Source organism: Castor canadensis, chromosome 17 (assembly GCF_047511655.1).
Source record: "Castor canadensis chromosome 17, mCasCan1.hap1v2, whole genome shotgun sequence".
In the NCBI taxonomy this organism is placed as follows: Eukaryota; Metazoa; Chordata; class Mammalia; order Rodentia; family Castoridae; genus Castor; species Castor canadensis.
This window is the reverse complement of record NC_133402.1, coordinates 46,655,588-46,798,405: the sequence shown is the minus strand read 5'-3', so window position 1 is coordinate 46,798,405 and position 142,818 is coordinate 46,655,588. Positions and strand designations below refer to the sequence as shown.

The following is a 142,818-nucleotide window of genomic DNA, read 5'->3' as shown; positions in this document are numbered from 1 at the left end:
CCTCGTCGGTTTTGAAGTACTACCTCAGACAGGGAAGTGAGGGATTTTTTTAGGTGGCTAATGGAGGTTTTTATTTTTTTTATATTTTTATCTATGGCTGTGCGCAGTGAAGACATCCCTTTATGTTGAGTAGCCAGGGAGGCTATGCCGGTCCCTGCCCCAGTCACCCCTAGGCTAAGTAGGGTAGCAATGGTTAGTGTAGAAATAGGCTCTCTCTTTTTTTTTTACCTGTTTTTATATTTTAGTATGAATATAGACTTTCCTCCGAATGATAGAGGATGCGGGGCAGCACAACCACTATAACACAGAATTCTTTAGAGCTGTTAAACACCTTAGTTGATAGGCATGGGGTGAGTCCGGACCGCGAGCATAGCCACCACCCATTGTCTTTTGGAATTACCCATTTAATAGCATTTTTCCAGGTAGAACTGGCGTTAATAACAGTACATAAGTCCCGTCTGTTTTTTGGCACTTTTTTTAAGCAGGTTTCTTGGCCGTTTACCTGCTGTATGGTCAGACCTCTCTTACGGTCTCCCCAGGAACATTGAGTAGGGTTTTTCTCAGATGAGGTATCGTGAGTGGTGTTTAGCCCTATTGCCTCATAGAATGGGGGCCTCACATCATAACATAACCAACAGGAGTTAGTCATGTTAGGGTTGGTGTGGTTTAACGTCAGGAAGGCAGCACCCACTAGCTCCCAGAGGGGGTCTTTAGATGCGGTCATGAGACTGGGCCTCACCAGGGGAGGGCTGGTTTCTGATGGTCTTGGAGTTGTAACATTAGCCCGAGCTATGGTTGAGGGAAGGTGGTGAGTTGTGGAAGGTTGGGGAGATGGCTTTACATTGGGCGGCCTAAGTACCTTATTGGGGCCTACTGTTGTGGACGGTGGCCCTATGGGCTCAATTTTTAATCTGACCACTATGGTCGAGCCAGCATGTCTACCATATTTATAAAATACAAGTCCCCATACCTTACCTTGTATCCACCCAGGGGTGTCCTTTTTGCCAGTTTTAGTGAAAGTGACCTTGATTCTATCTAGATCCGTGGGCTGGCATTTATGGGTGGGTATTGGAATTCTGTGTCCCCTTAATATCTCATTTACAAAGGCAAATTTGACTAGGCCTGATTTTGATATCCCCCATTTTTATTTACTATTATTGGATGTGACACATGCCCATGACCTACAGAAGGAGTATTGTATCCCCCCACATTTTTGGTTTTTTTTTGTGGCCGGGGCAGGCATAAAACCCATAACGTCGGGCTGACTCCGGGGCAGTAGACTTGTAGGCAGGATTGATGTCTCTGAAGCAGAACTGAAGCTCCGGCCACCAAGTTCCTATGGGGGCAGTGCGAGTAGTCTCGTTGAGGGTGGTATGAGTCTCCCCATCGGTGAGTATTCAGGTTTGCTTATAGGGCTGGTGAGGGTTGGTTTCTGCGAGGCTCCCGCTCTGGGCATTGAGCAAGATCAGAGCGATCAGCCACCCCATCCGTGGCTGCTCCTGAAGGCTCTGCATGTTTCCGGGGCCACAAAAGCTTTAGCTTTAATGGGTTGTCTGGGTGCCGCCGTACAGTCCACTCCTTGACCCCTTCTTGTTTTTGATGATTGGCTCGACGCACGTGGGAGTGGTGGATCCAAGGTCCGATGCCATCAACCTTGAGGGCGGTAGGGGTAGTAAACAGTATAACATAAGGTCCTTTTCATCTAGGCTCTAGGGTTTTGGACTGATGTCTTTTAACCCATACCATGTCACCCGGGACTATGCCATGTTTCGGAGCCGGGTCCCTCTTAACAGCGTGGTATGCTTGAATTAAGGGCCAAATCCGTTGTTGCACTTTAGCTAAAGCCTGCAACATGGTCAGGTAATTTGGGGCCAGATCACCTAGTTTTGGGCTTAAGGTCCTCTGAATGATGGGGGGTGGAGCCCCATACAGGATCTCAAAGGGAGTTAGCCCATGGACATAGGGGGAGTTCCGGACTCGGAAGATGGCCAAGGGAAGGAGCGTCACCCAATCACCGCCAGTCTCCAGGGCCAATTTGGCTAAAGTCTCCTTTAGTGTCCTATTTATCCTTTTTACTTGCCCTGAGCTCTGGGGGTTATATTTACAATGTAGCTTCCAATTGGCCCCCATAGTCTGGGCTAGTCCCTGCAGGACCTTACTAACAAAAGCCGGACCGTTATCTGACCCAATTGCCTCGGGCACCCCATATCTGGGTATGATTTTCTCTAGCAAAGTCTTTGCCACTACCTGACTCGTCTCTTTCTTTGTAGGAAAAGCCTCCACCCAGCCTGAAAAGGTATCTATGAATACCAGCAAATATTTGTACCCAAACTTTTCCGGTTTTACCTCAGTAAAATCCACTTCCCAACTTTTTTCCGGAGCCCTCCCCCGTTCCCGAGTACCTGTATGGTGCCCCTCCCTTTGTCCTGGTTTTATGATTGTGCAGCTGGCACAATCTTTTACAATTTGGCGGACTGCTATGGTCTGGTTCGGAAATCGGAGCTGCGCAGATGTCAACAAGTCTAGTAATTTTCTTCGCCCCAAATGGGTGGACTTATGTAAGTTAGCCAACAGGAATCGTCCGAGTTTTTCAGGCAGAATTAACTTGCCTTTCAAGTCGCTTTTTCATCCGTCTTCCCCTTCTCTAAAGGGGGAGTGGGCTCTCATCCAAGTGAAATCCTCTGTGGAGTATTCTGGTCGGGGGGGTAGCGGAGGGAGCTCTGGGACCGGCACGTCTATCGCCGCAACCGTGGAAGGTTGCCCTGTCTCCATGGGAGGACTCACCATTGCTACTCTCTTTGCTTTTTGATCTGTTCTGTTGTTACCGACAGCTTTCGGCGTCTTGGCAGACTGGTGGCCTGGGACATACATCACTGCCACTGCCTTCGGTTTTTTTTACTGCCATTAATAGACGCTGGACTTCGGCTAGGTTTTTTAGATGTTTTCCTTCTGTTGTGCGGAATCCTCTTTTGCGATAGATGGCCCCGTGGACATGGATGGTACCGAAAGCATAGCGGCTATCGGTGTAGATATTGACTCGCTTTTCTTTTGCCCTCTCCAGGGCCTCTGCCAAGGCAATTAATTCCGCTTTTTGGGCTGATGTTCCGGGTGGGAGGGCGCTGCTCCATACCGTATTTTTTTCTTGGTCGACTACAGCTGCCCCTGCCCTTCGGGCTCCATTTTGGAAAAAACTGCTTCCATCCGTGTACCAGTTTAATTTGCAGCCGGACAGGGGGGTATCCTTTAGGTCAGCCCGTACCTGTGTAACTTCGGAGAGGAATTCTTTGTAGTTATGGACAGGTGTCTGCAGTTCCGGGTTAGGCAACAAGGTGGCAGGGTTCAGGATTACGGGATCTGTGAATGTGATCCGAGGGGAATCCAACAAGAGCCCCTGGTAGTGGGTGAGCCTGGCATTCGTCATCCATTTCCCAGGGGGTTGTTTAAGGATTCCCTCCACCGGGTGAGGGGCCGTTACCCAGAGGGCCTGTCCAAAGGTTAGTTTATCGGCTTCTCTCACCAGCACGGCAATGGCCGCTATGATGCGGAGGCAGGGGGGCCATCCTGCCGCTACTGCGTCTAATTTCTTGGAAAAGTATGCCACTGGTCTCTTCCAGGGACCTAGCTGTTGGGTCAAGACTCCTTTGGCTACCCCCTTTTTCTCATCTACAAACAGAGTGAATGGTCTTGTAGGATCTGGCAAGGCTAAGGCAGGGGCCTGCAAAAGAGCGTCTTTTAGCTGATCAAAGGCCTGTTGTTCTCTCTCTCCCCAACTCCAATCTGGAGCTTCTTTGGTGGCCTCATATAGGGGTCTGGCTATTTCCGCAAATCCTGGAATCCAGAGTCTACAGAACCCCGCGGAGCCCAGGAATTCTCTCACCCCCCTAGTGGATGTTGGGGATGGGATAGCCAGAATAGTCTGTTTCATGGCATCAGTCAGCCACCTTGCCCCATCTGCAATCCGATAACCCAAATACGTCACTGACCTTTTACAGATGTGAGTTTTCTTGGCACTTGCCCGATACCCCAGCTCACCTAATTCCGTTAGCAGGTGTTCAGTAGCCTTGATGCACTCCTCTCGGGTTTCTGCCGCTAACAGTAAGTCATCAACATACTGTAATAGAGTGACTCGTGGGTGGCTCCGACGAAAAGGTTCCAGGTCCTGGCTCAGGGCCTCATTAAACAGGGTGGGAGAGTTTTTAAATCCTTGCGGCAGTCTGGTCCAAGTGAGCTGTCCGGATTGGCCCCCATCTTTTTGCCATTCGAAAGCAAATAGCGGCTGACTAATTTCTGACAATGGAATGCTGAAGAAAGCATCTTTCAAATCAAGGGTTGTATACCATACTTGCGAGGGGGGTAGGTGGCTGAGCAAGGTATAGGGATTTGGAACGGTGGGATGAATGTCCTCCGTCCGCTCGTTTACCTTTCGTAGGTCTTGCACAGGCCTATAGTCCCCGCTTCCCGGCTTTCGGACGGGGAGCAGAGGAGTATTCCAGGCAGACTGACAAGGTCGCAGTACTCCTTCCTTTATTAGCCTGTGGATATGAGGGGCTATGCCTCTTCGGGCCTCCTCAGGCATAGGATACTGTTTCACCCGAATGGGGAGAGCAGAAGCCTTCAATTGTATAACTACGGGCGGGAGGTGTTTGGCGAGGCCGGTTCCCGCAGTCTCCGCCCAGGCCGTGGGAAATCTTTTTACCCAATGAGTCATGTCCCCTCCTGGTTCCTGTTGACTCTCAAACAGACGATGCTCGTCAGCCAATGATAGGGACAAGACATGAATCGGGCTCCCTTCTCGATCAGTCACAATTATTCCATCTGGTTCAAAATGGATATGGGCCCCTATTTTGGTGAGTAGGTCCCGTCCGAGCAGGGGAGCGGGGCTCTCAGGGACGACCAAGAAGGAGTGTGTGACCTGGTGTTTTCCTAAGTTTACCTTTCTTTTGGTAGTCCATGTACATAACTGCGTACCGGTGGCCCCCTGAACAACACTTGTTCGTGCCTTGTTCAAAGGTCCATGTGCCTTGTTTAAAACCGAATATTGGGCGCCGGTATCCACCATGAACCCCATCGGCTTCCCCTCCACATGCATTGTTACCCAGGACTCGGGGAGGGGGTCTGAGCCCCGTCTCCTTTAGTCCTCTTTTCCGGCTAGTAGGACTCTGGCCTGCTCTACTGCTCGTTCCCTTTCCCTGTTTTCCCCCGGTCTCCTTCCAAACCCTCTTTTTCCCTTTAACTTAGGACATTTTCTCTTCCAATGCCCCGTTTTCTTACAGTAAAAACAGTGTTCCTTATCCGGGGTCCTGGCGTGGCCCCCTCCTCTGGGTTGGTCCCGGACACCCGCTAGGAAAATACGAGCCATTTCTCTCTGTTGCTTTCGGTTTTCCTTAGCCTGGAACTCCCGGTCCTCCTTTCTCAATTTCTCCTGGGCTTTTCTGTCTTCCTTTCTCTGTCTTTCCTCCCTTTCTTTTGGAGTTTCCCTAGCGGTAAAGACCTTTTCTGCTACCTGTAGCATTTTCCTTATAGTCATCTCCCCTAAGTTTTCCTGTTTATTGAGTTTTCTCCTAATGTCTGGGGCTGCCTGATTAATGAATGAGAGTACCACAGCAGACCGGTGGAGGTCCGCCTCAGGGTCAATCGGGGTGTACTGACGGTATGCCTCATAGAGGCGCTCTAAGAAACCGGCTGGGCTTTCGTTTTTCCCTTGAATGACTGCTTTTACTTTTGCAAAATTGGTGGGCCTTCTAGCGGCCGCTCGGAGACCGGCCATCAGAGTCTGGCGGTAGATCCGAAGACGCTCCCTACCTTCTGCGGTCCCGAAATCCCAATCAGGCCGGCGTAGGGGAAAAGCCTCGTCTATGGCCGGTTGGAGAGTTGTGGGTCTCCCATTATCCCCCAAGACATTCTTCCTCGCTTTGTTGAGGATGCGCTCTCGTTCCTCCGTCGTAAAAAGAGTATTGAGCAGCTGATGACAGTCATCCCAAGTGGGGCGGTGTGTATGCATGATGGACTCCAGGAGATCTATGAGACACTTGGGGTCTTCAGAAAAGGGCGGGTTCTGCGTCCTCCAGTTATATAGATCACTGGAGGAGAAGGGCCAGTACTGAAACTGTTGCCCTCCTCCCGGTCCCCCTTGGCCCACCATCCGGACTGGAAGTGTAGGGACAGTTTCCTCCCCCTGTGTTGATGAGGGGGGCCCGTCTTCCCCCTCCCTTTCCCGGATCCCTCGGGGGCGAAGTCTTCGACCCATTCCTCCTCCTGCTGCCAGTCCTGTTGAGGAGGATGAGGAAATTTCCTCCTCCGGGGCACTGGCTTGGCCAGGGGGAGTCACGTATGGAGGCGGCCGATCTTCCTCTGCCCCTGCGAGGGATGGGTAAAGGGGGGAACTCTCTGGTAAGACCGGAGATGGTGAAGGAGATGCCCTAATTTGAGGACCGGTCAAGGTGGGAAGAGGAAGTTTTTCCTCCTCCTTTATGACCAAGGCGGGCGTGACTGGGGTTTTAGCCCCGGGGGCTGAACTGGAGGGGTGGGTCAGAAAAACTGTTAACCAAGGGGGAGGGTTCCTCACCAGATCCTCCCAAACCAAAATGTAAGAAACTTGGTCTGGATGGCCTCGATTGTCTGGCTGAAAAATGACTGCTTTAACCTTAGTGATCAGGTCTAGGGAGAGGGAACCTTGAATGGGCCACCCGACTCCAAAGGTGGGCCACTCTGCAGAACAAAAGGTGTCGAACTTACCTTTCTTGATGACCAGACCCGCATTTAAGGCCCTTTCTTTAACTTCTGGAAAGTGAGAAAGGATCAGAGACTTTGGGGTTGTTTGTCCCTGTCCCATTGTGGAAGGAGACTCAAACACCAAGAGAGATAGAACAAAAAGGGTAAAGGCAACAATAATTCCACACACACACAACACTCTCCAGCACTCGCTCGGACTGGTCCTTCTCTCACACTGGTGCGCACCCCATTCAACCTCCTCACCGTCCAACTGGGATATCAGGCCGAAAGGCGTCCACTTGACGGGTGGTCGGTCGACTAGCTCAATTAGTTCTTCACCTGGCGCCAGGGTTCCTAAAATGCTCGAGCCCAAATGAGAGGAAAGCCTCTCCCAATAGGACCCTGTGGTCCTCCTTGCGAGATTCCCAGAATGAATCTCCCTGGGGATTGGCCGAATCCCCGCCGCGGCCCAAATGGAACACTCAAGTTCCTCCAAATGAGGGTCTGGGATCCCCTCCCAACGCCTAGGACTTGGGATCGCCCCTGCTTTCTCGCAGGCAGGTTCTGTCTCTCGAGAAAATGAAATCTCGGTGGGACCTCCAAATGTTAGGACCCGGAATCCTATTCCCCCGAGAGACAGAGAGCCAGGCGTGAATGCAATCAACAAAGCAGAGTTTATTGGACTGGCTAGCCAGGGTCGAGCTCCCACACGGACACGCAGGACCGGTTAGGAAAGCAAGACCCTGAGCCTCTTAGGGGGAAATCTTATATAGACTGCAGTGGCGTGCATATTTTTGTTATCAACATTAGACAAGCAGGCAGAGCACATCCTGCACGTACTTCACATCTTGCTCGTACCTCACATCTTGCTCGTATCTCACATCTTGCTCGTATCTCACATCTTGCATTCCTCACATTCTATATGCCCTAACTGAGCCCTGCCTCATTGCTTATCTTATCTACATGGGATGTTTGGTACTGGTTTCTCCAACAAGGGGGTTGGGGCCCGCTGAGACCTCATATTCCTTTCAATCTGAGGCTGTGCCTTATCCTGTGTGACTCCAACTTATAAGACAGTAGTCTGCACCATTCTGAGTGCACGTACCCAGAAAGAATGACTTTGCATCTTTTTTGTGCAAGTAGACAACACCCATCTGTTCAGCACAAACCATGAGGCACAGACTGACAAATAACTTATTTTGGTAAGTAGAAAGTTACCACTTGTAAATTTATCAAATTATATCAGAACTACGTGGCACATGGGTGTATTAAAACCATAGCAGAGAAACCAGGCCAGACCAAGGAATGACACAACCTGTCTGTGCCTTGAACAAACTCTGTGATTGACAGCTCTGTGCCTAGGCAGCTGATGACTGGGTTGGCCATCCCTTCTCTGACCACCTGCAGAGACTCTTTTGCTTCTGTATCCTCTCTGGTCTTTGCCTCCAGTATCACCCCTTTGAATCTTGCAACCATTTTTTTACCTTTTCTTAGCCATTCGATAGCCTATTCATCATTGTGTAAAGTGTAATGTGAGATCTGAGTGTTAGTAATATTAGTAAATAGATTGGAATAGAATAAAAGAACTTGTAGTTGCCAATGGTTATGATTACTAAGCAAAATCAAGATTATTTAGTGAATAGTGACAAAATTGACCTAGTTTGTGAGTTTGTTATTATGCAAAAGATTCTGACATTGTGAAAAAACACCAATATGTCCACCTACATTAATGGCATAGGTTGCTCACAACACATTGGGAAAGGTCATATAGCATCTACCGGTGACTCTTTGGGATACTTACTCCAAGACTGTAAGAAGTTGGGCTACTCTGAAGCCACTATGATGAAAGACCATGTAAGAGGAAAGAGAGAAGGAGAGGGAGATGGAGGAAAGAAGGAGATAGATAGATGTATTCCAGTCCAGGCTCTGGACATATGAGTGAAGAAGAATCCTCCGGGTGACCCCACCCCAGTCACTGTCTTTCAATAACTACACACAGACCAAGTCAAGACCCATTTAGCAGATCATGGTCAACCTACATTGTTATGCTTTAAACCTCTATTTAGGGTGGCTTGTTATATAGCAATAGCTAACCAGAACACATGTTATCAATTTATCTAATAGAAATTTACATTTATAGAAAAATCATAATATTATCCTGTAATCTGGGGCTCCCTTGTCCATGTTTCTGGCTTAAGACCTCCATATTTCAGGCAAAAATTTTCATGGTGCAGTGACTCTAGAGTAGATGTCGTTTCTGGAACAAAAACAAAAATTGTTCTCACCAGGGGTATTTGTTATTGCTATTTCTATTCTTAATGAAACTGAGGCAGGCTAGAATTAGGGAAAGTTAGGGACTCTTAGAAAATATATGACTTAATACTATACTTCAGATTGAATATTCCTCCCTTTCTTTGAGCCTTCTTTTCAATTGCAAATGTGTGTAGGTTATTCACACTCTAGCTCAAGAACAACTCAAACCACACTTACCTAGCCCAGGGATGACCCATGACCTTTCTTACTCATTGATTGTTGGTTGTAAATCACCAGGTTCTTTCCTTCTTATAGGTTAGCTTAAGTTTTAAAAGTACCTGGAAAAGAGAAAGACTCTTTCTCTGCTTCCAGGTTCCACATGGTCCTACCATGCCCCCTTTTGTAATTCTCCTCCCTAATTTGTAATAAACTCCATTTACATCCACGTGTCCTATCATGGATTCTTCCTCATGAGCCACAAAGAATTTGGAAATCTTCTGATCACAGACCGCACCATTGCCATTAACCAAACCATCCTAAATAAATTAGAGTATTCAAATTCCCTTTCACATCCTCCCCGCCCATGCCCATTTTCTTATTCTCTTGCTTTGTAAGGAATTAAAGAGTCTGAGGGGCTGAGAGAAACCTAGGGAGTAATAGGGCTGATCCACTTATTTTACAGATAGGGGAAACCAAGGCTAGAAACAGACCCCAGATTATACAGTTAAGTCAGCCAGATGGGACTAAAACCTAGAATGCAGGTCTCCAGGCAACAGGTCCATAAGCTTGTTACTCCTTTTATCACTTCCTCTCCCAAACTGAAAATGAACTGGGTTACTCTTCAGAACCAGAGAGAGGACCACCCTAAGGAAATGCAGGTCCTGAGGGCCAACATAACAGTCCGTATCAGATAGGAGGAAGCTGATGTCTCTCTCTTCCACCCACCACCACTCCAGGTCAAGTTAAGATCCCATTCAAGCTAATACATTTGTGCAAATCAGTATCAGAAACAAACAGAACAAAGCAAAACAAAGCCAAGTGAGCAGGGTTTTTTTTTCTTTCTTTCATTGAGATGAAGGACAGACCGCAGGAGGTCAAGAAGACACCTCTCCTCCCTAGGAAAAGCCTGTTTGCATCTGAACGGCATCTCCGCCCTCAGGCAATGCAAAAATAAGCTATAAAACCCACTCCCCACCGGTTTCCAGGTCCCCCTGCATTCCCCAATATGCATTCTTTCTCTTGTCTTTTCTCCAACTAAATTCTGTACAAATAAAATCTTTCCGACCTCTGCTGTTAGAGACTGTCTGTGCTTTCATTCTCAGAGCAGGCTCAAGAACCCCGAGCACCTGAAATTCCTGCGCGTGTCATCCGTGCATCTGAGAGTGATAAGTAATTGAGAGTGCTTTTCAATGCTGATTATATGAAGTGACAGAGAAAGACGTGGGAGTTGAAGCAGATCTGAAATTCTCCTTTCCCTTACATCTAATAAACATCTAAAAATTAAAGAAAATAGGCAAAAGTCTTCCAGAAGCTCTCAAATGAAGGAAGGGGCAAATGTCCCACTTTATGCTACTTTCCAAAGTGCTGTTAAAAGTTCACTAGAAGAGCTAGAGAATCCCTGACATCAGCTGGTTCCCGTAGAACTTGTTTGGATGGGACCAGGAGGGGCGGGAGACACAGATCGGAAGTTGAGTGGACAGATTCTGAAAAGCACTACTTAAATCCCCAGTTGTGAGGAAGCAGATCAGAGAAGGCAGGTTCTAAAATAAGAATCCTTCTCATCATTATATCAGGGATGAAAACTAACTCATAGCAAATGTGAAAAGGAAGCATGTGCACACTTTCTTTCCCCACCGATAACACCAATCCAGAGAATACACATATTCCACTATGAAATCATAACAATTTTATATGTTTTGTCTAAGTGAATATTCTGATGGAATCATCAGTTTCCATTTCCATCCTTTATCATTACAAAATTGCCCATAAACATCACTTTTAAGAATGATGTAGTATTTGTCAACTAAGCTATAATTTACTTATTTCCTTATTGCTGAATATTTTCCCCGGGTTTTCAAAAACATAGATAATACAACAAGAAACAACTTTGTGTCCTAACTATATTTTCAAGAGTTATACTTCTCACCAAGCCTTCCCTCAGACACACCAAAAATAATTGGGCAGATTTGGATGGAGAAAGAATACTCATGTCATTATGAAAGCAGGAGCAAATGAGCTGACGAAATGCAAACAGTGCCTTATATTCTATAATTTACAATATTTTATAATGTGTCATAACAATATTATATAGTGTAGTAGAAGACATGTGTGAAATTAATATATTAACAGGATATATTTACCCACAAACTTGGAAATTTTCAGGCTATTTGGGTTGTTTAATTGTTTTCCAGATGATCTATGAAGAATATTACTTGACAACCAAGAAAATCATCTTCATCTTAAAGAAAACATTTAGGAATAGTTGATTTATGGCTTAAGATGACAACAAAATTTATCAACCCTCTCCATCAAAAACTTGTTGAAGTGTGATGGTAAATTTTGAGAAGGTGGAAAGTGGATGGTATACCAGCTGTAAAATCTGAATTAAGGAGTCCAGTGCTCAGAGCACTTGTGAGACTGCAGGGAGGTAGAAGTTACTGACTAGGGCAGGGTGGAGGCCTCACACTGATCCCCCCAAAGTTGGCAAGTACAAAGATCAGGATAAGCATAAAGAAAGTGAAAGAAGGAAGGACTAAGCAACTACTGGAAGAACTGGCCTTCCCCACCCCTCCTTTCCCCAACCACAGGGGCAGGAAGTGGCAGCTTATACCCCAAAATAAAACTAGAAAAATCCTTTTTTCAAAAAGTAAATAAAAGTTGAGTAGAAGGGGCTAGGGCTGCCAATATGGAGTAACTGCCCGGAGTAGGGCTTTCCTCCTACTTGAGTTGGCGGGATAGTTCCCCATGCTCATAGCCCAAAGGGAAGCCTGTTCGTTCATGCCCCACCTCCACAAGCAGGGAGCTTATGTCTGCTCTCATTCAGAGAATTCCACCACCCCCAGTTAAGTCCCCACCTGCACAAATAGAAATGGTCCACCACAAATCACCATTCACTTAGCAGGATAAAAAAAAGGACCAGGATCGGTAAACAAATGAACCTGGAGGAGGCAGAAGTAAGAAAAGGAAAGAGAAATAATTAAAACCCTTAAACTCTGATCATCTTTATGGAAACCAAGATGATAGGGGCATAAAACAAAACCACTCTTCTACTAAAAGAGCAATTAGAAAGCAAGAGCTTGCTTCAAATCCCCTTTTAAATATATTTACTTTTAAATTAGTATTACAAATATTATGTATACTATTTAAAAACAAAATTCAAACACAGACTACATTTAAAAATCAAGAAGATTTTGCAGAATACAGAGGAAAATGATTTTAAAAAGTCGGCAATTGGAGGAAGATACATAAAAGGGTGAATTCAGGTAGGCCAACATTTATGTAACAGGAGTTTCACAAAAAGAGAACAATGAAAAAGAAAGGGAGAAATTACCAAATAAATAATCAAAAAAGGCAGGGACCATGGCTCAAGCTAATAAACTCAGCTACTCTGGAGGTGGAGATCAGGAGGATTGCAGTTTGAGGCTAACCCAGGCAAAAAGTTAGCAAGATGCTATCTCAACAAACAAGTCTGTGATGGTTCACACCTGTTTGTTATGCCAGCTATGTAGGAGCTGTGGGCAAGAAGACTGGGACCAAGGCCTGCCCCAGTTAAAAACTCAAGACCTTTTCCAAAGAAGGAGAAAAGAGGAAGGTGGAAGGAGACAGGAGAAGACAAAGGAAGAAGAGGAGGAGAGAATTATGTAGTATTTTTCAACTAAGCTATAATTTACTTATTTCCCTTACTGCTGGATATTTTCTGGAGGCAGAAGAGGAAGGGAAGAAGAGGAGGAGGAGGGGAAGAGATAATCAAAGAAAATCTCCCAGAGTTGAGGAAAGACAAAACCTTTAAAGTGAAAGTCCTCAAGTACCATCACAATGAACAAAGATCCACAGAAACTTCATGGGATTTCAGAGCACTGACGATAAAAGATCCTAAACCCTCTCAGAAACAAGGAACAGACCAGCCAAGGAGTGAAAGTCAGGTTGGCATCACTCTTCACTCAAGGCTCAAAAAAAATAGAGACCTTACCTTCAAAGGAAAAGAAAGAATGTGAATAAAACATGATAGTTTGCCAAACTAACCAAGCCAACGTGGAGGAGGAGGAGAAAAGGCTTTATCCAGACATGCAAGCACTCAGAGAATTGAGTTCCTTTCATTTCTTTCAGAAAATAGAATTACTTGATGATACACGATCCAAGAAATAGGAAGATATAAGAACTAAAAAATCAATTAAACCGATGCAATTAAAAGAAACTCCTGTACAGATGTGCAATCAGCCTAGGCACAAGTTAGTATATTCTTGAGCACTCAACAAATTATATAACTAAAGATCAGAAAGGCATTTATAATTTGAAGAAGGCATATTCTTCTATTATTGATCAATTAAACCTTCCAGAAAACAATAAACTATAAATGTATGTGCATGAGTGTGTGTGTGTGTGTGTGTGTGTGTGAGTGTACATAGAGAGGAGTACTCTGGCCCTGTTCAGATCTAATAGGCTATGAACCTGAACCTGAATTTCTGTCCACTGTGAGCACTGTCATTGAGATTGTGCAACCCAGGCAATCCTGGCTACAAAAATGGCTGGGCTTTACTTTCTGTTGTTGTTGAGTGGCTGAACAAGATTTCCACCTAAAACCTGAAGTTGTTAGGTGATGTAAACCTCACATTTGTCTAGCAGCATTGTAGTAACTTGCTCCTAATTCTACTTAGATTAACTTTGATATTCACATAGATGAAGGCCAAAGACCTAACACACTGAAGGCCAGTGATACACTCCAGGCTTCATGTTAGCCCTCGAAGAAACCTGTACTCATTTGGGCTGTAGCCTCCCACAGAGGGGTGAGCAGTCTCTGTTTTGCAAGCAAAGCAGAACATGTGTTGAAAGTCATGACCACAGCAAAAACTTCCACATCACACTAGAAATGCCCTCTAAACACAGGATATCACTCATCACAGGAACCCAGATGGGACCAAATTTCACTGCCTGGAGGGTTAAACATCTATACAAGTCTTAGCCAGGATATAAACATTTTATCCAAAATGCAGTTCTATGTGTGATAGGTTAAAATCAGAACAAAAACACAGACACAGAAACCTCAAACTTCACTTCTCCAACCAAAGTGAGATATGCCACAGTTAGGTCCTGTCACAAACGGCAATTCAGTTGATTTTCCTGGGGTCCTGGGGTCAAGTTTGGAAGATGAGGGGCTCTAACTAAGAGGTATCCATAGGTTGTTAGTTGTGTCGTGTGAGTGTGGGTTTTCGAGCTGCAGCAGAAGCAACACAAAGAATTGTTTACGCTTGCAGACTAGAAGTACTTCCCCTAACCTCCAGATGGTACCCTGGTGATTGAAGTGTCAGAGGCACAGGTGTAGACCTGGGCACTCTGCCTGTCTACCCATATCCAAAACTGAGGATTTGACCTTGCACCTGAGCCCACCACACTCCAAGGAAGGTATTAATCTCAAACATGTGGGTGAGGAAACCCAGATTAACTTCAGCAGCTGGGATTTATTGAAAGGCCAGGAGCATAGAATGGTGGCTTACAGAAGCTTAATAACTTCAAGGTCAAAAGTTCAAAACCAACTGGGCAAAGTGGCCCATGCCTGTAATCCTAGCTACTCAAGAGGTAGAGATCAGGAGGATCCCAGTTTGAGGCCAGCCCAGGCAATAAATTCATGAGCGCCCTCTCCTTCCCATCTCAACCAATGGCTGGCTGTAGTGGTGTGCACCTGTTATCCCCAGCTACAAACAGGAGGATCATGGTCCAGGTTGTTTCGGACATAAAGCAAGACTCAATCTCAAAAATAACCAGCCCAAAAAGGGCTAGCAGAATGGCTCAGTGGCAGACTCTGCCTAGTAAGCGTGAAGCTCTGAGTTCAATCCCAAAAAAGAAAAGAAAAGAAAAAAGGAGAAGAGAAGAGAAAAGAAAAGAAAAAAGTTCAAGGTCAAAAGTTAGTCAAGGGCAAAACTGGGGCTTGACACCAGACCTTGTTGAATTTCACACTCATGTTCTTTCCACTTACATCCAGTTGTCTCTCTACGGTAGAGTAACTTCAAGTGATTTGTTTGAACAATTGAATCCAATGGGTGGCTTTAATCCCAAGGCAAGAGCCATATTCCAGAATGTCATCCTTATGACATTCACTCCTTACCTAACCCATGTGTGTGAATGTAGGTGAGCTGGAAGGGGCTCTTCCCAGAGTTAGTACCACAGCCCAGGAGCCTCTTAGGCCATCAAGTGTGAGTCACAGATGGGGTAAATGTGACAGTCATCCCCAGAGACCAAGCCTAGAAACGCCTGTGTTTCAAAACAGAAGCCATGGCTTCCAAGAAAGATGATCTGTTCTCTTTACCTTAAGTTTCAAAATGACTACAAACCCTTCACCTGCCTCTTCAGAGCTAAGCATCAGAGGACACTGTCTGGAGACAGAGGGGGTTGAGGCATAGGCAATGACAGCTGTTCAGAACTTTTCTGGAAAGTCATGTGTGCATACAGAGAAGGGAGAAGTGGGGGCACCCATTAATGAGCTGCTTGGCAATTTCTCCTCCAGCCCATCTTTCTCAGTGACCTCCACATGGCCATCACTTACTCTGTCTGTAAGAATCAGGTCCATCTGCTAAAAACAGGGGAAAAAAAATAATGTTAAATAATAATAAACTAGTGCCCCCTCAAGCCATCGTGTGCACAGGAAACACTCTGAGGGTCTTGTTAAAATTCAGATTCTAACTCTAAAAGACTGGGACTGGCTCTGAGGTTCAGCATTTCTAACGAGCTCCCACGGGGTGCCCAGCTCCCACAGGGTGCCTATGTTATTGTCCTGCAAGCATAGTGAGTACCCTGGGAGGGCCTAAACAGGACACGTGTTTATCCCTCACTTAGGTACAAGAACCCCAGGGTCTGACCCTCCAGGCAACATATGGAGATCCATAGCAACATGAGTCAACTCTGACCTCTACACCCCCATCTTCACCATGTGACTTCCATCCTTAAGGTCACCTTGTGGTCCATGATGACTCCAGGAGATTCAGCCAGCTCACCTATGCTCAAAGCCAACAGAAAGAGGAAGTCATCACTGCACCGCAAAGCTCAGAAAGACTAAGAAATGTTGAGTTTTCTCTGGAAGCAATGTGTCCAGCTTGGAGAATGTTTCTTTTCCTAAAGAAGAATGGTCAGTTGGTGGGCAATGATGTGCCTGCCCCATTAGTCAACATACTCCTTTGTGTTCGTGTCACCTGCCAGAGGGAATGTAGATTTAGTAATGACTTTCCTCCACCAGTTGTTCTGAGAAGGAAGAAGCTGGACTCCACTACACATTGACTGGGTAACCTGTAGTCTGTAGTCTGGAGCCAGAGTGAGAGCAAATGAAAACATGCTGATAACAGAGTGAGAGGGAAGATGAACTCAGTAAAGTGCTTTGGCTTCTTGCAGTAGACATAGATAGGCCTTATGCCCTGCTTTGAAAACTGGCCTTGGTCTTGCATCCAAGATTCAGGACCTCTTGCATTCCAAAGGGTTGGCCTTTTCCTATGGATCTGAGAGCCTCTTTTGGTCCCTCTGGAACAGAAGTCCTTTCTGCAATGTTCTAGCTAGACTCTTCCCATTAGAGAATGGGTGCTGGCCATGCATAGTCCAGATGAAGCCTGCAGCTCCAATTTGGAACCATGCTCTGTCACCTGTCCTCATCCATCCTAGGGCCTCTTACTTCTCAGGTGCTAAAACTTGTCTGAATCACCAATTGGTCTGCTGCAAATTCCTTGATACTTTGGGTATTTTTCTTCTTTGTTGGGTCCCTTTTAGCTGAAACTGCCTGGCTTACAACCCCCACTTATAAATCTAAGGAAGATAGTTCTTTTGGGCAAGGGTAACCATTGATGGGATTAGGGGTGACATGCCATAAGATACTAGTGTCTTATGACATGGCCCAGTGCAAAGAGAGAAGTACAAACCAAGATGGTAGCATTAACTAACTGCTATGGATTAAGTGTGCCCCCCTAAATGTTCATGTCTTAAAGCTTGGTCTACAGTGTGGTGATGTGGTTGTTTATGGAAACTTTAATTACTTTATGTGGGAAGTAATTAGGTCATTAGGGGTGCTGCCTTCAGAAGGAAGATCTTCATGATCCCCAGTTAGTTCTTGTGAGAGAGTTTTTATAAAAAAGCAAACCCATCCTCTCCTGTCATGCCAGCTTCTTTTCTCTCCACGTGATCTCTCCCTCTGCTACTCCTCCCCTCCATAATGTCATCCAGCAGGAGGTCCTCAGCAGAGTACAGCCAATGTCAGCCCTCAGAATAATGATCTAAATAAATCTCTTATCTTTAAGGAGTGTCCAGGCTCAGGTGTTTCACTATAGTAACAGAAGCAGACTAAAACACTAAGATAATCAGAGTCCCTCCATGGAATTTGGCAAGAGGCCACAGGGAAACACTTGTCAGTAGCAGAATAAAAGAAGCAGTTGTGTGAATTGCCACTGAGTCAGATTAATGGTGCCACAAACTCTTTTGTTGGCATCCCCAGCTCCCTGTGCCTTTGCGCCTGCATTTCTGGATATCTATCCCAATGGTTTCTCATTCTGCATGATCATCCGCAGATGATCAATACAGCTGATGTTCTAGTGAAAATGATTTGTGTCATCTCACGGTCAGTGACTGGTGCCAGGCAAAGCTCTTGTATTGATGCCAGACAGGCTATTTATCCCTTCCTGGCTGAAACTGCCCTTCCATCAGCCCCTACCCAGGGAAGAAATACCAAACTCTTTTTCTTTGACTGGCCCAAGGGCATCAACCCAAAGGAGTCCAACTATAATCTTTCCAGTCAAGGCTGCTGGCCTGGCCTGAAGGCAAAAATGATTTCCTAAACCTAAGCTGCAGTGACTACACTCCTACTAACATGACTAAAAACTATGTTTGCTATTTTCTCATGTGAAAGTCTAAGCTATCAGGGTCCCAGGCTCTTTCCATCTTGTGGGTCTGCCAACTACAATGTTATCCTCATCTGCACTGTACAAGATGGTTCTCAGGAGGAAACAGGATGGGGAGACCAAGATCCTCCCATCTAAAGGCACAATCTGGGAGTCAGGCAGGCAACAGTCACTCAGATCCCACTGGCCAAAATTTGATCATGTGACCACATCCAGGTGCAAGAAAGGCAGGGAAATGTTAGTCCTATTTTAGACAGCTAGGTGACAAGCTAAGAACCAAGGATATACTACTCTGAGAAATTTTGAATGACAGGGGCTGTCTCCAGTCTCTAGGGGTCAGACCACTCCTTCTGGAATCTGGGACTGGACAAGTCAGATGATTTCTTCTTGAAAGAAGAGGAGATGGAAGGGGACACACAGAAAGAATCACGGCTGCAAAGCCCATAAGAGAAGAAGACAGTATAAATAGGCCCCAAACTGCCTGTAACACCAACACCACTCAACACTGCTCTCACCAGTGGGCATCCTGTCAGGAAACCCTCTGCTCTTAGTGGGGCCAAGGCACCCAGTCATTCAGTCCTGTTGGAGCTGAGGTTCACCTGCTGTTTTGATAGTGGTTCATTGTATGCATAGGAAAACTGACCCCCAAATGCTTCATCACTTCTCCTCAGGCCTTTGACCATAAACAATCAAAGAAGAAAAGATACACCGGAACCTGTTGCTTTTGGCCTCTTAAGCCAAAAACAAACCATTGGTGCATGATGCTCTCTGGCTTCCTCTGTGTGGAAGGTGAAGATAGAGATCATGAGGTTCCTCCAGACCAAGACCACAAACTCAGAATGTGTCAGCCATATAAGTATATCAGTAGATGAACTATGGGCTGGGGGTATGGACTGGGGGTGCAGCTTAGTGCTGAAGCACTTGTCAGGGTTTGGTCCCCAGCACCACATAAGAAGAAAATTTAAAAAGTAGATGAATTATGGAGTGAGAATATTTCAGTGTCCATGGAGCAACCAGACACAGCCTTGCTGAGGCTCCATATATGTGAGGCCTTTTGGAGTTCACAGCCCAGTTGGCACAATACACACCATGGGGCAGCCTAGGGGTAGGTAATAAGAGAAAGCAAGGCCAAGACCTGGGACATGGCTGGCCCTGAGGGGGTACAGCCAGCTTCCGATTCTGGGAGGAAAAAAATCTTCACAGAAGGCAGAGATAGTTTCTGATGAATGTGGCTAGCATGACACCTTAGCTGTCAATATAATTTATTGTTCAAACCAAGGACACTCTTGAGAATAAAAATCCAAAATCACTTAAGACCTTTTTTTTGTGGAACTGGGGTTTGAACTCTGGTCCTCACACTTGATAGGCAGGTGCTCTACCACTTGAGCCACTCCATCAGTCCTCACTTAAGACCTTAACTAAGAGATGTGGACATCCTGGTAACCCTAAGAGTGGGCGTCTTCCTGCTGTGCTGGCCACAAGCAGACTGCACTGGAACCCGGAGAGTCTCCATTTTGACCTGTATGGTCCTTAGATCAAGACAAATTGGCAGCATCAGGAAGACAGGGTGGGTGACTGTGGTCCTTTAGCAGCAAGCACCAGTAGCACAGGGCTTCAGTGAAGAGTGAAAGTTTGATCCTAAAAAGTAACTACTGTTGATGGTGAACGAATTCATCAGAAACTCAACTCAAACCAGCTTGAGCACAAAGGGGAACCTGTGGGCTGCATAACTAAGCCACACAGAATTCAGAGATGCAGCTGGACTGCATCTGGACTTAGAGATTCAAATATTATCAGGACTTCCTCTCTACCTCCGTCTTAGTCAGCCAGGGCTGCTATAACAATTTACCATAGATTGAGTGGCTTAGACAACATTTATTTCTCACTGCTATGGAGGTTGGGAAGTTTAAGATCAATGTGTAGACAGGTGCAGTTCTTGACAAGGATCTTCCTGGTTTGGAGAGAGCAATTATCTCACAAGATGCTCCTATGAAAAGTCGTTTGTGTACACACACTTGAGGAAGGGAGAGAGAAAGCTCCAGGGCATCTCTTCCTCATCGTCTAAGGGCACAGAATCCCATCACACAGCCTCCATCCTATGGCCTCATCTAAACCTCATTACCTCACAAAGGCCCTTGCTGTCCTTACCTTCATGTTGGTAGTTGGGACTTGGGGACACAAACCTTCAGTTCATAATGTCTCTGATTCTGTCTGTGTATTAGATTCATTCTCTCCATTCAGCAGTCCCCACAAGGTCAATGCCATACCTACACAGGTAGCTTTAGACCTGGATACCAGAGAGGAGAGAGAGCATCCTCTCCAGCTGGGGAGTTGAAACCAATCTCAGAGAAGCTTTGTGACCACTTTCTCATAAGTAACTGGCCATTCACTTCGGCCAAAGGAGTAAGACTGTCACATTTGTATTTCAGGTAGTCATTCTGAGACTTGCTCTTGGGATAAGCTGGAGTGAGGTAACAGGGTAGTAGGTGAATTTCAACTCTAACAGTTCTGCTAAAACCAAACCAAAAGGAACCGAAGGGTTGTATATGACCAAAGTGGCTTAAACTATGGAGAAAACACCTTTGTAGCAGCTAGCGTGAGAACTTTGAGGAGAAAGGGTTCTGAGAAGTCTACCTCTCAAAGAGACAAAGGGAGCTTCCAGTCTGGGCTTTGGGCTGCCCCCAGACTTTCTGCAGGAGGGAACTTTTCTGTACCACAAAGGAGAAAGAAGGAGTGGTGAGGTTGGTGTTGTGAGTAAAAGGCCAGGGAAGAAAAGAAGGGACCTGCCATAGCTCAAAGATTTTTGAATGGTTTGTAGAACTCAAACATATGGGGTTGGATTTCCCTGGATCTTCTTCCTCACAAGTTTAGCAACAGTTTATTCCCACTGATCATTCATGCATACCATCCTCCTACTGCCCAGGTGTTGGCACAGATCTAAGGCAGATGTTATTCAGCAAGCAAGCAATGCTTTTAAGTGCAAGGGGATGATTGGGTCACAATGAGATTGTGAGAATGAAAACCTCAAGCAAAGATGCACACATATCTTAATGGAAACTGATTTTTCTAGGATATTTATTTATACACACTTGTTACTTCATTCCAATACTTATCTGAGGTAGGGTGTACTGCTTTTGCTTTCGAAAGCCCCATGTGACTTCACTTCCCTAAGTCAGGGGAGAAATAGAGTAAAGCCTGAACCTTGAGTGGAGACAAAGGAGCCTTGTACATGAAGAAAAGTGAAGGACGATTCTTGTTCCCTGACAGTGCATACACTGCAGGTGCAGGTATAAGATTTTGCATCTTCCAAACCAAGCATTTTCCTGCAAGGAATCTACGAAGACCATTGCACCAAGACTCCCTAAGGGAGTGGGGCAGGTTTCATCTGTCTAGCTGCAGAGATAGCTAGAAGTCTATTCCAGCAGGCAGGAATAGTTGTCTGGAATCTCTAGTCATCTGAAATCTTCACAGTGCAGTGATAGGCCAGCATCTGGCACTGGGATCTGGTCCTCCACACAATAAGAGGTCTTGGCAGAACTCAGAACTCAACAAGATGTTCCTGGGATCATCAGTCCTTTCAAACTCAAGCAGATGGGTGGCAAGTGAGATATCTGGTGATAGGGCTGTAGCCACTGGAATGACGTTTTAGAAGAGGATTGGACTCTATCCCTGAGCATCAACCAAGATGATGCTCTTCTTGCAGGAGCAAGAAGAGTGGGTTCTGGAGGGACTGGGGCCCTCTCAGGTAAAGAATTGAGTTGAGAGATGAAGAGGAAATCCCAGTTATCAGAAACCAGGCTCCTGCTCAGGTCAGGGGCACATGACCAATGCCCACAGGTGATGGCCCAGCTGAGCCTTTCCTGAATTCCTGCTCCAGAAAACCATGAACATAACAAAATACTTGTTGTTTTGTATGTCTATGCTGTGGAGTGATTTGTTATGGAGCAATGGTGACCAGTACATCATTGTAAAGAAGTGGGCACAGATGCACCAGGAAAGATTAGAGTCAACTTTAAGAAGTATTTTCTTATTATGGCAAAACACCAAAAACACCTAAATCTCGTCCTTCCTTCCTTTCTTCTTTCCTTCCTTCCTTCCTTTCTTTTTTGGCAGTACTAGGGTTTGAACTCAGGCCATTGTGCTTGCTAAGCAAGTGCTCTACCACTTGAGCTATGCCCCCACCTTTTTTACTTTTAGGTTGCTTTTCAGATAGGGTCTTGCTTTTTGCCCAGGGCCAGCCTAGGACCACAATCCTACTTATGGCCTCCTTGTATAGTTGGGATGATAGATGCACATCACCACACCTGCTTTTTTGTTAAGATAGGGTCTCACTAACTTTCTGCCTGTACTGGCCTTGAACCATGATCCTTCTGATCTCTGCCTCTTGAGTAGCTGGAATTACAGGTGTGGGCCATTGTGCCTGGCTCTAAATTTCTCTTATGCCTGTTTTAAAGAATCAGTGGAAAGATTAAGAAATTGCGTGGAAGAGTCTGCAAGGTCATGACAATGGACCTTTACATGTACCCAACGTCATCCTTTGGAGTTCATGAAGAGCCCACAATCTCATTTAAGTCTCAGAACTAAGGGTTAGTTAGTATATAACTCCACCTTCATCTTGGTTTATACCCCCTCTTGGAATTCCTGCCCATGATCCCAGTTGTTTTCCTTAGAGAGAACACTAATGGATAAGCAAAACCTGTCTTCAGTGAACACCCAAACGTGATGAGTACATTGATAGGAACTGTTCTGATTGTTTCCACCTTGTCTTTTCATATATGGACAGCAAAGAGAGCTGAGCTACCAAAATCCCCTGTCCCTGTGCTGCTCACAGAGCTTCCTGTGATCTCTGGTGCCTCAGGGCCCAGCCCTAGTTGCCCCCTTTGCAGCTGTTTTTAGAAGCTTCAGTCTTGACTCTTTGCAGGTGCAATGTCTGATGGTTGGTTTTCCTTGTAGGGGATATGCAAACAGAACTACATGATACTGTGGGATGGGCCAGCCTTCACAGTGGCCCCATGGTGACTTACACATCCTGGCAGTTATGTCCTTGAATCAGGATGGCTTTTGTAACAAATAGGGTAGTTGCAGAAATGACCAAGCTGGACTGTCACACTATCTCAGGCCAGATCATAAAAGATAGTATGTTTGTTCTCCTATATTTCTCACTCTGTGCAATACCAGCTGCCATGTCTAGCAGCCTGCAGGAGAGGTTCACAAGGGAAGGAACTGAGGCCTCCCACCCAACTTCTTGTTTAAAATGCTAAGTCTTGAGGCCATTTTTCCATAGCTGTAGGTAACATCCATTGTATAAATGAGAAATGGAACCTCAGAGACACACAGCCACCTGCCCAGTGTTGTGCAATTACAGCTATAGCAGAACTGGGGTAAGAGCCCTGCATCAGTGTGCATCTCTCACAGTCCCAGCTCTCTGATCTGGCTAGAGAAGAGAGAGAGAAGGCTGGTGGAGGGGCTCAAGTGGTAAGAGCACCTGCCTAGAATAGGAAGAAGTGAGGCGGCGGGTAGCGTGCAGTCATTGTCCAAGCAACCCTTTCCATGAACTTGGCAACTCTGACCAGAAACCCAGGCTCAGGGAGGGGATCAAAGACCCTTGGCTCCCACTTGCCTTGTCTCCCTGAAGCAAGTGCTGGCGAGCTCTTCACTCCCACACAGAACCACTCACGCATGCTGCCCGTGCCTCCGCTGGTGCCACAAACGGGACAGCTGCTGTCCCCCCTCACCAAGGCAGCACTGTGGGCTGGGGCAGAGAAGCACTGACATGCAGGGGCTTATGCTTGCAAACCCCGACTGTAAGTCAGGGCCAGGCCTTGTTGCTTCCCAGCTCCCCTACTGCTGACTCATGGGGTCACTTTAGAGAATTTGTTCCCCCAAGGGAGCCTTCGCTGCCACGTGAGTCACTGGCCGTGTCAGCTCCAGCCACCCCTGCACAGGCAGGTCTGGGTGATATAGGAACTCTCAATAGGGAGTCCAGTTTCCTTTTAAGCCAAAACTAATGGTTTTCAAACTGGGTTCCTTGGAACCCTAAGGTTTTTCAGAGCTACCTTGGGGTTTGCCATGGGGACAAACTGTTGGATCAGTGCTGTCCAATAGAAATATAAGTGAGTCACACACACAATTTTAATGTTTTGGTAGCCACACTGTTAAAATTCTAAAATTAAATACAGGAAATTATTAATTAATTATATAATCAATTTATTATATGTTCTTATAAGATACTGTACATTCCCTTTATTGTATTAGTCTCCAATATCTGGCGTGTGATTTGTATTTAAGCATTTCTCAGTTTGGACCAGCTACATTTCCAGGACTCAATAGCTACAAGTCAGAGTTGTGAACTTGAGCTGTGAAGGGGAAGTAGTTGAGTTTTTATGCAGAGAAGACTACCCCCTGGTGGACAAAACAGGAAATACATGAAGGCTCAAAGGACTTAAATGAGTGGAAAGATGGAAAGCAAAGAAGCTTGGGTGTTTGGGGGTGCAAGAGGCTCAGAGTGAGAGGACAGGAAAGGGAGTGTGAAAACAAAAGCCATGAAATCATTTGGTCCTCTCTTGCACCATGTGGTTTTTGTGACATTCATTTCTCTAAAAATATCTTTGTGAACTATCACAAAAAAGAGTTTCAACTTTTCAGCAGAGACTTAGTATGGCCTTAGAGCATGAGATGAAAGTAGAGGGTCCCATAGAAGCTTAAAGCAGAGGCAATAGAGCCCAGTGGTCTGGGTTCTAGACCCGGCTCTGCCACTTGTTGCTGCAGATAAATTGACACAATTTGCACATCTATTAAAAGAGCATATCCAAGATGGCTGTTCCTCTATGAGTTTGCCTGCTGCTCTTCCATCAAGATCTGAAGTCTGGGATGATGTTGTGATTTACCTTGACCAATAGAATGTGTGGGGCGAGTGGGGGCGGAGAGAGAGAGAGAGAGAGAGAGAGAGAGAGAGAGAGAGGAACACCAGGTCCTTGTGTGTGCAAGGCAAGCACACTAGCAGCGAGCTATATTCCCTAAGTGTTTTTTTGGTTTTTGGATTTTTCAATACTGGAGTTTGCATTCAGGGCTTCATACTTGCTAGGTAGGCTTGAGCTATGCTTCCAACCCTATGTGTTTTAAGTGGAGGGGAAAAAAAATACTTAGACAACGACACAGGCTACATAACCATGTCATGATCAGATTGAAGGAATTAGAGGTTGGTTAGGAGCAGAGCCCAAAGCCAACTTGGCTGCTCCTGGGCTGCGTGACCTTGGGCAAATCTGTGTAACACAGATCTTAATAGTATCTGCCTCTTGTGTTTGAAGTATGATGAGTTGTGTTTCTAGTAAGATTTACTTTTCCTTTCAAAATAACATAGGTCAGATGTATAGAACAGACATTAGAAGCTCAGTGTGTCAGATACTGTGTACTAGCTCAGAATTCCTTCAGAGGGTGACATTTTCTGAGTGCTCACAAGGGGTCAGCTTTTCCCCAGTGAGCTGAAGTTCAAGTGCAATCATATGACCAGAGAAGAGTATTCTCCACACAAAAGTGACAATATTATTTCAACAGAGGGCAGTGGCCAACAGCAAATTTCTCTAGCATTCTCCATCTGAAACTGCTCACAAGATCACCCTTCTTGGGGGACAATTTGGGACTGCAAAGGTCCAGACCCTTGTTTTATCAATATGGACACTTTCCCCCTTTTCCAGGGAAATGTGTGAACTGTTCAGATCTCACAAACATATCTTGTACCTTGGCTGCTGCTGAATTAGGGCTGAATGAAGCCGTAATTTGTTCCTCCAAAACAATGGCTGCCATTTGTTGAGTACCAACAAAATAGTAATGGTGACCTACATCGTACCCAATCACCTCACCCACCCCAAGAGAAGAGTGTCTCCCATTTTGCAGTTGAAGAGCTGAGGCTAAGTGTCTTTGTGCTCCCCTACATGATAGGATTGCTGGAGCAACCGTTCCACGTACAAAATCTGAGCCCTTGGGCAGTGATTCTCAATCTTGGCTGCATGTGGAATCACTCGGAGAGGGAGGTGACTTTCTTTTTTCTTTCTTTTCTTTTCTTTTTTTTGGTGGTACTGGGGTTTGAACTCAGAGCTTTGTGCTTGCTAGGCAGGTGCTCTTACCATTTGAACCACACCTCCAGACTTTTTTGCTCTGGTTACTTTGGAGCTAGGGTCTCGATTTTTGCCCAGGCCAGCGTGGACCACAATCCTCCTATTTTAAGCTTCCCATTGTTACTGGGATGACAGGCGCACACCACCATGACAGACTTTTTCTCCATTGAGATGGAGGCTTGTGCACTTTTTTGCTCAGTTGGACCTCAAACAGTGAGCCTCCCAATCTCAGCGTGCTGCATAACTTGGGATGATAGGTGTGAGCCAAGCTATTTGTTAAGATGGGGTCTCACGATATTTTTTCCCTCAAGGTCTGGCCTCGAACTGCAGTCCTTCCAATCTCAGCCTCCCAAGTAGCTGGGATTATAGACATGACCCACCTGGTTGCTACTCTAGTTCTCTTGCCTTTGCATATAAATTTTAGAATAAGTTTGTCTAAATTTATAAAAAAAAAAAACTCTTGGAGAATTTTGATAGCAGTTGTGCTATAATTACACATCATTTGGGGAAGAATTGACATTTTTTACTATGATCAACTTACAATTCATGAACATGGTACCTCTGTTTATTTGGATCTTCTTTGATTTATGTCATCAGCATTTTGTAGTTGCCTTGCATACATACTTTGTGCATATTTTGGTGAATTATGCATAAAAGAATAATTGTTTTTATATGTTAATCTTGTATTTTACAACTTTGCAGAACTCATTTCTTATTCTAGGAGTTGTTCCTGGTTTTCATTTTGTTTTGCTTTGTTTTTGGAGATTCCTTAGCATTTTCAATGGAGACCATCATGTCATCAAAACAGGAACAGTTTTATTTCTTCCTTTCCAATCTGTATACCTTTAATTTCCTTTTCTTTCCTTGTTGTGCTGGGTAGAATTTCCAGTACATACTGAATAAGAGTGTGAGAACAGGCAGCTTGTCTATTCTCATTCTTACTGGGAAACATTTAGTCTTTTACTTTTACATGATGATAGCTGTAGGGTTGCTTTAGGGTTGTCTTTTTTATAGATAGTCTTTATCAAACTGAGGTCCATTCCCCCTCCATCTCTAATTTTCTCTGAGAGTTTTATCATGAATAAGTGTTTGTCAAATCCTTTTTCTCTGTCAGTTGCTATGATCATAGGATTCTTCTTCATTAGCCTTGTCGTTAGTAGGTTATTTTGATTGACTTTAAGTATTGAACTGGCCTTACATATCTGGAATAAGCCCTATATTTTATTTTTTTTATTAATTTATTCACATGTGCATACATTGTTTGGATCATTTCTTCCCCCTTCCCCCCACCAGCCCTATATTTTATTTAAGAATATTTTGTTAAGAATTCTTCATCTGGGATATTGGTTTCTAGTCATATTTATTTACTTTTTATATTGTCTTTTCTAGAAAGTTTGTGTACCATGTTAATACCGACCTCATAAAATGAGTTGAGAAGTATTCTCTCCTCTTCTGTTTTCTTGAAGGAATATGTTAAATTGGTGTTAATTCTTTGAACATTTGAAATTTCTTTCTCAGGAGATTTTAATTATGAATTTGATTCCCTTAATAGTTGACAGAACTATTCAAATGCTCTATTTCATATTGGGTGAGTTGCTTTTTAAAAAAACTTTGCTTGTACTGGGATTTGAGCCCAGAGCCTCATGCTTTCTAAGCAGGCTCTCTACCACTTGAGCTGCTCCCCCAGCCTGTATTTTGTGCTTTCTAATAAGCAAAAGTCTCATCTGAGTTGTCAAATTTATGTATGCTCATAATATTTGATTATTGGCCTTCGATTTCTGTAGGGTCTGTAGTGATAGCTTCTTTCAGTCATAATACTGCTACTTTGTGTCTTTCTTTTTCTTTTTTTGGTCAGTCTTTCTACAGGTTTATCATGTTTTTGATCTTTCTGAAGAACAAACTTTTTTGTTTCACTTCTTTCTTGGTTTTATGTCTTCAAATTTGTTAATTCTACTCTTTGCATTTTCCTTCCTTCTATTTGGTTTGGCTTCCTCTTGCTCTTATTTTTCTGGATTCTTTAAGATAGAAGCTGAGGTTACTTAAGAGAGACATTTTCTTTTTTCTAAAGTGAGCATTTAGTGCTGTGAATTTCCCTCTCAGCACTACTTTAACTGCACCCCATGAAGTTTGATCTGTTGCATTTCATTTTTATTCCACACAATGTGCATTAATTCCCATTGAGACTTGATCCTTAGATTATTTAAAAGTCTGCTATTTGTTTTCCCATAACAGTTGGTACAGATTTTCAAGAACAGAAAATTGGTTTACTATTTTTATTTTATTCTTCTTTTCAGAAGGAGAAGCACATCTGTCACTGAAGGAGATAAGAACCGTGTTGGCAAACTTGTGTTGACATGAAAACATGAAACCATACACACACAGGCACATGCACACTCAGACCCACAAACATCCATGGTATGTGTCTACTCACACCTAGCCAGCCCAGCTCAAACACCTACTTTCAAAGACACTGATCACAGACATTATGATAGACAAGAAACAGGAAAAGGAAGTTGTTTGGCAGAAAAATATATCAAGTCAGCTTTGCATTTCTAAAAGAATTAGGTCAAACCAGAAACCTCCAGTGGAAACAAATGAGATGTTGAGGTCTGGGTTTATTGTAAGTCAGCAGCATTTGCCAAGTCAATTTTGTTCCCACTTCCACCATCACCATCCCATCTTAAGAAGGTTAATCAGACTAATTCTACTTTGAAAAACTGACAGGGAAAAAAGACAAAGACACTACGTTTGATACAACAATGAAATCTAAAGCCCAAGAACTAATGATACATTAAGAAGAAAGAAAGAAAGCTGTGCCCTGAAAAGAAAGTCAGTGTCAGACAAATAATAATACTTTCCTCGAGTGTTATGAGCTAAGGGTTATACACAGGCTGTCTTTTTATTTATATGCAACATATATAAACATATACATATTTTTATAAAGTTTTTCCCTTCCATCCACCTAATAACTAGCCTGCCTTCAGATTGTATGGCTTCATTTAGACATTTACTTCCATCTGGATGTCATGTGCTTGTAGCATTCTAACACATTTACATATCTGACATGTTAGGGTCCCTCAACCAGCAGCTGGAATGTGACACTGGATCTTTGGCTCCAAGCTTCAGATACATGGTGAGAGAAGTGACTTCCCTTCCTCATTTAAGCTAAGGGCACCCAGTCAGTTTGGATGAGGCTTCCTCAACAAGGGGCTGTTGACGTTTGGTAATTCTCTTTTGGAGGTGTTCCAGTTTAGCAGAATCCCTGACCTGGACCCTCTAGATGTTAGCAGCTTCCCCCTAAACTGTGGTAACCAAAAATGTTTCCAGGCACTGCAAAATTTTCCCCAATGAGAGCCACTTTTATAGACATGTGTCCTTATTTCCTGTTTCGGATGCTATGATGATTGGAGCCACAGCAGCCATCTTGTGATCAGGAAGAATGACCCCACAGACATGCCAAGGATAGTGCAAGAGATAGAGAGATTCTTTGTTCTTGATGACATTGCCAAGTTCCTGCACCAGTCCTAGAATTATCTTCCCTAGAGAAATTGGCAGACTGAATACATAGGCCACTTCAATCATACATTCTACTACTTGAAGCCAAGAGGACCTTAGTGAATCTACCAATGACCTTCCTCCTTTGCTTAAAACTCTTCACTATGTTGCACTCCTAACGAATTTCAAAGTCCACAGCTTAGCATCCAAAGGCCGTTGCCTCCCTGCTTTATTCCCCACTCCCCCTCAACACACAATTTCTCCCTTGAACCATGGAGTCCTCTAACTAGCCCTTATTTTTTGCATTTACTAGTTCTCTTCATGCTACATCCTTCTTCTCCTTCCTTCCCTGTTCCTCTTGAGACAGATGAGAGAGACCAATCTCTCCCTGAGGTGCTGGGGCAGGGATTAAGCATGGTTACAGCACTGTTAAACCACTGTTGATGCTAATGACAAGCCTTTATTGTAAGCACCCCTTTTAATGTTTATTTTCCTTTAAATAAGCTAAGATGTTGGGGGCTCCTGGGGCAGTTTAACTCCCTGGTTGACAGCTGTTAGGTCCCTGCTTGGTGTCCTGGCTATCTTGGGCAAAGGACTATCAGCCAAGAAGCAGCAGCCAGACTGCCCTCATGCCAGCACTGACTGCTTAAACATCCACAGACACCTTGAGGAAGCTACATGGCCTCTGGCTGTCAAAGCACAACTCTGGCTCCTCCAGGAAGCACTGGCCTAGCAAACAATTGCACTTTTTGCCATCACAAGCCTGGACGAATTCTAGATGACCCTCCAGGCCAGACAGCTAGCACTTCCTGGTGGCCCAACAGAAGGCCTGTGATTAATGCAAACACAGCCCTTCATTTGCATAAGGGACTGCCATGACTAGTAACAGGGACTGTGCCATGATCGGTGCCAACAGGGTCCTTCATTTGCATGAGATGACTGCCAGGATTGGTGTAGACTCCCTTTACACATCTCTATCAGCTTACTTTGTGATCAGTGGGAGATACCCCTCCTGTGCTGTCCTCCCTGTTGCAACACTAAGCCCAATAAAGCCTTCTCACAGTGGTCTTTTCTTGTCCACTTTTGATTTTCATCATTAGCTAGTAACATGAAGAAAGGAGAAGAGACAGCAGCACAAGTGGCAGTAGTGATGGGGGTGGCAATAGTCATCCTGGTTCTGGCAGTGGCTGAAGCACCAGCCATCTAGGAAGCTGTGGAGCTGGCATCAGCGGGGATGCAGCCCTCGCCCTGGCAGTGGTAGGAGCATTGGTAATGGCAGAGCACAGCAGCAGTGGTGGTAGGGACAGCAGAGGCAGCCACTGCCCTGGCGGAGATCTGAGCTGAAGAAAGTCCAAGAGCCAGAGAGAAGAGAAACTGTGGTCACTGGAAGAGTCCTAGAAAACTGTAACATTTGCCACCACTGCTCAAGGCTGAGGATTCTGACATCACAGGCCAGAGGTCTGTAACACCTGTTGTAGAGATAAGGGCCCCAGCACCCAGGGCCTTACAAGAACTGTAACACTAGAGGGCGCCACCTGCTGCCACTCACCAAGGATTATAAAAACTACCAAGGGCTGGGTGTTGGTAGCTAACGCCTGTAATCCTAGCTACTCAGGAGGCAGAGATCAGAAGGATCTCGGTTCAAAACCAGTCCAGGCAAATAGTTTACTAGACCCTATCTTGAAAAATCCCATCAAAAAAGTGATTGGTGGAGTGGCTCAAGGTATAGACCCTGAGTTCAAGTACTGCAAAAACAAAACAAAAAAAACCACCAAGGGCCCACCAAGACCTTCTCCTTGCCTACCCACAATTCCTATCTAGCTAGAGCAGTTGGCAGCACTCTTACTCAACCTTCAAGACAGCCCAGGCCACCATCTCTAGGAAGTTTTGCATCAAGGATTAAAACACGATCCCCCAAACTAGGAAATGCTCCCCCAGTTGAGGGCTGGCACATGCTTTCTCAAGCAAGGATTTGGATCTCTGCGACTTGTCACAGCTCTAGGCACCAAAGCCGGGTGCAATTGACTAATCTAGGGAGGAGTGTTATTCAACAACACACTAGGTGACCTTTGTGGTGAGAACATGCAATTGATGGGGTGAGCCAGCCAGAACTGAAGACATCGATTCAGTCCAAACCAACCCTACTCAACCCAGCCAGCTGGCACTGCTCATCTTTCCAGCTGCGAGCCCTCTCACACCATGCACTGCACCTGCTCTGAACCACTTAGTGGCCCCAAACATCCATTTGTGCAAGTGTAGTCTACTCCTCCGTACCTGGCATCCAGCCCCCTGTTCCTCAATAACTTCTACTCATAACTTCTGATTGACCTTTGATATCTTCTCCTCCATAAAGCCTACCCTACCTCTCCGAGGCTGCTGTGCACAGAGCACTTACCACTCTGCATTCCAATCATTCATTTCATACCTGTGAGCATCAAAGGGCAGGAGCTATGGTATATCCTTTTCAAACTCCAGCACCCAGAGTAATGCCAGGGCCCCAGATGTGAAAATGAGTGTTCACAGTGTGAACATGCAGTGGTAGGGCTGGATATAACGTGCTCTTGGCTTCATCCAACAAATGGTTTTTGACATCTGACTTTGCACTGAAGTTAAACAGCTTCCTGCATTGCATTTACTGCCCTCATCCAGGGAACTGGAATTAGGAGCGCTTGAGCACTCACTGGGCACTTTTATAAATGTGCAACTCATATTAATTGATCTATTTAATCCTCACAACAACTCAGTGAGGTTGGTACTGTCATCTGTAATTCATAAAAGGAAATAGATACCAAAAGTGCAGGAGCACTGAATCCTGGAGTCTGGATTTGAACCCTGTGGCCTAACTCTAGAGCCCATGGTCCTAACCTCTGTATTGCCTGGCTCCCTCCCTCTGAGTCACCTAGACATTCATTACAAAGGCAGAGAATTCTCCCTCCCCAAGCTCCAAATTCCTGTTTCTGTAGTTCTGGATGGGGACCTGGACAAATTGTATTTGTCACAGCCCCACACAGTGTGGCCCACATCAACTTCCTGCTAATAAATGTCTGTCCCCCAAAAAGAATCCAAAAATATATCTATGGCTCTTCTTGGTCTGTCCTGGTGTGCCTGTCTTTCTGTACCACAAACAGGATGCACTTGCTTTTCTCCAAGTGCACTCCATCTCTTTGTCAGAAGTCCTGTCCCCGACCTCCATCCACCCACCCAAACAAGCTTGAGAAGCAGAGGAGAGAGGAAATGAACATGCTGTCTTTCGGCTTTTCTCTCAGGGCAACTTGGCCCTTTCAGAGACCCTGCAGTAGGCAAAGAGACTTCAAGCTTCTCAAATGAGTGCTTAGTCTTTGGTGTTACCAGAAACATCCACAAGTCTCTGTCTAGAAGTCTGTATACATTCAGGGCACACCCACAGGGTTCTGTGGAGTCCCTGATACTCTTCAAACAAGCCTAGTGACTCCAGCAGCAGTTTATTCTACTTGGGTCCAGCCTGAACCAGAGAGCAAGGCCACAGTGGAGCTGGGGAATCCCTGGCCAGCTCCCCATTTCTCCCCAGTGATCAGGATGAATGCATCTATCCAGGTTGCACATGGTAGGGCAAAAGAAGAGTCTTCAAAAAAGAAGGCCTGTTCCCTGCAGGCAAACATTTTGTTGTTCTGCAAGATTGAGGGGCCCCTGTGGCACTATGGCAGGTAGCCCAGAGCAATGCGGCTGCCAGAGCCTCACTATAGAGCAGGCAGGGTTGCACTGGGGGATTCCCTGGAAGAGTTGCAAATGGAAACTGAATTGAGAAAAGGCACCTCTCTGACAGCCACATCAAAGGCAAGCTGCAGAAGAGTCAGCAGGAATCCTGGTCGTAACAGTCCCCCAGGGGAACGGAGAGTCAGAAAGATGGGTAAAGGGGTAGATAAACAGGTTGGGTGTTTTCTCTTAACCAACATTACTTGTTTTGACTATTACTGGGTAACAAAGTGTTCCAATATCATAATTTTGTGACTCGGAAACCTGGGCAGGGCTGTCTGGGTAACTCTTTCCTGTGTGGCAACATCAGAGGCCACTGAGTGAGGTTGAGCTGGTTCAAGGCAGCAGCCTCCCATGTCTGGCCCTTAAGCAGAGAAGGCTGGAGATCTGGGCTGGACCCATCAACCAACCACATGCATAGACTCACCAGCATGGTGGACTCAGGTAGTTGGACTTCATAAGTGATGGTTCAGAAAACTGTGAGAAAGTGTTCCAAGAGACCCAGATGGAAACTCCAAGACTTCTGATAACCTAGAAGTCTCAGAATGTCACTCATATCCCATTGTATCAGTCAACAAGTCACTGTGAACAGCTCAGGTTAAAAATTAGAATTTACATATCAATGGGAGGAGCAGTAAAGACTTGGCAGCCATATTTAATCTCCCATACTGCAAGAGAGCTAGGGAGCCCTTGTAAGGCTCATTATTACACACACATGTGTGTTGAGTTCTTGGCATGTGCCAGCCACTATCCTAGGCAGTAGAGAGACAGAGCAATGAATAAGACAGACGTAGTCTTTGCCCTTCGTGTGGATTATCTAGAATAGTCTAACAGATAAGAGTAAGTAATGTTTTCAGCAATGACATGGTACAAAAGAACATAGTCACCAGCAAGGATGACATGTTTAAGAGAGTGATATTTAAGCCATGGATAAGAAATAATGGACTAGGAGAAGGGAGAAGTGAGAGGGCTCTCAGGCAGAAGAAACAGATGTGTGGCAGAGTATAGTGGGAAGGGATGGTGTGCATCCCATCAGACGGGGCAGGTAGGAAGGGGCAGATTATCAAAGGATCTGTGTCTAATATTTGTCTTTTCAGGTCCTTTTTCCACCTTCTCAGCCCCGCCTTGTGCTTCTGATGGCTGACTCGCGTGGAATGCACCAATATGCTCTCTTTGCTCACTGGCCAGTACCATGGAAGGCCCCAGAAGGAGTCTGGATGGGGTGAAGAAGCTAGCAAAGAGGAGAAGTTGGGACATTCCCTGGCTTCTTCCCTGCTGGGCTGAAGTGGAGGTAACAATGTTCTTCTAACAAAGGCCACATCTGCTGTCAAGAAGCCTACTCTTAAGGCTTGGAGGATTCCCCATGTTCTTCAGTATCTCTTCTCTTGTGCCTTCAGGCCTAGGACTGGTAGGAACTTCCCACTATTTCTAGATCAGAGATACTTCATTCCTTCTTGCATTCCCTCTGCCCAATAGTCCCTTCCTTGAATTTTCCTCAAGCAGTCTTTTGAGAAAGTATCTGTCTTCTACTAGAACCTGAATCGTAGAGTATTGGTACCAGCTATGGAACTTCATGCCAGCAGCAATTCTAAGAAATGATAATCTTCCATCCCACGGTGGGCTGGTAAATCTTAACAGCTCTCCAAAAGGAAAAGTGATTGCCACATTCTGAGGTGCAAACATTTCCACCACGGATTTTAAGTTACCAATATGACATTCAACCAGCTTCCAACACTCCTAAAAATAGGACACAAGCTGGTATGAGCTGGCTTTAGCCTACCTCTGCCCAGATCAAAATCCAGCCCTACTCTCCTCTACCACTAGTCACCCCAGCCCTCAGCTGGGCTAGAAGTTCCCATACAGAAATAGACAGACCTCCTGAATGCTGTTAGCCTCCTCCTTTCTGTTCCTTTTCCCTATGCCCTGTTGCCTCCTGGGGAAAGGGTTGACCCCATGTAAGACTTGAGAATTCAGAATGGCCCTCGAGCTCCTAATCTCTTGGAATTTCAAAAAGCAGACACCAGGAGGGGGGAGTTGCAAGCTCAAGATATTTATTTGGAGAAATGCCCAGGAGAAAAAGGGAGAGAGAAGATCAGGAGTAGGCAGGGAGAACCCTTCATCTCTAGATGCAGGTCCAACATCTATGAAAAGAGACAAGGAGAGAAAGAGGATCCCATAGTAGAGCCTCAGACCACAGCACAATTCTGCAAAAATCTTGACCAGGCCAATGGGGTGTCCCAGAGCAAAAGTTGCTTTTAAAGAAACTCTGCCTCAGGCCAGAATCAAACAGCTCCAGTACCCTGCCAGGCTCAGTCATTGGCTGAAACCAGGCATGATGTGGTGTGTAGCCTCACTGTTCATGCTGGGGGTATCTGGGCCACCAGTCTACCATGCACTCTGTACGAGAGTCCCCTGAGCAGGCTTTTCCATGGCTGATATGGGAACTCATCTACTTGCCCTATTTCTTCAGGGAAGTTCAGAAATTACCTTTAACCACTCACTGAACAGCCACAAAGTCTCAGGGATGTCCTGGGCACAGTCCCACTAGCCCACAAGTTCTTGTGTGTAATGGGCATTGTCAAAAATTGGCCTCTGGCTAGTGGAGACCTCTAAGGCCTGATACCATTCCTTCCATGGTCCACTGCCCACAAAACCCTGCCCTTGGGGCTTTAGAAATAAACTCCATCCTCCTCCATCCCAGAGGAGATACTTTCTATGCCAGCCTCTTCAAGTTCAGATTTAAACTGCCCCAGTGCAGGGCCTAGCTGGACTCTGAATCCAAGCCCCCCTCATCCAATGCTTGACACTTACTCGAGGTTCCCTCACTCACCATGTACCTTACCTCCACGCTCTGTAACTCTAACCCAACACACTTCTTTCCCCTGTTCCCCTGCAAAGACTTCAGGCTCCAGCTTTCCTAGTCATGGCTATCTTCTGATTCTGAGGCCTGTCCCTCGGGGTTCCTAAAAGTCAGAAAAGCAGGCAATGGAGTGGTCCATATAGGTCAAGTCAGAAACCAGACTCCACGCTTCAGCCCAAAGTTTCTCAGCAAGAGTGTTGAACAACATTCTATAAGAAAGTAGAGAATGCAGGGAATGCAAGGGAATGTTCCATATAAATACATGCCAAAGGGTGACCTCAGCAAGAAGAGTTTCTTTTTCTTTTGGTGGTGCTAGGGGTTGAACTCAAGGCCCCGTGCTTGCTAAGAAAGCATTCTACTCCTTGAGTCCCTCCACCAGACCTTTTTATGTTGGTTATGTTTGATATAGGGTCTCTCTTTATGCCTGTCAGGCCTGGACTGTGATCTTCCCATTTGTGTTTCCCTGTGTAGCTGGGATGACACGTGCATACCATGGCACCTAGCCATTGGTTGAGATGAGGTCTTGTAAACTTTTTGCCCCAACTGGCCTTGAATTGCAATCCTTCTGACCTCTACCACCAAAGAAGCTAAGATTGTGGGCTTTAGTCACCATGTCAGGCTCAGAAGAGGAAATTAATAATCAAGCTGGTAGGATGATCCATTCTGTGGCTACCAGGCAGCTTCTTTCTCTAGACACTCCTGTCATCTCTGAACAGACTCGTGAACAGGGGTGGAGATCACGCATGGGCACAGCAGCATGGACTTCCACTCACCAAGGCTGACCTGTTGACAGCCTCTGCAAATGACCACTTTGTGAGCAGCAAAGGCCAGCACTGAGCTCTGATAAGGACAGTTCCCCAGAGTGACTAGTAGATTCATTTAGTGGTAAATTGACTATTCTGGACTCCTTCCATTATGGAAAGAGCAGTGCTTTGTCCTTGTTGGAATAGATCTTAACACCAGATGCTTTTCATCAGGGAAAGAGGTGCTTTTCCTGAATGCAATGCTTCTACAGACACTACCATCTGTGTGGATTTACAGAATTGCTTTATCCATCATCATGGTATTCCAAATAACAGTATTTCCACTAAAGCAAGTGAAGTGTGGCAATTGGCTCATACCCATGCAATTTACTAGTCTTACCATGTCCCCATAATCAATCCTGAAACAGTGGAAGGGCCTTTCGAAGACTCAGTTACAGTGCCAGCTAGGTGGCAGTATCTCACAGGACAGGGGCAATATATGGTGCTATTTCTCCCATAGCCAAGACTTGTGAGTCCAGCAATCAGGGGATAGAAATGGTGACACCATTCACTATTACTCTTAGTGAGCCACTAGCAAAATTTTGGCTCCCTGTTCCCATGACTTCATGCTTTACTGGTCTAGAAGTCCTAGTTCCAAAGGGAAGAATGCCTCCACCAGGAAACACAACAGTGATTACATTGAGATAGCAGTTAAGACTACCACCCAGCCACTTTGGGCCCCTCTTGCTTCTGAATCAACAGGCTAATAAGGGAATTAACATACTGGTTGGAGTAACTGGTCCTGATTAACAAAAGGGAATTGTGCTGCCACTACAAAGTCTGTCTGGAACCCAGATCTCTTAGGTCATCTCTTAGTACCTCCATGTCCCATGATTAAAGTCAATGGAAAATTATAGCAATCCAGTTCAGGCAGATTGCTGATGGCATGGCTTTCAGAAATGAAGGTTTGGGTCACCCACTAGACAATGAATCATGATCAGCTAAGGTGCTTGCTGAGAGCAAAAGAAATATGAATGGATAATGGAAAAGGGTAGTTGTAAATACCAGCTACAACCATGTGGCCAGATACACAAATAAGGACCGAACTGACAAGAGAATTTCTTCTTATTGTGTTATATGTTTGTACAAATATGTATTAAGCAAATAAGTTGTTTTTCCCCTCTTTACACACTTGTCATCTTACATAAGGTATATTCATAGTAATTAACTTCACAGCATAGTATTTAAGTTATAGGGTATCAAGGAAAAACGTCAATATCACACAAGGACTTTGCAACCTGTTCTGAAGAAAGGTTAGAGCATTTTCAGTTTATGCAAGAGTTGTCTCATGTTTGGAAGTGTGACTTTGTCATAAATATGTAGATATAAGTATAGGGATAGATATAGATATAGATATAGATTATATATGTATATGTATATATATATATATATATATATATATATATATCTCCATTCCACTGGTTCTGTTTCTCTGGTGGAACCCCTTACTTATCCACATCTCAATAAAAGAGAAACAAAACAACCTTGGTGGAAAAGTTGGTCATGGGTATTCAGATCTCAGAGAAGTGAAAGGGAAAGTAACAAGGCACCCTTTCCTCTTTTTGCTAGAAAAAGTAGGAAATAGCATGTGTATGCCGCATGTTATGTAGAAGTAACAGTGATAGTCCTTTACCTGATCATCCCTGAATCTGGGAATTGGGAACTAAGTTGTTCTTTCTGAAATCCACTAGCAAATTCAACGTGCACAGATCAAGATGGACTAAACCCAAGGCTGTCCGTGAACAACATGGCTGGAAGTTTGGGTACTCATTTCTCCTTACAAGAAAAATGAACAACCAGCTGCAATGCTCAAAGTTCTACCCTTCCCTTCCCCACTGTCCTCTGGGGAGGGCCCAGATAGAAGATGTAGAGCTGCAGATGAACACTTTTTAATGGTCCCTGCATAACATTGCAGAATAACCTGCAAACCAGATATGCAATTTTCAATCTCTCACTCAAGTGACCATAGAGAATTCCTTATGAAATTATGAGATGCAGGTGGGAGAAAGAAGGCAGTGTAGTAAAAGGAGGGTCCATAGGCAGGTGGTCCACTTCTTCATGGAACTCGCTTGTACCTTCAGGGCCTGTTCAGGCTTGGTCTCATATGGACTGATGATGAAGCACTGCAATGCACACCCAACCTTATGACTTAGTGAGTCAGACAAGTGAGGTTGGAAGGGCTGTTTCTACTGGCAAAGAAGACTCAGCAGAATTGAAGGATTTAATGGGATTTCCCATACATCCCCATTGCAATTTTCAAGATCTCGTTCCTTCCTAATCAGTGCCCTCACTTTACAGAAGATATCCTGCAAAGCTTGATTCAACTTACTCTGTAATTCAGCCACCAGCAAGATGAGACTCAGGATTTAGTTTTCAGAAATCCCAGCACTTTGGCTGCAGAGATAGGATTTCTTTAAGGAAAGACAGAAGCTTTTGGGTCATTTATGCAGAACTCGAGCTGGCAATTTGTAGCCTTGATCTCATCTTTTTCTTTTCCTAGTTTTTCTAGCACACTGAGGAGTAACAAGTCTGTCTCATTATGAACCTAATTTTGAATAAATGTCCTAAGGTACATAGTCACCCAGAACCTTGCCTTTTATAAGTGTTTGATTAGGAGCATCCAATGATGATGTTTTGCCACGTCTTATCATGCTACTGGAAAGAGCATGCTATTTTACTACTGGAAAGGGTCAGTAGTGGCTTTTTTTTTTTTCTCCTACCCCATGTCTCCCCATTCACAATGCAGAGCAGTCACAGGGCCCTGGCTGAGGTATATTGGGGTAGGTTTACTTTGCCTCCTCTTTCTATACTGTCAGTGTAGGAACACAGCCTGTGGTAAACACCAGGAGGCCTCCTTAGTGGCTTTAAATCTAATAATTAGAGAAGTGATTCAGACAATTTGTCCCTAAGATTCTGTTCTTCTAGAACCAAAAATCCGTGTAAATCATATTTCCACAAGAGAAAGAACCAGCAGGATATAAGGTTATAGGAGATAGATCGATGATAGATAGATGACACATAGCTAGATGAGAGATAGACAGATAGAGAGACAGATAAATAAACCGCAAGGAATCGTCCTAGTCAATTGTACGGTTGAGTAGGCAAGTGCTGTAGATCAGGCTGTAAAGCAGGCTTTCTGGAACTCTCAGGCAGAAGCTAACCGTGCAGTCCACAGGCAAAACTTCTTCCTCGGGGAAACAGTTCTGCATTCAGGCCTTTCAACTGACTGCATCATTGAGCCCACTTGTATTATTAAGGATATCCTCCTTTATGTAAAGGCAATTGATTGTAAATGTTAACACATTCGTGACACCTCAATCTGTGAATGACTGAATACTATGGAATACAGCCTAGCCAAGTTGGCACATAAAACTGGCCATCACCATTGTATAATTAAAGTACAATAAACTACACATATTTAAAATGTGTTATTTGATTCATTTTGACATAGTGCAATCTCATGAAACTATCAGCAAAATCAAGGTAACAAATTTCTTCATCACCCCAAAAAAGATTTTTTGTGTCCCTTTGTAATCCATCCCTCCCCCCTGCCCTACCCACAGGCAACCACTGATCTGCTTTCCATCACTACAGATTAGTTTGCATTTTCTAGAACTTTATATAAATGGAGTCATATAGCATGTACTCTTTCTTCTTACACTCAACATCATTGTTTTGAGATTCATCCATGTTGAGACATCACCAATATTCCTTTTGAATGCTGAGTGTATTTTACTGTACAGATACTACAGTTGATTCATCCATTCACCTGGGGATGGACATCTGGGCTCCTCTGAGTTTTGCATGATTATAACTAAGGCTGTTATAATCATTTGTAAACAAATATTTGCATGGACATTGTCTTGGGTTCTCTTGAGCAAATACTGTGGAGCAAGTTGACTGGGCCATATAGGTACATGCTAACTTTTTGAGAAACTGCCAAATGGCTTTCCAAAATGGTTATGCCATTCCTCCAAGTTTTAAATTTGTCACCTTTGTTTTGTTATTTGGGTCATAAAGTTTATATGAAAAAGAAATTGAATGAAATCTTGAAATGTTAATTTGGTATATATAAAAGTGGGGGCTCCCCTATACCAACCAGTTCTAAGAGCAGTAGGGGAAGAGAGGAAAAGGACAGTCCACCACAGCCTAAGGACTCAGAGGCTTTTGGCATTCTTACTCTCCAGCCCAGACTAAAGGTTAGGAAGAACCATGGCTCCTCACAAACCAGAGACTTAGAGCCACTTAGAGTTGAATTGAATCCCACTTGGTCACCATTTTCTTGCTGTTTAACTTTGGGTGGGTGACTTTGACCCCTGGGTCCCTTGGGAGACCCATCTTGCTGGAGCTGGTTGGTCTGATTAGACCATGAGACCCTGGGGTATAGAGTCCACAGCTCCTGTATTACAGCAATTAGTTCCTGCCAAGAGTCCCCTCAGATGTGGGTCCAGAGATCTCTGAGGCCCTGTTTCTGCCCCGAGTCTCATCTCCCCACAGATGGGCTTAGACATTATTTGTGGTAACTGGGTCCCTGTCCACATTGTGGGTGTCCTTGAAACTGAACTTCTGCTTCTGTATGTCTAAGGATGGAACTCAATTCTGGCTTGTCCAGTCTAACCAGTGTTTTAGATCTTTCTGTTTAAGGCAAGAGCATGACCATTTTTCATATTGAAACAAAGCATGAGGAAACATTAAAAAATCAGTGTCAAACTGAATCTTCATATTTAGGGAATAAGCATTTGCTGAACACTTGCTGTATGAGTCCTCTCAATATTGCTTAACTTAGAGAAGAGTAGTTACACACACACACACACACACACACACACACACACACACACACACACACAATGTCCAGGAGGCTAACAAATCTGTGAGGAAAATGCCCAATCTCAAAATAATGTAAAAATTCTATCAAGACAACATGACACTACTATTTTCCTTGAAGAATGATGGATATTTTCAAAGTTAATAACATTTGACTTTGACAAGGTACATGGCAATGGGAACTCCTGTACAGTATTTTGGAAAAGTAAATAAACACAACAATTTTAGAGGACCATCTGGCTAGATCTACAATAATGTAAAATTTCTATATCCTATGACCCACTAATCCTCTATTTCTAGGAGTTAATTCTCTAGAAATATTAACACCAATGCATTAAAGATATACATACATTCCATTGTGTTGTGGTAATTTTAAAAAAGAAGCAAATTTGATGTTTTTAACAGACAAATTGGTAAAAATATGCAATGTAGTATAATACTTTTTAGTTCTTAAAAAGAATGATATGGACTCTCAAAGATGTCCATAACATTTTGTTTAAGAGACGAAAAACAAAGGACAGAAAATACATGGAATGATTTGTATAGTGCAGGAAACACTATACAATTGCTTGTATTTGAATATCCTGAAGTATGTAAATGAACCATGTATGGTGGTTCACACCTGTAATCCCAGAATTGAGAAAGATAAGGCTGGAGGATCAGGAGTTCAAGACCAGACTGAGTTGTACAGTGAGTTCCAGGCCAGCCTGGGCTATACTGCAAGACCCTCAAAGATGTAAACTGAACTGTTAACTATAGAAGCACTCTGATTTCAGTTTTAACATGCAAAGAGCTTGGAAGACATCACCCAACCACCACAATAAGAACACATTGAAAACTGATTACTTTTCTTAGACTCATTAGAGAATTGAAGTCACAGGCAAAAGCACCAACCTCTAAACTGGATAACATAAATCATCTTAACCTGAAGCAGAAAAACCACACATGACCATCTCAAATGATGCGCAGAAAGATCTCAACGCAATCAAATGCCTTTTCAAAATAAAAACATACTCACCAAACTACGAATAGAAGGAAAATTCCTCAACATGATAAAGGCCATATATGAAAAGCCACCAACTATCATTGTACTCAATGACAGAAGATTGAAACTTTTCCTGTAAGATCAAGACAAGGATGAGTTCAAACCCCAGTCCCACCCCTCTCCCCCAAGAAAGACAAGACTGTCCACTTAACTACTTATATTTAACACAGTACTGGAAGTTCAAGCCAGAGCAATTAGGAAGGAAGGGAGGGAGGGAGGGAGGGAGGAAGGAAGGAAGGAAGGAAGAAAGGAGGGAAGGAAGGAAGAAAGGAAAGAAGGAGGAAAGAAGAGAAGGAAGGAAGGGAGAGAAGGAGCGAAAGAGAGGAGAGTAGAGAAAGAGAGGAATGAAGAGGCACCCAAATGGTAAAATTATCTGTATTTGTGTAAGTGTTCCAATTTCAGTATGCCCTTCCCTACACTTGTTATTTTATTTTTGTTTGTTTGTTTTGGGTTTTTTGGTGGTGGTACTGAGGTTTGAACTCAGGGCTTTGCACTTGCTAGGCAGGCACTCTACCAGTTGAGCCACACCTCCGGCCCTCTTTGCTCTTATTATTTTGGACTTAGGGTCTTGCTTTTTTTGCACATGCTAGCCTAGACCACAATCATCCTATTTTATGCTTCTCATTGTAGCTGGGATGACAGATGCATGCCACTGTGCATAGGGCCTTTTAAACTTTTTGCCTGGGCTGGTCTTGAACTGAGATCCTCTTGATCTCAGCCTCCCAAATCCTGGGATTATAGGCCTGCATCATCATGCCCAGCTTAACATCATTCTCAATGGTGAGAAACTAGATGCTTCCCCCCTAAAAATGGGTGTGTGGCAAGGATGTCTCTTTTTCAGCATTTCTATTCAACACTGAAAAGGAAATAAAAGACCCGATACGGTGGGTGGTACACACCCGCAATCCCAGCCACTTGGGAGGATGAGACAGGAGGCTCTCAAGTTCAAGGCAACTTAATGAGACCCTGTCTCAAAGTTAAAAAGGATGGGGGCGGCAGCTTAGGAGTAGAGTGCTTGTCTGGAGTGCATGAGGACCTGAGTTCAGGTCCTCAGTGCCAGGAGGAAAGTAAAAGGGAAACGGAAGGTATATGACTCGGAGGGAAGTGTAAGTGACACGAAACACAGAAGCACCATTTCTGCTGCAAGTCGCTTGTAGAGGAGAGGTGTAGCTCCAGGTGAGTTCCTTCACAGATGTTTTAAACTTATGTTTTCCTCCCATTTAATAGCCTATGCCTGCAATTCTTAAGCTTCAGTGGACATCAGAACCACCTAGAGGGCTGGTAAATATGAAGACTTCTGAGTCCTACCTCTGCAGGCTCCGGCTGCTTTCATCTGGGATTTCCCAGGGAATGACATTGTTTTGGAGAGGGTAGTCTCCACACCATACTTTAACTAGAACCGACATACCTACTAGTTTTCTTTTGCTTTTGCTGAAGGAAGTAGAGACTCCAAGTCTTCATGTAAGATCTCATAATTGTTGATGGTTACATAATTTAGAGCTGCTTCTCTCTCTCTCTCTCAGTGGGACTGGTGTTTGAACTCAAGACTTCACACTTGCAAAGCAATGAGCCATGCCTCCAGTCTACTTGCTCTGGTTATTTTGGAGATGGGGGTCTCACAAACTATTTACCTTGGCTGTCCTCAAACAGAGATCCTCCAGATTATAGCCTTCCAAGTAGCTAGAATCACAGGTGTGAATCACAGGTGCCCAGCTAGAGCTGCACTTCTCAATCTAAATTACATTGTGGGCTAGAAAGCTAAATTCGTTGTCTTAGAGTTGAGGTAGGCCATGGGGATGGCGATGAGAAGAGGTGGTATGCAAAAGGGAGCCAAACCCCTAAAATGTCTCATCTGCAAATTTTGTAATTCAGTTCAAAATACTTTATAATTTCCTTTTGATTTCTTCTTTGACTTATAGACTCTTTAGAAGTATGTTAGTAACATTTCTAAATTATTGGAACTTTTTAAGATATCTTATTGCTACTGATTTCTAATACTTTTGGGTCGTTCCATTCACTGTAAATATGCTAATTTATTTTCTTTCCTCTGAGTGTCTCTGTGTGTTTTTCCTTTTGTGAAACAGGGTCTCCTTTTGTAGTCCATGTTGGCCTTGAACTCACAATCCTGCCTGAGCTTCCCAAATCCTGGGATTACAGCATGGCCACCATACCCACATCTATTTTCCTAAGCACAGTTATAATATGTACATTTTAATCTTTATTTGCAAATTCCAACATGTATCCCATCTCAGAGTCAGCTTCTTGGTTGTCTTCTCTTTTGAATTATGGGTTATGTTTTCCTATTTCTTCATATACTAAGTTGTTTTGTATCCTAAATACTGTGATTGTTACATTGTGGAGACTCTGGATTCTGTTTCATTCTTCTGAAGAGTGCTGATTGTTTATTTGCTATTTGTTTGAACAGGCATTAAGTTGGCAGACTCATACTCTAAACTCTGTCTCTCCTGAAAGGAGCAGGAGTTCAAATCTTGCTCATTTCTTTTAGCTATTGCTAGTACATCCAAGGTTCAGAGGTCAGGCAGACATTTGGGTAGGATATGTGTGTGTGTGTTCATATATATATATGAAAAAATTATGAGTTTTCTACCAGAATTTTAGCTGTTCCCCGTGATCAAGTGCTGCCCCCAAGCCAAAATCACAAAGCTGGGGGTCTTGCCCTTTATCATTCAACTGTTCTCCTCTTTCAAATGCTAACCCCCTTCAGCATCCACCTGCTTTTGCTAGTTCCTCAGTGCCCTCAGGAACTTGTATTTTGATTGGTTGGCTTTGGTTCAGGATTTATAGATCTTTATTTGGTCACCTAGGAGCTTACTCAGTCATTACCAAAAGTAGGACCCAGCTATGCTGTCTTCTAAATAATCCAGTACTAGATAACTTGGCAGGCATGGACTGTAAAGTGATCTTTAGAGTCAAGCAGCATCAAGTAAGACCATAGTTTAAGAAAAGACTGAGTAAGGTTGGGGAAGATAGAAGTTAACTGGATTGACCAATGGTTCCCTGTTATCCCAGACCAGTCTGAGGACTTCTTTTATTCTAGAAAATTGTGAACTCCACTGATAATAGAAGTATGTGTTTATCTTGCTTTGGTGATATAGGCAAGAGGGTCTTACTATGTAGCCCAGGGTGGCCTCAAACCAGTGATCCTCCTGACTCCACCTCCCAATTACTAGGACATGCACCACCACATCCACCTAAGGAATGCAAATTAGAATCAAAAGAAGCCAACACATCTCTATTCTATGTTCATGAGAGATGTTAAAATGCTGTCTTTTAGCAAATTAAAATAAAGGTGGGTAAGATGTCTTCTTTCTCAGGAAATGTCATTTAGTTTTGAGAAATTTCCAACCATGAAACTGGAGTGCTAATGTTAATCAGATGAGTCAGTCATAGAGTGCTTGTCTTGCGTGTCCAATGTCCTGGGTTCCACCCCGAGAACCCCTCCCCCCTCAAAAAGTCCATGCCTTTCAGTGGGTCAGAGGAAAGACAAGATTTATTCAGTGGACTTTAGGTTCACCTGTATAATATAAAGAATGCTCAGGAGACCCCTGTCCAAAAGTATCTCCACTTCCAACCTGTCATACTGTAGACTAGAAAGTCCCAGACATTTGCCTAATTTCCAATTTCATTCTACGTCATAAACTCATGCTTATGTCCTAGAACCCAGCATCCATCAGAGTGTCTGGCAAATATCAGTGGTCATCAAGGCTGTGGCTCTGACTGAGTCAGATATGCTCATCTGTAAAATGCTCAATTTGTACATGTCAAAAGATATCAGAAGACCACACACACACTCAAAATGCTAAAGAGCACCATGGATTAGTAATATTAAGTAAAGTGCTTTTAAAAACCCATAAGAAACTGGGCACGTTAGCACGTCTATAATCCCAGTACTGAGCAGACTGAGGCAGGAAGATCATGAGTTCAAGACCAGCCTTGGCTACAAAGACAGATCCTGTCTCCACAAACCCAAAAACAGAACACAACAAGAAAAATCCACAAGAAAAGCATTACTATTCAATGAAAATGAATAAGGAAAAATCCATAAATCCTTTAAAAATAAGCAACACACGCAGACAGTAAGCATGAAGAAGCATGTGTGTTCCTCTTTAGGGATCAAAGAATACAACTTAAAACCATCTTATCTAATATTTCAACATTTATTGGTTGAATAAATGAATTAATATCTCTGGGATCATTAGCCCTGCTTTGTAGATGAAGAACTAAGGCTCAGATAGGTTAAATAACTTGGCCAAGAGCACAGTAATGGGGTCCAATTTGATCTCAAGTCTCTGAATCCAGTTTCACTGCTCTTCCTCCTCCCCTCAATCTACTGAGAAACAGCTGGCATAAGGATGGATGCTCAATTACCAGTCTGCAAGGAGAGAGGAGACTTATGACAGAATGTAAATCAATGTACTGTGACCTTCATCAAGACAGTCTTGCTTTGGAAAAGAAAAATGTTATCCAAACCAACCAATGATTAGTGACTTTGTGTTCTGGCACAAATTCTTAATTTTGTTACAAATGCTGGTCCATGGAGCATTCTTTTTTGTGATAGGGGTTCTTAGCTATCTCTAGCCCATGTGACTTTAAACTCTACATGTCTGTCATTTCAGTTGCTCTCGGCATCCCTGCCATCTGGTCCAGATGGAGTACTCTGGCATCTATGAGTCTACCACGGCTTTTTATTACGATGCTCTGAGTATCCTGTGTGAGAGTAAGACCATACTGTTTGCCACCATCTCCACTACCGTCCTGTACTCTCTGGTGTTCCTCCTTAGCCTGGTGGGCAACAGCCTGGTGTTGTGGGTCCTGGTGAAGTACGAGAACCTCGAATCCCTCACCAATATCTTCATCCTCAACCTGTGCCTCTCAGACCTGATGTTCTCCTGCTTATTGCCTGTGTGGATCTCAGCACACCACTGGAACTGGGTCCTGGGAGATTTCCTCTGCAAGCTCCTCAGTATGGTCTTCTCCATCAGCCTCTACAGCAGCATCTTCTTCCTCACCATCATGACCATCCACCGCTACCTGTCAGTAGTGAGCCCCCTCTCCACCCTGGGTGTCCACACGCTCCGCTGCCGTGTGCTGGTGATCACAGCTGTGTGGGCTGCCAGCATCCTGTCTTCCATCCCTGATGCCATCTTCCACGAGGTGATCGCCTCAGAATGTGTTTATTCCAAAGACCAGGGACTCTTAGCCTCAGTCTACCAGCACAACATCTTCTTCCTTCTGTCCATGGGAATTATCCTGTTCTGCTACGTACAGATTCTCAAAACCCTGTTCCGCTCCAGATCCAAGCAGAGGCACCGAACAGTCAGGCTCATCTTCACCATCGTGGTGGCATACTTCCTCAGCTGGGCCCCCTACAACCTCATCCTGTTTCTGCAGACACTCCTAAAACTCAAGGTCATCCAGAAATGCGAGGTCAGCCAGCAACTGGATGTTGCCATGCTCATCTGTCGAAACTTGGCTTTCTCCCACTGCTGCTTCAATCCTGTGCTCTATGTCTTTGTCGGGGTCAAGTTCCGTAGACACCTTAAGAGTCTCTTCCGGCAGGTCTGGCAGAGCCGGCAGCAGACAATGAGCCCTGCCCCGTTTCCCCACAGCCCTGGTGCCTTCACCTACGAGGGGCCCTCCTTCTACTAAGGATGGTGCGTGTGGAGGTGGCCTGGGATGCAAGAGGGGAGCAAGGACAAGTGGACCAGGAAGAGAATTGCAAAAGAGATACACAGTGAAAAAGCCACCTGTCACTGCAGTGGTGGGGAAGAACAAGGTCATGACACCTGTGGGTCCTATATCCCCGCCTCTTGGCAAAGTTGCTCCCCCCCTGTGCATTTTATATTCCATGCAATACAACTCTTCTTGGATTCTGAGTTTTCCATTCATTCCTTCACTTAGACATGGATTGCTTGCCAGTGATTGGTCAGAATATCCTAAAACATAAAAGGATTTCAGGAAAGGAATATCCTTCCAGACTTCAGGAGGGCCTAAAGCTCAGTGTGTGTAGTGCAGTGCAGTGCAGGTTGCTGCACCCAAGGGTGGTCCCAGCTGACAGTTCACTTGGAAGGGGGCTGGCTCTGTGTTCCTTAGTGACTGCTGGATGAGGCTGTCTGCAGGACAAGAGTAATCAGACCCTCAAATAATCATAATCACAACAAAACCTGGATTCTAAAAGCCCACAACTAGACTGAAGACAGCTCAGTATCCTAGCGCTATAGCCTTCACACCGAACCTGGCCCTTAAATATTTAGCTCATAAATATGGTATAGAAGAAACGCATATACAGTAAGCCTGCCTTATTCACAAATCTATTATGTTAGCTTTGAAGCAAGTGAGGTTAAAAAAAAAGTTAAAAGAAATTTCAAAAACAAAATTTTTAAATTCCCACGTGTATTACACAGCTCAGTTGATGTGGAGCTTTCAGTCAGTAGTGTGTTATCATCGGTTGTGTTTTTTTTTTTTTCATTTTTCTTTTATTATTCATATGTGCATACAAGGCTTGGTTTATTTCTCCCCCCTGCCCCCACCCCCTCCCTTACCACCCACTCCACCCCCTCCCGCTCCCCCCCTCAATACCCAGCAGAAACTATTTTGCCCTTATCTCTAATTTTGTTGTAGAGAGAGTATAAGCAATAATAGGAAGGAACAAGGGTTTTGCTGGTTGAGATAAAGATAGCTATACAGGGCATTGACTCACATTGATTTCCTGTGTGTGGGTGTTACCTTCTAGGTTAATTCTTTTTGATCTAACCTTTTCTCTAGTTCCTGGTCCCCTTTTCCTATTGGCCTCAGTTGCTTTAAGGTACCTGCTTTAGTTTCTCTGCATTAAGGGCAACAAATGCTAACTAGTTTTTTAGGTGTCTTACCTATCCTCACCCCTCCCTTGTGTGCTCTCGCTTTTATCATGTGCTCAAAGTCCAATCCCATTGTTGTGTTTGCCCTTGATCTAATGTCCACATATGAGGGAGAACATACGATTTTTGGTTTTTTGAGCCAGGCTAACCTCACTCAGAATGATGTTCTCCAATTCCATCCATTTACCAGCGAATGATAACATTTCGTTCTTCTTCATGGCTGCATAAAATTCCATTGTGTATAGATACCACATTTTCTTAATCCATTCGTCAGTGGTGGGGCATCTTGGCTGTTTCCATAACTTGGCTATTGTGAATAGTGCCGCAATAAACATGGGTGTGCAGGTGCCTCTGGAGTAACAGTCTTTTGGGTATGTCCCCAAGAGTGGTATTGCTGGATCAAATGGTAGATCGATGTCCAGCTTTTTAAGTAGCCTCCAAATTTTTTTCCAGAGTGGTTGTACTAGTCTACATTCCCACCAACAGTGTAAGAGGGTTCCTTTTTCCCCGCATCCTCGCCAACACCTGTTGTTGGTGGTGTTGCTGATGATGGCTGTTCTAACAGGGGTGAGGTGGAATCTTAGTGTGGTTTTAATTTGCATTTCCTTTATTGCTAGAGATGGTGAGCATTTTTTCATGTGTTTTCTGGCCATTTGAATTTCTTCTTTTGAGAAAGTTCTGTTTAGTTCACATGCCCATTTCTTTATTGGTTCATTAGTTTTGGGAGAATTTAGTTTTTTAAGTTCCCTGTATATTCTGGTTATCAGTCCAATCTCGTGATCTACTCAGTGTTTCCCTGCCCTTATTTTCGTGAAAATCTGCCTCACTAAAAGCAAAGTGAAAGTTATAGAAATCCTCCCAAGACAAAAAAAAAAAGGCTTGTAATATGCCTAAGTGATAAAGTGAAAATTTGAGATTTGTTGGAAGGCAGCATGGCTTTAGCAGAAGTTGAGTGGTGTTATAGAAAAAACAAGTCAAGCATCACAGTACAGTGCTGAACTGTGTGCATCCTGAGGGTGCATGGTTTTTCCTCCATGGTTGACTCCTTGGAACCAGATACCCACTGACACCAAGGCTCTACAGTAATGCATGCTACCTTCTGCACTAAAAAGGATACAAAAATAAACAAGATATAGTTGCTAACCTCCAGGTGCCACCAATCCAGCCCTGAAGCCCAGATAAGCAAAGCCTACCTTGACCAAGGCATGAAGTCCCCTCCAATAGGTCATCCCTTCTAGATAGAGCTAACTTCACACTGGTCACTTTCCACCTAAAATGTCCTCCTCCCACTTGATTGATGGTGCCAGATTGCTCCATCATCCACTCTCCAACCTTTAGGTTTTCTTAAAGTCCTGCATTTTCTTCCCCTCAGCTTCCACAATCAGGTTCTATGGACTCCACCTTCCAGTGTCTCTCTGCCTTGTTCCTGCCATTACATACTCATGACTTCATTCTGGCAATGACCTCAATTTTTCAGCGTCTTTCTGCTGCTCCTCTCTTTCACAACTAGGCCATCCTGGGGCTTATTGGCTCCTCATTGCTTACAAATAAATTGCAAACACCTTAACAAAGTTTTTAAAATCTCCACAATCTGGTGCCAACTGACTTCCATTCTTACTCCACTCTGAGCTCCCTGCCTCAAGCAACTTTAGATCCAACCACAGGAGACCACTGACCTTCTTCTCCCCAGTCTCCTGCCTCTGGTTCTTTGTCATGGTATCACCTGGGCCTAGAACCCTGGTCCTTCTCCTCTCCAACCTCCAAGCCCCAGCTGAAAGACCAGCTCCTCCAGGAAGCCCTCCTAATGTGCAAAGCAGAAGGGTACTGAGTTGCTGTGACACTCTGCCCCTCTCTATCTTGAATTTGTTGCCCTCTGTCTTGTGTCATTATTACACACTTGCATGTTTTTTCTCCCTGTCTCATCAAACTGCTTGAGGCCAGGAACATGGTCTTGAGCCTTGACGTTCTACAGTGAGAGCAAAGAATGACAGCTGTCATCCCTGGCATTTATGCTCTTTGGGGAGGAGCATGCCATGGGACACACTTTACCTTCTATGCACCAGGTTGCTTCTCTGTAAGTATAACCTGTTTACTCCTCTGCACTCTCAGAGCACATGCCTATTCCTCTCTGTGACAATGGCTGCACAGGACTTTGCCTTCTAGTTAGTGGTACACTGTCTCATAGCTTCACACTCTAGGGCAAGGATACTGTCACTTCCTAAACTTTCCTATGCCACAACCTAGACCAATTTGTGAACCAAAATCTGCTCTGGAGTGGGCATTTGGAAATGATCCCCATGTGATTCTGACATGTACCCCAGTTGGGAACATGTGGCTGCAACTGTTTGAAAACAGGGACCCCAGATTTGGTATCCCTAACAGACCCAGCACAATCTGGAACCAGGAGTCTTCTGCTAATTTCACTCTTCAGGTATCCAAAGCAAGAGGCACACAAAAGTGAGCTATGAATGAGAAGATAGAAGGATATCTAGCAGAGAGTGTGGGGCAGAGAAGCAGCAGAGAGCTAGCTGCATGGCAGGGATCCCATCCTCCTCCAGCCCTGACTGCAGTCCTTTACTGGCCACAGTCTCTTGCTGTCTTCCTCCCTCTACCACTGAAATCACTGTTTCTTCTCAACTAGATCTCTGCAAGAGTCCTGGGCACAGGACTGCAGATTTCTTGCCACTTCTGGGATACAAAAACTCTGCAGGGGATATTAAGGAAGGTCCTCTTCTCAGCATCCCCTCCTTCACACTCCCTCAGAACCAGGAGGAGAGGAGACTGGTTGATATCTGAAGTGGAGTGTGTGTCCAAGCTCAGGGAAGCCCCAGATCTCAAGTGACTCCAGCTGGAGTGCAAGTTCATGGCAGTCACAAACCCAGCTTCCAGGCCTCCCTAAAAGCCCCGTGGTGTTTGCAGTTAATTGAATGGACAGCAGTCTAACTTTTGGCTTTTCTCTGCTTCCATTTCCTCTTTCCATACTTGCCTATGTTAAATCTTCCAGTCAACACCAGTTCCCTGCCCAGTGATCTTCCCGTGAACACCTTCTCTAAGGTCCACCAATCCAAACACCACCTGGCTCTTTGGAATTAAGCTTTGTTGAACTTCTGACAGCTTGCATTTGTGAAACCTGCCTGTAACAGAACAAAGAGGCCCACAACTATGCAAAACTCAATGGAAGAGATTCCCCCAAAGTGAGAAGGCTCGTGGCATCTGCACCTTGTATCTAAACCCTGAACCCAAGCTTTTGTCCACTGTGACCTTGGGCCTCTCAGAGCCTCAGTTTTGTCATCTGTAAAACCATAGAAATGCCAACAATACAAACTCATCCCACCACAGGGATGTGTATGAGGTCATGTATGTAAAGTACTTGATTTATAAACTGTTCTGTCTCAGGTAAATATGAATTACTACCCAGTCTTTTCATAAAAACTGAAGGCCTTACGGTATTAGATGTACAAGTAAAAGATTGGCTTGCATTTACTTCAGGCTGGTTGTTTTGGTCAATTGAGTCCACTATAACGGGGGTATACTCAAGCCACAGCCTTGGTTATTTTCCTAGCTGAGAGAAGTGTGGTTCTTTGTGGTTTTGGGGGATGGAACAGTGCTGGGCATCAAACCCGGGGCCTTGTGCATGTTAAGCAAGTGCTCTACCACTGAGCTCCTTCCCCAGCCTATGATTCGTTAAAGTTTTATGCTTTGGGGGGATCTGGGTTAGGACTTAGGGTTGGAAAATAAAGTGTGGAAGAAGGCCTGTGTGGGTCAGGACACTGGCTCCATTCAGCCATAGGTGAAATTGTCCAAGAGGTCAAGTCTGTCTAGAGTGCTTTGTGACTCAGTTTCTGTCCTCATCTCTCCCCTGCTTCTATCTCCAAGCCCAAAGCTTCCTTCTGTCTTGAACCATTTATGCCTGAACAAGAACAGTTCAGAGATATAGTCCTGTAATGGGAAGGAATGACACTGTTTCCTGCTGAGAATCTCAGCATCCTAAAACCAGTGGAGAATATTTTAGGGATTGGGGAAAGTATCTGAAGGGTAAGAGGAGCTCTCACTATTCACCAAGTTGTTCTGAATGCAGAGCTGTATGGCTACTTGGGCCAGCCCATAGCTTATGTGTGGGATTGTTGCAATCCCCTTCCACACCCCCACCAGCCCCCCACAGGAAGTATGACCAGAGGGATAAAAGGAGGACAAAGGCATCCTGGCTCCTTGACTTTGACCATTTCAGAAAACCAGCCTTGAGCATCACTCAGGGCTTGATGGGCAACATTTGGGTGTGGAAAACTGGAGGGAATTGGAGGGTTGCAGGGATCAGAGAAATGGGTAAGGGTGAGAGAGGGGAATGCAGACATCCAGGCCATCTCTGGCCGCATTTGGAGAATATATGCTCGATGTAGAATCCAGCCCATGTTGTACTAGTTTGCATTCCCACCAGCAGTGTGAGAGGGTTCCTTTTTCCCCACATCCTCGCCAACACCTGTTGTTGGTGGTGTTTTTGATGATGACTATTCTAACAGGGGTGAGGTGGAATCTTAGTGTGGTTTTGATTTGCGTTTCCTTTATGGCTAGAGATGGTGAGCATTTTTTCATGTGTTTTTTTGGCCATTTGAATTTCTTCTTTTGAGAAAGTTCTGTTTAGTTCACTTGCCCATTTCTTTATTGGTTCACTAATTCTGGGAGAGCTTAGTTTTTTGAGTTCCCTATGTATTCTGGTTATCAGTCCTTTGTCTGATGTGTAGCTGGCAAATATTTTCTCCCACTCTGTGGGGTGGTCTCTTCAGTTTAGAGACCATTTGTAAAGATACTGCTGAAATGTCAAAAAGGTCTGCAGATGCACTATGGTAACAGAGATAAGTACGAGGGGAGGCACTTATGTTTATCTATAGCACAGAAAATGAAGCTGGTAGAGAAAGTGGATGGCAAGTGTAAGTGTGAAATATCTTTCATAAGAGTGTGATGTTAGCCATTACTTGGGAAATGGAGATCAGGAGGATCACAGTTCTAGTCCAGCCTAGGAAAAAGTTAGCAAGACCTTAAATCAACAAGCTTGGTGTGATGGTACAGATCTATAATCCCAGTTATGCAGGAAACCACAGAAGGATTGTGTTCCATGGCCACAGAAAAATAACTAAAGCAAAAAACAAAAGGGGCCAGGAGGTAGGACTTCTAGGGATGAGCAGGCGTTCTACTGAGTGGCTTTTTGAGTTGTTTCTCCAGAGTCAACTGGAGAAACAATTTTATATATATAAAATTATATATATATAATTATATATATATAATTGGAGAAAAATAGAAAACAGAACAATTTATGTTCAAAGAGAGAGAAAGGGTGCTGGCAGCTCCCCAAACTGATGGCAAAGCAGGAGACACAGCGAGGACAAAGGGAGGCCACACATCCACGCTTTGGCTCCAGGGCAGCAGGGAAAGAGCTCTGGCTTCCTTGGCTCCTATAGAAGAGAATTCTGCCTCCCACTGAGACTCATGTGGTGAGAAGTCTCCCCAAGCAGGAAGAAGCCCACCCATCAAAGAGACAAATGGCCACCACATGTGTGAAAGAGGTTACTGAGGTTTCACTGCTGCCCAGACTTGTTGAGTCTAAACCACAAAGATATGAGGCCAGAGGTTTGACCCAAATGTGATCATTCAAACACATCTGACAAGCCATATTCTCAGCCCCCACCCCAAATGTCCACATCAGCAGTATTGCCCACGCCAACAGAACCTCTCAAAGGTACAGTGATGTTCTTGAAAAAGTCCAGGCTTCATTTTTCTAAAATATAGACTCAGTATCCCTTCTGGTCAGAAGGGTTTTGGATTTTTTTTTTCTTCAGATTTTGCAATATTTGCCTATACAAAATGAGATACCTTGGGAATGGTACCCAAGCCTAAACACCAAATTCATTTATGTTTTATATACACTTTCCACTCTGGAAAAAAATTTGGAGGCTTCTTAAAAATCTAAACATAGGTCTGCCATATGATCCAGCAATCCCACTCCTAGGGATATACCCAAAGGAATGTGACACAGGTTACTCCAGAGGCACCTGCACATCCATGTTTATTACAGCACTATTCACAGTAGCCAAGTTATGGAAACAGCCAAGATGCCCCACTACTGATGAATGGATTAAGAAAATATGGTATTTATATACAATGGAATTCTACTTAGCCATGAAGAAGAATGAAATCTTATCATTCGCAAGTAAATGGATGGAACTGGAGAACATCATCCTGAGCGAGGTTAGCCAGGCTCAGAAGACCAAAAATGGTATGTTCTCCTTCAGATGCGTACATTAGATCAAGGGCAAACACAACAAGGGGATTGGACTTTGATCACATGATAAAGCGAGAGCACACAAGGGAGGTATGAGGATAGGTAAGACACCCAAAAAACATTATAGTATTTGATGTCCTCAATGCAAAGGAACTAATGCAGTAACTTTAAAGTGACAGAGGCTAACAGGAGAAGGGGATCAGGAACTAGAGGAAAGGTCAGTTTGAGAAGAATCAACTTAGAATGCAACACATATGTACAAGAAAGCAATGCGAGGAATCTCCCTGTGTAGCTATCCTTATCTCAACTAGCAAAAATGCTTTGTCCTTGTCATTATTGTTTATACTCTCTCTCTTCAACAAAATTAGAGATAAGGGCAGAACAGTTTCTGCCTGGAAGCGAGGTGGTGGGGGGGGAGAGGCAGGGAGTGGGGGAAAAGGGAGGGGGCAGGGGATGGGGGTGAGAAATGACCCAAACGTTGTATGCACATTTGAATAAACAAACAAAAAAAAAACAGTATCTTTACACCATAAAGTAGAGAATAAGCCAACCACAGTTGGCTAAGGCCAGAGAGCTTGATATCATTCTTGGTTCTTTTCTTTCTTCTCAGCTCTGCCTCGAACTCAGTTACTTCTCACTTCATCCCTCCTGCTACCACCTGGCTCACTTGTACTCTCATGTTTGCCTCCCTGCTTCTTCCTTTGCCCCTCTAGTCTGTCTTACTTCCACAACCCTGGCCTTCTCATGGTTCCTTAAACATACCAGGCTCTGGGCTTTGCACTGGCTATTCTTCCCTATAAAATCCTTCTTCCAGTTATTCACAAGGCTCACTCCCTGGCTACCTGGGTTTCCTTATGGCATCACTGCTCCAGGGTGATCAGACTTCTTACATGAAAGTTCAGAGTTCTAACCACATTATCTTTTGTAACTCGGCTGTGAAAGTTTCACAGTGTCATGTCTGCCATTTTCTGCTGATGGAAGCAGTCACCAGCTACCTCTATCCAAGGCAAGGAAAATTAGACTCTACCTCTTGAAGGGGGGAGTGGCAAGATCACATTGCAGAAGAAATGTGGAATGAATATTATTGTGAACATTTTTCGAAAATATAATCTGATATAGTTCACTCTTTCCACCCACTTCTGGTACCAGTATTCCATTCCAGATACCATTTCTGCCTAATAAATTATCTTGACATTTGCTAGCTTGAAACAACCTATTTAATTTTGTGGATCAAGAACATGGGAAGGGCTCAGCAGGGTGGTTCTCACCTAGTGCCACTCACACAGTTTCAATCAGATATCAACTAAGGCTACAGCTCAACTGGGTAGACATCCAACATGGTACCATCAAATGGCTGGCAGATGATGCTGGTGTCATCTGGAACTCCAACAAATATAGATGAGGCCTCTCCAGAAGGGACTTCTGAGGGAATTGGACTCTTATGTAGCATCTGGCTCCCACAGAGAACAATTCCAGAGAAACAGGTGCTGCTGCTCTGCCTCTTCCAACCTAGCCTAGTTACATGGTATCCCTTTTGTTACACTCTGTAAGTTACAAAGATTCACTAAAGTCAGCCCAGATCCCAGGAGAGAAGACATAGATGACCCCTTCCCAAGCTCTGGACGGGAGTAGTTTGAAAGACTCTATGGACATGTTTTAAAACTGTCATTCTCACCTCCTTCAAGTCTGCTAAAATATCACGTTCTAAGAGAGACCTTCCCTCCCCACACACCCTACAGGCACACCATTGCATTTTCTTTTCTCTGATTCTTAATTCTTGATAGCATGTGCCACCTTCTAATTTATCATTTAAATTACTTCCTTTTCTTGCTCATTGTCTGTCTCCCTCCTCTGAATGTAAATTCCATGAGAACAGGGATTTTTCTCTATTTTGTCCATTGCTGAAACCCAGGCACTTAAGCCAAGGATAAGAAAGTACCACATATTTGGCCTGCTGCTTGTTTTTTTAAATAAAGTTTTATTGGAACACAGTCATGCTGTCTATAGCTGTTTTTGCACCATCATGGCAGAGTTAAGCATTTGCAACTAAGAGCATAAGATCCACAAAAGTATAAAATATTTATTATCTGTCCCTTTACAGAAAAAGTTTATCAAACTCTGATCTAAAACAATGCCTAGAGTAGTACATGTTGAAAGAATGAATGAATGAATAAATGAATAGCTGTGATTCACCCAGATACAACTTTTCCATTACCAAACAGAGCTTTGCTTTAAGTGTAAAACAGGATGTAACACTAAAAGGCCTATTTCAGTGGCTTTTTCAAAAACAGGAAATTTGCCCAAAGGTGAATTGGAGTCCCTAACTCTTACAAGACACATTAACTGCTCACAATTGTGAAATGATAAATCTCTGACTACAATTACTTCCTTGACTTCTACCATGGGACCAGATTTAGACATTAGGGTATACCCAAAAGTCCTATGGTATAGGACTTGCTTTTTTTGTCTTCAGTGTTTTCAAAACTCATTTGACCACGTTTGACTATGTTTTGCGTTAGACACTCTTTATCACCCTAGGCAATTAATTATCTTCTGAAGAGAGTGACTATATGATTTGTTGACAAATTGATATAGCATGAAGAGTGAGGGGAGACACTGCTAGTATTCATGCTGGGATCACAGGTGAACCAGGAAAGAATGTGGAAAATATAATCTTCTCAAAATGAGAAAAAATCTGAATGTATATCAAGAGCTTATTTTAAAATTTCAAAGGTTGTCAGTTGGTGAGGCTGTTGAAGAGAAAAGTCCATAGGAGAGTCATGAAGAAAAAAATCTGGAAAATACCCATGTCAGAATTCAAGCCAACTTCTAGAGCCCTGAAGTCTATATCCTCCCACACTGTCCATGGATGATTACTGAAAAGCAGTGTTCTGTAAGGAAGATTGACTCAACCAACTTGGAGTTGCTGATTCTTCAACCAACTTCTGACTTCTTCTGTGGGTCTTACACTCAAATTTTCCAGAAGAGAAAAAGCTGGCTGTTTTGAGCTGAGCTGCCATACCAGGCCACTGGCACAACTCGCATCTACCCTGGCCTGGTCAACAGAGACGAAGGTAGTCAGTTACCTGGCAGAAAACACGGTTGCCCCACATAAAGAGCTGCCAACACAGTGGTTAAGGTTTAAACTCCGTAATCAGAAAACTGGGTTCAAAAATCAATTTCTATCACTATTAGATTTTGACATTGGGCAAGTTATTTAACCTCCTTAAATCTCAGTTTGTTCTTCTGCTTACTGGGGATAATTACGTTATGAGACTGATGCAGGGATAAAACTAAACTATGTGTTGAACACACTTAAGTGTACCCAGTAAGGCAATGCCCTCGGGGAGTGGGAACAATTACCTAGAAAACCTCTTCCCTTATCAGGGCAATGACCTCCTCAAGTTTCCTAGGAAGCCCAGATTCCACTCTTGCTGCTTGTTAAAGCTGTAAGGGGAAGGAGATGTGGAGTTTGAGTTGGAATCTTATCTCCTTACCTAACACGAATTCAGAGCAGAACACAGGAATATCCTGAGTTTGGATAATTTAAAGATTACAGTTTGAAATTCTCAGCTGTATCTACAAAGGAAACCCAAATTAAACCACCCATGTGTTGGGTGGACAGAAGACTTCTCTAGCTCCCCCAACACTACGCTAGCCTCCACTAGCTGGGTGAGCTTGGACAATTACTTTACCTCTTTGAACTTCAGTCTCTTCATCTCTGAAGTAGGGATAATGAATTCTACCTACATCATAACTTCAGTGAGTTTTAAATATAGCGCTACATGGGTTATTTGGCTAAGTCCTCGGTATACACAGTCATGTGCTCCATGACATTTTGGCCAAAGAGAGATTGATTGCATGTGACCGTGGGTCTCATAAGATTATGTGGCCTAGTGATGTCATAAACACCTTATTGTGTAAGTACACTGTGTGATGTTTACACAATGAAGAATTGCCTAAATATGCATTTATCTCTTCCTTCTTCTCCTCTTCCTTCTTTTTCATCTTTCTCTCCCTCTCCCTCCCTTCTCTCTCCCCTCCCTCTCCCTCTCTTCTTTTTGGTTTTTGAGATAGGGTGTGGTTTTCCCTTGATATCGTATAAATCTTTTGCCTTTTACTGATCATACATTTCTCAGAACGTATCAGTGTCCTTAAACAACATATGACTGTGTTAGGTTTTTATTTCCTTTCTCTCTAAACTCATTTTTGGGTCTAAGTTTCAAACAAGGATGTGGAACCAATGACCAACATTAAAACCTCTCCCGTCCTAATGTCTCATACAGCTGTTCAGACTGGCTTGAGCAATGGTTTTTCTTAGCCCACTATACTGATGACTTTCGTTTCCTTTTGTCATCTCTCCTCTCACTTCTCCCCTTTTTCTTTCAGTTTTCCTTTCTGTTAACAGGAATGGAAATCACATCTATCCAGGAGCCTCTTCCCCACCCCACCCCCAAGCTGACAATTCCCTCAAGCTAATTCACTGTCTTCTCATCTAATTTATAAAACAGGGCTAATGAGGTGCCATAGCCTAAAATTAACCAAGACATCTATTTTCTTTCCTATATTATTCTACCCTGATAACTTCCCACTTTCTCATTTGTAATGTTGGAACCTTACTGGGTGCCACTAGCCAAGTCTTGTGAGGCAACAAATGTTTCTAGCTTAAATGGTGGAACCTGGGCAGAGTGAAGGATGGCGGGCCATAGCTGAAAAACAGTCCAGTCCCTGGCTGAAGTTCCTCCCATACTGTGGCTTTTCTCTATTGTGCCCATTCATCGAATGCATTCTGTCTAACCATGCCCAGTTTCACAGTGCTTCGCAATACACAGCTCATAAGCAGAAACTGGGCTGGGGCTGGGGCTGGGCTGAAGTTAATTTAAGCATGGTAGTTTACTAATCAACACATAGTTTTGAACACTGATTTTAAGTCACTGTGTTAATGAGCGGGATCAAAAGATGAGATATTAAAACCCAGCATCATATAGGTTTTATTTAATTTTGCCCAATAAATAAAAAATATTATCAACGTGTAATAATGCAAAAAAATTAATGAGCTAATTTACATCCTTTCTTCGTAGTAAGGCTTTGGAGTCCAGGTATACTTCACACACACAGCAAACACATGCACAATTCAACTAGCTACGTTTCAAGAGCTCAACAGCCACACACGATCAGCGAGGTTCTCAAGATTCCAGGTGATTTCCAAGCACACATGCACTCCTTTTTCCAGAATTGAAAAAGTAAGACTAGGGGGTTGGCGCCCCGGAATGTGCAAGTGAGAGGAGAAGCCCGTGGGAGCCGGGGCCAGCCCTCCGCCCGCGGAGCATGCCGGGAGTCGTAGTCAGCATCCACCCGTCCACAGGGTCTGATGGGAGTTGTAGGCCCGGGCTCCGCAGAGCATGCTGGGAGTCATAGTCAGCGCACCCTTATCCGCGGGGATCTGGTGAGAGTTGTAGGCCTGAGTTCCGCGAAGCATGCCGGGAGTTGTAGTTCGCTCCTGCCCGCGCTCGACTGCGCGCGTCATGGCCGCCGGCGCTGCGCTCACTTACCCTTCCGCTTGGCCACAGAAAGTTTCGGTTCTGCCCGGCGGTGGACCCACGAGCGCGTAAGTGCCGCGGGCGAACGGCTGGACTTTTGGGTGCGCTGGAACCGCTCTTGACTCGGGAGCGGAGAGGTTCGCTTCGGGCGCCACCTGTTGCCCTCACCGTCCCCGCCCATCCCTAGTCTCCCGCCGACCCTGCGGAACCCCTGCCCTTGCCCTGAGAGTTTAGCAATAACCTCTGGCCGGTAGAAGCTGGCCCTGGAACCTAGGCTACTTCAGACCTCAGTTTCGAGAGCCCGCACGGCTCGGGGTCAGCGAACGAGCTTACTCTGCGAAGTGGCAGTAGCAGCCAGGACACTAAGCACAGTACAGCACAGGCCCCCGGGATTCTGCATGCATTGTCCTCGGGAAGCCTAGTTTGTGGCTCAGCTGGAGCACGACAGCCCAACCTTCGCTTTGATGCCCTGGACTAGGAGGGACGGTTTGTTCTAACCCATCTGTGCGCAGGTCACAGCCCATCTACTTTACCGCTGACCTTTGTGTCCAGGTGCAGAGTCCCAAGGTAGCCCCAAGTGTTTCCAGAAACACTTGCTGGAAGTGTTTTTAATGTGATTGCGTTGGTCTGGGTTGGAGCCCTTGCTATTGGGATCTAGGATGGGGAGGATGGGGGAAGGACGAGGTTTTATTTTTATGTAAGAAAAGAACATGTGGTTGACATTTGCCTGGTATTGCACATATCCTCTCTGATTCACCTTGTCTCTCTTCACAGTTCCCATTGGCTGCCCCCCTCCAGAAAAAAAAGAGCCCTGTTGACATTTCCTGTGTTGGCCAGAGCCTCTCTGCCCCTCTGCTAGTCTTACCACAGCAGTTTCCTTTCCAGACAGAAAAATGGGTCAGGGGCTTTTCAGGGGGAGAGGATCAGTGCCTAATCTGCTCACTGCTCTCCTGCTGCTGTGGGCCTTGTGGCTGCCAGCTTAATGCTCCTGCCACCTGCCTGATACAGGAGCATGGGGGAGGGGCAGGTGCCAAGCTACCCCCTTCTCTGCTTTCAGTGTTCCCACCTTCTGAAGTGGCCCCTGTTGTGTAGGTGCCTCTTGATCGTCTGTCTGTGACACTACTGTTCTTACAATGTTGACTGCCCCACACTGTGATGGGTCACGGTTATCACCCTGGAAGTCAGAGTTCATTGTCACATTGTGATGGCTCTCAGCTTCCTTTATTAGAAGGATCTGGAAAGGCACTTGCTTTAGGAAACAGGGTTTAATCTTTTTAGGTTAAATGTTCATCTTTATGTAATACTTCGTCTATTTTTAAAATTGCTCTTAAATATTTTTAGAGGAAGCATGTGAAACATACAGAATCTTTGACAGAGTTGTATAGTGACCATTCATATACTCATCTCTTTGTTTTACTTTGATTACTTTTGCTTTAGATAGTGGTAATGGCTTTAGGCAGATACTGTAGCTGCTTCTTTGCCCTTGGAGGCTGATTTTGGGAACCAACATGGCTCAGGAGCCATGGTCCTCTTGGGCGGCATGGTACCCACAGATGTTTGCGATGAGAGGAACCACCTGTAACAACAAGATCAGAGCAGCAGGTGACTTTGGCCAGTGTTGGACATTGAGGCTGTGGGCTGTTGCTTCCAAACACAAAGTAGGTACTTAAGAAATGTCAGCCTCGCTCAGCCCTGGCTTCTCTTTACCCAAGCGCTTCAGCTGATGGAGGACCTGTTTTCTGAACATTCCAAAGACCAGACTGATAACTCAAGATCAAATCATAGTGTGTTTCAGCATGAAGCAGAGGAAACGAGTTGTCTGCCTGTAGTCTCCTGGCGGAATCCACTGGTAGGACTGAGTTAGGAACCACATTCACTGTGAGCAGCCCCAGGTGGCAGGTAAGGGTCATTAACTTGGACTTGTAATCTCACAGACACCTAGGAGCAGAGATGAGTTGATTGTGGTTATGTTGACATCTGCTTACCTAGTAACTGCTAGATTCTGGTCTCTTGCAAAATAGTATTTGAGCCTCAATTTGAGCAGTTAAATAAATCACTAGGATGGGAATTGGAATGTTGGAAACATTGCCTACCTTCTTGCTATTTATTTGGAAAGTCTAGCCCTTGTTACTTAAACTGTGCCCCTTTGCTTTAATTATTTTTCCAGACAATATTTCACATTTTTGCTCCGGACTAGCCTTAGACCACAATCCTCTTACCTACAGCCTCTTACATTGCTGGGATTATAGGTTTATTTGTTGAGATAGGGGTCTTGCTAACTTTTTGCCACAGCTGACCTTGAACTGTGATTCTTCCAGTCTCTGCCTGCTGAGTAGCTGGCAGTTACAGGCATGAGTCACCCACTGTGCCTGACCTGATTATTGATGTTAAACTAAAAATGGCTGAACTATCTGTACCATCCTGGGAGCAAACAGGCCCCATGACTTTGAAAGAGGAGCTGTGCTCAGCTGGGCAAGAGGAATTTCCCCTCCCTTCTTCCACACTGAAGCCACTTAGCGTGATGGTTTTAGTGATCACCAGTGGTCCTTGTTCACATGGCTCCTGTGGCATTTGAAAGGGCCTATTTCCATTTGAAAATAGATTACGTTTGTAGGGATGAGCATGTGTACATCAGTGTGGTTCTGAGGAAAGACTTGAAAAGATTCTGTGGTTTGGTTACAGTAGTGTGGCCTCATGATTGGTACTAGAGCCAATTACTTCAGGAGCCTGGGATATTTGCACCCTTGGCCTGGTGCAGGAAATCCAATTAGGGAATTTCTTAGCATCTAGGAAGAAAAACTTGGATCACAAACAAACAAAGCACTGTAAGGAAACCCTTAGCAGCTAGGGGCTAGGCCACGGGGATCATCCCAGAAGAGGTCGAGCATAGGGCTGGACAGCTGAACCCAAGGTGGGAGGTTAAAATGGAATGGGGTCAGGAGGAGGGCAGGGACCCTTGAACACCTTAGCTAAAGGTAGCCATAAGGATGTTTCTTTTTCCCCTTTCCATTTCCTTTGTTCTTAATCACTGAGAGTTACCTCCTTCCATTGCACCTGGAAAAAAGCAAAGGCCAGAGAGATTGCCTGAAATAGTTGATTGAGCTAAATATACATGAGTGTCACCCAGGCATGGAATGGTCTTCAACACATTATTTGTTGCTTAATAGATAATGGAAAGTTAACCAGTCAGATTCCAAAGTCTCTGAACAGGGTCCAAGTTGACAGAATTCAGCTACCCCTGATAAACAAAAGACAAATGGCTTGTCCAGTGCTACCACTCCAGCTTCTGAGCCACCCTGGGCCTCACTTGCCCCTTCTTTCTGTTACCATAGCCTCATACCACCCACCCCTCTGTGTCCAGGTGCTGTGTGCTCCCCACCCCCACCCAGGGGACAATAGAACCCAAACTCCTCCCACCCCAGTTTGTGTGGCTGATGGTGCCAGATCCACACTTCTGAGAGTGGAGAGAGAAGGGCCTTGGGAGGTATGTCATTCTTTTTAGGCCACCATAACAAAATGCCACAGACTGGGTGGTTTTAGCAACAGAAGTCCATTTTTTTCTCAGTTCCAGAGGCTGGAAGTCTGAGATTGAGGCTTTGGCAGGTTTGCATCCTGAGGCCTCTCTCCTTAGCTTGCAGTCTCACTGTCCTTACTTGGCCTTCCTCTGTGTTTACACATCCCTAGTGTTTGTATTGTGGCTTCAAAGTTCATCTTGTAAAGACAGCAGTCAGATTGGATTAGGGCCCACCCTCTGGCCTCATTTCATCTGTTACCTCTTTAAATACCCTATCTTCAAATTCAGCCACTTTCTGAGGTGTGAGGGTTTAAATTTTAACACAAGAAGGGGGAGAAGGGGTGCCTTATCTGCTGCCTCAGACTGCTCGCAGTGAATGTGGTTCCTAACTCTTAGTCCTACCAGTGGTTTCCACCATGGCACAATAGGCAAACAGTACGTTCCTCTTCCTCTTGAAGTACACGAAGTACACGCTGATCTTGAGTTAACTGTGAAGTCTGGTTATCTGGTCTTTAGAATGTCCAGAAAACACACACAAACACAGATTATCCATCAGCATCCTGTAAAAGGAAGCTCGGCTTGTGGTGGGGCGGGGGGGGTGCTGCCATTTCTTGAGTACCTACTCTGAATTCTGGAGGCAGAGCTCAGTCTCGTTTTTTTCTTTCTGTACTGGGGTTTGAACTCAGGGCTTGCTAGAGAGGCACTCTACTACTTGAGCCGTGTCCCAGCCCCAGAGCTTAGTCTTGACAGAGGGCACAGAGCATCTAAACCCCAAAGTCAGGACCCTGGCTACTTCAGGGCAGTGCAGGAGAGTATGGTGTGTTCTTTTGTTTTCATCAGAGCCTCAGGCCTCAGTGATCTTTCTAGTTTGTAAGCTTGTTGTGGGAGATGCTGACCATTTCTCCCACTGAGTCCAAGTTCCTTAAAAGCTAGGCTCCACCCACCACTCTTATTCACAGCTGTGGTCCCCACTCCTGGATCAGACCTGCTGTTTATCAGTGGTGCCAAGAAATACCTCTTACCTGCAGGCAGTTTGTTAGCATGTGAGATCACATGGTGCCTCCTCAAGGCCAGGCATAGTCTTATCAGAGATTTACTTCTTAGGTCATAATCAGCTAGACTGACCCCAGGGAAGTCTACAAAGTGTAGTTTTGGAGATCTGCCCCTTTCCCTACCTTGCAGTGTTTGTCCTCTGTGGGGCAAGGAAGGATGGGCCTATTGAGTTCTCCATTGTCTGTGTGGTCTCCTGACTGCCCATATTTTCACACCTGGCATTGTTACTTCCTAGATGTTTTTTGGGGCTTTCCAATGGCAGGGCCATGGCCCATAGCCCAAGTACCAGTGCACAGCTCCTCCCTTGGGAGTGCTGTCTACATTCCTAAAGAAAGACGTGGCTTCTCAGGTCCAGTGCAACTTCTCCCGGGCTTAGATCCTCTTGAGCCTGTTCTCTTGGGTCCATGGTCTAAATCATGGCTGGTTTTGGGTGTGTTCTGGGGGAATGACCGAAGAACCTACTAGAATTGGCGGGAGGGAAGGCACCAAAAAAAAAGCTATGGTGAAGTCCCAGCCCTAATTCCCTTTAAGAGAGAAGATTGCAAGCAGGAAGAGGTGTTTGGGAAGGATGACCAGGCTTGTAGCTGGCGGCACTGTAATTACAGGCCCAAGGGGTTGGGTCACCTAATGAGCCTATGCTCACATGTACTGAAGGGCCTGCCTCTAAGCTGGCCTCTGGGAAACTGCGGAGCACTCTCCTGGCCACCCTCATGAAGGTCTGGGGAGGCCTGCCCACCAAGTTTCCACCCACAAGCCATCAGGACCTCTGGGCCTTCAGAACTACAGGTACCAGCCAAGAGCACCCCTTTCTGTGGATAACTAGATAGATGCTATGGGTGTGCTGAACTAGGCCAAGGTCACGGGCTCTTCCAGAAAAGCCTTCAGCTTTTTGAACTGTTGTTAACATTCTTGTTTGTTCAGGGTGGAATTTACAACTGGTGTGCTTTACCTTGTGTGAGACTAGGGAAGAGTCCAAATGTATGGTGTCATCCCTGGGTTAGTTCTGTCTTGGGAGCACAGTTTTGAAGGCATGGCAGGATTGACTTCCACACCCCTGGCCTCCTTCTCCCTCTGATTCTTCTTTCCTTGTAAAACGACTCAGGCATTGTATTGGGCAACATTACGGGTGTGAGTTATTTGCACCATAGTATAAATTAGTTTACATGAGTCAGTGTTGGTGTCTTTGTGTCTTAATTTAGGATGAATCTACTGTGTCTGTTGTTTCAGGCGTTTAGGGCATCCAGGCAGGTATAAGAGTAATTTTGAAGTCAGGAAAGATTCTTACTCTAAACTAGTACCCAGGCTGTGATTAGGACCTCAACAAATAAGAATTTTTGAAGCTGCATTTAGTACCTTTTCCTTTTGTCAGAAGAGTAGGTGTTTTTAGACATTTAGGACAGGCTTAAATGTTAATTTTGAGTTGCTGGCAAGAAAAATAGAATGTTCCCAAGATTTTAGAGAGCGAATTTCTCTGATTTGAAAGAGCTTATCAGAGACAGTGATAAAGGTTTTTATATGTCATACAACAAGGACTTTGGGTTCACAGAACTGACTTGAACTTTGGGGGCTACAAGAGGTGTGGGAGTCCTGGCATCCTTCCCCACTATGGAAGTGACCATGGTGGTCTTCCTCAAAGCACTGAGTGTCTCCCACACTAGGGGAGCAGTTTGCTCATGGGTTGTGGATGCCAGGATGAGGCTGGTTCACTGAAATCTGTGATCCCCAACCAAAGGGCAGGCTTTGACACAAGGAGGCAGACCCAGGGGTGGAGACCCAGACAGCCCTGGTTGGTGTCTTGCCTGGTTAATAATGACCCAAGGTGGAAGGAGAGGAGGGAGGGCAGACTTTTAACAAAGAGCCCATGGAAATAGCATCCCCTCGGGGTCCCAAAGGAGCTATGATTTTACTTCCTGAACCCCTGTGAGATATGGCCCAGAGCCACACTGACCCACAGGCCTGGCTGCTAGTTTCTTAGCTCTCATAACCCACACAGACTCTGGAAAATCAGCTTACATAATCAGTGACTGGGAACAACTCACCCCATAGCCTGGGAACTTGACAGCAGCCAAGCATGCTGTGAAGGTCAGATCAGAAGAGAAGGCCTCCTGGCCCTGCTGACACAGGGCAGTGTCACCAAAGCACCAAGTCTTAAGGGAGTGCATGTTCAGCTCATCATGCCGAGATGCTGGTTTGGTTTGCTGACATTGTTTCCCCCAGGCTTCCAATCAACTGATTTCCAGGAAATCCAGCAGGTGAAAGACTGTATGTATTGTGCCAGCCACAACCTGGGTGTCAGTCACAATCTGTTGTCACTGTGCCCTCCTTCCCAAGCTCCACCCTCCCCTACATGCATGCATCTCAGTGTTAAGTGTGCACACAGAGCCAGTGGGCTTGTGTGACCATCATCAGGTAGGTACTCCGTCATCTTCCCCAGGATTGTTTCTCCCAGGAACTGCATGGCCCTGAGTTGGCAGCAGCTGAAAGAGAGGAAGGTGGGGAAAGAATCAACCTTGACCCTCATTGTGGCTACACCCCACATCTCCTCCCTGGTCTCTTCAGTGGCCCGTCCATTGTCAGACCTGGCCCAGACCAGTGGCCATCACAGAGTACCATCACCCTTTCCCTCTCCCTTCCCCAAGTGGAATTAAATTGTCCCACCAGATTATTATTTTAATATTTACTTATTGATTTTGGTGGAACTGGGGTTTGAACTCAGGGTTTCATGCTTACAAAAGCAGGTACTCACAAAGCAGGTGCTCTACTACTTGAGCCACCACTACCCTCAGTCCATTTTGCTGTAGTTATTTTGAAGATGGGGGTCTTGTGAACTATATGTCTGGGGTTGGCGTTGAACCACACTCTTCTCAGTCTCAGCCTCCCAAGTAGCTAGCCACTGGTGCCTGGCTCCCATTGCATTTTTAAAAACTCATCACAATGCTGTCTCTTTTTTTTTTTTAAAGATAATAATTTATAATTTAGGGAGCTTTGATTTTAGTTCCTAAATAACACCTATAAGGGACAGCCCAGAGCCATGGTGGAAAGCCCACTGTGACCTACAGGTGAGTTTTAATAGCTGTTTGTTTGTCAAGTATGTAGCTGTGTAATTACCACCATCCTCAAGATACTGAACAGAATTGCCTCCCTCCACCCCAAGTGTCCCTTTGCCCCTTTGTAGTCACACCCTCTCTTCCCCCAGCTCCTGGCAGCCACTGATCCAGTTCTCTCTAATGTTTTGCCTTTGCAAGGATCTTGTATAAAAGGGATTGCAAAGGGTGGATCTTATTCTGTGGCTTCTTTCATGCAGCATAACAAATTCAGCATGTGCTTGTGTATACCTGCCTCATTCCTCTTTGTTGCTGGGTACCTGAGAATTTTTACCCATGTCCCTACATGGGCCTCTTTCATTCTATCTAGATTTCAAGATATTTCTGTCTGTTTCCATAGTGAACAGCCAGGTTCCAAGGCTGAACTGTGCCTTGTGTGCCTCTGTGTCACCAGCCTGCACTGAGCACTCAACAAAACGTGGTGCCGGGACAGCTAAGAGTGAAGCCTTGCCAAGAGGGGTGCAGTGTGTGCCTGGGTATCAGAGACCTTCCCTGCAGGAGCTGATGCCTGGGCTCTGGCTCTCTCTGGATCCCTGGCTGGTCCCTGCCCAGTCATCCTGTTCAGTAGGTGACCTGGAAAAGAAAGTCACCTGGGATGGGCAGGCAGTCTTCTTATAAACCACTCTAGCTCTTGGTCTGATGTCCATGACGGGCAGTGCTGGAGCTTGTTGGGAGCCTTTGTGGAGTTGTGTGTGGGTCCCTTGAGTCTCTGCTGCCTAGGGTTCTGAGTCATGAATTCTGGGACTGCAGTACAGTTACGTGCTTGACTGCTTCCTTCTTCTTGGTCTTTGTTTTCACTGAGTCACAGCAGTACTGGCTTGTGAGTTAAAAATAGGCCTTGGCCTCTGGTCCTGTGACGCCCTTCTCATGCTGGCACTGGAATGCTCATGTAAATAAATATCTAAAGTTGCTGGTGGCTGGGGCCATTTCCCTTCCAGGATCTCCTTGCCCTGACTCCTGGAGCCATCAGGGAAAGATGGCAGTGGGAGGGTGGCATGTTATTTGGGAGACACTAAGGTCCAAAGTGCTTCTTAGGAACCAGGAGAAGTGGTTGGTCACTTGCTGTAGTGATGATGACTCTTAAAGGGTCAGTAGGGCACACTGCTAAAACTGCCTGGTTTGAAATCACACTGACCAGGGTTTAAGCTTTGATTCAACTCCTCATTGGCCCTTGGCCTTAGACAAGTTGCATGAGGCCTGCCAAGCATCATCAGTTTTTCTTTTATAAACAGGGAACATGTTATTTACCTGGGTGACTGAGAAGTAAAAGTATCATGTATAAAACAGGGAACAGGACCCTGTGCTCAGCAGGCCCACCATGGTAGTGGTTGCTGTGGTCATGTCTCGTCTTTACAGCAAACATTTTGGCTTTGCATTGGACCGCAAGGGAAGAATTAGGGATTTCAAAAGGACTCAGGAGTGTCTACATGCATGGCCAGGCCTCTTTCCCGTGAGCTAACATCTCCTCATCTCTGATGGTCTTCTGCCACTACCGTGTCCTTAAATCACATTAACAGCTGTCAAATAGGGCTGCTAACTTGAGACTCATCAGCATGGGAGGAGGACTGTAACTGAGCTTAAAATAGAGACCTGTCCTTTGCCTAGAAGGGACAGAAGGGCTGTGCAGGCCCTTGCCTGGCAGGCCAGGCAAAATCTATACCCTTGGGCTGAGCCAGACTCTGGGCAGAGGAGGCTGCAAACCCCAGCACCAGAGAACCACTTCCTTGTCAGGCAAGCCAGGCTCTGTCCTTGTCCTAGAAGCCCAAGGGTATGAGTCCTCTGTCTCATGTCCCCAGCACTGCCTGGCAGAAGGCAGGCTATGGGAGAATTGGCTCTGCCAGAGCTGACTCCTAGTCCTAAGGGAGTCTTCTTAATCAGGGCTGACCTAGGGGTGTCCTGGGGGCGAGGGAGCCACCAGGAGGCTTTTCCAAGGATAGGAGGTGAAGAAGTCCTGTCCCAAGAGGTGGGGTGGGAGGGGAGCTCAGAAAGAACCAGCTGTGCTCTTTGCCTGATCTGGTTTCTTATGAAGCCCCAAACCAGGTCATTGGGTCTGAATATGTGTCAGAAGCAGACCCAAGAGTGTCTACAGAGCAAGTCCCACAGAGAAAGGGCAAGTGGTCCCTTCAGGGAAGATGTGAGATGAGCCAACCTGGTGCCCAGAGCACAGTCTTCTGATAGTCTTTAAATCATGTCTCTAACTGCTTCCTCCCCTATGCAGGTGCCACCATGGGGTCTGATCGCCACTAACTGACAGCCTTTCTCTGGACACACACGGCCAAGAGAGGTATATTTGCCATGGCTTCCATCAGTGCCGAGAGCCAGCTGCAGAGGATCATCCGCGACCTGCAAGGTTTGCTTAGCCTGCTGGGAGTTCCAGGCTTGGTCCTGAGGGACTTGGGGCTGCGCTTTTGCTGTTGCCAGTTGAAAATCAGTCTTTTCATCTTTGTTCACAGTAGTAGTAATTGGAGCCCTCAGAACACAGCACCTTGAAATATTTGGGTCTCAGATATCCAGCCTGTTTAAGGCTGGGGGAGCTTGTGTGGCGTTCCTCTCCAAGCACTATACAGCCAGTTTGTAAACAAAATCAGATGCCATCCCCTGGGACTGGGTATGTTTTCAGTGTGTGTGTGGCTGAATCACCTCTCTGGGCGCGTCTTTAGGGAGGACTGTTCTCTCTGAGCAGGAAGGCCAGATATCTGACTGTCCTGTTTTGCAGCCCACCTGGTCCCTGCTGGCAGAGGGCCCATTGCCTCTGACACAGTCCAGCTCTGGGCCTGCTGCCGCTGAGCTTCCTGAGTGAGAGACACTGGGCCTTGTAGCCCTTGTCTTATTGGAGAAAGGAAAGGAAGGGGTGCAGTGCTACACATAAAGCCTGACAGATACGGAAGAAACAGATCTCTTCTCTTTTGGCTGCAGAGGCCAAGTTTCTACCTTTCGGATGATGTCCCAAAAGTCAGAATTCTGGCAAGTTGTCATCTTCCGCTGATCATCAGGGTTGGTCTTTGGAACCCCAGAACACTTGCTCCAACACAGGCCAAAACTGACCACTTCCTCCAGGCCTGTAGAGGCCTTGGTGACACGTCCCTGATGTCTGAAGGCCCAGGTTTGTGATTGATCAGACTGGACATGGGCAGTCAAGGACCACTGGCCTGGTACAGCCACAATGCAGTCCATAGTTCTCACTTAGAAGGCGCACACTCAGTGAGATAAAAATCACTTTCTCAGGTGTGTTATCTCTGATTTATAGTGCTTTTGGCCTTTCACAGCTAATGCATGTTGGGTGTCCCTTATCTGAAATGTTTCCAAAGTGTTTCAGATTACAGATTTTTTTGCATTTGGGAATATTTGCATAGACTACCAATTGAACATCCCTAATCTGAAATCCAAAATGCACCCAAATTCAAAACTTTTTGAGTCTCTGCTTCGCAGATTGGGGATGCTTAACCTATAATTGCGTGATATTTAAAGCACTCAGGGCACTGTCATACACGTGTCTGGCAGAGAGTAACTCATTGAGTACTCAACATTTGGCCCTTTGAGGTAGGAATCATTATTATTCTCATTTTTCAGAAGAGGAAACAAGCACAGAGAGGGTAAATAACTCACCTAAAGCCACACAACCAGTCAAGAGCAGAGCCTTAGGTTGTACACCAACAGCCTGATACCAGTCTGTGCTCTTAACCACATAGTCTACTTTCAGCTAAAGTGTTAGGTGCATTTTATTTTTAGTTTTTAAATTTGCAAAGAGAGCAGAGAAAGTAAAATGGCAGTCCCTGCAAATTGAGTTTGCCATTGGCCCTTAGAGGTTTCTCTACAAAATAGGCAGTGTTTTCTCTGCTTCAATCTCTGGTTCTCAAGGAAAGTTTTGGGACCCAGAGGTCCTTATTGGGGGCGGGGGAGAGAGAGAAAGGGAGGACCCTCCAGTCAAGCTCCAAGTCTGGACTATTATCTAATTGATGCACCTGCTGAGTCTGGTCATCCTGCATCCTGGGTTGGTCTCAGTGACTTGCGTATGACCCACAGAGCACTTTTAGGGGAATCCTTAAAGCGCCCCACTTTCTCAAGATGGCTTACTAAATATAGAGCTATAGGATATAGCCTGAGCGTTGTGCATTCTTGTGCAGTGCACAGTCTTCGCACGTCTGCGGGGCAGTTCATACATTGGCTTGGTTACAGTAGTTGCAGGGGCTTTAGTTTAGCCTCAACCTTTTAACCCTGGAAAACACTGGCCAAAAGTCCCTTCCCTTTTCCAGTGTGCAGTTGTTCCCTTTTTAGGGCAGGTGAGTTTGATGAACTCACCCAGTTCTCAACATTGTTGAGAGAATCACATATGAAATTCCTGTAAAGTGAATATTATTCATAAGTAATGCATTGGGATTCTCAGAGATCAGGAAATTTCTATCCATCCAAAAGCTCCTTCTTGCAAAGTTTCAGGAGTTCCCAGAATTGAGTGTTTACCCAGCCTGAGGAGGAAGGCTGGATGTCGTGCCCAGGTCACTGCCCCTGGCTCTGCATGCCAAATGCAGCAGATACTCCTAGGAGGGCAGAACTGGACAACAATCACTTGTAGAACTCAGTTGGAGAATTTCTCTTTGCCATTTGCTGACCTGCCTGAGGGATCAGTGCTGATTAAACTCTCAGTCAGCACAGGCTCGGCTTCAGTCCTAGGAAGGTCTCTTTCCAGGAGCTAGGGGCTCCTTTCTTTTAAGAGCTGTCCAGAATATCCCAGCTGTCTAAACCAGGCATGTGTTTCCATATCTAAACCAAATGCAGTGCCTCACAACCTGTCTGTCCCACAGCAGAGGCCATGAATGAGAGTCACGTGGGTTTTCCCCTTTTCTGCACAGGAAGGTCAGAAAGCCCTTGAGAAAACTAGGTTCTTACTGCAGCTCTGCTGTTTACCACCAGGATTTTTAGCCAAGCCTCTGGCTTCTGTGCATCCTCCTTTGTAGAATGGGAATAATGATAGGAGATTTTAGAGATTCTATGTTTGTACTTACTTTTTTTCACATTTTATCAGAGTTGGCATTGAGACACATCTTAAAATCAACTGCCTCTTAGATTTTTTGAAATAAAGCAATGTCTGCCTTGCATTGCCTTTCTGATGAGAAATGTGTGTGGGGGGCCTGGACTGTCAGGACACTCAGTTAACAGAAGCAGATACTGTTGTCATTGTTAGAATGACTTTCACCCACTGGGTGTTGTTGAAGCCTGCACTTTCCTGTACTGTGTGGGAGAGATGATAAATGCTGTGGTTTGTCCCCCAAATGTTTATGTGCTGGAAGCTTGTTCCCCAAATGGATACCAGTATTGAAAAGTGATGGAACCTTTAAGAGACGGGGTCTAGTGGGAAATGATTGGGTCATGACCACCCAGGGCAGGGATTAATGTTGGTCTCATGAAGTGTGTTGGGTCTTACAGGAGTGGATTAATTCCTGTGAGAGTGGGTTGTTATGAAAGAGTTGTCAAGGCAGCCAGAGGCCTCCAGAGGCCAATCAGATGGGGATACCCATTCTTGGACTTTTGGTCTCCAAAACTGAAGGCAGGTCTTTGCACATAGTTTTCATTTAATACAACATTGCATGGCAAGGTTGCCTTATATCCACATATCTAAGATGCAGTTCATCTTAAGATGCACCCCAATTTCAGAGCTGTTAAAATATAAAATAAATAAACTTCTTTTATAAAGTAAATACCCAGCCCCAGGTGTTTTGTTATAGCAACACAAAACAGACTCAGGCAGTAAAAAATAAGAAATATGGCCAGAATAAAGGACAAAGCTTTTTGGAAGTCAGATTCAGGGGACTGAATGATTCATCATCATAGCAAAACATTTATTGACCAGCTACTGCATGCAGATCAGCAGCTCCAGGTGGTAGACATTCAGGGCTCAGCGAGCTCTTGTAAAGTGTCTACAGGTCTCAGGACATTTTAACCCTCTTACCTGAAGTTACATCACCCAGATGTTTTCATGCCCTGTACATTTCCAAGGTGCCTGACCATCACTGATCACTTACTCCTCATACTTCCTATGTATTTCTGCTTCTTTTCTGACTTTGGGCTCTGTGTGGTCACGTGTTCCTGTTTGTTCTCTTAAAGATGCGGTGACGGAACTAAGCAATGAGTTTAAGGAAGCAGGAGAGCCCATCACAGATGATAGCACCAGCTTGCACAAGTTTTCTTACAAGCTTGAGTATCTCCTGCAAGTAAGTGGCGCCTGCTGTGTGCTGGTTTTGGCATTGTTGTCTTGTGTTTCCCTCTTGGGTGACTTAATAGCATTCAGGGCTCAGTGGAGCCATTTAGCTCTCACAGTCAGACTGAAGGTCACAGCTCAGTCCTCCACATGTGAACCTCTGGGGAATCAGGATATTGCCCTTAAGATGGTTTGGGAAATTGAGAACATTCTTTAGAAATTTAAGTCATCTTAAGGCAAGTCACAAGGTCACTATCTAGCAAGGGTCTTCACCTTGGGTCACTCACATACCCTTTTGAGAGTTTGGTGAAAGGCATGGAGTCTTTCCCCAGACATGCACATGTGTACCCACGCAGTCACCAAGGTAGTTTCAGAGATTATCCAGAGGCCCCTGTTTTGGAACCTTGTTACTTACTCAAAGTGCGGTCTTAGACCAGCAATGTCAATATCACTGGGGAGCTGGTTGGAGCACTTTCTTTGTTCCCACTCTGCCCTACCGAATCCAGATATCTGAGCGCAGCCTAGCCGGCTTTCTTTTAATATCCCATGCTGTTAACTCCTGCCTGCTTAGCTCGAGAAGCACTGAATAAGAGAGCTCTGCAGCTGTGGAAAAACACAAGCAGCTGAAATTGACAGGAAGGAAATAGACCCACAGTTATTGTAGGGTAGTGGTATTAAGCATTAGAATTTTTCTTTTCTATTCTTTTTGTTTTGTTTTATCTAGATTTTGGGGGTTTTTTAAGCAAAATATGTGCATCTCGTGTCCACAATCAGAAAAAAAAAAAATCAAATGTTAGAGGAAACTAATTTACTATGACTTGACAGTGCCATGCCCCACAAGAGAAAAGGCCCCCAAGGTGAAGGGCCTGCCTTTCTCCCACTTTCACCTGTTCTTTGTTTAACATCATAAGATGTTTATGGACTCTCCCATCCTTTTTTTTGTGTGTGTCTTTTTTCCAATTAAGCTATTTTGGTTTTGGATTTAAAGTGACTCGTAGCTGACATTTATTTGAATTTTTTGACATGTGTGTTAAGATAGTACTGAAACTTAAGAGTTGAGTAACTAGATAATATGTGATATGTCTCTTTTCCCTAACGTGGGGAGTAGATAATTCCTCATGTTGACTTAAGACTCGTCACTTCAATTTCTTTATTTTGTGTCAACAGTAAATTAGCATTTTCCCATCAAACTCTGTGCATAGCAGTCCCTTCAAGGGACAAATGTTTTTGGGGCAGCTGTTATCCCTAAATCTCACAGCTGTATGACCTTGAGCCAGTCTCTCCTAACCTCAGTTTCCTTACTTAAAATCTGGGAATAAAACACCTTCATTTTGTGATTAACATGTCCTGATTTGTCAGTAAATAAAGATAATGCCATAAAGTGCCTCCCCCAGTGCCAGCACCTAAGAAGCTATTGTTGCTCATCATTTAAATGGTGGGTGAAGAACAGTGGGTTTGGACTTCCTCTCTCTGTCCCTTTTCCTGCCAGTTCGATCAGAAAGAGAAGGCCAGCCTCCTGGGCAACAAGAAAGACTACTGGGATTACTTTTGCGCCTGCCTAGCCAAGGTGAAAGGAGCCAACGATGGGATCCGATTTGTCAAGTCCATCTCAGAGGTAAGCTGGGAGCCCCTGGAAGAAACTCCTGCCTTCCTGTGGCCAGCCTTCAGCATCCTTGCAGAGGCCTGTGAGTAGCAGGTGTGGCAATAGGGCTTACGAAGGAGTAAAAAGCAAAGACACCCAGGCTAGGCACACTCAAGTGCCACTTCTGCTATGGTTGAAGCTCAGGGAAACCACCCGAGGGAGTGTTTGCCAAACAGAGGAGTGCTCCGGTCTGAGTGTCACCTGACAGGTGGGCCATTCACACTGAAAGTCTCTGCTTATGGGGCCCTTGAGGTCTACAGCACCGGACCTCTTGCCTCTTAGCATTTACTGGGCGCTTTCCCCGCACTTTGCCCAGGAAATGGATTTAAAATGAAGACAACAATGTGAAATCTCAAGGGTACTTTTCCACCAGCCACTGTGCTAAGCAGCTTCCCACATGCGGTTCTGAGCCCCACATAGGCAGAGTGCCGTGGCATTGCCCCTTTACAAAACTCCAGAGCAGCAGATAAACACGCATTCACACTCATCCACTCTCTTCTCTGCCTCGCCCACGTCCACCCACACTATCGCTATCTCTCACTATCTCTCATCAACTCAGTCCACCCAGGAGTGAAGCACCTTGCATGTTAGGAGCAAGTGAACTCTGAGGTTTGGGGCAGGAGGTCTAAAGAGTTTGTGTCATTCATCATGGCAGCATCTCTTTGGAATGTTTGAGGTCAGCACACAGGCTCCTTGGCTGACCTCAAAAGCTACAGTGTTGGGTGCTCTGGCAGGAACCACCCCAGCTGTGACAGCTGGAGAGGCAGCATTTTTTCCTTATAGAGGACAACAGCGTCAGTGCACTGACATCAAGGTCCTGAAAAAAAGAGGCAAGATCCTGCTCTGAAGAGCTTGTCCTCCAAGTTTCTTTTTCTTTTTGGTGTACTAGGGTTCAAACTCAGGACCCTGCACTTGCTAAGCAAGTGCTCTGCTACTTAAGCCACACCCCCAACACTTTTTAGGTTATATTTTAGGTAGAGCCTCACTTTTTGTGACCCTCCTTTCTATGCCTCCCGAATGGCTGGGATTATAGGTGTGTATCACCACACCTGAGTCTCACTGCCCTGGCTGGCCTGGAACCTGGATGCTTCTGATCTCCACCTCCCAAACAGCTGGCATGCCCAGCCTGTTCTGTGAGTTTCTTTAATGTCCAGTGAGGTCTTGCTTGGTGGAATACTTGTGTTCAGGATATAGGGCAGAGTTTAATGCATCAAAAACCTGGAAAGATTCCCACTGTCACTCTCCTTTTTCCATTCCTCAGCCACTAACTACATCAGAGCAGCTGAAACCTTCCACTGTCTGATTTTGAACAGTTGAAGTCTGGAAATAAGTTAGCTTTAATCCCTATTACCTAGGGTTATAAAGTTTTCACTAAAACAATCTACTTTTTGGCTAGTTTCTTCTTTCTTTTCTTGTGATGCATTCAGACTTTGAGATGCATGGGTTGTACTGGTGGTTTTATGGGGACAAAGAAAAACTTAACAGAAGTCTCCCTCATACCTCTGCCCTTTCCATCCATTTCTATGCATGCTCCAACCAAGCCTCGGAGGCCTCTCTTGCTGCACCTGTCCTCCCAACACCTGAAAAACAATCTTAGCATTAGCCAAACTGAGGCTATCCTGTCCCCCTTAAGCTAACTTCAGGTGTGAGAAGCCCTTCATCTGCCTCAAAGTGTTACTGTGATATTCCAAGAGAAATCAAAGAGCTTTTTATCTGACTCGGATTCTGTTGGAGGACAGGAAGCAGGGTGACATTCCAGTAGAACCCACAGGTGTCTGAGAGCCTCTCACTAATACATCTTTCTTCACATGATTCTCAGGGGAAGCCCTCAAGAAGTGCCCTTTAAGAGAAATAATAAAAATAAGAGCTGAAATCAACGAAATAGAAACCAAAAAAACCATACAAAGAATTAATGAAACAAAAAGTTGGTTCTTTGAAAAAATAAACAAGATCGATAGACCCCTGGCAAACCTGACTAAAATGAGGAGAGAAAAAACCCAAATTAGTAGAATTAGGAATGCAAAAGGGGAGATAACAACAAACACCATGGAAGTCCAGGAAATCATCAGAGACTACTTTGAGAACCTATATTCAAATAAATTTGAAAATCTAAAAGAAATGGACAGATTTCTAGATACATATGATCATCCAAAACTGAACAAAGAGGACATTAATCACCTGAATAGACCTATAACACAAAATGAAATTGAAGCAGCAATCAAGAGTCTCCCCAAAAAGAAAAGTCCAGGACCTGATGGATTCTCTGCTGAATTCTATCAGACCTTTAAAGAAGAACTGATACCAACCCTCCTTAAACTGTGAAATAGAAACATGAAACATGAAATAGAAAGGGAAAAATAGAAACATGAAATAGAAACATGAAACATGAAATAGAAAGGGAAGGAAAACTGCCAAACATTTTATGAAGCCAGTATTACACTTATTCCAAAACCAGGCAAAGACACCTCCAAAAAGGAGAACTATAGGCCAATCTCCTTAATGAACATTGATGCAAAAATCCTCAACAAAATAATGGCAAACCGAATTCAGCAACACATCAAAAAGATTATTCACCACGACCAGGTAGGCTTCATCCCAGGGATGCAGGGGTGGTTCAACATACGAAAATCAATAAACGTAATAAACCACATTAACAGAAGCAAAGACAAAAACCACTTGATCATCTCAATAGATGTAGAAAAAGCCTTTGATAAGATCCAACATCATTTCATGATAAAAGCTCTAAGAAAACTAGGAATAGAAGGAAAGTTCCTCAACATTATAAAAGCTATGTATGACAAACCTACAGCCAGCATTATACTTAATGAAGAAAAACTGAAACCATTCCCTCTAAAATCAGGAACCAGATAAGGATGCCCACTATCTCCACTCCTATTCAACATAGTACTGGAATTCCTAGCCAGAGCAATTAGGCAAGAAGAAGGAATAAAAGGAATACAAATAGGTAAAGAAACTGTCAAAATATCCCTATTTGCAGACGACATGATCCTATACCTTAAAGACCCAAACAACTCTACTCAGAAGCTTCTAGACATCATCAATAGCTATAGCAAGGTAGCAGGATATAAAATCAACATAGAAAAATCATTAGCATTTCTATACACTAACAATGAGCAAATGGAAAAAGAATGTATGAAAACAATTCCATTTACAATAGACTCAAACAAAATCAAATACCTAGGTGTAAACCTAACAAAAGATGTGAAAGACCTCTACAAGGAAAACTATACACTTCTGAAGAAAGAGATTGAGGAAGACTATTGAAAGTGGAGAGATCTCCCATGCTCATGGATTGGTAGAATCAACATAGTAAAAATGTCGATACTCCCCAAAGTAATCTACACGTTTAATGCAATTCCCATCAAAATTCCAATGACATTCATTAAAGAGATTGAAAAATCTACTGTTAAATTTATATGGAAACACAAGAGGCCACGAATAGCCAAGGCAATACTCAGTCAAAAGAACAATGCAGGAGATATCACAATACCTGACTTCAAACTATATTACAAAGCAGTAACAATAAAAACAGCATGGTACTGGCACAAAAACTGACATGAAGACCAGTGGAACAGAATAGAGGACCCAGATATGAAGCCACACAACTATAACCAACTTGTCTTTGACAAAGGAGCTAAAAATATACGATGGAGAAAAGACAGCCTCTTCAACAAAAACTGCTGGGAAAACTGGTTAGCAGTCTGCAAGAAACTGAAACTAGATCCATGTATATCACCCTATCCCAATATTAACTCAAAATGGATCAAGGATCTTAATATCAGACCCCAAACTCTAAAGTTGATACAGGAAAGAGTAGGAAATACTCTGGAGTTAGTAGGTATAGGTAAGAACTTTCTCAACGAAACCCCAGCAGCACAGCAACTAAGAGATAGCATAGAGAAATGGGACCTCATAAAGCTAAAAAGCTTCTGTTCATCAAAAGAAATGGTCTCTAAACTGAAGAGAACACCCACAGAGTGGGAGAAAATATTTGCCAACTATACATCAGACAAAGGACTGATAACCAGAATATAGAGGGAACTTAAAAAACTAAATTCTCCCAACACTAATGAACCAATAAGGAAATGGGCAAGTGAACTAAACAGAACTTTCTCAAAAGAAGAAATTCAAATGGCCAGAAAACACATGAAAAAATGCTCACCATCTCTAGCAACAAAGGAAATGCAAATTAAAACCACTCTAAGATTCCACCTCACCCCTGTTAGAATAGCCATCATCAGCAACACCACCAACAACAGGTGTTGGCGAGGATGCGGGGAAAAAGGAACCCTCTTACACTGTTGGTGGGAATGTAGACTAGTACAACCACTCTGGAAAAAAATTTGTAGGCTACTTAAAAAGCTAGACATGAATCTACCATTTGATCCAGCAATACCACTCCTGGGGATATACCCAAAAGACTGTGACACAGCTCACTCCAGAGGCACCTGCACACCCATGTTTATTGCGGCACTATTCACAATAGCCAAGTTATGGAAACAGCCAAGGTGCCCCACCACCGACGAATGGATTAAGAAAATGTGGTATCTATACACAATGGAATTCTATGCAGCCATGAAGAAGAACGAAATGTTATCATTCGCTGGTAAATGGATGGAATTGGAGAACATCATTCTGAGTGAGGTTAGCCTGGCCCAAAAGACCAAAAATCGTATGTTCTCCCTCATATGTGGACATTAGATCAAGGGCAAACACAACAAGGGGATTGGACTATGAGCACATGATAAAAGCGAGAGCACACAAGGGAGGGGTGAGGATAGGTAAGACACCTAAAAAACTAGCTAGCATTTGTTGCCCTTAACGCAGAGAAACTAAAGAAGATACCTTAAAGCAACTGAGGCCAATAGGAAAAGGGGACCAGGAACTAGAGAAAAGGTGAGATCAAAAAGAATTAACCTACAAGGTAACACCCACGCACAGGAAATCAATGTGAGTCAATGCCCTGTATAGCTATCCTTATCTCAACCAGCAAAAACCCTTGTTCCTTCCTATTATTGCTTATACTCTCTCTACAACAAAATTAGAAATAAGGGCAAAATAGTTTCTGCTGGATATTGGGGGGGAGAGGGAGGGGGCGGAGTGGGTGGTAAGGGAGGGGGTGGGGGCAGGGGGGAGAAATGAACCAAGCCTTGTATGCACATATGAATAATAAAAGAAAAATGAAAAAAAAAAAAGAAAAGAAAAGAAGTGCCCTTTACCTCAGGCCTCGCTCTCTGGAGTGACATTATCAAGTATGTTGTGTTCTTTGAGGGACTTGAGTGAAACCAACATGTAGGGTAGAATTGGGTGACAAGTTTGCCCTGTACCTGGTTTTTGCAAGCCCTCCATCAGGCCAGGTCTATACTGAGTTAGGCTGTCAGCTCTTATCACTCTGTAATCTTTTCTAGCTCCGAACATCTCTTGGGAAAGGAAGAGCCTTTATCCGCTACTCCTTGGTGCACCAGAGATTGGCAGACACCTTACAGCAGTGCCTCATGAACACCAAAGTGACCAGGTAACTGCAGGACAGTCTGCTGGGTTTAGCTCCACACCACAGTGAAATGATAATAATGGCAACTGTACCCATTCGTGTCACGCCATGGCAAGTGCCTGTGGAGTCCTTCTACATCCATCATTCCCCTCTGCCACTCCTTCCACAGTCCTTGATTTGCCAGGCAGGTAGGGCCGAGTTCATACATGAAGAAAGAGGCTCAGAGCACTAAATGCCTTTTTCTAGGCCCCTCCATGCTGAGCCGTGAAGCAAGTGCTCAGAGCCAGATATTTGAGCTCCGAATGCCAGGTACTTTTCCCTAGCACTGGTGGCTCCTTGGAGCTGGTGCTCAAGAATAAACAAGTTGCAGCCTCGGCTTCTCAGCAGACTTGCCTGCCCCTCACCTGCCATACAGTCTGTACCCACCAGGAGACTATCAGGGGCAACCATGGTGGGAAGGTGCTGTGGAATTGGGGTTGTCCTTCTGTCACAGTTATGTGCCATTAGTGCTACTGTCTCAGCAGGGAAGAGAGAGGGGAGGAGAGAGAGCAGGCTTGACCGTGAATGGGAGCTGGGCATCGGATTAGGAGTTGCAGATCTGGGCCCTGGATATCTTTACCCCTTTAACAGTTCTGCCTCGTCTCTTTTTAGGAATTTTCTACCTAATTCAAGAAACCGCTTTTGAGTTAAAAAGGAAAAAAAAACTATAGTTGGAAAGCATTTTGTTTCATTTTGTCACTTTTAATACTGACTTGCATAAAGATAGTTCTTGTGCCTGTGACAGGCCTTCTGAGTCAGTGTGAGTTGGGACCTTTTGCACATTTGATTTAAAGGCTATTTTGTTGTGGATGTTTGATGAAGCCAGCCATAAATAGCTGAACTTCATCACAGTCCACAGATATCAGCCTTATCTTTTAAAAGTTCTTAGTGCTTCGTGTGAAATGAAATAACCACTTTGACAAAGTATGCACTTTTCTGGATAGTTTATCCTTTGACTTTTAAATTGATGTCTAAACAGAAGTTAGCAGTGAGTTCAGTGTCTCCTACTGAGTTCTGGAAGAGAATAGAAGGTGAGGTTATCTCCTACAAAGAAGTGTCCTGTCATCCCAGGCCAGCCTGGGCAAAAGGAAGTCTCCATCTCCAAAATAACCAGAGCAAAATGATAAGGAGTCATGGCTCAAGTGGTAGAGCATCTGCCTCGCAAGTGCAAAGCCCCGAGTTCAAATCCCAGTACTGCGCAAAAAAAGGAAGTGTCCTGTCCCCTACAATCTTTCTTGGCAAGTCATTGAGATTTAAGGTTCCTCACATCTTTTCTTGGGAATGACATGCTATAAAGAAAAAGAATAATAATAATTACTTGAAGAAGAGTAAGCTTATTTGAGAGTCGTGGTCTACACTGAAAATGAACTTGTGGTTGTTTGGTCTTTAATTAACTTAGTAACTGAGTTGGAGTTGATGAGGCAGAGCCATACGGGGGGAGCACTGACCAGACCCACTCTTTCCTTAGCTTTATTACTCTGTAATTCACACATTTTATGTTTTTCCGCAGTGAGTGGTACTATGCAAGAAGTCCCTTTCTGAAGCCAAAGCTGAGCTCAGACATCGTAGGCCAACTCTATGAGCTGACCGAGATTCAGTTTGACCTGGCATCCAGAGGATATGACTTAGATGCTGCCTGGCCGACATTTGCCAGGTACTTTGAAGAATTGCTTGGTATAAAAAGTCAAGGTAGCTAGACATAGTGGCTCATGCTTGTAATCCCAAATACTTTGGAGACAGGATAGGGATTGTGGTCCTAAGCTAGCGTGGGCAAAAAGTTATCAAGACCCCATCTCAACAAAACAAACCAGGTGTGGTGGATAATGTCCCTAATCCCAGATACTCAGGAGGCATACGTAGGCAGGAGGGTTGAGATCTGAGGCTGGCCCCAAGCAAAACCACAATGTCTACCTGAAAAATAACAAAAGCCAAAGGTCTGGGGATATGGCTCAAGTGTTGGAGCCACCTGCCTAGCAAGTATGAGACCCTGAGTTCAGTCCCAGTACTGCAAAATGAATGAATGAATGAATAAATAAGTAAGTAAACAAACCAAGAAAAGAGATGTGTGAGGTTTTGAGGACTGCCACCAGCTTCTTCAGCAATTTTGCTCACTCAGTACATTACGTCCAGCTTTGCAACTCTTCTGTCTGCTCATTTTGCAAACTTTGTTGAGTCGTGACTAAGATAACATCTAAAGACTCCAACCTTACACCAGCTTGGCCAGGTGGTATGCGTCAGTGGAGATGCCTACTCAAGGCCCACAGTTTCCGGTTTTTAAGGAACCTGTTGGTGTGGGAGTAGGAAAGAATATGTGGGCGTTTCCTCATTTGTGCCCTTATCCTGTTATCATGGAGGCCTTCCAGGCTGTTGGAAAGGGAGTGAAAGCTACGGGTCATCCCCAAAAGGGTTGCTGGGAAAGTTGCTGTAGTTTTTGTTTTTTTTCCTTTTTTGAGGCCACCAAACCAGCCAAACTTACCTTACACAAATGTGGCACTCACATTCCACCAAAGTCCTCACAAACTCCAGTGAGGAAGCAACAATGGGAGGACACAGGCACAGAGAGTGCAGGGACTTGCTCGGTTACAAAGGTGTTGGTCAGCCAAGCCTGAGCACCAGACTCGTCTAGTATTCTAAGAATTTTTAATATCAAGACTCATTTTTATCAGGGTGTACTTTCTATGATAGCCACATAGCAGCCACTGAGATTGACTCGCTCACATTTTGCTGCATTCAGATGTCTTTTTTAAACTTTCTGATTTTGAATCTTTTCAGAGTTACAGAAAAGTTTTGTAAACAGTGCAGAGTACTCATCTGTCCTTCACCTCGGTCCCCAGTTGTCAACATTTACCACAATTATTTTATCATTCTCTCTTTGTATACACATGTTGGTTCATTTTCTAAGCCATTCGATCATAAGTCACAGACTTGATTCTGCTTTCTCTTCAGTGTTTCATCAGCTGTTTCCTAAAATCAAAGACATTGTCTTCTGCAACCTCAGTATATTATTAAGTCAAGGAATTAACTTTGATACAATACTGCTTTCTAATCCATGAGCCTTGTTCGAATGCCAGGAAGTATCCCAACACTATCTTTCATAATCTGAGATTCAACTGAGGGCCCCTCATTGCAGCTGAGTGAGTGCCACACCTCTCCAGTCCTCATTAGTTGGGAACTGTTTGTCATCTTTGTCTCCCATGACATTGACATTTCTGAAGATTACAGGTCAATTGTTTTGTAAATTGTTTTCTTCTTGGAGTTTCTCTGATGTTGCCTCATTGTCAGATTCAAGCTAAGCATTTTTAGCAGAAATGCTTCAGTTGTTTTGTCCTTGTCAGCACGGTATATCTGGAGGCATGCGATGCCATTGATTTCACAATAGTGAAGTTAACCATGGTCGTTTGGTTAAGGTGGTATTTGCCAAGTTTCTCCTAAATCTCTGTTCCTCCCTGTGTATCCCCTGGGAAGATACTTTGAAGTTGTTATTATCCTCTTTCTCATAAGTTCTCATCTGTGAGTTTTAGCATCCATTGACAATTGTTGCTGGAAGCAGTTATTGCTGTCAGGTGACTACAGTGGTTTTCTGACTACATCATTCCTTCTTCATTATAGGTTGACATTCTACTATAAGGAAAGTCTTTCCCTCTTCCCATTCACATATTCATCTATCTAATCATTGAATCATTGATTGAATGGGTTACGTTGTGTCACTGTCATTTATTTTGAAGCTTAAATCATCCCATATTTGGCCCATGGGACCCCCTTCAAGCTGGTGCATATAGGTTTTGCTTTTTTTCTTATGTTCAATACTTTTTTAAGTAAAATATTATAGATCCAACTAACGCCCCACCCCACTGCCATCTGTCCCTCTCCTCTTTTCCAGAAGTAATCACAGCCCCAGAGTTGATGCATGCCATTTCCAAGGGTTTTTATTTTTACTATATTTATAGCCATAATATATCATGATTACATAGTTTATTTTGCATATTTTAAAATTAATATATGCACATTGACTCATGAGATCATCACTATCCTTTCACAAGTTAGCTTTCCTGCTTCGTGCTGTTTTGATATTTTTACCTGTTTGTATGTGGAATTCTATGGCTGTAGAGGAGAGGTCAGCAACTGCAGTCCTCAACATGGTGTGGGGCAGCTTCACCCATCTCTTTACGCATTGTCTAAGGCTGCTTTCGTGCCACAGTGCCACTTGTCACAGAGAGCATATATCCCACTTGCCTAAAATTCTTACCGTCTGGTCCTTTACAGGATAAGAACCATGGTGTAGTGTATTGTGTTGTGTGAGTAGCCATAGTAGTTCAGAATCCCAAGACTGGGGTTCTTTCCCACATTTATAGCACTGCTGGGAGATCCCTCTTCCTACCCTTGTGCCCATGTGGGAATGTGAGGGTGGCAGACACTGGGATGACAGTTGCTGGGTTGAGACTAGCAAGTTTGGTAGTGCAGTAATTTTAGGGTAAGGAGTTGATTCTGGTGGGAGGGTGCAGTGTTCCTGCCACACAAGTCTGTGTCTAGACTAGCGCTGTCCACAGAGCCTTCTGCAGTGAAGGAGATGTGATGTATCTGTCCTGTCCAATGTGATCACATGGACTGGAAGCAGGCCTTCCAGCCACATTGTGTATGTGTAAGAGGAAGCAGTGACTGTGAGCCTCTAAGCACAGTGTAACTTTCTTTTTTAATTTTCATTGGCAGACAGATCATGGCAGACACCAAGTGGAGGGGGAACCACAATGTGCACACTGCGGGGCCGGTGGGGGGGGCATGCCACAGACCTATGCAGATGTGCTCTTTTTTTTTTTATTCACTTATTCATATGTGTATACATTTTTTTGTTTGGGCCATTTCTCCTACAGATGTGCTCTTTGGTGAAAGGTGTTAGATTTACCTCTTTACACTCTACCTGGGAGGGCAGTGCCCTGCATCAGTCTCTTCTGCATTACTATAGTGATATACCCATAGCAGGATACTTTATAAAGGAAAGAGGTTTATTCAGCTCACAGTTTTAAAGGCTGAAGGCCCAGACAGCATGGCACAGCCTCTGGTGAGAGACTGCCTTGACTTCATTGCTTCATGGAAGATGGCAGTGGCAGAGCATGGGCAGGAGTAAGAGATGACATCTCCAAAATAGGAAGCCAGAGAGGCTAGGGTCCCACAGTGCTCTCCAGGGGCACACTGCCAGCCCATTTAAGGATCTCCCATCAGACCTCACTTAAAGGTCCCCCCATCTCAGCACCACCACACTAGTGACCCAGTCCCAACAATGGTCCCTTCGTTAGACACATTCAGACCATATCCGAACCATAACAGCCCATACCACCACCTGTTTGCTTCGTGACCACCAAGGTTTCTTTGTGTGTAGGTGTACATCTCTGTCTGTTTATCTAAATAAAAGCATGTCTGTTCTATGGCCTCACAGGAGGACACTAACCACCGGCTCTTCTGCTTACATGTGGAAACCCCCCAGCCGAAGCTCCAGCATGAGCAGTTTGGTGAGCAACTACCTGCAGGTAATGCCAGGAAGGCCACGATTTCCTTGCTATTGTGGTGGTCAGGGTTCTCAAATACCTCTTGTTCCAACCAGAACAATAGAGCCCCTAAGTTGTATCCAGTATTTCCTCCAGTCTAGGTTTTGACATCCAAATAGATTTAAAACTAAATTCTTTTAAAAAACTTTTAAAGTATCTTAAAAGAAGCAATTTAGCACTATGGTTGAGAATGACCCTGTCACCTGCCAGCAGTATGACTAACCTAGACGTTTCAGCTCTTCGCTATAAGATGGGATGGTAAAAAGCAGTCTTTTGCATGAGCAAAGAAGTGAACAGTGCTTAAGGACAGGTCAAGAAATATTACTAAATGGGTAGTGTACTAGTTGTTTCAGGACTGTAAATGGATTATAGCTATACATAGTTTTGTGGAAATTGATCAGCAAATCAAAGAATGATCAATATAAGGAAAATTGAAATAGGAAAATGACTACTCCTACTTCATTTTGTGGTTTAGTCATGCCAGGAGTTGTAGCTATGATACAATATAACTGACTTTAGATTATCTAAGAGCCGACATCCACTAAGTTAATAAAGCTGAAAGAGCTGGATGGGAACACAAGTCTGCACACCAGTGGAGTTCCCACACGTGGCCTCATTGCCTTGGAATGTACTGTTAACCTCCAGTGGTAGATGCCACAAACAAAGGGGTATTAGTCCTTGTAATAGTTTTTACACTCACCTTAGGTAAAGTAATTCATGTATTTTTACTTCTGCTCTCACTTAATTCTAAAGCTTCTCCAAGTAGCCAGGTCGCTTCATCCCAAAAGCTGCCTCGTCTTTTGTCTCCCCATCTTCTCCCCAGACTCAGGAGATGATCTCCAGCCTTGACCTGAATAGTCCTCTGAACAATGAAGCACTGGAGGGTTTTGATGAGATGCGGCTGGAGCTGGACCAATTGGAGGTGCGGGAGAAGCAGCTGCAGGAACGGGTGCAGCAGCTGGACAGGGAGAACCAAGAGCTACGGGCAGCAGTCAGCATGCAGGTGGAGAAAGAGAAGGAGCACACTGCAGAAGAGGACAAGGGCCACCTTGTGGGCCTGGTGGCTGAGCTCCAGAAGCAGTATGAGGTCTCCCAGGCCACCCAGGATACTGTGAAGGAGCTGCAGACATGTCTGCGGGCCCTGGAGCTGGGTGTGGCTGAGAAGGAGGAAGACAACCACTCAGTCCTGCGGAGGATGGAGGCCATGCTGCAGCCCCTAGCACAGGAGCTTGAGGCCACACGGGACTCCATGGGCCGTAAGAACCAGCTTCTAGACAGCCTTTCAGACTGGCTGGCCAGGGCTGAGAAGGCCGATACAGCACCAAACACAAAGTGGCAACAAGAGCCTATTACCACTGACTCGGCCCTAAAGATCCAGGAGCTAGGGGAGAAGCTTCAAGCTCTGGAAGGAGAGAGCGCCAAGGTTCAGGAGCTCAATAGGCAGCAGAGTGCTCAGCTGGAGCAGCTGGTCAAGGAGCTGCTGCTGAAGGAGGAGGCCCGGGCCAGCCTGGAGCACCTGGTGGAGGAGATGGCCCCACTTCGGGAAGAGCTGTCTGGGAAGGGGCAGGAGGCAGCCAAGCTCCGGCGTCAGTTACAGGAGTCACTGGCCCACATGAGCTCAGTGGAGGAGGAGCTGGCAGAGGCAAGGCAGGAGGAAAAGCTGCGGCGGGAGGAGAAGGGACTGCTGGAGCAGGAGGTCCGGTCTCTGACCTGGCAGCTGCAGCTCTTGGAAACTCAGCTGGCACAGGTGAGCCAGCATGTGAGTGACCTGGAAGAACAGAAGAAGCAGCTGATCCAGGAGAAAGACCACCTCAGCCAGAAGGTGGGTGCACTGGAGCAGCTCACTCAGCAGCCAGGCCCAGAACTACCTGGGGCCAGTGAGAGTAGTGAGGCCCCTGCTTCCCTGAGCTCCACCCTACAACAGGTGCGTGAGAAGTCAGAGGATGGGCAGCAGTGCCTGCATGAAGAACAGGTGGACAGTGCCAAGGTGCAGGGGGGTGAGCAGGAGATGCAGCTCCAGCAGGCCAACACAGAGCTGCAGAAGGAACTGCAGAACATGACTGAGCGCAACCAGCTCTTGGAGGGCAAGCTGCAGGCCCTACAGACCGAGTACCAGGCACTGCAGCAGCGGGAGGCAGCCATCCAGGGCTCCCTGGCCTCCCTGGAGGCTGAGCAGGCCAGCATCCGGCATTTGGGCAACCAGATGGAGGCAAGCCTCCTGGCAGTGAAGAAGGCCAAGGAGGCCATGAAGGCCCAGGTGGCAGAGAAAGAGGCTGCCCTGCAGAGCAAGGAGGGTGAGTGCCAGCAGCTGCGGGAGGAAGTAGGGCAGTGCCGGCAGCTGGCAGAGACCCGGGATGGGGAGCTCAGGGCTCTTGAGAGCCAGTGCCACCAGCAGACCCAGCTGATCGAAGCCCTCACAGCAGAAAAAGGTCAACAAGGGTTCGGGCCATCCCAAGATGATGCAGCCCAGCTGACCCTGTGTAAGGCACAGCTAGCAGTCCATCATGGGGAGGCCCAGCGGCTTCAGGCAGAGGTGGTAGACCTCCAAGCCAAGCTCCACGTAGCCCTGCATGACCGGGACAAGGTACAGAGCCAGCTGAGTGTGGCTGAGACCATCCTGAGGGAACATAAGACCCTTGTGCAGCAGCTGAAGGAACAGAACGAAGCCCTTAACAGGGCCCACGTCCAGGAACTGCTGCAGTGCTCAGAGCAGGGAGGTGTACAACAGGAGGAGAGAGCCACAGAGGCCCAGCAGTGGGAGAAGGAGCTGCAGGCCCTGAAGGCTGAGCTGTTGCGTATCAGATGCAGCTCCGAGGAAGCCCAGTTGGAACATGCTGAACTTCAGGAGCAGCTGCACCGGGCCAACACGGATACAGCCGAGCTTGGCATCCAGGTCTGCGCATTGACCGCGGAGAAGGAGCGGGTGGAGGGAGCACTGGCTTCTGCTGCCCAGGAGCTCCAGGACTCCAAAGAGGTAGCTGCAAGGGAGCGAGAGAGCCTGGAGCGCCAAGTGGCAGGGCTGCAGCAAGAGAAGGACAGCTTGCAGGAGAAGCTGACGGTGGCAGAGGAGGCAGCCAGCTCATTGCCTGGCCTGCAGGCCCAGCTGGCCCAGGCTGAGCAGCGGGCCCACAGCCTCCAAGAGGCTGCACACCAGGAGCGTGACACCCTCAAGTTCCAGCTGAGTACTGAGATCATGGACTACCAAAGCAGACTAAAGGTAATCCTAGCTTCAATCTTCTGGGCTCCACCTGCCTCCCTAGGGCGGGCCTGATAGCTCTCTGAGGGACAGTTCTTCAGCCCTAAAACAGGTGAGGGCCAGAGAATGTTCCATGGCAGGCAGACACCCATGGTCCTACCCTGCTCACAGCAGCATCTTCCTCCCTGCAGGAACGTGTTAGGGGCGGAATGCCAGGGAGTGATTCCTTATCCCAGCAGTCTAAACTTAGGACCATGACAGACAGAACTGGCCCCATAGAATTTTTTAAAATTAGTAGTCAGTATTTCAAGAGCAAGATATTTACAAATTCTGTTTCATGGCTTCTTTTGAAATCACAGGATTTAAAAGATTGTGTCCACATAACCCACATGGCAACAGGAGTTCCATGGTGGCTGCCTACTTCAAAGCAGGCATGTGTCTTCTGGGTTTTCCTTCTGCAGCCTCTTGCAGAATGCCAGCAGGCTGTGATTGCCTCAGTCCTGGCTCTGGGTTCTTACTGAAGCACCTCCAGGTGCCATCCTGAGAGTTATAGGAACTGACTGCGTTTTTATAGGTCTCTTGAAATAGACAAGTCTAAGAACAGCAGTTACTAGGTGCCTTTGTTACTACATGAAGGGAGAGGCTAGGAATGGTTATGAGTGAGGATATGGTCAGATGCTCACAGCGCTATGGTCTCCAGTTCTTAACACTGTAGTCTGTCTGCATTGAGGTCTCTGCTTTCAAGGCCACTCCTCCCAGTCCCCAGAAGTGTCTCTCCATTCAGGGCCACCCACCCCACAGATCTCTGTGAGGCTCATGGGCCTCATGCAGAAATGCCCCCTGAAGAAATTAATTTGTAAGTTTGAGGAACGAGCTAAGTCTCTTTTTTTAGTAAGCTTGAAAGTTTTGTTGTTGTTGTTTAACCAAGAAAGACTAAAATGTATGAGGAGCTAGTTTGAGGATGAAGAGAGCAGTAGCTTGTTTTTATCCACTTGGGTGATGAGTCTGAAGGGGTGTCAGAGCAAAGACCCCTCTTTTATGATCCATTTCATGTCTTTTCCAGACTGCCAGCGAGGAGGGCAGGAGCCTCAGGGCCCAGCTTGAGGAGCAAGGACAGCAGCTACAGGCCGCTGAGGAAGCTGTGGGCAAGCTGATGGTAGGCCATGTGTGGAGCTGTCAGGGAGAGGGGATCTGGTTTGCTTTTATGGGACTATCCGAGAAGGGTTCCCACAAGGCATCTAGTTTCCAAGCTGAAGAAGTGATCGATGTTCAACCACCTGATCATCAGCTCACAGCTGCCCTGAGTTTGGTCATGACCCCCTTCCACTCCTTGGATCCTGGCTGGAACAGCCAAGGGCAAAAAGGAAATAGATTGTCCTCCTTGGCAAATTGTGGTGATGTTCTCTAGTCAGCGATCCAAACTGAGTGGGTTCAGGGTGGCACTGGTCCTACAAGTGAATCTGTTCCCTGCCACCCCAATCTTCAATTCCTGTTAGGGAATTCTGGTTCTTGCTGCCCCTCCAACCACTACAGCCAGCTGCAATCAGCACTTTGGAGTGTGGCATACCCCACAGATACAGAGCAGAGGTTCTTGGCTTGTTGGACTTAAAGAACAAGAACCCTTCCCTTTAGAAGTGGCCCATCCAGTGGAGTGGATAGCATACCAATCTCTTTGTGGTGTCTTTGGTGGGCTTGTACAAGCTGAACGTCTTCTCCCTTGTGTCCTGTGTCAGGCCTCCCAAGCTGCCATGGGGGAGAAGCTGAGCTGCACCAGCAACCATCTTTCAGAGTGCCAGGCTGCCATTCTGCAGAAGGACAAGGAGGCAGCTGCCCTCCGTGAAAACCTGGAAAGGTTAGTCACTTGGCCACCCACACAGCCACTGGTCCTTGTGGGGAGGGGTGATTGGTGCAGTCTGTAGAAAGTTAGCCACTCACTTTAGGAGGAGGAAATCCTTCTGCAAGAAAAGCCACAAGCTCAGAAAGTTCTGGTATCAGAAGCATGTCAGAGAGAAACTATCATCTGCTTGCTACAACCTAAAGACGGCAGTGTGCCTTCCTCTTAGTTCAGGTTTCCTACCTAATTAAATGCATGCTTTGGAAAAACTAAAATGAGATCAAAGTTAAAGTGTGATAAAATGCTTGGGATCAGATTTTTCAGATTTCCAAGCATTTTGGACTTCAGATTTTAAGTTTAGGTATGCTCAGCCTGTAATTACCTATTTAATCCTCCCAATAGTCCCCTTTTACCTCTGAGAAGAATGAATGTGTGAAGGAACCAGGGTCAGCCTGCATTTGTGCAGACTCCTCGTGCAGCATTTGTGGAGAGGGGATCATTCCATCACCCCCTCATCATGTTCCTTTTTGCCTTCAAAGTATTGTCCGGGCAGTGCTGGCCCATGGCCATCCCCAGTGCCTCCCTGAGCCGTGTGGAATTGCAAACCTGAGCACACTGTCGAGTGGTGGGGCTGAACTAGTACAGCCAAAGCCTGATTAACAGAGTTGAGCAAGGGGAAAGGTTGCTGGAACTGAACTCTGGTACCTGGAGCAAAGACAGGCACACTGAATTGTCCTGAGGCTCCAGCCATCTCTTTTTACCCATCCCTTACCTCCTCCTACCACCTGCCTTCTAGGCTTTGACCCAGACTCAGTGAGAGATTCAGAGTGTTTGTTGTCCAGTAACTCTCACCTGCCCCTTCCAGTGTTTGGATCCTGTAGGGCCTTGGCTGTCCCTCTCCAGCTCCTGTTCATATGTTTATTAAATAGACAGAACCACTTGAATTGGTGGCATTTTTGAAAATGCATTAACACTGGCTATTTATAAGATCTCAGAGCATTTGTTTTACACGCTCAAAGTTGCATAATCCATCTTCCCAGGATTGGATTTAATTTCATTTGTTTTGTGCTCTTGTACCCATAGGATCATTTTGCTGGCCAGTGTCTAGAAAACAGTCCTCTGACAACTTTTCACTGAACATGGAAGGGTTGTGTTATGTACAGATGAGTTAGTCTCTTGCAGAGTCCTCTGTCTAACGGAGCTTTTACAAATGTCTTGCTGGGCATTGTGGAATATAGAGCATCCTTAGAAACCACTGCCTGAGGGGACAACTGAGCTACAATGGGGAGTGGACAAAGTAGGGAAGACAACCTGTTGCCACCAGCCTCCACTGTAGACTGAGACACTCCACAGTGCCCAGAACAGAATTCACCAGGTCTCAGGGGGTTATCAGGTGGAAGAACTATTGGGGGCCCAGCACCATGCTCTGTTCAGAGAGAACTAAAAACACCTGAGAACCAGATTCCCCTTTGTAGCCACCTCCAGGAAGTGGTCCCTCTCCTTCTTATCCTGACTCCTTCCATCTCCATCACTCTCGAGTCTTGCCCATCACACTCCTCACAACCTCAGTCCCTATCCAGAAACCAACAGATGCAGAGTTCCACTCACTTGGGGTGTCCTAGCAATTGGGGTCACCTTGTCCTCTCAGAAAGCCCCTTTGTATTGGAAGAGGGTGGGAAGAGGCTCAAATTCTAGGGGAATGCATAACCTGTGAGTAGATAGTGCCCCACTATGAGAGGGAAAAGCTGAGAAGGGCAACAGGACCCCTCACTAGAGGACAGGTGAGCACAGAGGCAGGGGGAAGCTAACACGATGGCTACTCAGGAAAATTTACCACTCCTCCTCCAGGACACAGGAAGAACTTGGAAAGGCCTCAACAAAAATCCAAGAATATTACAACAAACTCTGCCAGGAGGTAACAGACCGAGAGATGAATGACCAAAAGATGCTTGCAGACCTGGATGACCTGAACAGAACTAAGAAGTACTTGGAGGAGCGGCTGATAGAGCTGCTCAGGTGAGTGTCAGGCTGACAGGCACTTGGCCTTTCTTTAAAGAAATACATCTGAAAAGAGCACTTCGGGGATGTGACCCATCTCCTCATGTCTCTCTGCCCACGTTGTTAAGGCCCACACACCTAAGGGTCCACTCAGGCCTTGGCAAGCTCTTCCCACTGGTGCCCCTGTGGGTGTGGGTTTTCATACTGATGTGTGATTGTTTTCAAACTCCATGTGCTCTTAGCCACAAGGGAGACAGTATGATGTTTATTGTCATCAAGGAGCTCAAGAGCTGGTCCTGCCAGTCAGTACCACATTGTCATCTAGTCCACAGTACCCACGTCACCTTAGCTCTCCAGAGCATGGAAGGCTGGGTTTTTATGTGAAATATCCTGATTTTTAAGGGCTGGTGAGTCATTCACAGCAATTTTTTTAAGTTCTTCTTATAGAAATTTCCAAATATGCAAAACTAAAGTAGTATAACACATCCCCATGAACCCATTACCCAGCTTCCCCAGAGTTCAACCCATAGCCAGAGTTTTTCGAAGTCCCAGACATAATATCACTTCATCCATAAATATTTCCATATGAACGTCTCGAAGACAAGAACTCTCCACTTCAGACAACCATAGTATCATTACCACACCTTAAAAAAATGAACTTAATCCATTAATGTCAGCAAGTATCTAGTCAGTTTCAAATTTTCCCAGTTACCCTATGATTTTTTCATAGTTTGTTCTAATCAGGATCTAAATTAGATTAATATGTTAGGATTGTGATGTGTCTTTTACATCTCTTTTAGTTTCTTGGTTTCACTGCCATCTCTCTTATTTTTGTTTCTTGAAGTAATTTACTATTAAAGAAGCCAGGTCGTTTCTCTGGTCAAGCAAGGATGTGTGAATTGCACGTCTGGATTTTGCTGATTGAATCCCTGTAGGGTCATGGTTGCCTATCCCTTGTGAGGTCATGTTCATCCATCTCTTTTGCTTTCTATAAATTGATAGAATTAGAGCTGTGATTCGCAACTGTGGCTGCTCCTTAGATTTACTAGGGGACCTCCTAAAAGTGCTCATGTCCAGGCACTACCCACACCGACTGAGTGGAGATGTCTGGGATTAATACCTGGCACTAGTGAGCCAGCATTGAGAACCATTGCTCTTCTAGAGGCTTGTTCAGACTTAGGGTCAAAATTCTGTCATGAACACTTCATAGAATTGGCCTGTAGTTTTAGGTATTCCCTTTAAGAGATAGATGAGATCTGATTTGCCCTTTATTTGTAATGTTGGCAGCCATGGATATGCTGTGCCCAGATCTATTAATTCACTAGGCCTTACAAAATCTAATTTAAAAGTTTAAAAATTCTGTTTTGTAAATACTCCAATGTATCCTCACCCAGCACAACAATAATACTAATAATAATAAAAATTCTGCCCCATGTCATTGATTTCCAGATTTAGAACTCTGGGCATGTTTGCCCCTGAGCTCAGACATCATCTTGATGTGGGTACCTGGCCTCCTAGGGACAGAAATCAGGCACTGTGGACCAGAGAAAGTCTTCTTGTCTCTTGGCAATTTCAGATATCCCTGAAAAGACCAATCATTTCCACATTCAGGCTTTCTTGCTTCAGGAGAGAAAGGTCTGTGGTTGATTTGGAGGTTGGCTGGTGATGAAACCAGTTTCTCTCAGGACCTGAGTTGCTCTGGTATTGACATTACCAGTGGGTGATGGCTGCTGGGGCCACATCAATCCCCAGGTACTGGCTGGGGTTCCATCTTGGAAAGAGTGGAACTAGAAGCCTTGAAAATTACCATTAGCAGCCATGAGGATGTTTCTCCACACATCCCCTTGCTACATCAGGCATATTTGGTCACTGCCACGCCTTTCTGAAAGGCCTCACTTCTTTTCATCTGGCTGTTGGGAGTGACCATGCAGCTCTCTGAGAAACAAAGGAGGTTAAGGTCTGGTAAGATTTTCAAACTGGGAAATCTTTGGTCTTTTCCAATGAGCTGTTGCTACTTGGACACACCATAACATGAAGGGTCCCGAGCACATCAAGAGTTAGGCAGGGAGTACATTCATGGTTCTTGAGCTCATGTACACACACTTAGCACATGCAGACTGTCAACATGGCAGTATGCTTTGGCTTAACCTTCCACTGGTAATCTGCGCTGTTGTTTAGATGCCCAAGTGGCATGTGACCCTTGTCATACTGACAACTCCTTGTATTTGACACAGCCTTCCTTGTGCATCATGTGCCTCCTATGTGCTCTCCCACATGCCGTCGGCAGAAAGTCTACATGGTTGGGGTGGCAGAGGAGACTGATGGTCGGGTAGGGGGAATTTCCAAGATAAGAGTGAATTTTCCTTCTATGACTTGAAAAATTTGGTGTCAGTCTTCTGAAATGCAGCAGGGGTAATTCTCTTGTTCTCATGTATTCTTTCTTTTATGTGATTTTGACCCAGGGACAAGGATGCTCTCTGGCAGAAGTCAGATGCCCTGGAATTCCAGCAGAAGCTCAGTGCTGAGGAGAAGTGGCTTGGGGACACGGAGGTGAACCACTGCCATGACTGCAAGCGAGAGTTCGGCTGGATGGTGCGGCGGCACCACTGCAGGTCAGGAATGGGTGGCTTGTGAGCTGCCACCAAAGCCCTGGCAGTCGCAGAACCAGAACATGGAGAATCTGGCATTAGTGTGTGTTCCATGGAAGAGGAACACTCTCGCTGGCATAGGGAAGCAGGCAAGGAGGGCATCCTTGCAGGACACTTATGGCTCCCTGAAAGGAAAGAGTTAAATTGAGAGGTAGGGGTGGAGTTAAGGGGACCCACAGGGATGTGGCACACACAGAGACCTGCAGCTCTTGGCTGCTGCTCACCCTACAAAGAACCGAGAAGAAAGCATTACTGGAACCCAGCAAGAGCTGGTCCTAAGGCTCCCCTAGGGGAACACAGACAGTTGGAAGGCACAGACACCCCAGGGCCCAGAGAAGATGGGTAACAATAGGGGCAGGTTGGGATTGGGACAGAGGAGAACAGTCAGCATAGACCTGTGAGCACCTGTGCTCTCTTAGAGCCTTGGCCCCCAAGGTGAGAAGTGCATACCTACAGCCTGGTGTTGGGGAACGTGGTTCAGCTGTCGTTCTCTCCCTGCCTCCAGTACCTTAGGAAGTAAGGTCCTAAAGCACATTTTCACACTAAGTTTGCCAAGGTAGTGTATTTGGAATACTGCGAAATGGGCTTATGGCAATGCTCTAGAGCAAGGGCAGAGCCAGAACCCAACAGAGCCCAGTCCTAGTGCTGAGCAGATCACACAAGACCCACTCATGTTCTCCTCACAGCTGTGCTTGTCTCATTCCCAGGATATGTGGCCATATCTTCTGTTACTACTGCTGCAACAACTACGTCGTGACCAAGCACGGTGGCAAGAAGGAGCGCTGCTGCCGAGCCTGTTTCCACAAGTTCGGCGAAGGCCCTGCTTCCCCTGATAGCACCAGCTCAGGCACTAGCCAAGGAGAGCCGAGCCCCATGCTGTCACCAGCCCAAGCAGGGACCCAGGCCATAGGAAGTCAAGGTTAGGCCCCTGCCCCCATGCTGTTAGGTGTCACTGCTATCCCATGTAGACAGCCCTAGCAAGCTTTAAATCAATGTTTTCCAAACTTAGGTGTCAAAGAGGTGTTAAAAATATACTATCACCAATCTGAGACTTTCTTTTTGGTATCATTAGGATTGAAAGATAATAACTTTCTCCTCATAGGATTCAGTATGATTTAACGTGAGGTCTGTGTACAAATTTAACACCAGTGGAATACACCTCATACTTTGGAAAATGCTGTCCCTCAGAGCCTCAGCCCTGGTACCCATCCTCTCTCCTACAGTAACCAAAGACCAGGAATTGTACCTGGAACAGTCCACATCCTTGTCACTCTCTCTTAAAGTCAAGGAAGATGTATTCTTCTTTTTGTCCACCCACTCAGCAAGCAAAAGGAAGCAGGACTTTGTTCCTGCTGCTTCTGTACCCAACACACCCTAACAGACCAGTCCAGATTGTCCTCCAGGCTCTGGACTTTTGATGCAGAGGACAGGGAGGCAGAGCTGAGGTGGCAAGGGCATCACTGCATCACAATTGGTCTCCGCGAACTCCTCCTTGATGTCCACCTGGATGCTGGCCAGCCAGCCTTCATAAATACTGTCCCCCTTTTGTTTAAGTGGAAAATCAAGAAGGTTGGCAGGTCCTGTTATTTATTAGGTACAAGAAACTGCTCAGGTCTGCTTTGCACAGCATTAGTATCTTCTTCAAATCTTCTGCCCATTTTAAAAAATTTTTGAGTTTTGGATAAGTGTTCTGGATATAAATTATTTATCGTATATGTTTTACAAAGATTTTCTCCAATTTATAGCTTGTCTTTTCTCTTTCTTTTGGAGAACAGAAGTGTCTTCAGAGACCAGATGTTTGTAGTTTTGATGAAGTCCAACTTAGCAATTATTGTCTTTTATGGATCAGTTTGTTTTAATTTTCTTTTGGTGATTTTGTGTCCAGCTTTGCTTGACCAAAGTATTTAAAAAATCTTCCACTGTTTTCTCTTAGTTTTATAATTTTAGGTTAGATATTTAGGCCAACGAATATTTCGAGTTAATTTTTGTGTATGGTACAGTAGAAATTCCTTTTCTTGTCTAAGTTGTCTAGTAGCTCCAACACCATCGCCATTAGTTGAAAGTCTATTCTTTTTCCTAATAATTACCTTTGCACCTTTGTCAAAAAACAACTGTCCTTATATATGTGGGTTTATATCTGGACTTTCTATTCTATTATCCACATGCCTATTCTTTCACCAATGCCACACCGTTACGGTTAGCATGGTTTTTTATAAAGCATCTTAAAATCAGGTAGCATGATCCCTTCAGTTTTGTTCTTTTCCAATTAAACTTTAGAATCAGTTTAATTTCTTAAAACAAACCAATCCTGGTGAGGTTTCCATTGGGGCTGCACTGAATTTGTAGATCAGTTGAGGAGATAGACATTTTAATAAAATTGACTCTCCCAATCCATGAGCATGCCAAAGCTTCCCGTTTATTTAGGTTTTCTTTGATTTCTGTCAGTGGGCATCATTTTAGATTCCTGTTGCCCACTTTCTCATCCCTCTGCCAGCCTCAGAAGACAGGTTCAGGTTCAGGAGTGTGGCTGGGTCCATGGAAGTAAACCAATCCATGGTCCTTTTTTTTCAGTCTATTCCTCCAACTTTCTTGAGATGAGAGGAAGAATTTTTTGGAGGGAGAGGGAGTACTAGGATTTGAACTTAGGACCTTGCACTTGCTAGGCAGGTGCTCTTCTGCTTGAGCTATGCCTCTAGCTCATTTTGCTTTGGTTATTTTGGAGATAGGGTCTCACTTTTTACCTAGACTGGCCTGGACCACAGTTCTCCCATTTTAGGCTTCCCTCCATAGCTGGAATGACAGATGCACAAACCACCATGCCCAGTTATTGATTGAGATGGAGTCTTAATAACTGTTTGCGCAGGCTTGTCTAGAAATGCAACCTTCCCAATCTCAGCCTCCTAAGTAGCTAGGATTACAGGTGAGCCACCAGTGTCTGGCTAGAACCTATCTTTTAAAGCAGAGAAGGACAGCTGGGAACTTAGAGCTCACATTAACCATTCTTTTTAAATAGGCCATGAGGTTCCCTTGCTCTAGATCATTGGCAGGTAGCCTAGCAATGGCAGACTAGCATTATGCCAGCGTGCTGAGGTGGCTTGTTTTGATTTCTGACATTTCCTGTCTGCTCATTTTGTTTTTGTTTTTGTTCTACCCCAGACTTGTTCTCACCTTTTCCATGACGTATGCTAGCAAGTGTTTATGGTTGGGTGACTGGCACAGTAGCTCCCTAGAGTGGCCTTTCTACTGTGTGGCCTACAAGATCAAACACAAGGCCTACTGTGGCTCCTTTTCGGGGAGTAGGGGGGGATGTTCAGGTCAGATAGAGTCTTCCTTCACAGACGCACTGCCTGGTCTTATGGAACAAAGTCTCGGTGGCACAGACACGTGTGGTCTTTAATGCAAGTTTATTTCCTGATAACATTTTGATAGGTTTTTCCTTCTAGTAAGGAACCCAGGGAATGTGAAAGAAGTTAAAACCTCTACTCTGACTCTGAGAAGTCTCTTAGGCTGTGCATTCAATTTCATCTGTAGTCCACCTGCTTTTTTAGAATGTCCCCAACAGCCATCTCTCACAGCTAGACAGAGCAGCAGTCAGTTAAGTGACCATTTAAAGCATGTCCCATTGGCTCATTCTGCATAGCCGCACCCATCACTTTCCCATCCTTTGCATGATGGTGTGTGTGTGTCTTCTCTCCTTTCTGCCTCTCCAGAAACCAGAGCAAACCCAGACTACAGACCACCAGATGATGCTGTGTTTGACATCATCACAGATGAGGAGTTGTGCCAGATCCAGGAGTCTGGCTCTTCCTTGCCTGAAACACCCACTGAGACTGATTCTGTTGACCCAAGTGTAGCTGAACAGTGAGTAAATATCAATCCATTTTGAGTGCTCATTATGTGCCAGTCCCTTGCGCCTTCTTATCAAAGGACTGGGAAAGTAAGATGTTGGAAACAGGATCAGCTGTCTTTGCTGAAGGGAAGGTACCTCAGAACAGTGCCTTGGTCAGGATGGCCCTTGAAGTGTGCCAGCACTTGGGGAATGGTCAGGGTGGGGCCTTGTCAGTTCCTGAGAAGTGTCAGTGGCGCCCTGATGTCAGCATCTTCACTAAGCCCTGCCTTGTTTGGCTTGAGAAACTGCATTATCAGCTTGGGCTCCCATAGTAATATGCCACAGACTGGGTGCCTTACGCCGCAGGAAAGTATTTCCTCAAAGTTATGGTGCCAGCGGTGTTGGTTTCTTCTCCTCTCCTTGGCTTTCAGATGGCAGCTGTCTGGCTGCCTCTTCACATGGTATCCTTTGTGTGCATACCTCAGTGTCTACCTCTATCTCCTAACCTCCTTCTCTTAGAAGGACACCAGTCAGATTGGATTAGAGCCCACCCTAAAGGTCTCATTTTAATTTCTCTCCTTTTTAGAGGCCTGTGTCCAAATATAGTCACAATCTGAGGAACTGGATGTTAGGGCTTCAGCATGTGAATTTGAAGAAGGGACACAATTCAGCCATGACAGCAACTCTTGCCATTGCTGCCCTTAGCCATGGCTCGGAAAAACATGCTGCTCTTTAAAAGCCTTGCTCTCAGGACCCCAGGCTCGGGTCCTACTCACCTTACTACCTGCTTGCCAGGTGATGAGAGCAGAATGTTGCTTAGTGCTAATGGAATAGAACATGCCCAGGGGACTGCCAGGTCAGGGACAACACTACAGCATATGTGGTCAGGGGAGCCTTCAGAGGGAACATTCCAGAAAGGAGAGGAAAGCCCAAAATCAAAGAAGCAATGGGGAGTAGGGGCTGTCTTGTGTTTGGTGATTGGGGTACTTTGTCTGTGGGCCACAACATGGCAAGTGCAGTTCATCTTTAGGAAACACTTATCAGTCTTGGAGACAATGCCAGGGGAAAGGAAGCTCAGATTTAGTTGTAATTATCTCAGAAGTCCTTTAGCTCCAGATAAGCCCACCCAAGGCCCCCAGTCTCACAACAGTGGAGATACAGGCAAGTCCTTGTGCCTGTGGTACTCAAGGGACTTTCCACTTGCCCATCTTGGCTGTGCCCATCACCATTGCCTTGTGGTGCTGGACCTATGGCCCCTACCGGCCGCTGTGTGAATGCCGCAGCTTGCTCAGCCAAGGCAGGCTCCAGAGGAATGAGAGCACCAGCTGCAGAGCCTGCCCTAATGCTTGTTCTCCCTTGGCCCTCTCATTTTTCTGCAGTTGCTGTTTTCCAACAAGGTTTGTGAGGAGAATTTTTCAGGGGCCAATTAAAAATTTTTTATTACCATACAATAACTTTATGGAGGGGTTTCATTGTGATTTTTCCATAGATAGGTAAAATGTTCTTGGATCAGACTTCCTCCCTTTATTAAACTCCCTAAGCCCTTCCTCCTTCTCCCTCCCTTTTTCAAACAGTATTGAGTGGGTTTTATTTTGCTGTCTTCATTTATGTATGTATATTGTATATACATGTATGTGTGTGTATGTGTGTGCATGTATATGTATACCCATATGTGCAATGTACTTCCATCATGTTCACCCGCCAGTACCCTCTTCTCTCACCTCTCCTCGCTTATTCCCCCTCACACAGTCCTCCTTTCATACTCACGATCCACTGTCATTGTTATCATCATCATTTTAGGTCTAGATTCCGCATATGAGTGAAAATGTAATATTTGGCTTTTTGAGCTTGGTGTTTCTTACGCAACCTGATCTCCAGTTCTGTCCATTTCCTGCAAATAACATCATTTCATTCTTCTTTATAGTCAAATAATACCTCTTTTCTTTATCCATTCATCAGTTGTGGGGCACCTCGGCTGATTCCATAGCTTGGCTCTTGTGAATAGTGCTGCTATCAACACAGTGTACAGGTGCCTCTCTTGTATACTGACTTATACTCCTTTGACCAGATGCCCAAGAGTGGTAGAGTAGGTTATATAGTAGTTTTACTTTGCATTTTTTGAGGAGCCTCCTTACTAATTTCCATAGTAGCTGCACTAACTTACATTCCCACCAACAGTGTATGAGGGTTCCTTTTCCCCCCCCCCCGTCTTCCACATCCCCGCCAGCATTTGTTGTTGTTTTCTTTTTCTTTTTTTGGTGGCAGTGGGGTTTGAACTCAGGGCTTCACACTTGCTGGGCTCTACTACCTGGCCATCCACCAGTCCCTGTTGTTTGTTTTCCTGATGGTAGCCATTCAGACTGGGGTAAGATAGAATCTCAGCGTCATTTTGATTTGCATTTCCTTTATGACTAAGGATGTGAGCATTTCTTCATGCATTTAGTAGCCATTTGTACTTCTGAGAACTGTCTCTTCAGTTCATTTGCCCATTTATTAATTGGATTGTTCTTTTGATGTTTATTGAATGAGCAGGGACAAATTTTTAAGTCTTATGCTCTACTGACTGAGCTAGCCGGGCAGCAGGGGGGCAAATTTTTAAAACTGCACAAAGTGCCACCATATTAAAATGTCAAGAGTCTATGCCAGGGGACTCACAGAAAAAGGTCCTTGCCTGGGTATGGCTCAGTGTGGTTTCTGCAGAAAAATGCTGGCTGTTCTGATGCTTGAAAAAGAGTTTGCAGCCCTCAGGTCCAGATTTTGCTTGGCTTGCTTCCCCCTAGTGAAGGACACATGATGCTCCTGCTGACTCATGCTGAGGCCTCTATCACCATCCTTCTGCCCAGAATGCAGAGGAGGGTGAGGATTCACCTGGCAGACTGGTCATTCCCATCTCTGCCATAGGGAGGGTCCTCCTGACTCAGGAGACTTTAGGCTTTGTCCATGCCCCTATGTTCCCTGACTGGAGATGTCACTGCATTCATTGTGCTGGCTCACGAGCAAAGTCCCCTATCACTCAATCCAAGACAGCCTCTACTCACTGTTGCTTCTGCAGCTGTGGGCCCTTGGGACACCCCCTCTGAAGGCCTCCCAGGCCCTTGTAGGCTGCAGTGTTCCTAGCCCCATGGCCCAGTGGGCCCCAGGACATGTTCCATTCTCTCACTACTAAGCTATACACAGCCCTCATCACCTGACAAGCAGAGAAGTAGGTAGTCACATGAGCAGGACCAGGAGCCTGGGGGCCTGAGGGGTACCAGTGGTTGAAAGGTGTCTTGCTGCCTCCTGTACACTGCATGAGAAGGTGACCACCCTGCATCTTCCTCTCTCCTCACCCTTCCTCTTCCCCTTCCCCAGTAGGAACAAAAACAGAAGGCATTCTGACTGCTGACAAATACATATGGTTTTGGTCTTGGGAAATTGGGAAGTATTCCAGGGAAAGGAAACCACCAGTGTGCTAGCCTCCAAGGCAGATCTGGGACTGATTGATGGGAACCTGCAGGCCCTGCACTTTACCTGTTAGGGGGAAAAGCCACCTCTTCACTTCAGCAAAAGGCCCCATTATAGACTCCCCTTTGTGTGTTAGCTAGAGATAAACCCAAGAATATCTGGTAGCTTCACCGTGCATTCTTTTTCTTCTTGAGTTTAAGACCAAATAAAAAACATGAAGAGTCTGAGAAAGTGTGGGAGATAAAGAGCTGTGAAGTGGCCTGAACATCTGTGGCAGGAAACCTAGGTAGGAAAGTTAGCAAATCCAAGATCAGACATAACCCAGTAGAGACTAACACTAAGACCAAACCTTTGGGGAGAACAAGGCCCTTGGACATAGAACTGTTTAAAGCAATTGTTGAGCACTTTCTGATCCCTTTTTCCCTGACCCAGCCTCACTTGGGGCCAGTGCTGCCTTTTAAGGCAAAGGCATTATCCCATTTTACAGTGAAGAAGCTGAAGGCTGTGAGGCCAGATGGCTTGTCCCATTGACATAAGCGTCTGAGCTTATGATGAGGTTCACATCCAGAACTCCCCCCTCCAGCCAGAGGCTTAACATTCAGCTGGGAGGGCTCAGCCTTCACCACATTCCCATCTACCTATCAAAACCCTGCCTGGCCCATCCACTCCTGCCACATCCACTCCTCCATGCACACACACATTCTGGCACTGAGTGGTAGTTTATCTGGCCCCTTTTGGTAGTGATAAGACAAGAAGAGGCCCCCAAGTCTAGCCTCACCCTCACGAGGAGACCTGGCATGATGGGTTCCCTAAGTGACCTCCCAGAAATCTTCACACCCAGCTCAGCCCCAGTGGTGGCCCCTCACCTATGGCAGAGAGAATCCTCCAAACACACCTTGCATGCCCTCTCCCTCAGTTGGCCAGACCTGTTCTGCTATCTCTACTGCCCAGAGAGCAGCTGCTCTCAGGGCCCAGCTGGCAGGCAGCTCATATAGGGTGAGAGGTAGGGCAAGAGCCAGCAAGCAGGGGCACTGGGCTTGGACTCCTTTGGCTTCTACTCAGCTCCTACCAAGTCATGGCCTCCCCTCCTGGCCACCAAATGCTCAGGCTGTTGGTGGTGAAGAGCTTGAGCTCTAGAACTCAATACACTTGGACAGGTTCCTGGCCTTCCACCTCTAGGTTCCATGGCCCTGGCAGTACAGTCCCCAAACACAGTTCCATCACCTGTGCAGAGGAGACTGGAAGCGCACCCACCCTCTTGTTGTTAGGAAGAGATGATGAGAGCCATGTGTGTGAAGCACTTAGCCAGGGTGTGGCATGAGGAGCTTTCCATGGAAGTGTATTGTTTTCCAGATGTTGACACCAAGTTGTGATGTCTGGCTGAGCTGTGCATGTCTGCTATTGCAAGCCTCAGTTACACCTTGTAGCCTTGTCATCTTCTCCAAGGAAAACACCTCTAAATTTCTATATTACACCTGGTGAGCTAAAACTCACCCCCTACCCAGGCTGCTTACCACTAATTGCTTCAGAACCAGTGCTTCGTGGTCAGAGTGCTTAGCTTAGGGCAACGCTGGTCACCAACCAGGGGATCTGATGCCTGGTATCTCAGAAACAAACAAGAACAGGATATGGTGATAATGGTTAAGGTTAGAAAACCACCTTGTGTTTGGGTTGACCTGACAGCTTTGCCTTCAGATGAGTACAGGATTGGTAGGCATGCTGCGGTCTGTCAGCTGCATGAAACCACTGTAGCCAACATGCGGGAGCAGAGAAAGGTTGTCTTCAGCAGGCAAAATTCTTGCTGTGTTGCGTGAGCTTTGGTTTTCTTATCTGAAAAGTGGGGCAACCTGGCCAGGGTACCTGCCTTGAGATCCCCCAGAGGATAAGGCCTGGGTTACTACTGAACTGCTTCTGGACCCTGAGCTCCTCACCCAGCCCCTGCCCCTCAGCTTTGCTCTCCTATGGTACCATGTCCTGGTCCAGGGTACTCACTGAGAACTCTTAGTAGCCATATAGCCCCTTGGAGTGGGATCACCTTGCATTCGGCAACACAGCCATCCATTGCCTCTCCCATATCTCTGGTGCTGAATCCTGTAAGTGCTGCCTTTGTCCTCAAGAGTCATGAATCTTGTGGGGGAGGCATGCATTCTTTGCCCTCAGACCCTGAAGTCAGGGCAATCTGGACGCCAGCAGGATCCACACCCAGTTAGCCCCTCTCCCAGCCCTCCCTTGACAACCTGCCATTTGGCAGTTGCTGCAAACACCAAGTGCAGTGAGGAAAAGGGCTGGCTCTTCTCTCCGTACTTCAGTCTCCTCTGAGAACAGCAGTGTCTTTCTGCTTCCTGGGCTATAGTGTGTGTGGCTTGAGGGGCAAACATGAAGCCCTACACGTGCTGTGCCAGTGATAACCCAGACCCGGAAGAGTGGAGGCTGATAATCTCCCTGAGAGTAGCAGGTAAGTGCTGAGAGAGTGCAACAACAGGTGATGAGGAGACAGAGGTGCAGTTGTGCTGTCCTGGGAACAGGCAGGCAGGTGTTCCCAAGCTGGAGAAAAGCCAACATGAACATTTTTGTCAGGAACCTGAGAGAGAGCAGGCTCAGGCAGGTACTCCGTTTCATTTGCCTTACTCAGCAGGCAGGCAGCTGGTCAAGGAAAGCCCAGTGATCCCAGCAGGGCCCCTCTGTTGCAGTGGCCAGCGAGGTATTATCACCAGGGATGTGGATGGTGGACCCAACTTTGAAGATGATGGGAGCATCAGCTCTCATCATTTTGCTCAGGAGTGCACAGGGAGTTGCACTGTCACTGAACACTATGGACACCCAGCCCTGCTTCCCTAGGGAGACTTGTACAGATGCCACAGGGTCCTGTCTTCGACTTTTTAACTTCTTCCTTCCCACTCAGGCCTCTGCCTCTTGGGCTAGGACACTGTGGGAAGCCAGAACCTAGTGGCTCCTCTGTCAGAAGCGGTCTACATTAAGATGAATGCACAAGGGAGACAAGGGAAGGTCATAACAACTCCCTGTTGGAAACCAATTAAGAGGATAATTGTCAGCCTTGTCACCCTGCATGGGGCAGGCTTGGTCATTTGAGGGAGAGCTCAGTGCTCTGTGTGACCTGAACACAGCAAGGAAGTACCTGGGCTCATGCAGGTGTGTTTGTGAACTAGTGTGCAGGACCATGTGGGCCCTCCAAGGTCTGGAGCTCATGTGGGCCAGGGTGCATGTGACATACCCCACATCTCTGAAGGCACACAGGAAGGACGCCCTCCCCCTCAGGACAGACACTAGTTCTCATAAGAAATGTGGAGCCTTTTTACCATCAAATGCAAATTGTGCCAGGTTTTTGGTATGCATTGTCTCAAGTCCTCCTCATACCAACACTAAGGAGTTGGTGCTACCATGATCCATGTTTCACCAAAAAGAAAGGAAGCAGGTGGTCAGAGGGTAAGTGATTTGCCCAAGGCCTTACCAACTGGTGAGTGACAGGCATTCAACTCTGGCCTATCATCTCTAGCTCCCAAACCGCAAGTACAGTCAGTTCTGGCCTGCCTCTGTCCCTTCCACTCAGCTGTTATCAGGTGCTTCTCTATATTTTGGGATGCATAAACCCAACAAACGTCTTTAAGACTATTCAACAGGATCTAATCAACATTTACAGAAGTCTGACATTTAAAACCATACCTCATCCTGTGACCATATTATAGAAATTAAATGCACCCCACATTTGGGGTAGGAGGTTGGAAACCACAATGAAAGAGCAGGGTTGTTACCACTGATCTATTCCATTTCCTCCATAGATCATTGCCCAGAAATTTAACTTACTTCCTTTGCTCTGAGCCCAGAAGTAACTGGGTTTTGTGGAGTTTTTTTCTTTTGTATGTTTCAGGCATACTACATTAACATAGAATGCAACTAAAGATAAAAGTAGTATGGAGGCTTTTAAAAAGTTTTATTTCTTAGTCATAAAACTCATGATTCAAGTGTGTACAAATTTATGTACATGGGGGAGGGCAGACATTGGATAATTCCATTTTTGAATGAGCAAAGCCAGAGAGTTCACTCCAAAAATTCTGCTTGGATTTGTTACAGTCTTAAGTTCTGTTTTGTACACTTTTCTAGAATTCTCTGGAATTCTCAGCCAACTGTTAATTTTTTTGTGCCCATTTGCAGACCCCAGTGCTGGTCCTTCTGGGATTAATCAAAATGAACAATAGTATCCACCTATACAAAAATCAAAACCAGAGCCTGGTCTTATTCCTGATAAGTCTGATGACCAAGGTCTGAGCCACATAGACCAGCACTTGTTCTCAAGGCTGCTGAAGTAGTCAGTAGAATAGTCAGAAGAGTCTTCTGAACTTGGGAACCCAACATGCCACCTGCCATCAAGGACTTTGTTGGCTGTGTTCCCCTCGTCAGCCTTCAGTCCCAGGCTCTGTAAAGGAGACCCTGAAATCTTAAGAGTCACATGTCATTCCCTTGGTCTCAGTATTCCTGGGAATGGAGGGGGGAAAGTCCTTAAAAATTTTAAATCCTGCACCCAGAGCATTTGGCTCAGATATTGAGAGAGCAGGGTCTGTTCATGTCTGAGAAGAAGCATTTCACATCATCCACAGCGTTACTTCTCTGTGAAAACACACATGCTACAAACAAAGCCTTGCACATTGCATCCAGAGGTCACGGTCATGTTCCTGGGAATTCCACAGCAGCTTCTCCAAGTCCAGCAAGGCCTACAGCTGGAACACGCTGGTGCCTTCTACATTGTGAGAGGCTGAACAAGTCTTGGAATTGTCCTCAGAGGACTTCCATTGATTTGGGACTCCCTGGTAGGGGAGGCAGCCCACATCCTTCACAAGTTTCCAGAAGTTCCTCCGGAACTTCAGGCCAACAAAGGCATAGAGCACAGGGTTAAGGCAGGCCCGCAGGTACGCGATGGCCTCTGTCACGACGATGGCATAATTAAAGCTGGTCATGGCATAGTACTCCCAGCTTGTGGTCCGGATGAGCTTGGCGAGGTTGAAGGGTGTCTGGGTCAGCAGAAACACAACCACTACCAGGAAGATGATCTTTAGAGACTTGTGCTTCTGGAAGCCTCGAGCACGGAGCAGGCTCTTGATGATGATGGAATAGCAGACAATCATGGTGAGCAGTGGCAGGAGGAATCCCAGAGTCATTTGGGTGGCAAGAACCACAGTCGAAATTTCATTCTGGTAGTCACAGATGGGCTTGTCGTGATACTGGACACTGCTGTAGATGATCTGTGGCAAGGAGACCAGCAGGGAGACCACCCAGATGAGCACGCCGATAACCTTGCCCCACACCATCCGCTTGGCCTGCTGGCTGTAGGCCTTGGTGGCCTGAACTACTGCGATGAAACGATCCACAGTGATGCAGGTGAGGGTGAGCATGGACGTGTAGAAGTTCACAGTGTAGACGCCTCGTAGGATCTTGCACATGACTTCACCATAGACCCATTCATGGAATCCCACATAGGCCCAAAAGGGCAGAGTACAGACAAACACCAGGTCAGCCAGGGGCAGGTTCATCAGGAACACGTCCGTCAGGCTCTTCATCTTCTGGTAGAAGATGTATATGACCAGCACCAGGGAGTTCCCCACCAGGCCAAAGACAAATACCACCACATACATGCAGGGCAGAAAGACCTTGCTGAAATGCAGGAAGCGTTGATGTTCCTGGCTGCTGTCATTTCCAGTGTTATAGAACTCAAAGTCTTTGTAGTCATACTCTGCCGTGGTGTCCATCCTGATGAACACCTGTGAGGCAAAACCCAGGAATTGAATTCGGGGCTGAGAGTGACACTTTCTGTCTTCTCACTGTCCATTAGCCAAATAGGAGACACATAGTCTATCTCTAAACCTACCCAATGTCATACTCAGTAACAGCGTGGTGTAAGACAGAAGAGCTTAGGTATCCATGGGCAGGCATATGGTTCCCAGGAGACCACCATTGAGGAAAAACCACACATGCTCAGGATTCAGAGAGTTCAGAATTCTAAAATTACTCAAATTTACCTATATCGTATTACAGTAGGTCTGAGCTTCCATAACTCAAAACCACGTGCCTATATTACTGTCTCCCAAATTACTGCTGTACACATTAACAATGTTCACCAAAAGCTAGATGCTAATTCATACTCTACATCAAATATTGCAGATTCTTGATGCATTTTTCCCATAACACCACCAGCTTCTACTAAAGACATTCTGTCTTTCAAACAAATCCAAAAATGTTCACTTCAGTACTTAAATTGAGCACATTACGTACCCTTTTTGGTTTGGGAGGGTTACTGTAACTTTTACTTTCCTTTTGGGACATCATTCACTTTTTGAGAGGCAGATTTTCACAAAATTTAAGAGCAGGAAACACTCAGCAGATCACACAAGGATTTCAACCCAACTGACAGTAATGTGGGACTGGCCGAGAGCTTCTCTGCATCCACTGAGCTGCAGAATGTGTGTGCAGGAATTTAAAATTTTTGGTTTTGAAATTTCTTTTGATTTTAGCTTTTATTTATTTATTCCCACATTTGGTCAAAATTGCATAAAATACATCCACAAATAAGGTGGGCTTACTGTGTATTGTCGATGGCCAGTTCCCAGGGGAGAGTGCCCAGACAGGGCACTCTTCATCAGCCCTGCACTTCTCAGGATCTTACCCAGCTGACCTCCATGCACATCCCATGAAACCCTGAGGTCAAATGTTTTGAAAACAAGACCACCTTACAGTCAAGTGGGCTCAGTGGCCCCCTGGATGTTCTCTAGTGGGAGGGCCCATCTTCACCCACTCAGGCCTCACAGCAGGTGCCCAGCCATACTCCACCATTTGCTATTAAAATTGTGAGTGTCCCCCTTCCAGGGGCCTCCCTTGTCAAGAGATTCTTGGTGGCCACAGGTGTTTGGAGATGACTAGGACTTCTCTACCTAGCTGGGCAGTCCGTCCCATCTACTCTTCCCCTCATTACATAGATTGAAGGGGGCAAAGATAAGCAAGGGATAGAGGACAACCCCTGGCTGCCCAGCACTTAGGATGAGCTGACTTCACTACCAGGAAGTGGGTGGCTCTCCTCACCCCCCAACCCAAGCTTTCCCATTATTATCTATCACAGTTTAAGGCATCCAGTACCAGAGCCTCATTTCCTGATCCACAGGCATCTATAAAGGTAGGTTTCCTCAGGAGAGGCCATTGCCTTGCTTCTGTGATTAGAGTTCAGGGCTTTGGGCTCTCCTTTCACAAATGGAAGACCAGTTGAAATGGAGCACAGGCGGCTGCTACCATGAGGCTTGAAGCAAATGCCATATGGTTGCTTTTCTTATCCCCACAAGGCTGTCGTTTCCCTCTGACCCTTTTTTGCTCTGTGACCCTACAAAGGACCATAGATGGGACATAGGTTGATACAACTCATGGCATGGGTGCAAGGCAGCTACAGAAGCATTGGCCTGGAAGTAACTGAGCCAACCTTGCCACTGACCTGCAGATGCTCATCACTCACTCGCTCATTTCGAGTGACCCTCATTCATATTCTGATCACACCTCCAGAAGATGTCTTAGGTGTTTGGACAGAAGATCTGCAAGGCTTAGCAAAATCAAAATACTGACTGGGCAGATGAGAATATAAAAAAGGGCAAGGTCATCTCCCCTTTCAAATCCACTTGGAGACACTTCTTTCCCTGAAGTTGTGTTCTGAACTGGAAACTATCCACCCTGATGCTTCTGGAGACCTCCATCTTTCCTGGAGCCATAGCATCTTTTCTCCCCAGCAAGGAAGGACCTTGGCTCTGCAGTAAAACTAAATAGTCCTCGCACCTAGCCCACAAAAGGCTAGCTCTCTGAGGGTGATAGGTCAGCTAGGAGGCATCCTGCCCTACAAGCTTTCTGGGATGCTAGATTAAGCAGATCAGATGGTGATGTTGTGTGTGATCACATGGGGACAAAGACAGTTTTCTCATCATTTGCAGTATGAAACTGGCAGCTTTGTTTTTCCTAAGCATACTGTCCATCCCACCATTGTGCCTGGCCTCCCCGGCCTATTTTTTGTTCTCCTTCTATTCTGGCTTTTGTTGAAGCCCTGCATTGGCATTAGCCATCTCCTCAAAATATGTGTGCAAATTCATGTGTAACTGGTACACTTTAATATTATGTTGGGGGCTGGACAATTCTGTGCAGAGTATTAAAAATTACTCTTCCTTATAGGAAAGATAAGTACATTTATTTCTTTATCTTCTATAATCAAAATCCTGTCTTAATTTCTGAAAATAAAAAAGTAATATATACAACTTTAGAAATAATATAAAAGTCTGATAACAAATGTTAATTATAATTCAGACATAAAATAGAATATGACTAAAATGTTTAAGAAGTACTTTTAATTATTTTTGGAAAATCTAGTACATTTAAATTGCCCAGAACAAGGGCTGGCAGAACGGCTCAAGTGGTAAAGCGCCTGCCTAGCAAACATGCGGCCCTGAGTTCAAACACCAGTACTGCCAAAAAAAAAAAAAAAACATGCCCAGAACAGTGTAAATGCAAAGGAAGTATGCAAATAACTATTAGCTATTACCATTAGAACAGATAGATGACAAAAATTTATCATGTTGCTTAATCTTTTTGATCCTAAATCCCTTAGAATCTCATAGAAGCTGCAGACTTTCCCTCATAAATAAAGTTCACGCACACGCACCTGCAATTCTGGGGGTCCGTGAACCTCATACTCTCTGGACCCTTGTTTAAAAACAGGTGATATGTGATAAACTTTATAATTTTTACTACATTTTTAAAACCATTCGTAAATGACCAAATTTTATCAGCCTTTGGCTTGGTGGAATCACAAATAACTTTCTCTTTTATACTTTTTCTGTAGTTTGCAAAGTTTCTACAGTGTTTTGTTGATTTATACTGAAAAAAGAAAATGAACAATAATCTGAAATAATAGCTTGTTTTAGAAAATGCAAAAGAAGTAGCTGTCCCATCAGCTTACACACACTTACTATGTGCCCAGGGACAGTCCTCACTGTTCTCTAACTCCACCTTCATGTCAGCCACAGCAGGGATGGAATCGGAGCCAAGCACAATTGAGCTCTATATCCTGGGCAGTGTGTGCCATGCTACAGGCGGGAATCAATAGCCCAACAAAGAGGAAAAGTAAATGACTCACCAGCAGAGATCCCCTGTTTGTGCAGAGTTGCGTTTGCTCACACAAGAGCTGCCTCTATTTCTTTGTGATGTGGTCTGTGTTTCCGCCGAATATTTAAGAAACCTTGGCTGGTAACTCTTAAGAGACCCGCCCTACCCCATCCTAGGTCAGAATCCACGCGATCAGCCCACACTCATTTAATATGGGGCGTCAAAGACACGAAGTATGATCTGGATGCCTCCTACCCCGTTCCTGGTCAAGATCTGAAGGCCGCCAGCGAGTTTTCTGGCCTTTTTTGAATTAACTAGCTCAAACTGCCCTTTCTTCCCAACTGTACAGATGAGTGAAGTGTGCCTGAAGGGCAAGAGCCAAGAGGCAGCACAAATGCAGGAAATGGTGGACAGGTAGATAAGTAAATAGGCTGAACAAAATACCTAAGGGCAGATGAGTCAAAATACCTGCCCTTCCAAAAGAGACCTCAGGACAGTACAGCCGCTTAGATAAGACTAACTGATACTGGACTCTTTAAGCTTTGACACCTGAGTTTTTCCAGGGATAAGCCAACCATGCCATTCAGGACAGGGTCCTGGGGTGGTGCTCAAATGGCCTGAGCTTTATCAAGTTTGCTTGGCTGTGCCCATCTCTCAGCAATCAACTCGGACTCCATGGGGAAGAACAGAGGTCTGCCCCCATTGCCCTCCATGACTGTATACTCATATCTGGAAGGGAGAGGGAGAGATGTATCGTTGAGAAAGGATGGCACATTTGTCAAAAACCCTTCTCTGATAGAAAGTTCTGTATAGAACAGAAGACTTGCAACTAAATTCAAGGAACCAAACCAATCACATTTTGGAGGCCAATATTTTATTTCAACTCCTTTATAAAATGCCTTTTATTATCTGCCAGTTAGCAGTGGTTATTGTTCCAAGGGTACTACTTTCCTTTGAAACAAAGCTCTAAACTTCCTAGGGTGAGGACCCAATCAAATCTGTCTTGGACTTTCCCTGTAATGTGTAACCACTTTCAAAATAGATCCAGGGGAAGACTAAAAGGGAGGTGGCAGGCATCTCTGCTGCAGATTGGTCTTGGAAGTGAGACTATGTTGACCTGCTCACCTTTTCCAGAAACCTGGCATTCTCCAGCCCAAAGCTGTTAGGTTGTCACTTCCCAGATCCAGGATAAAGCATGTATTGGTGTTGGGAGGAAAAGAGTGGCTGCAAGGCTCTACTGTGTCGGCTGTGAAGGATGAGTTAATGGCTACAGAAACAGGTATCCCAGCCAGATATCCACAAGTGAGTGGGGTAGGGTTTGCCCAGTGGCGCCCCATGCTGGTCACTGGGATGCGCTGCAGGTTTGCTTGTTGGGGACAGACCATAGGCACCAAGTCATCAGAAGTCAGGTTCCTACAATTGCTCTTCTTGGTTTTTAGGCAAAAAGGAAGCTAATGATTAAAGGGAAAACTAAGAATTTTCTAGTAAAAACTTACTACTAAAAATAATACAATTAGTTATAAATAATAGTAAAATAAATTTAATTGAAAATCAAAAGATACTCCCACATCCCAGAGTGAATGCTCAACCTAGTCTTCAAAATCTGCACTGCCAGTGGAGCCTTCTGCCATGATGGACGTGTTCTGTATCACACTGGCCAACACAGTGGCCACCAGCAGCCAGTCCGTGCCATGATTGTGCCCTTGAAGTGAGGCTAAGGCAATCTGGGAGCCACATTTTTAGTTTTATTTAATTCTGATGGATGAAAGTATAAATAGTAATATGTGGCTAGTGGTCACTGTGTTGGACAGTGCAGTGTGACCCGATGACCTCCAGTTCCCTGAAGGCTGTCCGGAGGAAGGCTGACCAGAGGGACTGGTGGAGCCTGAGGATAGGCAAAGCAGCACTCCTCACCATGGGGCTGAGCAAGGCAGAAGGTAGATAGGAGAGTGTCAGCAAGACACCATGGCCCCAGGCATCCCTCAGCCAGTGGTTCTGCACAGGCAGAGGGTCTGCTTCCCAGCAAGCCTGCAGGATTGATGTACAGTAATTAAATGAAAAACAGGTTAAGGCCAGAAATGGTGACACGCATCTGTAATCCCAGCACTGGGGAGAATGAGGCAGGAAGGAGTACCGCAAGTTCCAGACCAACCTGGGCTACATAGCAAAACCCTGTCTCAAAAAAAGAAAAAAAAAGTTAATGCATTTAGATTTGTGGTGGAGAAATACTGTAAATTCCAGCTGCAGAGAGTTAGCTGGAGAGACCCACTGTTACCCCCTCGCTCAGGAAGGTATGAGCCATTGAGCTGCACTGCCTCACTTGGACGCATCTTTTTATTACTTCTAAAGTGGAGACCAGTTATGGCCTCCTTTGAGGGCATTTGGGACAGGACAGAATTTGCTGAGATACATAAGGCAGATGTTTATTAAGCACAGGTTGTGTGCAGTGGGATGCCTACGGACTCCCAGATGATCACCCCCAGGTGCAAGAGCAGATTGATAGACTTGTGTCTGGGCTGCAGACTCGGAGGTAGAAACTCAGCAGAAAGTGGTGGCCTGCCAGCATAGGAAACTGCCACAGCTAGCAGTAGGTCCCACAGCTGGAGCACAGAGAGGAGGTACGTCACTTGTGGGCAGTGAGTTTATCTTGCTTTTCAGAGAAAACTACCTCAATAGCAAGGAAAAGGAAATAGCTATGTAGGATACAGGGTGCCCTCTAGTGGCCATGCTTATGTTGCCCGTCTGTTTAAAAATGTTCTACCCATCCCATAGTAATACATTTTCCATGGCTGCCCAAGTGTGCACACATGTATACTGCAAAGTCAAAAACAAGTGCCTCATAAAACAGTGCTTATCCTCACAACACGCAGTGTGCTACTGCACTGAGATTTTCTTTTTTCATTTTTTTACATTGGTCACAGCCTATCAAAATGGTTCACGGCTCACTAAATGGATTGTGGCCCACAGCTTGAAATCCCATTGAAAAGGAAACTCTCCACCCCAATCACAACCTTGAGACTACATTCCCCACCCACCCACACACCAGCATCCCTCGGATAGGGTCTCAGCCAGGGGCAGAGAGCCAGGGGCGGCAGTTGTTCTGTGAATCACCCACTTGCAGGTCACCAAACTGTCTGTCATGTGGTAGTCAGACAGACAAAGTCTGTCCCTACTTGGGGTAGGGAAAGAGAAAAAAACAGACTAGGGCAACTTTTATCCCAAATTCAGGAAAATCAGGAAACCTATCACAGCCTCCAGAGTTTCTCTCATCCTATGTCATTTTTTTTTTGTTTCATTTTGGGTACATTTTTTGTACTTTGGACAGGATGCAACAGCCAGTGTAGCCCCTGGTTTGTCTGCCCTACTCTGAACCTCTGCTTCCCCGCCATCAAGTATGGAGTAGACTAGGTTGGTCTCGAGCTGCTTCTCACTTGTACTGATGTTCTGTGGTTCTGTTTGTCCCATGGTGAGGGCTGCAGGCTCTGGAAGCCATAATTGGAGATGCAGCAGGAGGAGATGTTGAACAGGGAGGATTCAGAGTCAGGTCTGGGGCCAGGGTAGAAAGTAAGCAGCAAAGCAAGTGATGAGGTTGCCAAGGTGGCCACAGGTTCTGCATGTAGGATACTTTCTCGCTGCGTCTTGCTGGAAAGAGCACCATCCTTTTGAGACAGAACCTTCAAAGCAGACTGCCACCCCCTGTGGCCCTCCAGCACAGGCAGCACATAGGCACGTGATGGAAAGAGCCCTTGCTGCACCTGAGCGTGAGTGGACCTGCCTTAGCTAGGCAGAGCATCCAGGCTGGTGGAGTTTAGCAGAAACCAAGTCTTGCAGACAGAGGTCACCACCTCCAGGATGCTTGAGCTCCTCCAGCACAGACAGGCTTTGTAAGTCGGCAGTAAAAGAAATCCTGTGAAAAGTGCAATGACTATAAGGGAGTTTCAGTGTGGCTTTGCTATCCTAACCAGCTGTTGCTGCTCGGGGGTCTTCCTCTTTCAAGACTCTGTCCAGTTCTTTCCTTGGCTTCCATCAGCATCGGATGGAGGCTAAGTACTCCACGCTGTGGAAGGATAGAACACCCCATCTGGACTTTGCACTCAGCCGGGCACATCAGCTTTCCAACCCAAGTCAAGGCTCTGTTCTGGGGAGGGCCTCAAAATTTCTTCCTGAGTGGGTGTGAGGCAGCAAGCAGGGCCCACTAAGCATGTGGTCTGCACGCTGGCCAGCTGACCTTACATGTGCTGCAGTCTACTGTGACACTTGTTCTTCCAGGGGAGTCCAGCCATGTTCTCCTGCCTCAGATGGAGAGTGTTTGTGGCTTTGACCCACAACCTAACCCAGCAGAGCCTAACTCAGTGCAGGGTACAGTCTGCCATGCCAGGGGACACTCAGCAGTAGATAGGTAGATAGGGCCAGACTGAGTTCCTGAAAGTTCTGCCAGTCCTTAGAAGGTAGGTGAGGCTGGAGTGGATGGGACTGGGCATCAGGCTGGTAAGAACCTTAGGAGGGAGGGTACTGAGTAGGTATATAATTTGGGACATATTAACTATACCTGGGACATTTGGTGAGAGACCTTCAAGAACTTGAAAAGGGACTTGTTGCAACCTTTGGGGGAAGAATCCGTACTGGGCAGGAAATCTTCCTCGTTAATGTCCTTACATAGGGGCAAACCGTTTTTCTTTCTGGATCTTGATGTCCACTTTGGCAGAGCTCAGGACTGGAGCTGGTTGGGCTCTGGGATCCCTGAGACTGTCTCAGCCTCAGGCCCAATGGGGTGTGGAACCTGGCAGGTTGTGCCCTGAGCTGTAGTCAGGGTATCTGAGGGACACCTGGGACCCTTGGCTGCCCATCAGTGAAGTGTAGGGGCTGTGACCTGCCAATGTGTCCTGAGAATCAGTAGTTCGGAAGGTGTTAAAAATGTTTTAAGGTCAAATAAATGCAGGAACACTTGAGTTAAAAATTGATAAGCGTCTTCACTGCAGGCCTTAGTCTACTGTTGAAGTACACAGTGACTTCCCAAGAGGGAGATAGCGCATAGAGTTTGCCTTCCCCAGCACTGCGTTCCATGGAGCACACTCGGGGAACCATAGCACAGCTGTACTCCATGGTAGCTCCCACTGCACGGCTGATAGTGCACCATGAAGGAAAGGGAGGTGTCTTAGGTCAGCCCCTTTTGTACATGGTCTGACCCATTACCTGCCTCCAGGCCTACACCATTTGCTATCCCCTTGGCCCTAGACAGCTGGTCTTGTGCTCCCGAGATGGACCCGAGGAGGCAGGAATCAGTGGTGCTCATGATATAATAACCCTGTGGCGACAGTGCCTCTGGTATGGGAGCAGAGGACAGTTGGCAGGTGGTTTTACTCATGTATCCCGAAGTCACCAGAGTGACTCCAGGGCAGTCTCTGCAGCCTGGAGCCTTCTCCCAGCCCCAGGCCTCTGGTTTAAGGATCCCACACACATTCTGAGGCTCCTACGTGACTCCAGGACTGTAGACCTCAGAATGTAGGATCTTGTATGCTTATAGCTAAGGGCTATGTTTTCATTTGTGACATTCCAGAGACACCACGTCAAACTCGTTGACTCCTGAGGACGCTGAGGACATGTCCGTTGGGCAGGATGCTGAAATCTGCTTGCTGAAGTCGGGGGAGCTGATGTAAGTGGCAGGCTACTGAATGGGCCTCCAGGTGTGGCCATGGGGAGGGACATTGGCTCTTCTGGAGCAAGTGGTACCATCTGGAGTTCTGACTTGGCACCAGCAAGGTGTCAGTTTATGCTTTTTTTGTTATTTTTTTTTTTACTTTCATTAGGATATATTAACATATGGGTCTTTTTTTTGTTTTTTTTCTGTTGGTGGTACTGGGGTTTAAACTCGGAGCCTTATGCTTGCTAGGTAGGTGCTCTACCACTTGAGTCCTTTTTTGCTTTAGTTATAGTTTTGCCCAGGGCTAGCTTGGGACCAAGATCCTCCTTCCTATGCCTCCCAGAGATCTGGGATTATGGATGTGCGCCACCACATCCACTCCTTTATTTTCTTATTGTAAGAGCAGTGTATTTTCATTATAGAAAAACAGGAAAATAAAAATGAGCACACTATTTTGGTATTTGCTATCAACCTAAACAACAAATGGAGACCTTCTCCAAAGATTAGTAGGTTCATCTGGGAGTAATATTGCAATGGTAAGCTATGTGCACATTCAAGGACATTGAGACAAAGGGAAGTTTGTGAAGACAGATGAGGATGACAAAAATTATTTTCAAACAGCAATCCTCACCTACAGGGATCACAAATCAGGAAGGCATCAGTCCACGGCTGGAAAGACGCCCCAGCAGAGTGTTTTCTGTGGAAGATCGTGACTGTGGCCGCGTCTCGTGGCACTTCTTGTTACCAGGCAAAGCATGAGATTCTTTTCACTGTAATCTCCTGACTTGTTTTGTTGTTGTTAGGTTTTGACAAAAGTGACTCCATTTTTATTCTGACAGTTTTCACAGTAACCATCCTGATCATTTTTTGACATAAATACTCTAAATCTCATGGTGTAAGCTTTTTCAGCATCATGTTAAAGCGTGAGTGTTTTCACGTATCATCAGTTTCTCTGATGTTGTGTCCAGTGGCTGCATGGTAGTCATTGAGGACACTCAGTCATTTGTTGATTGACATTTACTTATTACCATCTGCCAGGAGCTGTCCCTAGGTGCTTCATGTACACCTGTGCACAAAGACTCCCCCTGCCCTGGTGGGGTTTATATTCCACCAGGGGTTGACAGACAATACACAAATGTAAGTAAACAAGTATTATATATTACAAGATGGTCCTTGAAATGGAAAAAAGTCAACAAAAATGAGATAAGAGGACAGGGGAATTTGCAGTTTCAGTAGAACGACACTAAGAATATAAAACTTGAAGGAGTTGCCAGTCAGATGTCTGAGGGAACAGTCAGTGCAAAGGTTTTGTGAAGAATGGTGCCTTGCATGTTCTAGATACAAGAACTGGACCAGTGTGGCCAAAGCAGAGAGATAGAAAGGAAACAGGTTCATATTGCATAGGCCTTGTTGGCCATTGTGAAGACGTTGGCTTCTAATCTGAGGGAAACAGGAGCCCAAAATTAGATTAGGAGTAGAAAAGTGACTCAATCTAATTTGCATTTGAGAAAGGATCACTCTAGTTGCCTTGTGGAGAACAGATTATGGAGCGGCACAAGGGCAGAAGCAGAAAGGCCAGGTAGGAGGGTATCATAGGAATCACAGATCCCTGGGCCAAGTGGTGCAGAAAGGATAGAGAGAAGGTCAGACTCTGGGTCTGTTTTGAAGATGGCGCCAATGGAATTTCCTGAAGGATTAGATGGGATTGGAGAGAACAGGTAATGCATTCAGCCTGTTCTCTTGGATAACACTACCTTGAATCATGGGGCAGGCCAAATGTTGGGAGAATGGAGAGAGGAGAGCCTGTTCACAAGCTGGTGATGTCAGAGGAGTAGGAAATGTTCCCTGTGTGGAGAGCAGTGTAGCTGCAGGACAGACCAAAAATTCAAACATTTTAGATTCCCTTTGGCCTGGAAAGCCTACATCTAGGAATTTATCCTAAGGAAATGATGGTTGGATATGCAAAAATAAAGCTGCCAGAATGTTTGTCGCATGCTTCTCACAGCCTAATCACTCGTGAATGAGTGCTGAATTTTGTTGAATGCTTTTTTTTTCTCCTCATTTGATGAAATCATTTGAGGCTTTTTCCTCTTTACCTTTTTACGGCAATGGATCACACTGACAGATTTTCAAATATTGAATAAGCCTCACTTCCCTGAAATAAAGCCCACTTGACCATGGTGTATAATTCTTTTAATGCACTGCTAGACTCAGAAAAATAACTGAAGGATATTTTGCCACAAAGAGAATTCACAGTTGACAGCTCTTTTCTTTAAGCACTTGAAAAAATACGATGCCATTTCCTCTGGCTGCCATGGTTTTAGTTAAGAAATCTCCTGTCACTCAAATGCTTTGAAAACTTTTTTCTTTGTCTTTTGTTTTCAGAAGTTTAACTCAGTTAAGTCTTAGCATGGATTTCTTTTGGGATTTTCCTATTTGAGTGGTGCTTGGTTCTTGAATCTATAGTTGTATGTCTGTCACCAAATTTTAGAAGTTTTTAGCTTTTTTTTTTTTTTTTTTTAGATATGCTCTTTTTTCCTCTCCATTTGGGTCTCCATTGATACATCTGTGAGACAGTTTGTTATTGTTCTTCAGGTACTCCCACCCCCAGAATATTTTCCCTGCATTGCTCAGATCAAGTAATTTCTTTCCTCAAGTTTATCTGTCATACTCATTTTGCCCTTGAGCCCATCCAGTGATTGGTTGTTATATGTTTTTTAAAACTTGGCTTTTTTTTTTTTTAACATCTTTTGTTTCTTTAGTGAGGTTTATGTAATTATTTTTGAGTTTATTTTTGTTTTAGTTTTTCATTGTTTCAAGAATACTAGAAATTACTATCAAGACATTTCTATGATGGCTGCAAAGCCTGTCAGATATTCCAACATCTGAGTGACGTCCCTTTTGGCCTCTGCTGTCTGCCTTTCCTCATTCAAGCTGTGATTTTCTTGGTTCTTAGTATGACAAGCAGTTTTCAGTTTTACACAGGTGAGGACTCAGAGATTCCAAGCCATTGTGATTTTCTTCAAATCCTTTCCCTACCCTTCAGTTATACTGTGGTTGTCTGCTGAATTAATTCCAGATATTTCAGTTGCACTTAGTTGGGAAGAGCAAGGAAATACTTGAAATTGCTCCTAATAAGACTTCTTAAAAAACTACATTGAAGTAAAGAGACAAGAAAGACATAAGAGTAACAGATAGAATCAGAGGCAAATCCTTATCAAGAACCGTATAAAATGAATACAGAGAGGAGCTCAGCTGTACATGTGAATCAGATGCAAGAACAATACCTTGAGGTCAATTTTGTTTCCTGCCTCTTTAAAAAGTGACAGCAAGCTAAGGCTTAGCAAGCACAAGCGAATCTGAAGACATATCAGGGCAACTTGTTTTAGAATACGGGGAATTTGTTGGTACCCTGAGCTTGTGTAAACTAGAATTTCTGGAGTCACTCAGTGTAAAATCGGCACCTACAACACGAAGCTTGTAGACAGTAGATTTCTTCTGTTTGAGCCTAGCTGGCAAAGCCTGGCCTTGTTTTTGTTGGCCCCTCCTCAGGAGAGACTGAGTATTGTCCTTCACACTGAATGGGTGATGTCTAGAAAGGTCAAAGAGACCTGAGGCCCAGTCCAGGTGACTGGTACAGGAGAATTCTGGAGCACATGATTGTAGTGACCCCACATGAGTGGGACATTCCTTCAGACCCAGTGACTTTTTACATGGTATTGTGGTAAGATTTCCACATCACGGGAAAGACCTCTTTCTCAGAATGAACTGCACCTGCTCTCAGGTCCTTGAAAAATATACATATTGGGCAAAAACAATGTTGGAAATAAAGAATCAAGGCTGGGCACAGTGGCTCAAGTTTATAATCCCAGCCACTCAGGAGGCATTGATCAGGAGGAATTTCAAGGCCAGCCTGGGCAAAAAATTCACAAGACTCATTTCAACCAATAAAAGCTGGGTGTGGTGACGTGTGTCTGTCATTCCCAGCTTTGCAGGAAGCATAAATAAAATGGAGACCTAGGCATAAACGTGAGAGCCTGTCTGAAAAATAACAAAAGCACAAAAGGGTTGGAGGTGTGAGGATTTTCACTGCTGTGACCCTCCCCCCAACCCCAACTACACCAGCCACGTGGTAAGCCCTCAGGAAACATTTGTTGGTGTGAGCTGCACATCCAATAATTAAGCCTGTTGGTCAAGAGTGCCCAGGACTTGTCCTCCCAAGAGCCTCTAAAATCTCCAGCTACCTCTGAGCCACAGACCACCTAGCCCATAGACACAAACACTTTACCACTGGATCAGGTCCCTCTGCATTTTTATTTTAGGATCAGATTACCCCTCACAGTGGAAGAGATCACCAACTTCGGGGAGGGCAACAGGGAGCTGTTTGTGAGGTCCAGTACCTACAGCCTGATTCCCATCACCGTGGCTGAGCCAGGCCTCACCATCAGCTGGGTCTTCTCCTCTGACCCCAAGAGCATCTCTTTCAGCGTGGTCTTCCAGGAGGCAGAGGACACACCACTGGATCAATGCAAGGTAGGCCATGCTCCCTGCCTGGGGGCCCTTATATACACTAGGATGCTTGGGCAGATCTTCCCAAAGCAAGGCTGTGGCCTTCCTGCCCCGTGCTAGGCAGGCCCTACCTAGAATATTCTGAGCCTTTTGTCACTGTGACAGATACCTGAGAGAATCAATTTTAAAGGAGGAAGGATTTATTTTGGCTCGTACTTCCATGGCCAGTAGGCTTCATGGTTTCTGGGCATGAGGTGAGGCAGAGCATTATGGTGAAAAGGTGTGGTGACGCAGAGATGTCATCTCACAGTGGCTAGGAAGCAAAGATAGGGTCAGAGGAAGAAGTTTGGATAAGATCCATCCTTCCAGGACACACCCAAGTGACCTAATTTCTCCACCTCGGCCCCACCTCCTACTTTCTGCCACCTCCCAGTAATGCCATTTTAGTGTGACTCTATCAGGTATTAATCTATTGATGAGATTAGAGCCCTCAGCATTCAGTCACCTCTGGAAAGGCCTTCACAGACACACTCAGAGGTGTGCTTTACTAGTCTTTGAGCCATCTGTCAACCCAATTAAGTTGGCAGTCAAGTCCCAGAGGCTCAGGAGCACTGACTGCAGATGTCTAGTGGTCACCCCTATGCCACACAGGTTCATTCTGACCGTGGTATAAATGTGTAGGTAAAAGTCAGAGGGATACAGAGATAGGGCTCTCTTTAAGGATGATTTTTCTTACAGAGATATGCAAAGCAGAAGTAGGTCACCTTGGGAGGTGTGACCTCTCTGCCGCTGGTTATTAGCTTATGGTGTTCCACATGTCACCTGCAAGAATAACGGTGTCACTTGGGTGGTGAAGCTTGAGGTCTTGGTGGCAGATCCCTCCCAACTGGGAGGGATCTGGGCCCACAATAAACTCCTGGGATGTTCTAGGCCCAGAATGTTACCTGTTCCTGCACTGTGGTTCTCCATCTTGGCTGCACACTAGAAACACCTGGAGAACTTTTAAAACCCCAACTCCTGAGACCACACCACAGATGTCTTAAACTTTGGAGGTGGGATGCGGGTGTTCCTCAATAATTCCAGAGAGAAGCCCAGGTTGAAGACACTGGTCTAAATGAAAGGGTTGGGAGTCCCAGAAAGGATGGGGTGGGATATTCCAGAACACAAAGTCAGAGGTGTGGACCTTCTGGGCTCAGTGGCTGGCTAATTCAGTATGGGAGGAAGAAGAGGGAAGCCCACCGCTAGGGTCTAAATCCCACACCTGCATTCATACAGAGGCATAATGGAGGGTGAGCTGGTTTGGGTGGAAAAGCAAGTTCTGTTTGAATCCTGGTGGGTGGAAGGAATGGTTAAGGCTGTCAGACATGCTGGACTGGAGCTGAAAGCTGCAGAAATCCTTATATGACAAGAAGGGCAAGGGTTGGGATAGGGAAGAGCAATGTGAAGTCGTGGAAGCAGGGTTTCTGTGAGGTCCATGTGTTGTCGGCTGTTAGTCTCTCACTGTTGAGGGCTGAGGAAAGGCAGAGCCAGGAGAGCCAGGTTGGGAGGCGGAGTGGGCACGCGACAGCCTGCTCTCCCAGGTCTGCCACCACCACAGAGAAATGGATGTCTGTAGGTTTCCTTTCTGCCAGCTCTGCCATGCTGGAATCGGTTCATTGAGAAAGTGCTTTGTCATTTCCACCTGTTTAAAACACACTCTTAAAATGTAATTCCACCTCCTTGATTTGGCTTTGAGTTTACTGAGGTTTTGGTTTTTTTTTTTTTTTTTTGTGGTATTGGGGTTTGAACTCAGAGCCTATGCCTTGAGCCACTCCACCAGCCCTTTCTTGTGGCGGATTTTTTTGAGACAGGATCTCATGAACTATTTGCCCAGGCTGGCTTCAAACCGTGATCCTTCTGATCTCTGCCTCCTGAGTAGCTAGGATTACAGGTGTGAGCCACCAGTGCCTGGCTGGTATCATGTTCTTTAAAAACTACTGTTAAAAAATTCTTCTGCTGGGGCTTGCACCCACACCACCCCACTCACTCTGGAGCCCTTCATTCCTGAGCAGTCTGAACCTCTACTCAGGAGGGGAGCTCCTGGCACCTGGGTCCAAGTCTCCTCCTTGCCATCACCTGAGAGTGGCCTCAGACACAGTGCTGCTCACTGTACACGGGAAACACATTCCCACTGTGTGAGGCAGGGCTTCGTGCCCTGAGGTGCAGAACTTGTCTAGGTCACCGTTGGTCAAACAGCAGTGTGGCCAGTGTGCCTGAGAGCTTGGCATGAAGGAATTTTGCTACCAGGAACTTACCAGAAGCCCCTTTGCCACCATCTCAGATTGCCACCAAGCGCCTGGCACTGAGCCCACCCGTATGAGACACTGGAGAATGTTTGCAGGGAGGGAAGAAGTGACAGAATAAGATATCCTGGCCTTGGCTTTTCCACCTGCCCACTCAGGCTGAGCTGTGAGCTTCTCCCTTGCTCAGTCACTCACCTGCCATAGGGACCTGATGGAGCCTGCCTCATCTCTGGCTTCTAGGTGGCCTTCCTGGAATTAAGACCATCACTGTCCTTCCTCACTGTGAAGAGAAGAGGGCAGAAGGGTCCCGTGTTAGGTATGCTCAAATGCTGCTTTGCCTTCACATGTCCAAGATCATCAGCCAGCAATGGGGCAGCTGTTAATCTTTACCTGAGGTCCCTCCCAGGACTGCAGGCCCTGACCAGCCTGGACCTGATGGGAAGCACAGATTTCATGATGGCCAAGGGGGCAGACAGAGGGACCCACAGACAACCAGTTATTGAGCTTCTTCTGTATACCAGGCTCCAGGGCCCACTGGGGATGGAGAGATGAAGGGATCTCGTGAGATCTGCCCATGAGGAGCTCATCTAATCAGAGTGGGACCCCTATCATTCCAGATGGCAGATGTTACAGTGGAGGTGGGCAGGCACTGGGGGTTCACCTAAAGAGTGCCTATCCCAGCCTCTGGGATGGTAACCAGGGAACAGTGAAGGTCACACTTCAAGAACCTAGGAGCAGCAGGTGTGAGGCAAGGTAAGGGAGGGATGAGGGTCAGAGGATGAGCCTGTAGGTAAAAGGAGAAGTTTATAGAACAGAATGTTTAAAAGAACTGAAGGGTGTTGTTTTAGCACACACAGCAGTCTACTTTTACACACCCTCTTCAGAGGACCATCATACTGCTTTGTCCTCAAGAAGTGAGTGTGAAGGTAAGCAGAGTGGGCATGATGCACAGATGACATGTGCAGGAATTTCAGGTGCTCAGAGTTCTTGATCCCACTCTGAGAATGAAAGCCCAGGCAGACTCCAGCAGCAGAGGTCAGAAAGATTTTATTTGTAGAGAAGAGAAAAACTGCATAGTGGGGAATGCTGGGGGACCCAGAAACCTGTGGTCCCATGGGTGGGGTTGGGGATTGGGTTTTATGGCCTTTTTGAGTATTGTCTGAGGGTAGAGATGTCTCTCAGGTGCAGACAGAAGTTTCCTGGGAAGGAGAGGTATCTCCTTGACCACTTATCATCTTTTGGGACCCCCTGCAGTCGGTCCTTCAATCCCCCCTCTCAATGATTGCCCTAACTGCTGTTAGGGATAGGGATGACAAAGTCTATTTAGTAACTGCTTCCTGCTGACAGGGGGCGATGAAGGGTCCCACAGCATCAGGGCTGACCACAAGAGAGGAGTTAGAAGGGACCGTGATAGTAGGTTGTTTTCATCTCCATCAGGGGCATTTGAGAAGAAACAAACTTGACAAGTAAGTTTAAAATGCAAGTCCCAAACACAAGCAAGAGAATAATGGCAACTATAGGCCCCAGAAAGGGTAGGAACCAAGCCCTGGAGGGGAGCCAGGATTTTATTTGGTCCCACACCTGTGTAGAAACCTGAGTCTCAAGAGATTGCTCCCGGAGCCACTTAGCCTGTTGGAGAATGTAATCTGCATGTTCCTCTACAATGCCTGAAGTGTTTGTATATGTGCAACAGGAAGTATTGGCCATGACACATACCCCCCCTCCTTGTTTAGCCAAAAGAAAATCTAGGGCCAGGTGGTGGTCCATGACCATACAGGCAAGGGATGACAAAGATCTTTGTATGTCCTTAATGGCAAGGCCTACCTGGTCTGAGGTGTCCTCTACCACTTTGGTTAGGTTTTTTTGCAGTTACATGATTGGCAATCAACCCATAGCTGATTCCAGCTAGGGCTGCAACTAATGCTGTTATCCCTAAAACTATTAAAGTAACCTCTCTTATTTCTATGGGAAGCTGCTCCTATTGTAGTTAGCATTTTCCTTTTCTTCCAGATGGCTGCATGAGCATGCAGGATCAGGAAGGGATACTTAGAATCTGTATAGATGTTGACTCTCTATTCTTTTGACAGTTTTAGGGCTTCTGTTAGGGCCACTAATTTTGCCAGTTGAGCACTTGTATTAGGAGGAAGAGGACCTGATTTGAGAATGTCAAATTCTGTTACAACTGCACACTCTGCATATCTGACACCATTTTTGACAAAGGAACTACCATCAGTGTATAATTCTAGATCTGGTTTTTTTTTAAGAGCTGATCAGGTAAGTCAGATTGGGAAGCATAATTTTCCATAATACCTCCTCACATGAGTGTTCAGGATTTTCCTCTGCCTCTGGTAGAAGAGATACAGGATTTAGGCTCTGACAAGTCCTTAAAGTTATTTTTGTCCCTCCCAGAAGCTGGGCCTGGTATTTAAGTAGACAGCTGTCAGATAGCCAAAGTTTTCCTTTTGAGTTTAAAATTCCCCCTAGGTCATGTGGGGTATAAACCATTAGGGGGTGGTTTAGGAAAAGTTTTTGAGCTTCAGGCACTAGAAGGCTTACTGCAGCCACTGCTCTAAAACATCCTGGCCATCCCTTGGCTACCTGATCTAATTCTTTGCTTAAGTAGCCTACTGGCTGGGAAGTGATGCCCTGGAGCTGAGTCACCACGCCCAAGGCCAATCCTCCCTTTTCATAGACATATAATTGAAACTTGTGTTGTACTAGGAGACCAGTGCTAGCTGTCATAAGGGCCTTTTTAATTGGTGGAATGCATTTTCTGACTTGACATCCCATTCAGTAAAGGACTGGGGATCTTCTGTGCTTCCTTAAGGATTTGGTATAAGGGCTAGGTTTGCCTATCTCCCAGGACCCAAATTCTACAGTATCCTGTGGCCCCCAAAAAGGCTCTCCATTGCTTTAGAGTTTTAGGTAGGGGAAACATCAGGATTGGATGGAATTCTATCTTCTCCTAGACTGTAACCCTAGACTGACACAATTGGGCTTTTTCTTTAGCGATTTTATTACCTCTATCTGCTAAGAAGTTTAGTGAGGACTCAGTGGCTCATGAAATGATAGGCTCATTTGGTCCAGAGAGCAAGAGGTCATCTACATATTGTAGCAGAGTAGCTTGTGGATATTGCCACTCTGCCAAGTCTTGGGTTAGAGCCAACCCAAAGAGGTGGGGACTGTCTCTGAATCCCTGGGGGAGGACAGTCCAAGTGACCTGTCCAGACTTTCTTGTGGGGTCCTCAAAGGCAAAGATAGATTGACTTTTAGGGTGTAAGGGAATGCAAAAGAAGGCATCCTTTAAGTCCAGTTCAGAGTAGTAAGCAGTACCTGGCAGTATTTGGGCTAAAAGCTTGTAGGGATTTGGAACTACAGGGTGGAGAGGCACTACTGCTTCACTGATCAGGCAGAGATCCTGGACTAGCCTCCATCTGTTAGGTCCCTTCCTGACACCAAGAATAGGAGTATTATATGGGCTGGAGCATTCTATTAGCAGTCCCTGTCTCTTTAAGTCTTTGATTATGGGAATTAGCCCCTCCTTAACTTCTGGCTTTAAAGGATATTGTTTTTGATGGGGAAACCAGGAGGGGTCCTTGAGGACTGGGATGGCTGTTCATGCCCATCCCACAGTGTGTCCATCTGTCCACACTGTGGGGTCCACTTATTCCTCTATTGGGCAAGCAAAAGTACTCTCCTGGGGGTAAAAGGAGCTGTACCCCCAATTTAGATAGAAGGTCTGGCCCTAGCAGAGGAGTAGGGGTTTCTGGGACAATTAAAAAGAAGTGACAGAAGTGGAAATCTCCCCAGGAGCAGGCTAGAGGCTGAGTGAAATAAAGCTCTGGGGGCTGGCCTGATATGCCCCAAACAGTAACTGTCTTGAAGGACCTGGGTCTGGGAGAAAAAGGAATAGCTGAGATGCTGGCTCCAGTATCGATAAGGAGGCTGACCTTGTGCTTTTTAATGAGTAAAACCCAGGGCTCCCCTGCTTTTACAGAGGTTACAGGAGCCTGTATGGGAGGCCTAGGGACCTGTCATTGGGTGGGAGGCTCTGGCCTTGGTTCCCCTGGAAACTGAGGACAGTGTGCCTTCCAATGTTTTCCCTGACAAATGGGGCAGGGTCCCAGAGGTAGCTTTCTCCGGGAGCACTCCCTCCTAAAATGGCCTGCCTGTCCACATTAAAAGCCTGTCTTCCGGTTTGGACTTTGCCCCAGGGAAGCCTCTCTGAGCACTGCAATCAGAGCCTCCTGCCATTTATCCTTTCTCTTTCCTTTTCCAGGTCCTTCTTTTTTTTTTTTTCTAAGTCCCTATTATAGTATATGGACGTGGCTACATGGACCAATTGGTCTAGATCTCTGCTCCCTTCAGCTACCAGTTTTTGAAGCTTTTTATGGATATCTGGCACTGACTGTGTTAGAAATTTATCTTTTAGGACGATTTCCTCTTCCTGTCACTCTGGTACAATGTTGGTATGCTTTTGTAAAGCATCCTTAAGTCTCTGTAGGAAAGCTACTGGGGTTTCTAAGGGTCCTTGCTGTACAGCCGTGACTTGGGAGTAATTAAGAGGTTTTACCTTGGCTCTCCTTAGACCCTGAAGAATGCAGTGGATGAAATGGTTACAATGCCGTTCATCCTTGTCATTTTCAGGTCCCACTTAGGGTCATACCTAAGTACTGCCTGATCTCCTGTTGGAATTGGGAATTGAGGTTCCCTTTTAGGTATCCAGTGTCTTTGTCTTTCTTCTCCCTCCCCCTCCTCCTCCTGTGAGGAGCCAATCTGAGACAGGGCTGTAGGGCTGCTTTTATCTAAGTGATAATCGTCTCCAGCTTTGACTGCCTGATCTAGTACCTGCTGTTTCTCCAGAGCAGTAAGGGTCTGAGAAAGCAATAGCATTTGAGCTTTCCAGCTCAGTTTAAAGTTTTGCTGACTTCTCTAAATGCCTGGATGTACTGATCTGGGTTTTCTGTGTAATTTCCTAAATCCTTTTTTATTTCTTTAAGTTCACTTACTTTAAAAGGAATGTGAGCCCTGTCCCCTCCAGGAATTAACTGGAGGGGATAGAGTCCTGTGGGACAGTGTCTGGTGTGTGAGGTAGCTGGGTAAGGAGGCAGAGGGGGAGCTGATGGAGCATTAGATGGGTTTTTTTGGTGCAAGGGAGTTTGGGGGCTTTTCTGGAAAGAATTACCATGGTATTGGTATCTATCCTGCATTTGTTCAGCCATTCTGGGTGGTCTCTTCGGAAAAAGAACAGTTGAACATATGGGACTTCAGTCCACTCTCCCTCCCTTTTACAGAACATATCTAATTGAATAATGGTATTCCCTCCTTCTGGCCATCTTTCCTCATCTCCCAGAGGATACTGTGGCCAAGCCTGAGTGCAGTAAAACTTGAGTCTCTTTTGCTGAAGACTTTCTGGATCAAGATCTTTCCAATGTTTTAAAAAGCAGGCAAGAGGGTATCCTTCCTGGATCCTTGAAGCTTGATTCCCCATCTAAAACAGGGAAACAAGGGAAAATTGGTCAGCTGAACAGAGGTTTCTCCTTTTATCTAAGTGTCCCCAGATAAGGAGAAACTCTAGTAGGAGAGGGCGTCCTGCTCTCCCTTGCTCCTGCCACTGCCACCTGAGGCTAAGGTCGTGGAGGATTTTTAGGTATTTCGGGTGCAGCCACCCCACCAAAATGACCTTTGACCAATCTCTTATCTATTTTGACTTGCCTGTTTGCCCTGCGACCGAGATACCTGGTTCTCCTCTACCAGCTGAAGACTTGTAATTTAAAAATAACTCTTATCAAAGTAACCAAGAAGGCTTGCATGGCCAGAGGGAGGACCCCTGCAGAGGCATGGATGGGGACTCCTGATGAAGTAGACTCCTGTCCCCCTATATATCCTGTGAGGCATATATTTTCTATGAAAAGAGAGGGAGCATCTGAAGGCTTTTGCTCCAGAGAAGACCATGAAGTCCCTGCCTTTTAAGTGTTTGGGGTTTTTTTCTTTCCCTGAGGGCAGGCTGTAGAACCTGTTTAACCAGTTAACCTGATGCTTGACAAAAACAGTTAACCTAAATTGGAGATTAGCACTTTCTGGTGTCTGCAGGGATTTTCCCCAAACTCCCTGAAGAAGGAAGCCCACTGCTGTTTAGAGCAAAGGGTGGAGGGGGACACTCATCCTGAACTACTTGGGAAAGGGGAAGGAGAGGCTGAGGATTGGGGGAAAAGAGAGTTTCCAGGCTCAATGCATGAGGGATTATTGGTCACCACTGCTGTCTAGGTCAGTCCTGCCCAAGGGCAGTACTGGAGCACTGGAAGCAAGGGGTGACCTCCACTCTCAGCCCACGGAAACTATGAAGGAAGCATAAGAGATCTGATTGTCTGTTTGCCGCAGATATGGCTGAAGGGGTCTGAGACTTAACCGCCTTTGCAATCTCAGCGCGGGTCAGGAAGTTGCATCTCCAGCCTTCGGGTGACACCAGGGAGTGCCCCGACTAGAACACCTTTATAGCTTGAAGAGAAACTTTCTTTTCCACCTGCTGTTTTCAGACCTCCTCTTAAGCAGGTCAGATCTTGAAAAAGAGAGTTAGAGTTTAAGGAGAGGAAAAAGAAAAAGCCTTGGTGCACTGAAGTCAGGCTCTGCCCACATAGCATTGGCAATGCAGTATAAGCCCCCAGCTGGCACAAAAGTTCTCTCCGGTTGCCTTCCTTACAGCTGTAATGGGCTCGGAGCTTTTCCTCAGTCTCCCAGGGGAGAAACCCTCCTTAACGAGAGAGAGAGAGAGAGAGAGAGAGAGAGAAACAAAATTTGGCCTGAGAGGTCCACCGTAGCTAGGCTCTCCTGGAGAACAGATTCCATCAGAGTGCTGGATGGTCACAGTCACCTTCCTAGGCAGCCTTTCCCAGTCTGGCACAACCTATACCAACCTCAGTTGAAGGCTTGTCCCTTCATGCATCACCAAATATGATGTACAGATGACACACACGGGAATTTCAGGTGCTCAGGGTTCTTGAGCCCACTCTGAGAATGAAAGCACAGGTGGACTGCAGCAGCAGAGGTTGGAAAGATTTTATTTGTAGAGAAGAGAAGAGAAAGACTGCACAGTGGGGAATGCAGGGGGACCAGGAAACCGGTGGTCCCGTGGGTTGGGCTGGGGATTGGGTTTATAGCCTTTTTGAGTATTGCCTGAGGGCAGAGATGCCTTTCAGATGCAGACAGAAGTTTTCTGGGAAGGAGAGGTGTCTCCTTGACCACTTACCACCTTTTGGGACCTCCTGCAGTCCGTCCTTCAGGCACACAGGGTCCCCGCTCCTTTTATACATGCTTGTGGCAGTGTTAGGCCAGGCTCAGGCATGTTAGGTCCTGAACCACAGAAACTGACCCAACCCTTCAACCTCCCAGGATGTTTAGGCCCTGGTGGACTTGGAGTATTGTAGAACATGAGTAGAACTGAGTAAGATAACATGTGCAGAGGATGCTGCCACAGAACCTGTATGCAGCAGGTCCTCACCTCAGGTTCTGCATCTCTGGCCCTTCCAGGCTTGTCTTAGGCCCAGCCCGCCCCCTTAATATCACCAGCTTCCAGCTAGAGCAAACACTGTTGTGTCAGGAACATCCTGCTGTGTGCCCTCCCTACATACCTTTGTGTTTTCTCTTTAACCCATGTACTTAATTTTGTAGTTTAGGCTAGATGTGATGGCACATGCCTGTAATCCCAGTACTTGAGAGCTGAGACAAGGGGATTATGAGTTCAAGCCCATTCTGGGCTACATACCAAGACTTTGTCTCAAAAAAAAAAAGTTTGTGATTTAGTTTTTACAATATTTTGAAGTTTTCCAGATAACTGCTATTGGTTTCTGATTTAATTCCATTGTAGCCAGAGAACATACTCTGTGTAACTTGAATCCCAAATTTGAGGGATTTGGTTTCAATGGCCTAGAATGTTCCAGAGCACTTGAAGGTTGTGTGCCTACTGCTGTTGAGTGGGGTGTTCTCCACATGTCATTTCGGTCAGGTGAGTGGATACACTGTGCACGTCTTCTAGTTCCTGGTTGAGCTCCTGTCTGCTGATTTCATTAATTACTGAGAGCGGGGAATTGAAGTCTCCAACTTCAATTGTAAGCTTGATTGCTCCTTGTAGCTCTGCCAGGTGACCTTTTGTGTGTTCTGAAGCACTGTCACAAGAGACATAAACATGAGGTCTGTTGTGTCCACTTGATAAATCAACATCCTTATCACTACACAATTATCCTTGGCAATACATTGGATATAAAATCTACTTTGTGTGATTAACACAGTCAGTGCAGCTTTCTTTTCACTGCTTTGTTAACACGGTATATCCTTTTACATTATTTCACTTTTAACCTATTTGTATCTGTGTATTTAAACTGCATTTTTTGCAAGCAGTTGATAGGGCTGGGTGTTTTGCTTTTTTCTTATCTGATGACCTCTACTTTCAGTCAGCCGGTTTACACTATTTACACTCAGTGTGATTGTTGATAAGGTTAGGTTTGCATCTGTCATTGTCCTGTGTGTTTTCTGTTTGCCCTCTGTCTTTTGCTTCCTCTTTCTCTGAAAGCACTGAAGGAGGACAGCCTGGCTCACCTAGTTCCTGTCTCTCGGGGATCATGGTCCTTCATTGCCTGATTACCAGTGTCCTGAAAACTGTTGTTTCACAGGTGTTTTCTGGTTTGGGTCACTTCTCAGGAGAGTAAATCTTGGCCGTTCTTCCATGCCTTTGAATATGTTGCCCCACTGCTTGGAACAGGCAGGCTTTGCTCTAACTAGCTGAATTACCTGTGCTCAGCATTGCCTCCAGGAAGTCTTAATGGCATTCTGCCTCTTCTCCCTCCCACCTGGGGGCTGGGCTAGCCGCCCACTGCCGGTTCTCCTCTCTGGCACTTGCACTGAAGTGTCATTGAGAATTCTCTTGTCTGTCATCTTAGTTAAACAACAAGATCCTTGAGGGCAGAGCCCTTTGTGGGAGTTCACTTCACTTTGGGAACTTCTGGCAAAAATGTAGGGCTTTGAGAAATATGCAGCAGTATTCAAGCTTGAGTTGAAAAGCAATCATATCTTTATAATTGTTTTGGATTCAGTCATTTTGTTCAAGTTAAAAATGATTGATAGGAAAAATAAAAGCTGAATATAACAAAAAATTACAGGCCTGAAAAAGGAGCAACATTTCATTTTGTCAAAAATAAAGATGGTGACTTTTGGGACATGTTGCCTGATTCAGATTCAAAGTTATGACAATGCTACTGTGGTCTGCAGAACCTCTGGTCTATTCAGCCATGTGTGTGTAGGCATTTCAAAATGGAAGGCTTAGGCACATTCTACAAGACCAGACCCTGAAGGACCTTGTCACTTCTAAATACAGGGTTAAAAAAAAAAAAAAAAAAGAAGAAAGAAAAAAAATTTAATTAAAATTTCAATTGTCTGTCTTGTGTCCTGGCCTGCCTGCTCTTTGCCATAGCTGATCACCAGTGTGAAGGCCCTGCCCTCGTCGGGAGGAGCTTAGCTATCCAGTGATTCCAGCCATGGCCCTGACCTACACACCGTATGCTCAGATTTGGCCTCTGAAAACAAGGCCCATTTTCCCAAATGGCCTGGGACAAATTTGTCATTTTCAGAGAAAGCAGAGAGTAAACAGGAGGTTGAGTGTCAGGCTTGGAAGAATGGAAGAGTTCTGGGCATGTGAACCAACCAGGCTGTGGCCAAGAGTGGAGGCCTGTGGTCGGGCCAAGCTAGAAGGCATAGCTTCATAAAGTGCCTGAAAGATCGTCGTCTGGAAGGAGACCCAAGGGCAGCACTAGGACCAGTAGGAGACAGCTGGACAGGTGGATGTCACCTAGAATAAGCCCCAGCTTTTTTTTTTCTTTTCTTCTGGCAGTACTGGGGCTTGAACTCAAGGCTTCACGCTTGCTAGGCAAACCACTTGAACAACTCCACCAGGCCTTCTTTTTTTGTGATGAATTTTTTTCAAAATAGGGTCTTGCTGACTATTTGCCTGGGACTAGCTTCAAACTGTGATCCTCCTGATCTCTGCCTCCTGAGTAGCTAAGATTATAGGCATGAGCCCCGGCACTCAGCAAGGGATGCTCCAGAGCAACCTGACTTTTTCGACTGTGGTCAGGGAGGCTGGGGAACCAGTCATCATTCTGGATGAAACTCATACCCACAGCCTCCCCCACCAGAGTGGAGTGGATGGGGGCAAGTCAGCTATGACCTCAGACAGTGCACTCAGCCTCCTCCCCTAATACAAAAGGCCTGACCAGGGGATCTATGGAGCCCCCGGCCTCTGTGACACTTTCTCATGTGCTCTCCCTCCCAGGTCCTCATTCCCACGACCCGATGCAACTCCCACAAAGAGAACATCCAGGGCCAGCTCAAGGTCCGCACACCTGGCATCTACATGCTTATTTTTGACAACACCTTCTCAAGGTAGGAGTCCCCTTCACTGCCCCCAGGTGGAGCCACCTGTTTTCACGCTCACAGATTATTCAGTTGTCAAGTTTATCATTAACAGTTCTCTGATTTAGACCCGTCTACTCTGTGCTCAGTGCTCACTGTAGGTTTTAGAAAGCAGGAAGACACAGTGTCTTCCCACGTGCTGGCAATTCATTCCCACCCCATAGCATCCCCATGTCCTAGGGGCTTGCCTTCCAGCTCCTGTCACTGCAAAGGGTACTGAGGACCAGAGGTATGGAGGAGTGACACTCTCAATCACTGTGCTAGTGGTGGAGCCTGACCTGATCAGGTAGCCCCACTCCAGAGTCTGGACTCTTTACGGTGTGTTCTCATCCTCTCCCTGAGGTCAGTTTCCACTGTGCAGCCCAAAGGGACTCAGGAAAGATAGTGGAAGGCCTGAACAAATGAATAAAGGAGAAAGAAAGAGATGAAAGGTGGAAGGGAAAAGCTTGAGACAAACAGAGTGAAGACTGCTAGGCAAAGCCCCCAGGCTGCATCACATGAACAGCCTTCCTGGTCTCGGGACACAACTCTGAGGGTCAGCTGCAGGCTCAGGAGGGTCTAGTATGGGGAATGGTCAGGATGGGACTGTAGAGAAGTGAGCCTGGAGGGGCAGCCAGGGAAGGGAGCAGGACAGACGACCAACACCAACAGTACCTCCAGTGAGCAGGAGACGAGGCACGTTCCCTTCTAGTTCTTCTGGCTTCAAGATAAGCCTTTTCATTGGGGACTGCCTCTTAGAGACCTGCCAGGGTTGTGGCTACCACCCTTTCCCCATAGGCACTTGGCTTTTAGCAAACGACTTGATAGGACACTAGGGAAAAGCTGTGTCACCACCTTGCTGCCTCCAGACCCTGAACTCCCAGGGCTGTGGCTAGGGTGTCTGCCACAGGAGAGGTTAGAGTTGACCTTCCCATTGTTCCTTTCCTGGACCTCCCTGTACTGCCCTGGAGTAATGGACTCCTCCCCCCCCCAAGTTAGTAGGACTTCGGGGTATGCCCAGCATGTCTTGAGCTCAGAAGGGACAGTGGTTAGGAGATTGGCTTGGGTTGGTCAGGCCCGAGTGCTGCTCTTCATGCTGTGACCCTAGTTGAGCCTGTTTCCTCTGTTTAGTAGCTGAGGACTATCAGTGCCTTACTAACGCCCCTCCCCCCAACCCCCTGGTGGATTGATGTAGAGGCCAAGAGAGATGTGACAAGGACACATACAGCCTGGAACAGGCTCCTAGTGACCACTGGAAGTGATTTTGGTCGCCTGGCCCCTAGAGATCATCTCAAGGCCTACTTGAGATTTTTAAACCACAGAGGGCAAAACTGATTGAGATGCCAAGTGGGAATGAAGTCCCTGCCAGCCTCTACCATATACCTCCTCCTGACACCTGGTCTGCCTGTTCCTCATGCAGTGCTGACTGCTGCAGTGCCAACTCAGAGCAGCCAGGTGAAGGTAATGGAGTTCACAACTTTGCTTCTTCACCTGAGCCCCAGGATGTCCACAGTGAGGTCCCCAAACACCCTGACCTTCTGCAGGAAGAGAACTCTGGTAGACAGGCAGGAGATGGGGCTGAGGGACCTGAAGCGCTCAGGGTGTCTGTGAGGTGCTCAGTCATCTGAGCAAAGGTCTCTCCATCCAGGGCCATGCTTCCAGCTCCCACCCCCATCCAGGCCCATGCAACGACCACAAAGGCCCCAGCAGCAGCTGCCACCCTCACATTGTCAGCTCAGAGGCTGACACCTTTCCCTTTGCATTTCTGTTTCCTCAGGTTTGTCTCCAAAAAAGTATTTTACCACCTGACGGTTGACCGGCCTGTGATCTATGATGGAAGTGACTTCCCATAGTGTCAGGCACCTGGATGTTGGTAACCTCACTTCTTCCACAGGAAACACTACTCTTCCTCACCTGTCACGAAAAGGACAAAAAAAAGAAAAAAGAAAAGAAAAGATAAGGAAGCAGCTGTGCCCAGCTCAGCAGCTCTGCAGCACTGGTAGAGAGGCCCCAGCTGCTCAGAAGCTCTGCTGTCTGGGCACACCACCCATTGCCGCTCACAGTCCCTGTGGCTCCCAGGGGCTCCAGCCACATTTCCACTTGTGAGAGATCCAGCTTCCTCTCCCCCAAAGGGATACCTGCCAAAGATTTAGACTCTCAAGAGGCTGGTAGTCTTGCCTGGAACCCAGTAGGTGACCACCTCCTGTGGAGAGTTTCACAGGCCAGGTGTCTTCTCAACTTGTACCTCAGAGAGGGATGTCCTGCCCATGGCCAGGCTTCCTGGTGGCCATGAGTCAGCTGACCTGGCCATTCTCTGTGAGTCCTCAGGCTGTGAGGCCCTCAGGCAATTCCAGGAAAAGGAGACCACATGGCCACCATGCAAGGTGGAGTGTGGGAAGTGAGGGTGCCCCCCAGCCTCCTCCTCCTGTCATGCTGCTGTCCCTTACTGGCCCAGTAGGTATGGCACTGCTTCAGTACTCAGCAGTTTGGGAAGGGCTCTGAACTGTACTTTCCTCCTGGCCCTTGTATCCTCAGGCAATGCCCTCCACCCAGCCAGGCTTCTCAGAAGCTCAGAAATCACCTTAAAAACCAACTAAGATAGCTGGGAAGCCACATCCAACCTATGCTGTGGCTGGGGCCCAAATGATGGCTGGAATTGACCCATGAGCACAAAGTAGAACCATGCATTGGTCTCCAGGGCTCACTCCTCAGCTGACGTCCTCACAGGCAGATGTTTTCTAACAAGAACCAGGATCAGAATCACTTTCAAACACTGGGATCTGTAAAACAGAAGTCTGATAACTTAAGAACCAAAGTATCAGAGGCATGGTTTATTCTTGTTCCTGTCCCCCACCTGTTAGCCCCAATACCCATTTTCCTACTTCCTGCTGCTTGGCTTGCACCTGACACCCAGGAGACAGCTTCTCTGGAGCCAGGTAGATCTTGTTTCCTTTTTCTGGACAAGAGTTAGATCATCTTCCTATTCTCTGAGGCCCTTTTCTTCTCCCACCACAAACAACTCACCTTTGATGTCCCATATGAGGCTAGCCACCTATAGTCACATGGGCAGAGCATCTTACGAAGCAGCCCACTTTGGCCAGGGGCAATGGAGAGAGCACTGTACAAGTTGGCAGAGGATCTAAGTTCTGGTCCATGCTATTCCTCCATCTAGCCTTGACCCAAGTCAAGTCACACCCCCTCTCATAGCTTCACTTGTCCATCCAGAACCCTGGGGTACCCTGTTAAAAGGCTTGAGAATAGGTCAGAGTCTCCAGGTCAGGTCCAGCACAGACCCTAGGCCTACCATGGACTAGGAGCCCCTGTCACATTACCAGCAGAGAGGGCACTCATGGGCCACAAATAAAGGGAAGTGACTTCTGAAATGCACTCAGCCTTTAACCTAAACAGGGGAATCGGGCATTTGCAGTCAGGGTGATCTGGATCAAGGAGAAATGAGCAGAATCCTTCAAAGAGCTCAACCCAGAGAAAAGCTGGACCTCTGTGTTCTTTGTCCTCAGAGCAGCCTCTCTGGCAGAAAGCTGTCAGGTGCTCTGTCATCTCCTGCTGGCCAGACTCTTCCTGGCCTAAGTGTGTACTCACAGGCATGCCACATGGTCTGAAATTGCTCAGGATCCAATATTCCTGCCATTGAACCCATCCACTTTTTTGAAAAGAGTGATCAGAAGTCAGCTTACTCACCATGAGAAAGAAACTACCACAAGAACACCCAGCACCATCTAGAATCTTATTTTGAGTGTCTGGCGTTCCCAGCATATCTTGGAGACTCTGGAGTTGCCCCTGGTAGCAAGAACCCTTTTCACTCAGCAGCTCATGTGTTTTGACCTGTGAAGGGCCTGGACCTTCCACCTGAGTTTCTGGACATCTTTCACAAGTTACAGCAAGAAACCAGTTGCAGCTTAAAAGACTACTTGGCTCTTGTGAAGCCAACCCAGAACCGCTCCCCAACTGCCTTGTATGAAATGCCTTTACTGCATGCTGAGCACTGTCCAGGCCCCAGTGTTCACTTCCTGACTCTCTGGTTTCAGTAGCATATTTTTTGTGCTGACTGGATGTTTGTACCATATTAGTTCACTATTGAGGCTCCAGTTTGCTGTGCACTACATAGCTAGAGAACATCTTAGCCTTTTCAAGTGTGGCTTTTACAAATAGCTTTATTCTTATTTTAAGCAGTTCCCAGCTTTACTGAGGACTGGTGGTTGAGCTAATTTTTTTTAAATGCAAATGACAATTGAAGAATCACTGTTGTAGAAGGCAGCCCAGCTGACTGACGTACACTAGAAGTCATAAGGAAACATCCCGGGGATCCCAGATTAACCACTGCCACTGAAGCCACTAATCTATGTCACCCAAGAAACACACCAGTTTCCAGACATGCTTATCAGCAAACAGGAAAGCACGTTGGGGATAAAGTGTGATCCTCCATGTCCAAGTGGACTCTACCCAGCATTTCTAATGGAAACACACTGGACTCTGGTAGACTGAACCAAGGACAGATAAAGAAGTTCTCAAGCAGGAATCTGGAACTGAAAATCCCACAGGATTTGGAAATTAGAAATAAAAAGCCACATTGTATAACTCAAAAATAAAGGAAATGGTGTTTTCTGAAGTTTTCCAGTTGTCACCTAAGATGATGAAGCCATTCCTGGCGCAAATGGAAGGAAGCCCTCATTCAGGGATGGACCCCAGAGTCCATGTTTTTGATATAGTTTCATGCTCATTGATTTTTATCAGAGTTTCCTTTTTAGAAGTCCACCTCAATATTCTACCTGGGAGAATTATTCAGGCAAAAAAGCCATTCTTGGCTCAGAAGTATTGGGAATTAAGGCAGAGAGAAGCATATGGTGCTCAGAACCAAGGGCTATCATATGCCTAAAGACCATTGGGACAGCTACTCAGGTTTACAGAAGCAAGCGCTGCTTAGTTTTCCTCATTTCATTGCGATTCTTCAAAGGAAATGGGAAAGATGGAATTAATCATTCCCTTTTCCTCTTAGGCACCTTTTAAAAACAATAAAGTATAGCTTTAAATTTCAGGAGGTATCTCCTTAAGAAAAGGGCTACTTTTAGAGCTCGATGATGTGTGTTACCTAGAGTTGCTCTGCCTCTGATGGCCTCTGGTGGCTGCAGCAACACCCAAGCCTCTGTAGACAGACATCAATCGGAATGCACTTTAACTGACTAATCCTCTCTTCAAGTGGCCTTATAGGATGGCGACTCTGAGAACCCATTTCATTCTTACCTACCAAAGAATTACTCAGAAGCACATCAGATACTAACACCCCACCTGCACAATCGGGGTGAGAAAACTTTGTATCCCAAAACATACTCCTTTACAGCATCTGTATATTTTTTAACCTTGGGATTTAAATAAAGTGAACACTATGACATTTAGAGAAGTATTGTCTTTCATTCCTTTGAAAAGGACCAATCCAAAGACGTACCCAGACCCATCCTGAGCTGCACTACCCAATAGGGAGGCAAAACATCTCTTAGGGTGGCTTTGTAAATGTGTGAGCTAGGACATAGACTGAGGATTTGCCATGTGGCCTGGCATCCAGATACTTCCTGTCGCTCCCCAAGGGTGGGGTTCAGACCTGCCTGAGCCCATATGCCTGCCCTTCCACTGT

At 45.7% G+C, this 142,818-nt stretch overlaps 3 protein-coding genes, 1 long non-coding RNA gene and 1 other non-coding gene across 16 annotated transcripts; 2 read left to right on the top strand and 3 right to left on the bottom strand.

Moving 5' to 3' along the window:
- Positions 1-39,775: 39,775 nt before the first annotated feature.
- Positions 39,776-39,906, bottom strand: LOC141418711 (small nucleolar RNA SNORA51). The gene has a single exon (XR_012443365.1). It is a non-coding gene; the product is annotated as a small nucleolar RNA SNORA51 (small nucleolar RNA).
- A 4,148-nt stretch (positions 39,907-44,054) lies between these two features.
- Positions 44,055-48,948, top strand: Xcr1 (X-C motif chemokine receptor 1). The gene is made up of 2 exons (XM_020178081.2): positions 44,055-44,099; positions 47,561-48,948. The coding sequence occupies exon 2, from the start codon at positions 47,592-47,594 to the stop codon at positions 48,591-48,593; it is 1,002 nt and encodes a 333-aa protein (XP_020033670.2). The 5' UTR covers positions 44,055-44,099; positions 47,561-47,591; the 3' UTR covers positions 48,594-48,948.
- Positions 48,949-61,048: 12,100 nt separating this feature from the next.
- Positions 61,049-70,113, bottom strand: LOC141418479 (uncharacterized). Its single transcript, XR_012443120.1, has 3 exons — positions 69,877-70,113; positions 68,222-68,659; positions 61,049-63,191 (listed from the first exon to the last, which is right to left on the bottom strand). It is a non-coding gene; the product is annotated as an uncharacterized lncRNA (long non-coding RNA).
- Positions 61,524-142,587, top strand: Fyco1 (FYVE and coiled-coil domain autophagy adaptor 1). Of its 11 annotated transcripts, none has more exons than XM_020178072.2 (18): positions 61,525-61,683; positions 71,505-71,636; positions 75,386-75,492; positions 76,969-77,094; positions 82,551-82,657; positions 84,183-84,326; positions 88,104-88,194; positions 89,036-91,429; positions 92,472-92,564; positions 93,142-93,260; positions 95,091-95,258; positions 97,703-97,852; positions 98,596-98,807; positions 101,599-101,749; positions 119,857-119,952; positions 124,263-124,473; positions 137,053-137,162; positions 138,949-142,587. In XM_020178072.2, the coding sequence occupies exons 2-18, from the start codon at positions 71,582-71,584 to the stop codon at positions 139,022-139,024; spliced, it is 4,410 nt and encodes a 1,469-aa protein (XP_020033661.2). In that variant the 5' UTR covers positions 61,525-61,683; positions 71,505-71,581; the 3' UTR covers positions 139,025-142,587. The 11 variants fall into 11 exon arrangements, with proteins under 11 accessions (XP_073915257.1, XP_020033661.2, XP_073915255.1 ...); XM_074059154.1 differs by lacking the exon at positions 61,525-61,683 and adding an exon at positions 61,713-62,182; XM_074059153.1 differs by lacking the exon at positions 61,525-61,683 and adding an exon at positions 65,708-66,968.
- On the bottom strand, positions 109,099-114,591 carry Cxcr6 (C-X-C motif chemokine receptor 6). Of its 2 annotated transcripts, none has more exons than XM_020178080.2 (2): positions 114,331-114,591; positions 109,099-110,932 (listed from the first exon to the last, which is right to left on the bottom strand). In XM_020178080.2, the coding sequence occupies exon 2, from the start codon at positions 110,918-110,920 to the stop codon at positions 109,889-109,891; it is 1,032 nt and encodes a 343-aa protein (XP_020033669.1). In that variant the 5' UTR covers positions 110,921-110,932; positions 114,331-114,591; the 3' UTR covers positions 109,099-109,888. The 2 variants fall into 2 exon arrangements, with proteins under 2 accessions (XP_020033669.1, XP_020033668.1); XM_020178079.2 differs by lacking the exon at positions 114,331-114,591 and adding an exon at positions 114,164-114,317.
- Positions 142,588-142,818: the final 231 nt, after the last annotated feature.

What these genes read in the sequence shown, in the direction of transcription:
- Cxcr6 (XM_020178080.2), bottom strand. Translation starts at nt 110,920, where the DNA reads ATGGACACCACGGCAGAGTATGACTACAAAGACTTTGAGTTCTATAAC.
- Xcr1 (XM_020178081.2), top strand. Translation starts at nt 47,592, where the DNA reads ATGGAGTACTCTGGCATCTATGAGTCTACCACGGCTTTTTATTACGAT.
- Fyco1 (XM_020178072.2), top strand. Translation starts at nt 71,582, where the DNA reads ATGGCTTCCATCAGTGCCGAGAGCCAGCTGCAGAGGATCATCCGCGAC. An exon ending in CCAGGCCATAGGAAGTCAAG is followed by an intron (nt 98,808 to 101,598) that starts GTTAGGCCCCTG and finishes CTGCCTCTCCAG; the next exon opens with AAACCAGAGCAAACCCAGAC. An exon ending in CTGAAGTCGGGGGAGCTGAT is followed by an intron (nt 119,953 to 124,262) that starts GTAAGTGGCAGG and finishes TTTTTATTTTAG; the next exon opens with GATCAGATTACCCCTCACAG.